Here is a 142,027-nt window from a genome sequence, read left to right as displayed (position 1 = left end):
CCTAACCCTAACCCTAACCCTAACCCTAACCCTAACCCTAACCCTAACCCTAACCCTAACCCTAACCCTAACCCTAACCCTAACCCTAACCCTAACCCTAACCCTAACCCTAACCCTAACCCTAACCCTAACCCTAACCCTAACCCTAACCCTAACCCTAACCCTAACCCTAACCCTAACCCTAACCCTAACCCTAACCCTAACCCTAACCCTAACCCTAACCCTAACCCTAACCCTAACCCTAACCCTAACCCTAACCCTAACCCTAACCCTAACCCTAACCCTAACCCTAACCCTAACCCTAACCCTAACCCTAACCCTAACCCTAACCCTAACCCTAACCCTAACCCTAACCCTAACCCTAACCCTAACCCTAACCCTAACCCTAACCCTAACCCTAACCCTAACCCTAACCCTAACCCTAACCCTAACCCTAACCCTAACCCTAACCCTAACCCTAACCCTAACCCTAACCCTAACCCTAACCCTAACCCTAACCCTAACCCTAACCCTAACCCTAACCCTAACCCTAACCCTAACCCTAACCCTAACCCTAACCCTAACCCTAACCCTAACCCTAACCCTAACCCTAACCCTAACCCTAACCCTAACCCTAACCCTAACCCTAACCCTAACCCTAACCCTAACCCTAACCCTAACCCTAACCCTAACCCTAACCCTAACCCTAACCCTAACCCTAACCCTAACCCTAACCCTAACCCTAACCCTAACCCTAACCCTAACCCTAACCCTAACCCTAACCCTAACCCTAACCCTAACCCTAACCCTAACCCTAACCCTAACCCTAACCCTAACCCTAACCCTAACCCTAACCCTAACCCTAACCCTAACCCTAACCCTAACCCTAACCCTAACCCTAACCCTAACCCTAACCCTAACCCTAACCCTAACCCTAACCCTAACCCTAACCCTAACCCTAACCCTAACCCTAACCCTAACCCTAACCCTAACCCTAACCCTAACCCTAACCCTAACCCTAACCCTAACCCTAACCCTAACCCTAACCCTAACCCTAACCCTAACCCTAACCCTAACCCTAACCCTAACCCTAACCCTAACCCTAACCCTAACCCTAACCCTAACCCTAACCCTAACCCTAACCCTAACCCTAACCCTAACCCTAACCCTAACCCTAACCCTAACCCTAACCCTAACCCTAACCCTAACCCTAACCCTAACCCTAACCCTAACCCTAACCCTAACCCTAACCCTAACCCTAACCCTAACCCTAACCCTAACCCTAACCCTAACCCTAACCCTAACCCTAACCCTAACCCTAACCCTAACCCTAACCCTAACCCTAACCCTAACCCTAACCCTAACCCTAACCCTAACCCTAACCCTAACCCTAACCCTAACCCTAACCCTAACCCTAACCCTAACCCTAACCCTAACCCTAACCCTAACCCTAACCCTAACCCTAACCCTAACCCTAACCCTAACCCTAACCCTAACCCTAACCCTAACCCTAACCCTAACCCTAACCCTAACCCTAACCCTAACCCTAACCCTAACCCTAACCCTAACCCTAACCCTAACCCTAACCCTAACCCTAACCCTAACCCTAACCCTAACCCTAACCCTAACCCTAACCCTAACCCTAACCCTAACCCTAACCCTAACCCTAACCCTAACCCTAACCCTAAAACCCTAACCCTAACCCTAACACCCTAACCCTAACACCCTAACCCTAAAACCCTAACCCTAACCCTAACCCCAACCCCAACCCCAACCCCAACCCCAACCCCAACCCCAACCCCAACCCCAACCCCAACCCCAACCCCAACCCCAACCCCAACCCCAACCCCAACCCCAACCCCAACCCCAACCCCAACCCCAACCCCAACCCCAACCCCAACCCCAACCCCAACCCCAACCCCAACCCCAACCCCAACCCCAACCCCAACCCCAACCCCAACCCCAACCCCAACCCCAACCCCAACCCCAACCCCAACCCCAACCCCAACCCCAACCCCAACCCCAACCCCAACCCCAACCCCAACCCCAACCCCAACCCCAACCCCAACCCCAACCCCAACCCCAACCCCAACCCCAACCCCAACCCCAACCCCAACCCCAACCCCAACCCCAACCCCAACCCCAACCCCAACCCCAACCCCAACCCCAACCCCAACCCCAACCCCAACCCCAACCCCAACCCCAACCCCAACCCCAACCCCAACCCCAACCCCAACCCCAACCCCAACCCCAACCCCAACCCCAACCCCAACCCCAACCCCAACCCCAACCCCAACCCCAACCCCAACCCCAACCCCAACCCCAACCCTAACCCTAACCCTAACCCCTTCTATTCTGCCTTGGTGGGATTCGATCCTGTGAAGTCTTGACTTCCATAGCAGAGCACTAGCGCTGTGAGCTATCCCTCCCCTCCCTGTCAGCCCACCTTTTTTTTGGGCCTTTATCTCGGTGTTTCTCTGACGTGTCTATAGTTTCCCAGCCCTAGGAATGAAAGGTTTGAAGGGACCAGCTGTTTTGTGGAGAAATGTGGATTCAGGGGTTGTGGCCTTTCCAAACTTCGCAAGCACTCCTTTCAAAGAGACAGAAAAAGTGGGGGGTCTGGGAGGGCCTTCCTTGGGGTGGTGTAGCGCGGGTGGTGTCTAGCGCAGGGGGGGCTGCTGCGAGGGGGGCTGGTGCGAGGGGGGCTGGCGCGGGGGTGTCTGGCGTGCGAGGTGTCTGCCGCGGGGGGTGTCTGGCGCGGGGGTGTCTGGCGCGGGGGTGTCTGGCGCGGGGGGACTGGCGCGGGGGTGTCTGGCGCGGGGGGTGTCTGGCGCGAGGGGTGTCTGGCTGGGGGGGCTGGCGCGGAGGGGATGGCGCGGGGGGTGTCTGGCGCGGAGGTGTCTGGCGCGGGGGTGTCTGGCGCGGGGGTGTCTGGCGCGGGGGGGCTGGCGCGGAGGGGCTGGCGCGAGGGGCTGGCGAGAGGAGGGCTGGCGAGGGGGCTGGCGCGGGGGGTGTCTGGCGCGGGGGGTGTCGGGCGGGGGGGGTGTCTGGCGCGGGGGGTGTCTGGCGCGGGGGTGTCTGGCGCGGGGGTGTCGGCGCGGGGGTGTCTGGCGCAGGGGGCTGGCGCGGGGGTGGCTGGCGTGGGGGGGTGTCTGGCGCGGGGGGGTGTCTGGCGCGGGGGTGTCTGGCGCGGGGGTGTCTGGCGCGGGGGGTGTCTGGCGCGGGGGGTGTCTGGCGCGGGGGGCTGGCGCAGGGGGGCTGGCGTGAGGAGGGCTGGCGAGGGGGCTGGCGTGGGGGGGGCTGGCACGGGGGGTGTCTGGCGCGGGGGTGTCTGGCGCGGGGGGCTGGCGCGGGGGGTGTCTGGCGCGGGGGTGTCTGGCGCGGGGTGTCTGGCGCGGGGGGGCTGGAGCGGGGGGGCTGGAGCGGGGGGGCTGGCACGGGGGGCTGGCGCGGGAGGGGCTGGCACGGGGCTGCTGGCGCGGGGGGCTGGCGCGCGGGGGCTTGGCGCGCGGGACCTGGCGCGGGGTGTCTGGCGCGGGGGTGTCTGGCGTAGGGGGCTGGCACGTGTTGGCTGGCGCGGGGGGGGGCTGGCGCGGCTTGACTTGCGCGGGGGGGCTGGCGCGGGGGGGCTGGCGCGGGGGGCTGGCGTGGGGGGCTGGCGGGGGGTGGCTTGGCGCGGGGGTCGCTCACGCAGGGGTGGGTGGCGCAGGGGATGTCTGGCGCGGCAGGACTGACGCAAGGGGCTGGTGGGGGGGGCTGGTGGGGGGGCTGGCGCGGGGGGTCTCTGGCGCGGGGGTGTCTGGCGCGCGGGGGTCTGGTGCAGGGGTGTCTGGCATGGGGGGTGGTCTGGCGCGGGGGGTGTCTGGCGCGTGGTGTCTGGCACGTGGTGTCTGGCACGGGGGGTCTGGCGTTGGGGAGCTCGCGGGGTGTCTGGCGCGGGGGTGTCTGGCGCGGGGTGTCTGGCGCGTGTTGGCTGACGCGGGGGGCTGGCGCGTGTTGGCTGGAGCGGGGGGGCTGGAGCGGGGGGGCTGGCGCGGGGGGGGCTGGCGCGGGAGGGGCTGGCACGGGGGGGCTGGCACGGGGGGGCTTCCGCGGAGGGGTCAAGCGTGGGGGTCTGGCGCGAGGGGCTGCTGGCGCGTGGTGTCTGGCACGTGGTGTCTGGCACGGGGGGTCTGGCGGTGGGGAGCTCGCGGGGGGTCTGGCGCGGGGGTGTCTGGCGCGGGGTGTCTGGCGCGTGTTGGCTGACGCGGGGGGCTGGCGCGTGTTGGCTGGAGCGGGGGGGCTGGAGCGGGGGGGCTGGCGCGGGGGGGGCTGGCGCGGGAGGGGCTGGCACGGGGGGGCTGGCACGGGGGGGCTTCCGCGGAGGGGTCAAGCGTGGGGGTCTGGCGCGAGGGGCTGCTGGCGCGGGGGGGCTGGCGCGGGGGGGCTTGGCACGCGGGACGTGGCACGGGGGGATGTCTGGCGCGGGGTGTCTGGCGCGGGGGGTTTCTGGCGCAGGATGGCTGGCGCGGGGGTGTCTGGCGCGGGGGTGTCTGGCGCGGGGGGCTGGCGCAGGGGGGCTGGCGCGGGGGGCTGGCAGGGGTGTCTGGCGCTGGGGTGTCTGGCGCGGGGGTGGCTGCCGCGGGGTGGCTGCCGCGGGGTGGCTTGGCGCGGGGTCTGGCGCAGGGGTGGCTGGCACGGGGTGGCTCGCGCAGGGGTGGCTCGCGCAGGGGTGGCTGGCGCAGGGGATGTCTGGCGCGGGGGGGCTGGCGCGGGGGGCCTGGAGCGGGGTGGTGGCGGGGGTGGCTGGCGGAAGGGTCTGGAGCGGGGGGTGTCTGGCGTGGTGGTTGTCAGGCGCGGGGGGACTGGCACGGGGGGGCTGGCGCGGGGGTCTGCCGCGGGGGCCTCGTGGAGGGGCTGGCACGGGGTGGTCTGGCACGGGTGGGGTCTGGCGGTGTGGGGGCTGGCGCGGGGTGTCTGGCGCAGGGGGCTGTCGGGGGGGGGGCTGTCGCGGGGGGGGGGGGCTGTTGCGGGGGTGTCCTGGCGCGGGGGGGCTGGCGTGGGGGCTGGCGCGGGGGGGCTGGCGCAAGGGGCTGGCGCAAGGAGTGCTGGCGAGGGAGCTGGCGGGGGGGGCTGGCGCAAGGGGATGTAGCGGGGGGTGTCTGGCGTGGGGGTTGTCTGGCCCGGGGGGCTGCCGCGGGGGGGCTGCCGCGGGGGGGCTGGAACGGGGGGGGGCTGGCAGGGGGGCTGGCGCAAGGGGCTGGTGCGAGGAGGGCTGGCGAGGGGGCTGGCGGGGGGGCTCGCAGGGGTCTGGCAGGGGGGCTGGCGGAAGGGTCTGGAGCGGGGTGTGTCTGGCGTGGGGGTTGTCTGGTGCGGGGGGCTGTCGCGGGGGGGCTGTCGCGGGGGAGGCTGGCGCAGGGGGGCTGGCACGGGGGGCGGGCGCAGGGGTGTCTGGCGCGGGGGTCTGGCACGGGGGTGTCTGGCGCGGGTTGGCCTGGCGCGGGGGTCTGGTGCGGGGGAGGCTGGCGCGTGGTGGCTGGCGCGGGGGATGTCTGGTGCGGGGGGTCTGGCGCAAAGGGCTGGCGCGAGGAGGGCTGGCGAGGGGGCTGGCGCTGGGGGGGGCTGCCGTGGGGGGGGCTGCCACGGGGTGGCTCGCGCAGGGGTGGCTGGCGCAGGGGATGTCTGGCGCGGGGGGGGTAGCGGGGGTGGCTGGCGCGGGGGGGGCTGGCGCGAGGAGGGCTGGCGAGGGGGCTGGCGGGGGGGCTCGCAGGGGGCTGCCGGGGGGCTGGCGCAAGGGTCTGCAGCGGGGGGTGTCTGGCGTGGTGGTTGTCAGGCGCGGGGGGCTGGCGCGGGGGGGTTGGCGCGGGGGTCTGCCGCGGGGTCTGCCACGGGGGCCTCGTGGGGGGGCTGGCGCGGGGTGGTCTGGCGCGGGTGGGGGCTGGCAGGGTGGGGGCTGGCGCGGGGTGTCTGGCGCGGGGGGCTGGCGCTGGCCGCTGGGGTGTCTGGCGCGGTGGGGTCTGGCGCGGGGGTGTCTGGCGCGGGGGGGGCCTGGCGCGAGGGAGTCTGGCAAGGGGGGGCTGGCGGGGTGGGGCTGGCGCAAGGGTCTGGCGCGAGGAGGGCTGGCGAGGGGGCTGGCGGGGGGGCTGGCGCAAGGGGCTGGAGTGGGGGGTTGTCTGGCGTGGCGCAGAACACTATTGCACTGAGCTATCCGTCTGCTCCGTACCAGCCCTGTCTTTTTTGGGGGCTTTATTTTTTGTTTCTATTACCTATATATGTTTTTTAACCCCAATCACCACCCCGAAAGCCCCTGACCTTTGACCCCTGACACCCAACGCCTTAAATTTGACACTCACCCCCCTGACCTTTGACCCCTCCTGAGCCCCAACCTCCTGGACCCAACCCCTGACCTTTTACCCTGACCCCAACCTTTGACCTCACTTGACCCGGTGACCCAGGGCCTACCAAGGCCTAACCCCCTAACCTTTCACCCCTGACCAATGACCTTGACCCCTGACCTTCAACCCTGGACTCCTGACACCCCAGCCCCCAACATTTGACCTCCTGACCTTTGACCCACTACCTCCTGACTCCAACCTCTGACCCCCCTCAAACCTTTAACCTCCTAACCCCAACCTTTCACCCCCTGACCATGCACCCTTAACCCCCTGACCATGCACCCCTCACCTAACCCTAAGCCCCTCCCCTATGACTGCTGGCCCAACTCCATTTCCTGCTCCCCTCAGCTAATAACCCTAACCCCTAGAACGCTAAAACCATAGCCCCCAAAATTAAAACATACTCACCATCCTAGGAATCACGCGTTTGCAGGGACTTCCCAATTGACCCCGTTTGATGGAGAAATGTGAATTAGGTGGTCTGACATTTCAAACTTCCGGAAGCCCTGCTTTTAAAGCAGGGCCACCGATAGGCCGGAATTACCGGTAGTAGCATCCACAGCCCAGCCATTGCCATTTGCAGCGTACCTGTGACTTGAATGGCTAAGAAAGTTAATTGGATTTGATGGCAAAAATTTTTGAGTCACACCTAATTTACTATACGTTAAGGTTATGGTGTTAACATTTTTCCCCAACTTATTCCCTTCTAAGTGTGAGGAAAAGATGCGTTGCTTTGCGGTTCACGTGTTTTTTGGAGCCGTTTCGCGATTTTACGTTTAAGAAAAACCATCCTGGGTTCCACAACCGAGCATTGTGGGAAGTGGGAAGATTTGAATATGCAAAGCAGAAGCTGCTTACGCCTACTAAGATCTTTTTAGAGCCAGGTACGATCCGGACCGAAAACTCTTCATTTCGAGGGCTTATGTTTGGTCGATTCGAATACTTTTTTCACTTGGAAAGTAGTCTCAACGTTTCTGCACGCAATGATATCAACGTTGAAATGAAAAAGGTAATTCTTATAGGTTTATTTTGGCGATATAATGCATGCCCCCCCCCGTTTTTGTGAAAGTTTTTTCAATTTATGGATGGGTTTGCTTGCAAAATGGATTCTATTTTACTAAAGTTGCTGTGGGATTGGTAGCTTGAACATTTCTGAATATAAGAAAAATATAAAGGAACTGAAAAAAATTATTCTTACTGCTTTTTTAAAATCAAAAATAAGCCCCCCCCCCTCGGCTGCTTGCAACCGTTTTCGCTTTTTATTTTTTTATGCTCCCAATCCGAAATATTCCTTAAAATCTTAGGCGTTCGTTTACTCGATTTAACGATGCTGATCCTAAAAATATATTTTTGGGGTGGTGGCTAATTGTTTTCTGGACAAAAAAAAAATCATCGCTTCCAGTCTGTTTCTCTTCGTATCTGACCGGACCGAAATTAATTTTTTTTAGGTACTTGAATTTGATCTTTTTCAAAACTTTTTCCACAGGAAAACTAGTTTCAACGTTTATGAACGTAATGATATGAAAATTGAACTGGAAAAATTGAGACTTATATTTTTATTTTGATCGAAAATCCCCTCCCCCCATCCTTTCTGAATTTCGTGTCCGTTTATATTTTTTAAGGCTACAAATCCCTAAGGAATTTCCCCCCAAAAGGTTTGATATACTAAATTGAACGATCCTGAACGTAAGAAAAATATAAATGAACTTTAAAAAATGTTTCTTATTGGTTTATTTTTGCCACAAAAGGGCCACCCCCGCTCGGCCTTGCTGTGTGCCTTTATTGTCACTTTATCTACATATTTGGCTAGAAATATTTGGAATATCCTTTTGAAAATCAACCGCGTTGTACCCAGAGAACTAATTTTATGAAACAAATCCGTTTTACTAAAAAAAAGTATGTAAGTTTGAAATTAACAGCATAATTTTGTCACTAAAGGTAATAAAGTTGATGTGGTGCTGCATCTTGGCACAAACGATTTGTCCGAGAAATGTTAATGTAGTAAAAAGAGATTTTCAATGTCTAAGTGTGGAGCTGGGTAAAATAACTGATTCGCTGACTTTCTCAGAGGTGTTACCGGTTTGTGGCCAGGAGGGTAAAACAAGTTGTATCGGAGAGTTTAATGTGTGGTTGAGGCGGTGGTGTAAAGCTGAAGGTTTTGGTTATGTAAGTCATGATGTCAGTAGGTGGTCTAATAGGGAGTTGTTTAAGAGGGATGGTTTGCGTCCATCGTACAGAGGTGCCCAGGTGCTCGGTGAGGAATTAAGAACTTTTTTGGACAGGCATTTAAACTACGTAAAGGGGACAGAGATGTACCAGATGTGGAGGATTTCTGTCCCCGACCAATGAGGATAAATCAGTTTCTGGAAGCTTATGAAAAGGGAGCTGTAAATAAAATAGATGTAGTTGTGGATGATAAGGGGCAAACTAATAATGAAAATAATGTTCTTCGGGTAATGTGCACGAATGCTCGAAGCTTGAGCGACAATCTCTGTGAGTTAATGGCCATAATATCTAGAGATAATTTGGATCTGGTTGCCGTAACTGAGACGTGGTTTAAGGATTGTAATGAATGAGAAATATCCATACCGGGATATACACTGTATAGGAAGGATAGAATAGAGAGAAGGGGAGGTGGAGTAGCCGTTTATGTTAAAGAAAGTCTAAAAACAATACTAATTCAAAATACGTGTAAAGATCTGGAGACCCTCTGGATTTGCATGCAAAATAAAGACGGTTCTGTCATTACAATTGGGGTGATTTATTATTTATTTATTTATTTATTCATTTATTCATTTATTTATTTATTTATTATTTGGATTTGTATGCCGCCCCTCTCCGAAGACTCGGGGCGGCTCACAACAAGTGAAAAAACAATCCAATACATAATCCAATTAATTAAAATATTAAAAGTTTTTTCAAAATCCTATACTAACATACACACACACAAACATACCATGTATAAATCTATAGGCCTCCAGGGCAATCTGAGGAACATGACAACAAGATGGTGGATGAGATTACACTAATGGCAGTAAAGGGAGATATTGTGGTTATGGGTGATTTCAACATGCCTGATGTTATGGTTTGATGTAAAAACTGATTGTGAGCAATCCTATACTGCAACCAAAGTGTATTGGATTTCAGAAAAACAAATTTTAATGCAATGGGGGAATATTTACATAATGAATTAAAGGGGAGGGATAAAATGGCAGGAGCGAGCACCCGGTGGACTGTATTAAAAAAGGCCATCTTAAAATCCACATGACTTTATGTAAAACAAGTAACTAAAGGTAAAAGGAAGAAGAAACCGCTATGGTTTAGCAATGATGTAAGGGCTATAGTCAATGAAAAAAAAGCTGCCTATAGGAGGTATAAAGAGTCTGGAAGTATAGCTGATAGTGAGGTGTATAAAATGAGACAGAAGGAGGAGAAACAGATAATATATGCTACTCAAAAATATAACCCTCAAAAGAGGAAGAAATTGCAAAATCTGTAAGGAAGGGGGATAAAACCTTCTTCAGATATATTAGTGATAGGAAGAATAAAAACTGCAGCATCTCGAAGCTTAGTACCGGGAATAATACATGCATTGATGGGAATAAGGAGATCGCTGACCATTTCAATAGCTACTTCTGTTCAGTTTTCTCAAAAGACACCATACAAAATAATACTATAGGGATGTAGCATTGCTTCCAGCTGTACCGATTCAGCTCCAGTGATCTTAGAAGCCGATGTCTTAGAAGAACTTCAAAGATTAAAGATAAATAAGGCAATGGGTCCAGATGGCATCCACCCCAGAGTTCTTAAAGAACTCAGATCTGTCATTGCTACCCCCCTGACTGAATTGTTTAACCAATCCCTGTTAACGGGAGATGTTCCTCAGGATTGGAGAATGGCCAGTGTTGTGCCTATCCGCAAGAATGGCAGTAGAGAACAAGCTGGTAACTACAGGCCAGTTAGCTTGACATCAGTTGTAGTTAAAATGATGGAGACTCTACTCAAAAAGAGGATAAATCTGCATCTAAAAAACAATAACTTATTGGACCCAAATCAGCATGGCTTTACTGAAGGCAAATCGTGTCAGACTAATCTCATTGAGTTCTTTGACGGTGTCACAAAGGTGTTGGATCAAGGTGGTGCCGTGGATATTGCCTATCTGGACTTCACCAAAGCCTTTGATACGGTTCCACATAAAGAGCTGATAGATAAATTAGTGAAGATTGGACTTAATCCCTGGATAGTTCAGTGGATTTCAAGCTGGCTGAAGCGTAGACATCAGAGAGTTATTGTTAATGGCGAGTATTCTGAGCAGAGACAGGTTACAAGCGGTGTGCCACAAGGGTCTGTTCTGGGTCCTATTCTTTTTAATATGTTTGTGAGTGACAAAGGGGAAGGTTTGGTAGGGAAGGTTTGCCTATTTGCCGATGACTCTAAAGTGTGCAATAGGGTTGATATTCCTGGAGGCGTCTGTAATATGGTAAATGATTTAGCGTTACTAGATAAATGGTCAAAGCAATGGAAACTGCAGTTTAATGTTTCCAAATATAAAATAATGCACTTGGGGAAAAGGAATCCTCAATCTGAGTATTGCATTGGCAGTTCTGTGTTAGCAAAAACTTCAGAAGAGAAGGATTTAGGGGTAGTGATTTCTGACAGTCTCAAAATGGGTGAACGGTGCGGTCGGGCGGTAGGAAAGGCAAGTAGGATGCTTGGCTGCATAGCTAGAGGTATAACTAGCACGAAGAGGAAGATTGTGATCCCCTTATATAGAGCGCTGGTGAGACCACATTTAGAGTACTGTGTTCAGTTCTGGAGACCTCACCTACAAAAAGATATTGACAAAATTGAACGGGTCCAAAGACGGGCTACAAGAGTGGTGGAAGGTCTTAAGTATAAAACGTATCAGGAAACACTTAATGAACTCAATCTGTATAGTCTGGAAGACAGAAGGAAAAGGGGGTACTTGATCAAAACATTTAAATATGTTAAAGGGTTAAATAGGGTTCAAAAGGGAAGTGTTTTTAACAGGAAAGTGAACACAAGAACAAGGGGACACAATCTGAAGTTAGTTGGGGGAAAGATCAAAGGCAACTTGAGAAAATATTATTTTACTGAAAGAGTAGTAGATCCTTGGAACAAACTTCCAGCAGACGTGGTTGGTAAATCCACAGAAACGGAATTTAAGCATGCCTGGGATAAACATATATCCATTGTAAGATAAAATACAGGAAATAGTATAAGGGCAGACTAGATGGACCATGAGGTCTTTTTCTGCCGTCAGTCTTCTATGTTTCTATGTTTCTATTTTTATATAAATTGAAATAACTTTATTTATTTATTTAATCATTTGTTTATTTAATCATTTACTTATTGGATTTATATGCCGCCCCTCTCCAAAGACTCGGGACGGCTAACAGCAGTCATAAAACAGTGTACAATTATAATCCAATACTAAGAACGAATTCAAAACCCCTTAATATAAACAACCAAACATACATACATACAAACATACCATGCATAAAATTGCAAAGGCCTAGGGGGAAAAGGAATCTTAATTGCCCCGTGCCTGGCGACAGAGGTGGGTTTTGAGTAGCTTACGAAAGGCAAGGAGGGTGGGGACAATTCTAATCTCTGGGGGGAGTTGGTTCCAGAGGGACGGGGCCGCCACAAAGAAGGTCCCGCCATCACATTAACCCCGCTATGCCTGATTCAGCATTGTTAATGATAGAAAGCTGCCCTCCAGTGATCACAACCGGTATTTTGCGGAGGCAAAAAGAAATCTATTGGATTGTAATTTTATTATCCGATATCTTTATTATTAACGCCTTATTAATATTAACAAGCGATGATGCGGGTTTGCTACATCAAAGGAATGGGGGAGCAATCCTGAAAGAGAAGGAGGGTGGGGGCAATTCTAATCTCTGGGGGGAGTTGGTTCCAGAGTGCCTGGGCCGCCACAGAGAAGGTCCCGCCGTCACATTAACCCCGCTATGCCTGATTCAGCATTGTTAATGATAGAAACCTGCCCTCCGGTGGTCACGTCCGGTATTTTGCGGAGGCAAAAAGAAACCTGTTGGATTTTAATTTTATTATCCGATATCTTTATTATTAACGCCTTATTAATATTAACAAGCGACGATGCGGGTTTCCTACATCAAAGGAATGGGGTAGCAATCCTGAAAGGCAAGGAGGGTGGGGGCAATTCTTATCTCTGGGGGGGAGTTGGTTCCAGAGGGCCGGGGCCACCACAGAGAAGGTCCCACCATCACATTAACCCCGCTATGCCTATTTCAGGATTGTTAACGATGGGGAAACTGCCCTCCGGAGGTCACGTCCGGTATTTTGCGGAGGCAAAAAGAAATCTATTGGATTTTAATTTTATTATCCGATATCTTTATTATTAACGCCTAATTAATATTAACAAGCGATGATGCGGGTTTGCTATATCAAAGGAATGGGGGAGCAATCCTGAAAGGCAAGGAGGGTGTGGGCAATTCTTATCTCTGGGGGGGAGTTGGTTCCAGAGGGCCAGGGCCGCCACAGAGAAGGTCCCGCCATCACATTAACCCCGCTATGCCTGATTCAGGATTGTTAACGATGGGGAAACTGCCTTCCGGTGGTCACGTCTGGTATTTTGCGGAGGCAAAAAGAAATCTATTGGATTGTAATTTTATTATCCGATATCTTTATTATTAACGCCTTATTAAGATTAACAAGCGATGATGCGGGTTTGCTACATCAAAGGAATGGGGGAGCAATCCTGAAAGGCAAGGAGGGTGGGCAATTCTAATCTCTGGGGAGAGTTGGTTCCAGACGGCCGGGGCCTGCACAGAGAAGGTCCCGCCATCACATTAACCCCGCTATGCCTGATTCAGCATTGTTAATGATGGGAAACCTGCCCTCCGGTGGTCACGTCCGGTATTTTGCGGAGGCAAAAAGAAACCTATTGGATTTTAATTTTATTATCCGATATCTTTATTATTATTAACGCCTTATTAATATTAACAAGCGATGATGCGGGTTTGCTACATCAAAGGAATGGGGGAGCAGTCCTGAAAGAGAAGGAGGGTGGGGGCAATTCTAATCTCTGGGGGGAGTTGGTTCCAGACGGCCGGGGCCTCCACAGAGAAGGTCCCGCCATCACATTAACCCCGCTATGCCTGATTCAGCATTGCTAATGATAGAAACCTGCCCTCCGGTGGTCACGTCCGGTATTTTGCGGAGGCAAAAAGAAATCTATTGAATTTTAATTTTATTATCCGATATCTTTATTATTAACGCCTTATTAATATTAACAAGCGATGATGCGGGTTTGCTACATCAAAGGAATGGGGGAGCAGTCCTGAAAGGCAAGGAGGGTGGGGGCAATTCTAATCTCTGGGGGGACAGAGGGCCGGGGCCGCCACAGAGAAGGTCCCGCCATCACATTAACCCCGCTATGCCTGATAAAGCATTGTTAATGATAGAAACCTGCCCTCCGGTGGTCACGTCTGGTATTTTGTGGAGGCAAAAAGGAATCTATTGGATTTTAATTTTATTATTCCATATCTTTATTCTTAACGCCTTATTAATATTAACAAGCGATGATGCGGGTTTGCTACATCAAAGGAATGGGGGAGCAGTCCTGAAAGGCGAGGAGGGTGGGGGCAATTCTAATCTCTGGGGTGAGTTGGTTCCAGAGGGCCGGGGCCGCCACAGAGAAGGTCCCGCCATCAGATTAACCCCGCTATGCCTGATTCAGCATTGTTAATGATAGAAACCTGCCCTCCGGTGGTCACGTCCGGTATTTTGCGGAGGCAAAAAGAAATCTATTGGATTTTAAATTTATTATCCGATATCTTTATTATTAACGCCTTATTAATATTAACAAGCGATGATGCGGGTTTGCTACATCAAAGGAATGGGAGAGCAGTCCTGAAAGGCAAGGAGGGTGGCGGCAAATCTAATCTCTGGGGGGAGTTGGTTCCAGCGGGCCGGGGCCGCCACAGAGAAGGTCCCGCCATCACATTAACCCCGCTATGCCTGATTCAGCATTGCTAATGATGGGAAACCTGCCCTCCGGTGGTCACGTCCGGTATTTTGCGGAGGCAAAAAGAAATCTATTGAATTTTAATTTTATTATCCGATATCTTTATTATTAACGCCTTATTAATATTAACAAGCGATGATGCGGGTTTGCTACATCAAAGGAATGGGGGAGCAGTCCTGAAAGGCAAGGAGGGTGGGGGCAATTCTAATCTCTGCGGGGAGTTGGTTCCAGAGGGCCGGGGCCGCCACAGAGAAGGTCCCGCCATCACCTTAACCCCGCTATGCCTGATTCAGCATTGTTAATGATAGAAACCTGCCCTCCGGTGGTCACGTCCGGTATTTTGCGGAGGCAAAAAGAAATCTATTGGATTTTAATTTTATTATCCGATATCTTTATTATTAACGCCTCATTAATATTAACAAGCGATGATGCGGGTTTGCTACGTCAAAGGAATGGGGGAGCAATCCTGAAAGGCAAGGAGGGTGGGGGCAATTCTAATCTCTGGGGGGACAGAGGGCCGGGGCCGCCACAGAGAAGGTCCCGCCATCACATTAACCCCGCTATGCCTGATAAAGCATTGTTAATGATAGAAACCTGCCCTCCGGTGGTCACGTCTGGTATTTTGTGGAGGCAAAAAGGAATCTATTGGATTTTAATTTTATTATTCCATATCTTTATTCTTAACGCCTTATTAATATTAACAAGCGATGATGCGGGTTTGCTACATCAAAGGAATGGGGGAGCAGTCCTGAAAGGCGAGGAGGGTGGGGGCAATTCTAATCTCTGGGGTGAGTTGGTTCCAGAGGGCCGGGGCCGCCACAGAGAAGGTCCCGCCATCAGATTAACCCCGCTATGCCTGATTCAGCATTGTTAATGATAGAAACCTGCCCTCCGGTGGTCACGTCCGGTATTTTGCGGAGGCAAAAAGAAATCTATTGGATTTTAAATTTATTATCCGATATCTTTATTATTAACGCCTTATTAATATTAACAAGCGATGATGCGGGTTTGCTACATCAAAGGAATGGGAGAGCAGTCCTGAAAGGCAAGGAGGGTGGCGGCAAATCTAATCTCTGGGGGGAGTTGGTTCCAGCGGGCCGGGGCCGCCACAGAGAAGGTCCCGCCATCACATTAACCCCGCTATGCCTGATTCAGCATTGCTAATGATAGAAACCTGCCCTCCAGTGGTCACGTCCGGTATTTTGCAGAGGCAAAAAGAAATCTATTGAATTTTATTTTTATTATCCGATATCTTTATTATTAACGCCTTATTAATATTAACAAGCGATGATGCGGGTTTGCTACATCAAAGGAATGGGGGAGCAGTCCTGAAAGGCAAGGAGGGTGGGGGCAATTCTAATCTCTGCGGGGAGTTGGTTCCAGAGGGCCGGGGCCGCCACAGAGAAGGTCCCGCCATCACCTTAACCCCGCTATGCCTGATTCAGCATTGTTAATGATAGAAACCTGCCCTCCGGTGGTCACGTCCGGTATTTTGCGGAGGCAAAAAGAAATCTATTGGATTTTAATTTTATTATCCGATATCTTTATTATTAACGCCTTATTAATATTAACAAGCGATGATGCGGGTTTGCTACGTCAAAGGAATGGGGGAGCAATCCTGAAAGGCAAGGAGGGTGGGGGCAATTCTAATCTCTGGGGGGACAGAGGGCCGGGGCCGCCATAGAGAAGGTCCCGCCATCACATTAACCCCGCTATGCCTGATAAAGCATTGTTAATGATAGAAACCTGCCCTCCGGTGGTCACGTCTGGTATTTTGTGGAGGCAAAAAGGAATCTATTGGATTTTAATTTTATTATTCCATATCTTTATTCTTAACGCCTTATTAATATTAACAAGCGATGATGCGGGTTTGCTACATCAAAGGAATGGGGGAGCAGTCCTGAAAGGCGAGGAGGGTGGGGGCAATTCTAATCTCTGGGGAGAGTTGGTTCCAGAGGGCCGGGGCCGCCACAGAGAAGGTCCCGCCATCAGATTAACCCCGCTATGCCTGATTCAGCATTGTTAATGATAGAAACCTGCCCTCCGGTGGTCACGTCCGGTATTTTGCGGAGGCAAAAAGAAATCTATTGGATTTTAAATTTATTATCCGATATCTTTATTATTAACGCCTTATTAATATTAACAAGCGATGATGCGGGTTTGCTACATCAAAGGAATGGGAGAGCAGTCCTGAAAGGCAAGGAGGGTGGCCGCAAATCTAATCTCTAGGGGGAGTTGGTTCCAGCGGGCCGGGGCCGCCACAGAGAAGGTCCCGCCATCACATTAACCCCGCTATGCCTGATTCAGCATTGCTAATGATAGAAACCTGCCCTCCGGTGGTCACGTCCGGTATTTTGCGGAGGCAAAAAGAAATCTATTGAATTTTAATTTTATTATCCGATATCTTTATTATTAACGCCTTATTAACATTAACAAGCGATGATGCGGGTTTGCTACATCAAAGGAATGGGGGAGCAGTCCTGAAAGGCAAGGAGGGTGGGGGCAATTCTAATCTCTGCGGGGAGTTGGTTCCAGAGGGCCGGGGCCGCCACAGAGAAGGTCCCGCCATCACCTTAACCCCGCTATGCCTGATTCAGCATTGTTAATGATAGAAACCTGCCCTCCGGTGGTCATGTCCGGTATTTTGCGGAGGCAAAAAGAAATCTATTGGATTTTAATTTTATTATCCGATATCTTTATTATTAACGCCTTATTAATATTAACAAGCGATGATGCGGGTTTGCTACGTCAAAGGAATGGGGGAGCAATCCTGAAAGGCAAGGAGGGTGGGGGCAATTCTAATCTCTGGGGGGACAGAGGGCCGGGGCCGCCACAGAGAAGGTCCCGCCATCACATTAACCCCGCTATGCCTGATAAAGCATTGTTAATGATAGAAACCTGCCCTCCGGTGGTCACGTCCGGTATTTTGTGGAGGCAAAAAGGAATCTATTGGATTTTAATTTTATTATCCCATATCTTTATTCTTAACGCCTTATTAATATTAACAAGCGATGATGCGGGTTTGCTACATCAAAGGAATGGGGGAGCAGTCCTGAAAGGCAAGGAGCGTGGGGGCAATTCTAATCTCTGGGGGGAGTTGGTTCCAGAGTGCCGGTGCCGCCACAGAGAAGGTCCCGCCATCACATTCACCCCGCTATGCCTGATTCAGCATTGCTAATGATAGAAACCTGCCCTCCGGTGGTCACGTCCGGTATTTTGCAGAGGCAAAAAGAAATCTATTGGATTTTAATTTTATTATCCGATATCTTTATTATTAACACCTTATTAATATTAACAAGCGATGATGCCGGATTGCTACATGAAAGGAATGGGGGAGCAGTCCTGAAAGGCAAGGAGCGTGGGGGCAATTCTAATCTCTGGGGGGGAGTTGGTTCCAGACGGCTGGGGCCGCCACAGAGAAGGTCCCGCCATTACATTCACCCCGCTATGCCTGATTCTGCATTGTTAATGATAGAAACCTGCCCTCCGGTGGTCACGTCCGGTATTTTGCGGAGGCAAAAAGAAATCTATTGGATTTTAAATTTATTATCCGATATCTTTATTATTAACGCCTTATTAATATTAACAAGGGATGATGCGTGTTTGCTACATCAAAGGAATGGGGGAGCAGTCCTGAAAGGCAAGGAGGGTGGGGGCAATTCTAATCTCTGCGGGGAGTTGGTTCCAGAGGGCCGGGGCCGCCACAGAGAAGGTCCCGCCATCACCTTAACCCCGCTATGCCTGATTCAGCATTGTTAATGATAGAAACCTGCCCTCCGGTGGTCACGTCCGGTATTTTGCGGAGGCAAAAAGAAATCTATTGGATTTTAATTTTATTATCCGATATCTTTATTATTAACGCCTTATTAATATTAACAAGCGATGATGCGGGTTTGCTACGTCAAAGGAATGGGGGAGCAGTCCTGAAAGGCAAGGAGGGTGGGGGAAATTCTAATCTCTGGGGGGACAGAGGGCCGGGGCCGCCACAGAGAAGGTCCCGCCATCACATTAACCCCGCTATGCCTCATAAAGCATTGTTAATGATAGAAACCTGCCCTCCGGTGGTCACGTCCGGTATTTTGTGGAGGCAAAAAGGAATCTATTGGATTTTAATTTTATTATCCCATATCTTTATTCTTAACGCCTTATTAATATTAACAAGCGATGATGCGGGTTTGCTACATCAAAGGAATGGGGGAGCAGTCCTGAAAGGCAAGGAGCGTGGGGGCAATTCTAATCTCTGGGGGGAGTTGGTTCCAGAGTGCCGGGGCCGCCACAGAGAAGGTCCCGCCATCACCTTAACCCCGCTATGCCTGATTCAGCATTGTTAATGATAGAAACCTGCCCTCCGGTGGTCACGTCCGGTATTTTGCGGAGGCAAAAAGAAATCTATTGGATTTTAATTTTATTATCCGATATCTTTATTATTAACGCCTTATTAATATTAACAAGGGATGATGCGTGTTTGCTACATCAAAGGAATGGGGGAGCAGTCCTGAAAGCAAGGAGGGTGGGGGCAATTCTAATCTCTGCGGGGAGTTGGTTCCAGAGGGCCGGGGCCGCCACAGAGAAGGTCCCGCCATCAGATTAACCCCGCTATGCCTGATTCAGCATTGCTAATGATAGAAACCTGCCCTCCGGTGGTCACGTCCGGTATTTTGCGGAGGCAAAAAGAAATCTATTGGATTTTAAATTTATTATCCGATATCTTTATTATTAACGCCTTATTAATATTAACAAGCGATGATGCGGGTTTGCTACATGAAAGGAATGGGGGAGCAGTCCTGAAAGGCAAGGAGGGTGGCGGCAAATCTAATCTCTGGGGGGAGTTGGTTCCAGCGGGCCGGGGCCGCCACAGAGAAGGTCCCGCCATCATATTAACCCCGCTATGCCTGATTCAGCATTGCTAATGATAGAAACCTGCCCTCCGGTGGTCACGTCCGGTATTTTGCGGAGGCAAAAAGAAATCTATTGAATTTTAATTTTATTATCCGATATCTTTATTATTAACGCCTTATTAATATTAACAAGCGATGATGCGGGTTTGCTACATCAAAGGAATGGGGGAGCAGTCCTGAAAGACAAGGAGGGTGGGGGCAATTCTAATCTCTGGGGGGACAGAGGGCCGGGGCCGCCACAGAGAAGGTCCCGCCATCACATTAACCCCGCTATGCCTTATAAAGCATTGTTAATGATAGAAACCTGCCCTCCGGTGGTCACGTCTGGTATTTTGTGGAGGCAAAAAGGAATCTATTGGATTTTAATTTTATTATTCCATATCTTTATTCTTAACGCCTTATTAATATTAACAAGCGATGATGCGGGTTTGCTACATCAAAGGAATGGGGGAGCAGTCCTGAAAGGCGAGGAGGGTGGGGGCAATTCTAATCTCTGGGGTGAGTTGGTTCCAGAGCGCCGGGGCCGCCACAGAGAAGGTCCCGCCATCAGATTAACCCCGCTATGCCTGATTCAGCATTGTTAATGATAGAAACCTGCCCTCCGGTGGTCACGTCCGGTATTTTGCGGAGGCAAAAAGAAATCTATTGGATTTTAAATTTATTATCTGATATCTTTATTATTAACGCCTTATTAATATTAACAAGCGATGATGCGGGTTTGCTACATCAAAGGAATGGGAGAGCAGTCCTGAAAGGCAAGGAGGGTGGCGGCAAATCTAATCTCTGGGGGGAGTTGGTTCCAGCGGGCCGGGGCCGCCACAGAGAAGGTCCCGCCATCACATTAACCCCGGTATGCCTGATTCAGCATTGCTAATGATAGAAACCTGCCCTCCGGTGGTCACGTCCGGTATTTTGCGGAGGCAAAAAGAAATCTATTGAATTTTAATTTTATTATCCGATATCTTTATTATTAACGCCTTATTAATATTAACAAGCGATGATGCGGGTTTGCTACATCAAAGGAATGGGGGAGCAGTCCTGAAAGGCAAGGAGCGTGGGGGCAATTCTAATCTCGGGGGGGAGTTGGTTCCAGACGGCTAGGGCCGCCACAGAGAAGGTCCCGCCATCACATTCACCCCGCTATGCCTGATTCAGCATTGTTAATGATAGAAACCTGCCCTCCGGTCGTCACGTACGGTATTTTGCGGAGGCAAAGAGAAATCTATTGGATTTTAATTTTATTATCCGATATCTTTATTATTAACGCCTTATTAATATTAACAAGCGATGGTGCGGGTTTGCTACATCAAAGGAATGGGGGAGCAGTCCTGAAAGGCAAGGAGCGTGGGGGCAATTCTAATCTCTGGGGGGAGTTGGTTCCAGAGTGCCGGGGCCGCCACAGAGAAGGTCCCGCCATCACATTCACCCCGCTATGCCTGATTCTGCATTGTTAATGATAGAAACCTGCCCTCCAGTGGTCACGTCCGGTATTTTGCGGAGGCAAAAAGAAATCTATTGGATTTTAAATTTATTATCCGATATCTTTATTATTAACGCCTTATTAATATTAACAAGGGATGATGCGTGTTTGCTACATCAAAGGAATGGGGGAGCAGTCCTGAAAGGCAAGGAGGGTGGGGGCAATTTTAATCTCTGCGGGGAGTTGGTTCCAGAGGGCCGGGGCCGCCACAGAGAAGGTCCTGCCATCACCTTAACCCCGCTATGCCTGATTCAGCATTGTTAATGATAGAAACCTGCCCTCCGGTGGTCACGTCCGGTATTTTGCGGAGGCAAAAAGAAATCTATTGGATTTTAATTTTATTATCCGATATCTTTATTATTAACGCCTTATTAATATTAACAAGCGATGATGCGGGTTTGCTACATCAAAGGAATGGGGGAGCAGTCCTGAAAGGCAAGGAGCGTGGGGGCAATTCTAATCTCTGGGGGGAGTTGGTTCCAGAGTGCCGGGGCCGCCACAGAGAAGGTCCCGCCATCACATTCACCCCGCTATGCCTGATTCAGCATTGCTAATGATAGAAACCTGCCCTCCGGTGGTCACGTCCGGTATTTTGAAGAGGCAAAAAGAAATCTATTGGATTTTAATTTTATTATCCGATATCTTTATTATTAACACCTTATTAATATTAACAAGCGATGATGCCGGATTGCTACATGAAAGGAATGGGGGAGCAGTCCTGAAAGGCAAGGAGGGTGAGGGCAATTCTAATCTCTGGGGGGAGTTGGTTGCAGCGGGCCGGGGCCGCCACAGAGAAGGTCCCGCCATCACATTAACCCCGCTATGCCTGATTCAGCATTGTTAATGATAGAAACCTGCCCTCCGGTGGTCACGTCCGGTATTTTGCGGAGGCAAAAAGAAATCTATTGGATTTTAATTTTATTATCCGATATCTTTATTATTAACGCCTTATTAATATTAACAAGCGATGATGCGGGTTTGCTACATGAAAGGAATGTGGGAGCAGTCCTGAAAGGCAAGGAGGGTGGGGACAATTGTAATCTCTGGGGGGAGTTGGTTCCAGAGGGCCGGGGCCGCCACAGAGAAGGTCCCGCCATCACATTAACCCCGCTATGCCTGATTCAGCATTGTTAATGATAGAAACCTGCCCTCTGGTTGTCACGTCCGGTATTTTGAGGAGGCAAAAAGAAATCTATTGGATTTTAATTTTATTATACGATATCTTTATTATTAACGCCTTATTAATATTAACAAGCGATGATGCGGGTTTGCTACATCAAAGGAATGGGGGAGCAGTCCTGAAAGGCAAGGAGGGTGGGGGCAAATCTAATCTCTGGGGGGAGTTGGTTCCAGAGGGCCGGGGCCGCCACAGAGAAGGTCCCGCCATCACATTAACCCCACTATGCCTGATTCAGCATTGCTAATGATAGAAACCTGCCCTCCGGTGGTCATGTCCGGTATTTTGCAGAGGCAAAAAGAAATCTATTGGATTTTAATTTTATTATCCGATATCTTTATTATTAACGCCTTATTAATGTTAACAAGCGATGATGCGGGTTTGCTACATGAAAGGAATGGGGGAGCAGTCCTGAAAGGCAAGGAGGGTGGGGGCAGTTCTAATCTCTGGGGGGAGTTGGTTCCAGCGGGCCGGGACCGCCACAGAGAAGGCCCCGCCATCACATTTACCCAGCTATGCCTGATTCAGCATTGCTAATGATAGAAACCTGCCCTCCGGTGGTCATGTCCGATAGGGAGCAATCCCGAAAGGCAAGGACGGTGGGGGCAATTCTAATCTCTGAGGGGAGTTGTTTCCAGAGGGCCGGGGCCGCCACAGAGAAGATCCCGCCATCACATTAACCCTGCTATGCCTGATTCAGCATTGTTAATGATAGAAAACTGCCATCTGGTGGTCACGTCCGGTAGGGAGCAATCCCGAAAGGCAAGGAGGGTGGGGGCAATTCTAATCTCTGGGGGGACAGAGGGCCGGGGCCGCCACAGAGAAGGTCCCGCCATCACATTAACTCCGCTATGCCTGATAAAGCATTGTTAATGATAGAAACCTGCCCTCCGGTGGTCACGTCTGGTATTTTGTGGAGGCAAAAAGGAATCTATTGGATTTTAATTTTATTATCCAATATCTTTATTCTTAACGCCTTATTAATATTAACAAGCGATGATGCGGGTTTGCTACATCAAAGGAATGGGGGAGCAGTCCTGAAAGGCAAGGAGGGTGGCGGCAAATCTAATCTCTGGGGGGAGTTGGTTCCAGCGGGCCGGGGCCGCCACAGAGAAGGTCCCTCCATCACATTAACCCCGCTATGCCTGATTCAGCATTGCTAATGATAGAAACCTGCCCTCCGGTGGTCATGTCCGGTATTTTGCAGAGGCAAAAAGAAATCTATTGGATTTTAATTTTATTATCCGATATCTTTATTATTAACGCCTTATTAATATTAACAAGCGATGATGCGGGTTTGCTACATGAAAGGAATGGGGGAGCAGTCCTGAAAGGCAAGGAGGGTGGGGGCAATTCTAATCTCTGGGGGGAGTTGGTTCCAGCGGGCAGTGGCCGCCACAGAGAAGGTCCCGCCATCACATTTACCCAGCTATGCCTGATTCAGCATTGCTAATGATAGAAACCTGCCCTCCGGTGGTCATGTCCGATAGGGAGCAATCCCGAAAGGCAAGGACGGTGGGGGCAATTCTAATCTCTGGGGGGAGTTGTTTCCAGAGGGCCGGGGCCGCCACAGAGAAGATCCCGCCATCACGTTAACCCTGCTATGCCTGATTCAGCATTGTTAATGATAGAAAACTGCCATCCGGTGGTCACGTCCGGTAGGGAGCAATCCCGAAAGGCAAGGAGGGTGGGGGCAATTCTAATCTCTGGGGGGACAGAGGGCCGGGGCCGCCACAGAGAAGGTCCCGCCATCACATTAATCCCGCTATGCCTGATAAAGCATTGTTAATGATAGAAACCTGCCCTCCGGTGGTCACGTCTGGTATTTTGTGGAGGCAAAAAGGAATCTATTGGATTTTAATTTTATTATCCAATATCTTTATTCTTAACGCCTTATTAATATTAACAAGCGATGATGCGGGTTTGCTACATCAAAGGAATGGGGGAGCGGTCCTGAAAGGCAAGGAGGGTGGGGGCTATTCTAATCTCTGCGGGGAGTTGGTTCCAGAGGGCCGGGGCCGCCACAGAGAAGGTCCCGCCATCACCTTAACCCCGCTATGCCTGATTCAGCATTGTTAATGATAGAAACCTGCCCTCCGGTGGTCACGTCCGGTATTTTGCGGAGGCAAAAAGAAATCTATTGGATTTTAATTTTATTATCCGATATATTTATTATTAACGCCTTATTAATATTAACAAGCGATGATGCGGGTTTGCTACATCAAAGGAATGGGGGAGCAGTCCTGAAAGGCGAGGAGGGTGGGGGCAATTCTAATCTCTGGGGTGAGTTGGTTCCAGAGGGCCGGGGCCGCCACAGAGAAGGTCCCGCCATCACATTAACCCCGCTATGCCTGATAAAGCATTGTTAATGATAGAAACCTGCCCTCCGGTGGTCACGTCTGGTATTTTGTGGAGGCAAAAAGGAATCTATTGAATTTTAATTTTATTATCCCATATCTTTATTCTTAACGCCTTATTAATATTAACAAGCGATGATGCGGGTTTGCTACATCAAAGGAATGGGGGAGCAGTCCTGAAAGGCGAGGAGGGTGGGGGCAATTCTAATCTCTGGGGTGAGTTGGTTCCAGAGGGCCGGGGCCGCCACAGAGAAGGTCCCGCCATCAGATTAACCCCGCTATGCCTGATTCAGCATTGCTAATGATAGAAACCTGCCCTCCGGTGGTCACGTCCGGTATTTTGCGGAGGCAAAAAGAAATCTATTGGATTTTAAATTTATTATCCGATATCTTTATTATTAACGCCTTATTAATATTAACAAGCGATGATGCGGGTTTGCTACATCAAAGGAATGGGGGAGCAGTCCTGAAAGGCAAGGAGGGTGGCGGCAAATCTAATCTCTGGGGGGAGTTGGTTCCAGCGGGCCGGGGCCGCCACAGAGAAGGTCCCGCCATCACATTAACCCCGCTATGCCTGATTCAGCATTGCTAATGATAGAAACCTGCCCTCCGGTGGTCACGTCCGGTATTTTGCGGAGGCAAAAAGAAATCTATTGAATTTTAATTTTATTATCCGATATCTTTATTATTAACGCCTTATTAATATTAACAAGCGATGATGCGGGTTTGCTACATCAATGGAATGGGGGAGCAGTCCTGAAAGGCAAGGAGCGTGGGGGCAATTCTAATCTCTGGGGGGAGTTGGTTTCAGAGTGCCAGGGCCGCCACAGAGAAGGTCCCGCCATCACATTCACCCCGCTATGCCTGATTCAGCATTGCTAATGATAGAAACCTGCCCTCCGGTGGTCACGTCCGGTATTTTGCGGAGGCAAAAAGAAATCTATTGGATTTTAATTTTATTATCCGATATCTTTATTATTAACGCCTTATTAATATTAACAAGCGATGATGCGGGTTTGCTACATCAAAGGAATGGGGGAGCAGTCCTGAAAGGCGAGGAGGCTGGGAGCAATTCTAATCTCTGGGGGGAGTTGGTTCCAGAGGGCCGGGGCCGCCACAGAGAAGGTCCCGCCATCACATTAACCCCGCTATGCCTGATTCAGCATTGTTAATGATAGAAACCTGCCCTCCGGTGGTCACGTCCGGTATTTTGCGGAGGCAAAAAGAAATCTATTGGATTTTAATTTTATTATCCGATATCTTTATTATTAACGCCTTATTAATATTAACAAGCGATGATGCGGGTTTGCTACATGAAAGGAATGGGGGAGCAGTCCTGAAAGGCAAGGAGGGTGGGGGCAATTCTAATCTCTGGGGGGAGTTGGTTCCAGCGGGCCGGGGCCGCCACAGAGAAGGTCCCGCCATCACATTTACCCAGCTATGCCTGATTCAGCATTGCTAATGATAGAAACCTGCCCTCCAGTGGTCATGTCCGATAGGGAGCAATCCCGAAAGACAAGGACGGTGGGGGCAATTCTAATCTCTGGGGGGAGTTGGTTATAGAGGGCCGGGGCCGCCACAGAGAAGATCCCGCCATCACATTAACCCTGCTATGCCTGATTCAGCATTGTTAATGATAGAAAACTGCCATCCGGTGGTCACGTCCGGTAGGGAGCAATCCCGAAAGGCAAGGAGGGTGGGGGCAATTCTAATCTCTGGGGGGACAGAGGGCCGGGGCCGCCACAGAGAAGGTCCCCGCCATCACATTAACCCCGCTATGCCTGATAAAGCATTGTTAATGATAGAAACCTGCCCTCCGGTGGTCACGTCTGGTATTTTGTGGAGGCAAAAAGGAATCTATTGGATTTTAATTTTATTATCCAATATCTTTATTCTTAACGCCTTATTAATATTAACAAGCGATGATGCGGGTTTGCTACATCAAAGGAATGGGGGAGCAGTCCTGAAAGGCAAGGAGGGTGGCGGCAAATCTAATCTCTGGGGGTAGTTGGTTCCAGCGGGCCGGGGCCGCCACAGAGAAGGTCCCGCCATCACATTAACCCCGCTATGCCTGATTCAGCATTGCTAATGATAGAAACCTACCCTCCGGTGGTCACGTCCGGTATTTTGCGGAGGCAAAAAGAAATCTATTGAATTTTAATTTTATTATCCGATATCTTTATTATTAACGCCTTATTTATATTAACAAGCGATGATGCGGGTTTGCTACATCAAAGGAATGGGGGAGCAGTCCTGAAAGGCAAGGAGCGTGGGGGCAATTCTAATCTCTGGGGTGAGTTGCTTCCAGAGTGCCGGGGCCGCCACAGAGAAGGTCCCGCCATCACATTCACCCCGCTATGCCTGATTCAGCATTGCTAATGATAGAAACCTGCCCTCCGGTGGTCACGTCCGGTATTTTGCGGAGGCAAAAAGAAATCTATTGGATTTTAATTTTATTATCCGATATCTTTATTATTAACGCCTTATTACTATTAACAAGCGATGATGCGGGTTTGCTACATGAAAGGAATGGGGGAGCAGTCCTGAAAGGCAAGGAGGGTGGGGACAATTCTAATCTCTGGGGGGAGTTGGTTCCAGAGGGCCGGGGCCGCCACAGAGAAGGTCCCGCCATCACATTCACCCCGCTATGCCTGATTCAGCATTGTTAATGATAGAAACCTGCCCTCCGGTGGTCACGTCCGGTATTTTGCGGAGGCAAAAAGAAATCTATTGGATTTTAAATTTATTATCCGATATCTTTATTATTAACGCCTTATTAATATTAACAAGGGATGATGCGTCTTTGCTACATCAAAGGAATGGGGGAGCAGTCCTGAAAGGCAAGGAGGGTGGGGGCAATTCTAATCTCTGCGGGGAGTTGGTTCCAGAGGGCCGGGGCCGCCACAGAGAAGGTCCCGCCATCACCTTAACCCCGCTATGCCTGATTCAGCATTGTTAATGATAGAAACATGCCCTCCGGTGGTCACGTCCGGTATTTTGTGGAGGCAAAAAGAAATCTATTGGATTTTAATTTTATTATCCGATATCTTTATTATTAACGCCTTATTAATATTAACAAGCGATGATGCGGGTTTGCTACGTCAAAGGAATGGGGGAGCAGTCCTGAAAGGCGAGGAGGGTGGGGGCAATTCTAATCTCTGGGGGGACAGAGGGCCGGGGCCGCCACAGAGAAGGTCCCGCCATCACATTAACCCCGCTATGCCTGATAAAGCATTGTTAATGATAGAAACCTGCCCTCCGGTGGTCACGTCTGGTATTTTGTGGAGACAAAAAGGAATCTACAGTATTGGATTTTAATTTTATTATCCCATATCTTTATTCTTAACGCCTTATTAATATTAACAAGCGATGATGCGGGTTTGCTACATCAAAGGAATGGGGGAGCAGTCCTGAAAGGCGAGGAGGGTGGGGGCAATTCTAATCTCTGGGGTGAGTTGGTTCCAGAGGGCCGGGGCCGCCACAGAGAAGGTCCCGCCATCAGATTAACCCCGCTATGCCTGATTCAGCATTGCTAATGATAGAAACCTGCCCTCCGGTGGTCACGTCTGGTATTTTGCGGAGGCAAAAAGAAATCTATTGGATTTTAAATTTATTATCCAATATCTTTATTATTAACGCCTTATTAATATTAACAAGCGATGATGCGGGTTTGCTACATCAAAGGAATGGGGGAGCAGTCCTGAAAGGCAAGGAGGGTGGCGGCAAATCTAATCTCTGGGGGGAGTTGGTTCCAGCGGGCCGGGGCCGCTACAGAGAAGGTCCCGCCATCACATTAACCCCGCTATGCCTTATTCAGCATTGCTAATGATAGAAACCTGCCCTCCGGTGGTCACGTCCGGTATTTTGCGGAGGCAAAAAGAAATCTATTGAATTTTAATTTTATTATCCGATATCTTTATTATTAACGCCTTATTAACATTAACAAGCGATGATGTCGGATTGCTACATGAAAGGAATGGGGGAGCAGTCCTGAAAGGCAAGGAGGGTGGGGGCAATTCTAATCTCTGGGGGGAGTTGGTTCCAGCGGGCCGGGGCCGCCACAGAGAAGGTCCCGCCATCAATTTACCCAGCTATGCCTGATTCAGCATTGCTAATGATAGAAACCTGCCCTCCGGTGGTCATGTCCGATAGGGAGCAATCCCGAAAGGCAAGGACGGTGGGGGCAATTCTAATCTCTGGGGGGAGTTGGTTCCAGAGGGCCGGGGCCGCCACAGAGAAGATCCCGCCATCACATTATCCCTGCTATGCCTGATTCAGCATTGTTAATGATGGAAAACTGCCATCCGGTGGTCACGTCCGGTAGGGAGCAATCCCGAAAGGCAAGGAGGGTGAGGGCAATTCTAATCTCTGGGGGGAGTTGGTTCCAGAGGGCCGGGGCCGCCACAGAGAAGATCCCGCCATCACATTATCCCTGCTATGCCTGATTCAGCATTGTTAATGATAGAAAACTGCCCTCTGGTGGTCACGTCCTGTATTGCGTACGCAAAAAGAAATCTATTGGATTTTAATTTTATTATCCGATATCTTTAATATTAACTCCTTATTAATATTAACAAGCGATGATGCGGGTTTGCTACATGAAAGGAATGGGGGAGCAGTCCTGAAAGGCAAGGAGGGTGGGGACAATTCTAATCTCTGGGGGTAGTTGGTTGCAGAGGGCCGGGGCCGCCACAGAGAAGGTCCCGCCATCACATTAACCCCGCTATGCCTGATTCAGCATTGTTAATGATAGAAACCTGCCCTCTGGTGGTCACGTCCGGTATTTTGCGGAGGCAAAAAGAAATCTATTGGATTTTAATTTTATTATACGATATCTTTATTATTAACGCCTTATTAATATTAACAAGCGATGATGGGGGTTTGCTACATCAAAGGAATGGGGGAGCAGTCCTGAAAGGCAAGGAGGGTGGGGGCAAATCTAATCTCTGGGGGGAGTTGGTTCCAGAGGGCCGGGGCCACCACAGAGAAGGTCCCGCCATCACATTAACCCCGCTATGCCTGATTCAGCATTGCTAACGATAGAAACCTGCCCTCCGGTGGTCATGTCCGATAGGGAGCAATCCTGAAAGGCAAGGACGGTGGGGGCAATTCTAATCTCTGGGGGAAGTTGGTTCCAGAGGGCCGGGGCCGCCACAGAGAAGATCCCGCCATCACATTAACCCTGCTATGCCTGATTCAGCATTGTTAATGATAGAAAACTGCCATCCGGTGGTCACGTCCGGTAGGGAGCAATCCCGAAAGGCAAGGAGGGTGAGGGCAATTCTAATCTCTGGGGGGAGTTGGTTCCAGAGGGCCGGGGCCGCCACAGAGAAGGTCCCGCCATCACATTAACCCCGCTATGCCTGATTCAGCATTGTTAATGATAGAAAACTGCCCTCCTGTGGTCACGTATTGCGGACACAAAAAGAAATTACTTTTTAAATTGGATTTTAATTTTATTATCCGATATCTTTATTATTAACGCCTTATTAATATTAACAAGCGATGATGCGGCTTGGCTACATCAAAGGAACGGGGGAACAATCCTGAAAGGCAAGGAGGGTGGGGGCAATTCTAATGTCTGGGGGGAGATGGTTCCAGAGGGCCGGGGCCGCCACAGAGAAGGTCCCGCCATCACATTAACCCCGCTATGCCTTATTCAGCATTGCTAATGATAGAAACCTGCCCTCCGGTGGTCACGTCCGGTATTTTGCGGAGGCAAAAAGAAATCTATTGGATTTTAATTTTCTATCCGATATCTTTATTATTAACGCCTTATTAATATTAACAAGCGATGATGCGGGTTTGCTACATCAAAGGAATGGGGGAGCAATCCCGAAAGGCAAGGAGGGCGGGGGCAATTCTAATCTCTGGGGGAGTTGGTTCCAGAGGGTCGGGGCCGCCACAGAGAAGGTCCCGCCATCACATTAACCCCGCTATGCCTTATTCAGCATTGCTAATGATAGAAACCTGCCCTCCGGTGGTCACGTCCGGTATTTTGCGGAGGCAAAAAGAAATCTATTGAATTTTAATTTTATTATCCGATATCTTTATTATTAACGCCTTATTAACATTAACAAGCGATGATGTCGGATTGCTACATGAAAGGAATGGGGGAGCAGTCCTGAAAGGCAAGGAGGGTGGGGGCAATTCTAATCTCTGGGGGGAGTTGGTTCCAGCGGGCCGGGGCCGCCACAGAGAAGGTCCCGCCATCAATTTACCCAGCTATGCCTGATTCAGCATTGCTAATGATAGAAACCTGCCCTCCGGTGGTCATGTCCGATAGGGAGCAATCCCGAAAGGCAAGGACGGTGGGGGCAATTCTAATCTCTGGGGGGAGTTGGTTCCAGAGGGCCGGGGCCGCCACAGAGAAGATCCCGCCATCACATTATCCCTGCTATGCCTGATTCAGCATTGTTAATGATGGAAAACTGCCATCCGGTGGTCACGTCCGGTAGGGAGCAATCCCGAAAGGCAAGGAGGGTGAGGGCAATTCTAATCTCTGGGGGGAGTTGGTTCCAGAGGGCCGGGGCCGCCACAGAGAAGATCCCGCCATCACATTATCCCTGCTATGCCTGATTCAGCATTGTTAATGATAGAAAACTGCCCTCTGGTGGTCACGTCCTGTATTGCGTACGCAAAAAGAAATCTATTGGATTTTAATTTTATTATCCGATATCTTTAATATTAACTCCTTATTAATATTAACAAGCGATGATGCGGGTTTGCTACATGAAAGGAATGGGGGAGCAGTCCTGAAAGGCAAGGAGGGTGGGGACAATTCTAATCTCTGGGGGTAGTTGGTTGCAGAGGGCCGGGGCCGCCACAGAGAAGGTCCCGCCATCACATTAACCCCGCTATGCCTGATTCAGCATTGTTAATGATAGAAACCTGCCCTCTGGTGGTCACGTCCGGTATTTTGCGGAGGCAAAAAGAAATCTATTGGATTTTAATTTTATTATACGATATCTTTATTATTAACGCCTTATTAATATTAACAAGCGATGATGGGGGTTTGCTACATCAAAGGAATGGGGGAGCAGTCCTGAAAGGCAAGGAGGGTGGGGGCAAATCTAATCTCTGGGGGGAGTTGGTTCCAGAGGGCCGGGGCCACCACAGAGAAGGTCCCGCCATCACATTAACCCCGCTATGCCTGATTCAGCATTGCTAACGATAGAAACCTGCCCTCCGGTGGTCATGTCCGATAGGGAGCAATCCTGAAAGGCAAGGACGGTGGGGGCAATTCTAATCTCTGGGGGAAGTTGGTTCCAGAGGGCCGGGGCCGCCACAGAGAAGATCCCGCCATCACATTAACCCTGCTATGCCTGATTCAGCATTGTTAATGATAGAAAACTGCCATCCGGTGGTCACGTCCGGTAGGGAGCAATCCCGAAAGGCAAGGAGGGTGAGGGCAATTCTAATCTCTGGGGGGAGTTGGTTCCAGAGGGCCGGGGCCGCCACAGAGAAGGTCCCGCCATCACATTAACCCCGCTATGCCTGATTCAGCATTGTTAATGATAGAAAACTGCCCTCCTGTGGTCACGTATTGCGGACACAAAAAGAAATTACTTTTTAAATTGGATTTTAATTTTATTATCCGATATCTTTATTATTAACGCCTTATTAATATTAACAAGCGATGATGCGGCTTGGCTACATCAAAGGAACGGGGGAACAATCCTGAAAGGCAAGGAGGGTGGGGGCAATTCTAATGTCTGGGGGGAGATGGTTCCAGAGGGCCGGGGCCGCCACAGAGAAGGTCCCGCCATCACATTAACCCCGCTATGCCTTATTCAGCATTGCTAATGATAGAAACCTGCCCTCCGGTGGTCACGTCCGGTATTTTGCGGAGGCAAAAAGAAATCTATTGGATTTTAATTTTCTATCCGATATCTTTATTATTAACGCCTTATTAATATTAACAAGCGATGATGCGGGTTTGCTACATCAAAGGAATGGGGGAGCAATCCCGAAAGGCAAGGAGGGCGGGGGCAATTCTAATCTCTGGGGGAGTTGGTTCCAGAGGGTCGGGGCCGCCACAGAGAAGGTCCTGCCATCACATTCACCCCGCTATGCCTGATTCAGCATTGTTAAGGATAGAAAGCTGCCGTCCGGTGGTCACGTCCGGTGTTTTGCGGAGGCAAAAAGAAATCTATTGGATTTTAATTTTATTATCTGATATCTTTATTATTAACGCCTTATTAATATTAACAAGCGATGATGCCGGTTTGCTACATCAAAGGAATGGGGGAGCAATCCTGAAAGGCAAAGAGGGTGGGGGCAATTCTAATCTCTGGGGGGAGTTGGTTCCAGAGGGCCGGGGCCGCCACAGAGAAGGTCCCGCCATCACATTCACCCCGCTATGCCTGATTCAGCATTGTTAATGATAGAAAACTACCCTCCTGTGGTCACGTATTGCGGACACAAAAAGAAATCTACTTTTTAAATTGGATTTTAATTTTATTATCCGATATCTTTATTATTAACGCCTTATTAATATTAACAAGCGATGATGCGGGTTGGCTACATCAAAGGAACGGGGGAACAATCCTGAAAGGCAAGGAGGGTGGGGGCAATTCTAATCTCTGGGGGGAGTTGGTTACAGAGGGCCGGGTCCACCACAGAGAAGGTCCCGCCATCACATTAACCCTGCTATGCCTGATTTAGCATTGTTAATGATAGAAAACTGCCCTCCGGTGGTCACGTCCTGTATTGCGTACGCAAAAAGAAATCTATTGGATTTTAATTTTATTATCCGATATCTTTATTATTAATGCCTTATTAATATCAACAAGCCATGATGCGGGTTGATACATCAAAGGAATGGGGGAGCAATCCTGAAAGGCAAGGAGGGTGGGGGCAATTCTAATCTCTGGGGGGAGTTGGTTCCAGAGGGCTGGGGCCGCTACAGAGAAGGTCCCGCCATCACATTTACCCAGCTATGCCTGATTCAGCATTGCTAACGATAGAAACCTGCCCTCCGGTGGTCATGTCCGATAGGGAGCAATTCCGAAAGGCAAGGACGGTGGGGGCAATTCTAATCTCTGGGGGAAGTTGGTTCCAGAGGGCCGGGGCCGCCACAGAGAAGATCCCGCCATCACATTAACCCTGCTATGCCTGATTCAGCATTGTTAATGATAGAAAACTGCCATCCGGTGGTCACGTCCGGTAGGGAGCAATCCCGAAAGGCAAGGAGGGTGAGGGCAATTCTAATCTCTGGGGGGAGTTGGTTCCAGAGGGCCGGGGCCGCCACAGAGAAGGTCCCGCCATCACATTAACCCCGCTATGCCTGATTCAGCATTGCTAATGATAGAAACCTGCCCTCCGGTGGTCACGTCCGGTATTTTGCGGAGGCAAAAAGAAATCTATTGGATTTTAATTTTATTATCTGATATCTTTAATATTAACTCCTTATTAATATTAACAAGCGATGATGCGGGTTTGCTACATGAAAGGAATGGGGGAGCAGTCCTGAAAGGCAAGGAGGGTGTGGACAATTCTAATCTCTGGGGGTAGTTGGTTGCAGAGGGCCGGGGCCGCCACAGAGAAGGTCCCGCCATGACATTAACCCCGCTATGCCTGATTCAGCATTGTTAATGATAGAAACCTGCCCTCTGGTGGTCACGTCCGGTATTTTGAGGAGGCAAAAAGAAATCTATTGGATTTTAATTTTATTATACGATATCTTTATTATTAACGCCTTATTAATATTAACAAGCGATGATGGGGGTTTGCTACATGAAAGGAATGGGGGAGCAGTCCTGAAAGGCAAGGAGGGTGGGGGCAAATCTAATCTCTGGGGGGAGTTGGTTTCAGAGGGCCGGGGCCGCCACAGAGAAGGTCCCGCCATCACATTAACCCCGCTATGCCTGATTCAGCATTGCTAATGATAGAAACCTGCCCTCCGGTGGTCATGTCCGGTATTTTGCGGAGGCAAAAAGAAATCTATTGGATTTTAATTTTATTATCCGATATCTTTATTATTAACGCCTTATTAATATTAACAAGCGATGATGCGGGTTTGCTACATGAAAGGAATGGGGGAGCAGTCCTGAAAGGCAAGGAGGGTGGGGGCAATTCTAATCTCTGGGGGGAGTTGGTTCCAGCGGGCCGGGGCCGCCACAGAGAAGGTCCCGCCATCACATTTACCCAGCTATGCCTGATTCAGCATTGTTAATGATAGAAAACTGCCATCCGGTGGTCACGTCCGGTAGGGAGCAATCCCGAAAGGCAAGGAGGGTGAGGGCAATTCTAATGTCTGGGGGGAGATGGTTCCAGAGGGCCGGGGCCGCCACAGAGAAGGTCCCGCCATCACATTAACCCCGCTATGCCTTATTCAGTATTGCTAATGATAGAAACCTGCCCTCCGGTGGTCACGTCCGGTATTTTGCGGAGGCAAAAAGAAATCTATTGGATTTTAATTTTCTATCCGATATCTTTATTATTAACGCCTTATTAATATTAACAAGCGATGATGCGGGTGTGCTACATCAAAGGAATGGGGGAGCAATCCTGAAAGGCAAGGAGGGTGGGGGCAATTCTAATCTCTGGGGGAGTTGGTTCCAGAGGGTCGGGGCCGCCACAGAGAAGGTCCCGCCATCTCATTCACCCCGCTATGCCTGATTCGGCATTGTTAATGATAGAAACCTGCCCTCCGGTGGTCACGTCCGGTGTTTTGCGGAGGCAAAAAGAAATCTATCGGATTTTAATTTTATTATCCGATATCGTTATTATTAACGCCTTATTAATATTAACAAGCGATGATACGGGTTGGCTACATCAGAGCAACCGGGGAGCAGTCCTGAAAGGCAAGGAGGGTGGGGGCAATTCTAATCTCTGGGGGGAGTTGGTTCCAGAGGGCCGGGGCCGCCACAGAGAAGGTCCCGCCATCACATTCACCCCGCTATGCCTGATTCGGCATTGTTAATGATAGAAACCTGCCCTCCGGTGGTCACGTCCGGTGTTTTGCGGAGGCAAAAAGAAATCTATCGGATTTTAATTTTATTATCCGATATCATTATTATTAACGCCTTCTTAATATTAACAAGCGATGATGCGGGTTGGCTACATCAGAGCAACGGGGGAGCAGTCCTGAAAAGCAAGGAGGGTGGGGGCAATTCTAATCTCTGGGGGGAGTTGGTTCCAGAGGGCCGGGGCCGCCATAGAGAAGGTCCCGCCATCTCATTCACCCCGCTATGCCTGATTCGGCATTGTTAATGATAGAAACCTGCCCTCCGGTGGTCACGTCCGGTGTTTTGCGGAGGCAAAAAGAAATCTATCGGATTTTAATTTTATTATCCGATATCTTTATTATTAACGCCTTATTAATATTAACAAGCGATGATGCGGGTTGGATACATCAAAGCAACGGGGGAGCAGTCCTGAAAGGCAAGGAGGGTGGGGGCAATTCTAATCTCTGGGGGGAGTTGGTTCCAGAGGGCCGGGGCCGCCACAGAGAAGGTCCCGCCATCTCATTCACCCCGCTATGCCTGATTCGGCATTGTTAATGATAGAAACCTGCCCTCCGGTGGTCACGTCCGGTATTTTGCGGAGGCAAAAAGAAATCTATTGGATTTTAATTTTCTATCCGATATCTTTATTATTAACGCCTTATTAATATTAACAAGCGATGATGCGGGTTTGCTACATGAAAGGAATGGGGGAGCAGTCCTGAAAGGCAAGGAGGGTGGGGGCAAATCTAATCTCTGGGGGGAGTTGGTTTCAGAGGGCCGGGGCCGCCACAGAGAAGGTCCCGCCATCACATTAACCCCGCTATGCCTGATTCAGCATTGCTAATGATAGAAACCTGCCCTCCGGTGGTCATGTCCGGTATTTTGCGGAGGCAAAAAGAAATCTATTGGATTTTAATTTTATTATCCGATATCTTTATTATTAACGCCTTATTAATATTAACAAGCGATGATGCGGGTTTGCTACATGAAAGGAATGGGGGAGCAGTCCTGAAAGGCAAGGAGGGTGGGGGCAATTCTAATCTCTGGGGGGAGTTGGTTCCAGCGGGCCGGGGCCGCCACAGAGAAGGTCCCGCCATCACATTTACCCAGCTATGCCTGATTCAGCATTGTTAATGATAGAAAACTGCCATCCGGTGGTCACGTCCGGTAGGGAGCAATCCCGAAAGGCAAGGAGGGTGAGGGCAATTCTAATGTCTGGGGGGAGATGGTTCCAGAGGGCCGGGGCCGCCACAGAGAAGGTCCCGCCATCACATTAACCCCGCTATGCCTTATTCAGTATTGCTAATGATAGAAACCTGCCCTCCGGTGGTCACGTCCGGTATTTTGCGGAGGCAAAAAGAAATCTATTGGATTTTAATTTTCTATCCGATATCTTTATTATTAACGCCTTATTAATATTAACAAGCGATGATGCGGGTGTGCTACATCAAAGGAATGGGGGAGCAATCCTGAAAGGCAAGGAGGGTGGGGGCAATTCTAATCTCTGGGGGAGTTGGTTCCAGAGGGTCGGGGCCGCCACAGAGAAGGTCCCGCCATCTCATTCACCCCGCTATGCCTGATTCGGCATTGTTAATGATAGAAACCTGCCCTCCGGTGGTCACGTCCGGTGTTTTGCGGAGGCAAAAAGAAATCTATCGGATTTTAATTTTATTATCCGATATCGTTATTATTAACGCCTTATTAATATTAACAAGCGATGATACGGGTTGGCTACATCAGAGCAACGGGGGAGCAGTCCTGAAAAGCAAGGAGGGTGGGGGCAATTCTAATCTCTGGGGGAGTTGGTTCCAGAGGGTCGGGGCCGCCACAGAGAAGGTCCCGCCATCTCATTCACCCCGCTATGCCTGATTCGGCATTGTTAATGATAGAAACCTGCCCTCCGGTGGTCACGTCCGGTGTTTTGCGGAGGCAAAAAGAAATCTATCGGATTTTAATTTTATTATCCGATATCGTTATTATTAACGCCTTATTAATATTAACAAGCGATGATACGGGTTGGCTACATCAGAGCAACGGGGGAGCAGTCCTGAAAAGCAAGGAGGGTGGGGGCAATTCTAATCTCTGGGGGGAGTTGGTTCCAGAGGGCCGGGGCCGCCATAGAGAAGGTCCCGCCATCACATTCACCCCGCTATGCCTGATTCGGCATTGTTAATGATAGAAACCTGCCCTCCGGTGGTCACGTCCGGTGTTTTGCGGAGGCAAAAAGAAATCTATCGGATTTTAATTTTATTATCCGATATCATTATTATTAACGCCTTATTAATATTAACAAGCGATGATGCGGGTTGGCTACATCAGAGCAACGGGGGAGCAGTCCTGAAAAGCAAGGAGGGTGGGGGCAATTCTAATCTCTGGGGGGAGTTGGTTCCAGAGGGCCGGGGCCGCCATAGAGAAGGTCCCGCCATCTCATTCACCCCGCTATGCCTGATTCGGCATTGTTAATGATAGAAACCTGCCCTCCGGTGGTCACGTCCGGTGTTTTGCGGAGGCAAAAAGAAATCTATCGGATTTTAATTTTATTATCCGATATCTTTATTATTAACGCCTTATTAATATTAACAAGCGATGATGCGGGTTGGATACATCAAAGCAACGGGGGAGCAGTCCTGAAAGGCAAGGAGGGTGGGGGCAATTCTAATCTCTGGGGGGAGTTGGTTCCAGAGGGCCGGGGCCGCCACAGAGAAGGTCCCGCCATCTCATTCACCCCGCTATGCCTGATTCGGCATTGTTAATGATAGAAACCTGCCCTCCGGTGGTCACGTCCGGTGTTTTGCGGAGGCAAAAAGAAATCTATCGGATTTTAATTTTATTATCCGATATCGTTATTATTAACGCCTTATTAATATTAACAAGCGATGATACGGGTTGGCTACATCAAAGGAATGGGGGAGCACTCCTGAAAGGCAAGGAGGGTGGGGGCAATTCTAATCTCTGGGGGGCGTTGGTTCCAGAGGGCCGGGACCGCCACAGAGAAGGTCCCGCCATCACATTCACCCCGCTATGCCTGATTCGGCATTGTTAATGATAGAAACCTGCCCTCCGGTGGTCACGTCCGGTGTTTTGCGGAGGCAAAAAGAAATCTATCGGATTTTAATTTTATTATCCGATATCTTTATTATTAACGCCTTATTAATATTAACAAGCGATGATGCCGGTTGGCTACATCAAAGCAACGGGGGAGCAGTCCTGAAAGGCAAGGAGGGTGGGGGCAATTCTAATCTCTGGGGGTTCTTGGTTCCAGAGGGCCGGGGCCGCCACAGAGAAGGTCCTGCCATCACATTCACCCCGCTATGCCTGATTCGGCATTGTTCATGATAGAAACCTGCCCTCCGGTGGTCACGTCCGGTGTTTTGCGGAGGCAAAAAGAAATCTATCGGATTTTAATTTTATTATCCGATATCGTTATTATTAACGCCTTATTAATATTAACAAGCGATGATCCGGGTTGGCTACATCAGAGCAACGGGGGAGCAGTCCTGAAAGGCAAGGAGGGTGGGGGCAATTCTAATCTCTGGGGGGAGTTGGTTCCAGAGGGCCGGGGCCGCCACAGAGAAGGTCCCGCCATCTCATTCACCCCGCTATGCCTGATTCGGCATTGTTAATGATAGAAACCTGCCCTCCGGTGGTCACGTCCGGTGTTTTGCGGAGGCAAAAAGAAATCTATCGGATTTTAATTTTATTATCCGATATCGTTATTATTAACGCCTTATTAATATTAACAAGCGATGATACGGGTTGGCTACATCAGAGCAACCGGGGAGCAGTCCTGAAAGGCAAGGAGGGTGGGGGCAATTCTAATCTCTGGAGGGAGTTGGTTCCAGAGGGCCGGGGCCGCCACAGAGAAGGTCCCGCCATCTCATTCACCCCGCTATGCCTGATTCGGCATTGTTAATGATAGAAACCTGCCCTCCGGTGGTCACGTCCGGTGTTTTGCGGAGGCAAAAAGAAATCTATCGGATTTTAATTTTATTATCCGATATCTTTATTATTAACGCCTTATTAATATTAACAAGCGATGATGCGGGTTGGATACATCAAAGCAACGGGGGAGCAGTCCTGAAAGGCAAGGAGGGTGGGGGCAATTCTAATCTCTGGGGGGAGTTGGTTCCAGAGGGCCGGGGCCGCCACAGAGAAGGTCCCGCCATCTCATTCACCCCGCTATGCCTGATTCGGCATTGTTAATGATAGAAACCTGCCCTCCGGTGGTCACGTCCGGTGTTTTGCGGAGGCAAAAAGAAATCTATCGGATTTTAATTTTATTATCCGATATCGTTATTATTAACGCCTTATTAATATTAACAAGCGATGATACGGGTTGGCTACATCAGAGCAACCGGGGAGCAGTCCTGAAAGGCAAGGAGGGTGGGGGCAATTCTATTCTCTGGGGGGAGTTGGTTCCAGAGGGCCGGGGCCGCCACAGAGAAGGTCCCGCCATCACATTCATCCCGCTATGCCTGATTTGGCATTGTTCATGATAGAAACCTGCCCTCCGGTGGTCACGTCCGGAGTTTTGCGGAGGCAAAAAGAAATCTATCGGATTTTAATTTTATTATCCGATATCTTTATTATTAACGCCTTATTAAAATTAACAAGCGATGATGCGGGTTGGCTACATCAAAGGAATGGGGGAGCAGTCCTGAAAGGCAAGGAGGGTGGGGGCAATTCTAATCTCTGGGGGGCGTTGGTTCCAGAGGGCCGGGACCGCCACAGAGAAGGTCCCGCCATCACATTCACCCCGCTATGCCTGATTCGGCGTTGTTAATGATAGAAACCTGCCCTCCGGTGGTCACGTCCGGTGTTTTGTGGAGGCAAAAAGAAATCTATCGGATTTTAATTTTATTATCCGATATCTTTATTATTAACGCCTTATTAATATTAACAAGCGATGATGCGGGTTGGCTACATCAAAGGAACGGGGGAGCAGTCCTGAAAGGCAAGGAGGGTGGGGGCAATTCTAATCTCTCGGGGGAGTTGGTTCCAGAGGGCCGGGGCCGCCACAGAGAAGGTCCCGCCATCACATTCACCCCGCTATGCCTGATTCGGCATTGTTCATGATAGAAACCTGCCCTCCGGTGGTCACGTCCGGTGTTTTGCGGAGGCAAAAAGAAATCTAACGGATTTTAATTTTATTATCCGATATCTTTATTATTAACGCCTTATTAATATTAACAAGAGATGATGCGGGTTGGCTACATCAGAGCAACGGGGGAGCAGTCCTGAAACTCAAGGAGGGTGGGGGCAATTCTAATCTCTCGGGGGAGTTGGTTCCAGAGGGCCGGGGCCGCCACAGAGAAGGTCCCGCCATCACATTCACACCGCTATGCCTGATTCGGCATTGTTCATGATAGAAACCTGCCCTCCGGTGGTCACGTCCGGTGTTTTGCGGAGGCAAAAAGAAATCTAACGGATTTTAATTTTATTATCCGATATCTTTATTATTAACGCCTTATTAATATTAACAAGCGATGATGCGGGTTGGCTACATCAGAGCAACGGGGGAGCAGTCCTGAAAGGCAAGGAGGGTGGGGGCAATTCTAATCTCTGGGGGGAGTTGGTTCCAGAGGGCCGGGGCTGCCACGGAGAAGGTCCCGCCATCTCATTCACCCCGCTATGCCTGATTCGGCATTGTTAATGATAGAAACCTGCCCTCCGTTGGTCACGTCCGGTGTTTTGCGGAGGCAAAAAGAAATCTATCGGATTTTAACTTTATTATCCGATATCTTTATTATTAACGCCTTATTAATATTAACAAGCGATGATGCGGGTTGGCTACATCAAAGGAACGGGAGAGCAGTCCTGAAAGGCAAGGAGAATGGGGGCAATTCTAATCTCTGGGGGGAGTTGTTTCCAGAGGGCCGGGGCCGCCACAGAGAAGGTCCCGCCATCACATTCACCCCGCTGTGCCTGATTCGGCATTGTTAATGATAGAAACCTGCCCTTCGGTGGTCACGTCCGGTGTTTTGCGGAGGTAAGAAAAATCTATTGGATTTTAATTTTATTATCCGATATCTTTATTATTAACGCCTTATTAATATTAACAAGCGATGATGCGGGTTGGCTACATCAAAGGAACGGGAGAGCAGTCCTGAAAGGCAAGTAGAATGGGGGAATTCTAATCTCTGGGGGGAGTTGGTTCCAGAGGGCCGGGGCCGCCACAGAGAAGGTCCCGCCATCAAATTCACCCCGCTATGCCTGATTTAGCTTTGTTCATGATAGAAACCTGCCCTCCGGTGGTCACATCCGGTATTTTGCGGAGGCAAAAAGAAATCTATCGGATTTTAATTTTATTATCCGATATCTTTATTATTAACGCCTTATTAATATTAACAAGCGATGATGCGGGTTGGCTACATCAAAGGAATGGGGGAGCAGTCCTGAAAGGCAAGGAGGGTGGGGGCAATTCTAATCTCTGGGGGGAGTTGGTTCCAGAGGGCCGGGACCGCCACAGAGCAGGTCCCGCCATCACATTCACCCCGCTATGCCTGATTCGGCATTGTTAATGATAGAAACCTGCCCTCCGGTGGTCACGTCCGGTGTTTTGTGGAGGCAAAAAGAAATCTATCGGATTTTAATTTTATTATCCGATATCTTTATTATTAACGCCTTATTAATATTAACAAGCGATGATGCAGGTTGGCTACATCAAAGGAATGGGGGAGCAGTCCTGAAAGGCAAGGAGGGTGGCGGCAATTCTAATCTCTGGGGGGAGTTGGTTCCAGAGGGCCGGGACCGCCACAGAGAAGGTCCCGCCATCACATTCACCCCGCTATGCCTGATTCGGCATTGTTAATGATAGAAACCTGCCCTCCGGTGGTCACGTCCGGTGTTTTGTGGAGGCAAAAAGAAATCTATCGGATTTTAATTTTATTATCCGATATCGTTATTATTAACGCCTTATTAATATTAACAAGCGATGATACGGGTTGGCTACATCAGAGCAACCGGGGAGCAGTCCTGAAAGGCAAGGAGGGTGGGGGCAATTCTAATCTCTGGGGGGAGTTGGTTCCAGAGGGCCGGGGCCGCCACAGAGAAGGTCCCGCCATCTCATTCACCCCGCTATGCCTGATTCGGCATTGTTAATGATAGAAACCTGCCCTCCGGTGGTCACGTCCGGTGTTTTGCGGAGGCAAAAAGAAATCTATCGGATTTTAATTTTATTATCCGATATCTTTATTATTAACGCCTTATTAATATTAACAAGCGATGATGCGGGTTGGATACATCAAAGCAACGGGGGAGCAGTCCTGAAAGGCAAGGAGGGTGGGGGCAATTCTAATCTCTGGGGGGAGTTGGTTCCAGAGGGCCGGGGCTGCCACAGAGAAGGTCCCGCCATCTCATTCACCCCGCTATGCCTGATTCGGCATTGTTAATGATAGAAACCTGCCCTCCGGTGGTCACGTCCGGTGTTTTGCGGAGGCAAAAAGAAATCTATCGGATTTTAATTTTATTATCCGATATCGTTATTATTAACGCCTTATTAATATTAACAAGCGATGATACGGGTTGGCTACATCAGAGCAACCGGGGAGCAGTCCTGAAAGGCAAGGAGGGTGGGGGCAATTCTATTCTCTGGGGGGAGTTGGTTCCAGAGGGCCGGGGCCGCCACAGAGAAGGTCCCGCCATCACATTCATCCCGCTATGCCTGATTTGGCATTGTTCATGATAGAAACCTGCCCTCCGGTGGTCACGTCCGGAGTTTTGCGGAGGCAAAAAGAAATCTATCGGATTTTAATTTTATTATCCGATATCTTTATTATTAATGCCTTATTAAAATTAACAAGCGATGATGCGGGTTGGCTACATCAAAGGAATGGGGGAGCAGTCCTGAAAGGCAAGGAGGGTGGGGGCAATTCTAATCTCTGGGGGGCGTTGGTTCCAGAGGGCCGGGACCGCCACAGAGAAGGTCCCGCCATCACATTCACACCGCTATGCCTGATTCGGCATTGTTCATGATAGAAACCTGCCCTCCGGTGGTCACGTCCGGTGTTTTGCGGAGGCAAAAAGAAATCTAACGGATTTTAATTTTATTATCCGATATCTTTATTATTAACGCCTTATTAATATTAACAAGCGATGATGCGGGTTGGCTACATCAGAGCAACGGGGGAGCAGTCCTGAAAGGCAAGGAGGGTGGGGGCAATTCTAATCTCTGGGGGGAGTTGGTTCCAGAGGGCCGGGGCTGCCACGGAGAAGGTCCCGCCATCTCATTCACCCCGCTATGCCTGATTCGGCATTGTTAATGATAGAAACCTGCCCTCCGTTGGTCACGTCCGGTGTTTTGCGGAGGCAAAAAGAAATCTATCGGATTTTAACTTTATTATCCGATATCTTTATTATTAACGCCTTATTAATATTAACAAGCGATGATGCGGGTTGGCTACATCAAAGGAACGGGAGAGCAGTCCTGAAAGGCAAGGAGAATGGGGGCAATTCTAATCTCTGGGGGGAGTTGTTTCCAGAGGGCCGGGGCCGCCACAGAGAAGGTCCCGCCATCACATTCACCCCGCTGTGCCTGATTCGGCATTGTTAATGATAGAAACCTGCCCTTCGGTGGTCACGTCCGGTGTTTTGCGGAGGTAAGAAAAATCTATTGGATTTTAATTTTATTATCCGATATCTTTATTATTAACGCCTTATTAATATTAACAAGCGATGATGCGGGTTGGCTACATCAAAGGAACGGGAGAGCAGTCCTGAAAGGCAAGTAGAATGGGGGCAATTCTAATCTCTGGGGGGAGTTGGTTCCAGAGGGCCGGGGCCGCCACAGAGAAGGTCCCGCCATCAAATTCACCCCGCTATGCCTGATTTAGCATTGTTCATGATAGAAACCTGCCCTCCGGTGGTCACATCCGGTATTTTGCGGAGGCAAAAAGAAATCTATCGGATTTTAATTTTATTATCCGATATCTTTATTATTAACGCCTTATTAATATTAACAAGCGATGATGCGGGTTGGCTACATCAAAGGAATGGGGGAGCAGTCCTGAAAGGCAAGGAGGGTGGGGGCAATTCTAATCTCTGGGGGGAGTTGGTTCCAGAGGGCCGGGACCGCCACAGAGCAGGTCCCGCCATCACATTCACCCCGCTATGCCTGATTCGGCATTGTTAATGATAGAAACCTGCACTCCGGTGGTCACGTCCGGTGTTTTGTGGAGGCAAAAAGAAATCTATCGGATTTTAATTTTATTATCCGATATCTTTATTATTAACGCCTTATTAATATTAACAAGCGATGATGCAGGTTGGCTACATCAAAGGAATGGGGGAGCAGTCCTGAAAGGCAAGGAGGGTGGCGGCAATTCTAATCTCTGGGGGGAGTTGGTTCCAGAGGGCCGGGACCGCCACAGAGAAGGTCCCGCCATCACATTCACCCCGCTATGCCTGATTCGGCATTGTTAATGATAGAAACCTGCCCTCCGGTGGTCACGTCCGGTGTTTTGTGGAGGCAAAAAGAAATCTATCGGATTTTAATTTTATTATCCGATATCGTTATTATTAACGCCTTATTAATATTAACAAGCGATGATACGGGTTGGCTACATCAGAGCAACCGGGGAGCAGTCCTGAAAGGCAAGGAGGGTGGGGGCAATTCTAATCTCTGGGGGGAGTTGGTTCCAGAGGGCCGGGGCCGCCACAGAGAAGGTCCCGCCATCTCATTCACCCCGCTATGCCTGATTCGGCATTGTTAATGATAGAAACCTGCCCTCCGGTGGTCACGTCCGGTGTTTTGCGGAGGCAAAAAGAAATCTATCGGATTTTAATTTTATTATCCGATATCTTTATTATTAACGCCTTATTAATATTAACAAGCGATGATGCGGGTTGGATACATCAAAGCAACGGGGGAGCAGTCCTGAAAGGCAAGGAGGGTGGGGGCAATTCTAATCTCTGGGGGGAGTTGGTTCCAGAGGGCCGGGGCTGCCACAGAGAAGGTCCCGCCATCTCATTCACCCCGCTATGCCTGATTCGGCATTGTTAATGATAGAAACCTGCCCTCCGGTGGTCACGTCCGGTGTTTTGCGGAGGCAAAAAGAAATCTATCGGATTTTAATTTTATTATCCGATATCGTTATTATTAACGCCTTATTAATATTAACAAGCGATGATACGGGTTGGCTACATCAGAGCAACCGGGGAGCAGTCCTGAAAGGCAAGGAGGGTGGGGGCAATTCTATTCTCTGGGGGGAGTTGGTTCCAGAGGGCCGGGGCCGCCACAGAGAAGGTCCCGCCATCACATTCATCCCGCTATGCCTGATTTGGCATTGTTCATGATAGAAACCTGCCCTCCGGTGGTCACGTCCGGAGTTTTGCGGAGGCAAAAAGAAATCTATCGGATTTTAATTTTATTATCCGATATCTTTATTATTAACGCCTTATTAAAATTAACAAGCGATGATGCGGGTTGGCTACATCAAAGGAATGGGGGAGCAGTCCTGAAAGGCAAGGAGGGTGGGGGCAATTCTAATCTCTGGGGGGCGTTGGTTCCAGAGGGCCGGGACCGCCACAGAGAAGGTCCCGCCATCACATTCACCCCGCTATGCCTGATTCGGCATTGTTAATGATAGAAACCTGCCCTCCGGTGGTCACGTCCGGTGTTTTGTGGAGGCAAAAAGAAATCTATCGGATTTTAATTTTATTATCCGATATCTTTATTATTAACGCCTTATTAATATTAACAAGCGATGATGCGGGTTGGCTACATCAAAGGAACAGGGGAGCAGTCCTGAAAGGCAAGGAGGGTGGGGGCAATTCTAATCTCTCGGGGGAGTTGGTTCCAGAGGGCCGGGGCCGCCACAGAGAAGGTCCCGCCATCACATTCACCCCGCTATGCCTGATTCGGCATTGTTCATGATAGAAACCTGCCCTCCGGTGGTCACGTCCGGTGTTTTGCGGAGGCAAAAAGAAATCTAACGGATTTTAATTTTATTATCCGATATCTTTATTATTAACGCCTTATTAATATTAACAAGCGATGATGCGGGTTGGCTACATCAGAGCAACGGGGGAGCAGTCCTGAAACTCAAGGAGGGTGGGGGCAATTCTAATCTCTCGGGGGAGTTGGTTCCAGAGGGCCGGGGCCGCCACAGAGAAGGTCCCGCCATCACATTCACCCCGCTATGCCTGATTCGGCATTGTTCATGATAGAAACCTGCCCTCCGGTGGTCACGTCCGGTGTTTTGCGGAGGCAAAAAGAAATCTAACGGATTTTAATTTTATTATCCGATATCTTTATTATTAACGCCTTATTAATATTAACAAGCGATGATGCGGGTTGGCTACATCAGAGCAACGGGGGAGCAGTCCTGAAAGGCAAGGAGGGTGGGGGCAATTCTAATCTCTGGGGGGAGTTGGTTCCAGAGGGCCGGGGCTGCCACGGAGAAGGTCCCGCCATCTCATTCACCCCGCTGTGCCTGATTCGGCATTGTTAATGATAGAAACCTGCCCTTCGGTGGTCACGTCCGGTGTTTTGCGGAGGTAAAAAAAATCTATTGGATTTTAATTTTATTATCCGATATCTTTATTATTAACGCCTTATTAATATTAACAAGCGATGATGCGGGTTGGCTACATCAAAGGAACGGGAGAGCAGTCCTGAAAGGCAAGTAGAATGGGGGAATTCTAATCTCTGGGGGAGTTGGTTCCAGAGGGCCGGGGCCGCCACAGAGAAGGTCCCGCCATCAAATTCACCCCGCTATGCCTGATTTAGCATTGTTCATGATAGAAACCTGCCCTCCGGTGGTCACATCCGGTATTTTGCGGAGGCAAAAAGAAATCTATCGGATTTTAATTTTATTATCCGATATCTTTATTATTAACGCCTTATTAATATTAACAAGCGATGATGCGGGTTGGCTACATCAAAGGAATGGGGGAGCAGTCCTGAAAGGCAAGGAGGGTGGGGGCAATTCTAATCTCTGGGGGGAGTTGGTTCCAGAGGGCCGGGACCGCCACAGAGCAGGTCCCGCCATCACATTCACCCCGCTATGCCTGATTCGGCATTGTTAATGATAGAAACCTGCCCTCCGGTGGTCACGTCCGGTGTTTTGTGGAGGCAAAAAGAAATCTATCGGATTTTAATTTTATTATCCGATATCTTTATTATTAACGCCTTATTAATATTAACAAGCGATGATGCAGGTTGGCTACATCAAAGGAAAGGGGGAGCAGTCCTGAAAGGCAAGGAGGGTGGCGGCAATTCTAATCTCTGGGGGGAGTTGGTTCCAGAGGGCCGGGACCGCCACAGAGAAGGTCCCGCCATCACATTCACCCCGCTATGCCTGATTCGGCATTGTTAATGATAGAAACCTGCCCTCCGGTGGTCACGTCCGGTGTTTTGTGGAGGCAAAAAGAAATCTATCGGATTTTAATTTTATTATCTGATATCTTTATTATTAACGCCTTATTAATATTAACAAGCGATGATGCGGGTTGGCTACATCAAAGGAACGGGGGAGCAGTCCTGAAAGGCAAGGAGGGTGGGGGCAATTCTAATCACTCGGGGGAGTTGGTTCCAGAGGGCCGGGGCCGCCACAAAGAAGGTCCCGCCATCTCATTCACCCCGCTATGCCTGATTCGGCATTGTTAATGATAGAAACCTGCCCTCCATTGGTCACGTCCGGTGTTTTGCGGAGGCAAAAAGAAATCTATCGGATTTTAACTTTATTATCCGATATCTTTATTATTAACGCCTTATTAATATTAACAAGCGATGATGCGGGTTGGCTACATCAAAGGAACGGGAGAGCAGTCCTGAAAGGCAAGTAGAATGGGGGAATTCTAATCTCTGGGGGGAGTTGGTTCCAGAGGGCCGGGGCCGCCACAGAGAAGGTCCCGCCATCAAATTCACCCCGCTATGCCTGATTTAGCATTGTTCATGATAGAAACCTGCCCTCCGGTGGTCACATCCGGTATTTTGCGGAGGCAAAAAGAAATCTATCGGATTTTAATTTTATTATCTGATATCTTTATTATTAACGCCTTATTAATATTAACAAGCGATGATGCGGGTTGGCTACATCAAAGGAACGGGGGAGCAGTCCTGAAAGGCAAGGAGGGTGGGGGCAATTCTAATCACTCGGGGGAGTTGGTTCCAGAGGGCCGGGGCCGCCACAAAGAAGGTCCCGCCATCTCATTCACCCCGCTATGCCTGATTCGGCATTGTTAATGATAGAAACCTGCCCTTCGGTGGTCACGTCCGGTGTTTTGCGGAGGTAAAAAAAATCTATTGGATTTTAATTTTATTATCCGATATCTTTATTATTAACGCCTTATTAATATTAACAAGCGATGATGCGGGTTGGCTACATCAAAGGAACGGGAGAGCAGTCCTGAAAGGCAAGTAGAATGGGGGAATTCTAATCTCTGGGGGAGTTGGTTCCAGAGCGCCGGGGCCGCCACAGAGAAGGTCCCGCCATCAAATTCACCCCGCTATGCCTGATTTAGCATTGTTCATGATAGAAACCTGCCCTCCGGTGGTCACATCCGGTATTTTGCGGAGGGAAAAAGAAATCTATCGGATTTTAATTTTATTATCCGATATCTTTATTATTAACGCCTTATTAATATTAACAAGCGATGATGCGGGTTGGCTACATCAAAGGAATGGGGGAGCAGTCCTGAAAGGCAAGGAGGGTGGGGGCAATTCTAATCTCTGGGGGGAGTTGGTTCCAGAGGGCCGGGACCGCCACAGAGCAGGTCCCGCCATCACATTCACCCCGCTATGCCTGATTCGGCATTGTTAATGATAGAAACCTGCCCTCCGGTGGTCACGTCCGGTGTTTTGTGGAGGCAAAAAGAAATCTATCGGATTTTAATTTTATTATCCGATATCTTTATTATTAACGCCTTATTAATATTAACAAGCGATGATGCAGGTTGGCTACATCAAAGGAATGGGGGAGCAGTCCTGAAAGGCAAGGAGGGTGGCGGCAATTCTAATCTCTGGGGGGAGTTGGTTCCAGAGGGCCGGGACCGCCACAGAGAAGGTCCCGCCATCACATTCACCCCGCTATGCCTGATTCGGCATTGTTAATGATAGAAACCTGCCCTCCATTGGTCACGTCCGGTGTTTTGCGGAGGTAAAAAAAATCTATCGGATTTTAATTTTATTATCCGATATCTTTATTATTAACGCCTTATTAATATTAACAAGCGATGATGCCGGTTGGCTACATCAAAGCAACGGGGGAGCAGTCCTGAAAGGCAAGGAGGGTGGGGGCAATTCTAATCTCTGGGGGTTCTTGGTTCCAGAGGGCCGGGGCCGCCACAGAGAAGGTCCCGCCATCACATTCACCCCGCTATGCCTGATTCGGCATTGTTCATGATAGAAACCTGCCCTCCGGTGGTCACGTCCGGTGTTTTGCGGAGGCAAAAAGAAATCTATCGGATTTTAATTTTATTATCCGATATCGTTATTATTAACGCCTTATTAATATTAACAAGCGATGATGCGGGTTGGCTACATCAGAGCAACGGGGGAGCAGTCCTGAAAGGCAAGGAGGGTGGGGGCAATTCTAATCTCTGGGGGGAGTTGGTTCCAGAGGGCCGGGGCCGCCACAGAGAAGGTCCCGCCATCTCATTCACCCCGCTATGCCTGATTCGGCATTGTTAATGATAGAAACCTGCCCTCCGGTGGTCACGTCCGGTGTTTTGCGGAGGCAAAAAGAAATCTATCGGATTTTAATTTTATTATCCGATATCGTTATTATTAACGCCTTATTAATATTAACAAGCGATGATACGGGTTGGCTACATCAGAGCAACCGGGGAGCAGTCCTGAAAGGCAAGGAGGGTGGGGGCAATTCTAATCTCTGGGGGGAGTTGGTTCCAGAGGGCCGGGGCCGCCACAGAGAAGGTCCCGCCATCTCATTCACCCCGCTATGCCTGATTCGGCATTGTTAATGATAGAAACCTGCCCTCCGGTGGTCACGTCCGGTGTTTTGCGGAGGCAAAAAGAAATCTATCGGATTTTAATTTTATTATCCGATATCTTTATTATTAACGCCTTATTAATATTAACAAGTGATGATGCGGGTTGGATACATCAAAGGAACGGGGGAGCAGTCCTGAAAGGCAAGGAGGGTGGGGGCAATTCTATTCTCTGGGGGGAGTTGGTTCCAGAGGGCCGGGGCCGCCACAGAGAAGGTCCCGCCATCACATTCATCCCGCTATGCCTGATTTGGCATTGTTCATGATAGAAACCTGCCCTCCGGTGGTCACGTCCGGAGTTTTGCGGAGGCAAAAAGAAATTATCGGATTTTAATTTTATTATCCGATATCTTTATTATTAACGCCTTATTAATATTAACAAGCGATGATGCGGGTTGGCTACATCAAAGGAACGGGGGAGTAGTCCTGAAAGGCAAGGAGGGTGGGGGCAATTCTAATCTCTCGGGGGAGTTGGTTCCAGAGGGCCGGGGCCGCCACAGAGAAGGTCCCGCCATCACATTCACCCCGCTATGCCTGATTCGGCATTGTTCATGATAGAAACCTGCCCTCCGGTGGTCACGTCCGGTGTTTTGCGGAGGCAAAAAGAAATCTAACGGATTTTAATTTTATTATCCGATATCTTTATTATTAACGCCTTATTAATATTAACAAGCGATGATGCGGGTTGGCTACATCAGAGCAACGGGGGAGCAGTCCTGAAACTCAAGGAGGGTGGGGGCAATTCTAATCTCTCGGGGGAGTTGGTTCCAGAGGGCCGGGGCCGCCACAGAGAAGGTCCCGCCATCACATTCACCCCGCTATGCCTGATTTAGCTTTGTTCATGATAGAAACCTGCCCTCCGGTGGTCACATCCGGTATTTTGCGGAGGCAAAAAGAAATCTATCGGATTTTAATTTTATTATCCGATATCTTTATTATTAACGCCTTATTAATATTAACAAGCGATGATGCGGGTTGGCTACATCAAAGGAATGGGGGAGCAGTCCTGAAAGGCAAGGAGGGTGGGGGCAATTCTAATCTCTGGGGGGAGTTGGTTCCAGAGGGCCAGGACCGCCACAGAGCAGGTCCCGCCATCACATTCACCCCGCTATGCCTGATTCGGCATTGTTAATGATAGAAACCTGCCCTCCGGTGGTCACGTCCGGTGTTTTGTGGAGGCAAAAAGAAATCTATCGGATTTTAATTTTATTATCCGATATCTTTATTATTAACGCCTTATTAATATTAACAAGCGATGATGCAGGTTGGCTACATCAAAGGAATGGGGGAGCAGTCCTGAAAGGCAAGGAGGGTGGCGGCAATTCTAATCTCTGGGGGGAGTTGGTTCCAGAGGGCCGGGACCGCCACAGAGAAGGTCCCGCCATCACATTCACCCCGCTATGCCTGATTCGGCATTGTTAATGATAGAAACCTGCCCTCCGGTGGTCACGTCCGGTGTTTTGTGGAGGCAAAAAGAAATCTATCGGATTTTAATTTTATTATCCGATATCGTTATTATTAACGCCTTATTAATATTAACAAGCGATGATACGGGTTGGCTACATCAGAGCAACCGGGAAGCAGTCCTGAAAGGCAAGGAGGGTGGGGGCAATTCTAATCTCTGGGGGGAGTTGGTTCCAGAGGGCCGGGGCCGCCACAGAGAAGGTCCTGCCATCTCATTCACCCCGCTATGCCTGATTCGGCATTGTTAATGATAGAAACCTGCCCTCCGGTGGTCACGTCCGGTGTTTTGCGGAGGCAAAAAGAAATCTATCGGATTTTAATTTTATTATCCGATATCTTTATTATTAACGCCTTATTAATATTAACAAGCGATGATGCGGGTTGGATACATCAAAGCAACGGGGGAGCAGTCCTGAAAGGCAAGGAGGGTGGGGGCAATTCTAATCTCTGGGGGGAGTTGGTTCCAGAGGGCCGGGGCTGCCACAGAGAAGGTCCCGCCATCTCATTCACCCCGCTATGCCTGATTCGGCATTGTTAATGATAGAAACCTGCCCTCCGGTGGTCACGTCCGGTGTTTTGCGGAGGCAAAAAGAAATCTATCGGATTTTAATTTTATTATCCGATATCGTTATTATTAACGCCTTATTAATATTAACAAGCGATGATACGGGTTGGCTACATCAGAGCAACCGGGGAGCAGTCCTGAAAGGCAAGGAGGGTGGGGGCAATTCTATTCTCTGGGGGGAGTTGGTTCCAGAGGGCCGGGGCCGCCACAGAGAAGGTCCCGCCATCACATTCATCCCGCTATGCCTGATTTGGCATTGTTCATGATAGAAACCTGCCCTCCGGTGGTCACGTCCGGAGTTTTGCGGAGGCAAAAAGAAATCTATCGGATTTTAATTTTATTATCCGATATCTTTATTATTAATGCCTTATTAAAATTAACAAGCGATGATGCGGGTTGGCTACATCAAAGGAATGGGGGAGCAGTCCTGAAAGGCAAGGAGGGTGGGGGCAATTCTAATCTCTGGGGGGCGTTGGTTCCAGAGGGCCGGGACCGCCACAGAGAAGGTCCCGCCATCACATTCACACCGCTATGCCTGATTCGGCATTGTTCATGATAGAAACCTGCCCTCCGGTGGTCACGTCCGGTGTTTTGCGGAGGCAAAAAGAAATCTAACGGATTTTAATTTTATTATCCGATATCTTTATTATTAACGCCTTATTAATATTAACAAGCGATGATGCGGGTTGGCTACATCAGAGCAACGGGGGAGCAGTCCTGAAAGGCAAGGAGGGTGGGGGCAATTCTAATCTCTGGGGGGAGTTGGTTCCAGAGGGCCGGGGCTGCCACGGAGAAGGTCCCGCCATCTCATTCACCCCGCTATGCCTGATTCGGCATTGTTAATGATAGAAACCTGCCCTCCGTTGGTCACGTCCGGTGTTTTGCGGAGGCAAAAAGAAATCTATCGGATTTTAACTTTATTATCCGATATCTTTATTATTAACGCCTTATTAATATTAACAAGCGATGATGCGGGTTGGCTACATCAAAGGAACGGGAGAGCAGTCCTGAAAGGCAAGGAGAATGGGGGCAATTCTAATCTCTGGGGGGAGTTGTTTCCAGAGGGCCGGGGCCGCCACAGAGAAGGTCCCGCCATCACATTCACCCCGCTGTGCCTGATTCGGCATTGTTAATGATAGAAACCTGCCCTTCGGTGGTCACGTCCGGTGTTTTGCGGAGGTAAGAAAAATCTATTGGATTTTAATTTTATTATCCGATATCTTTATTATTAACGCCTTATTAATATTAACAAGCGATGATGCGGGTTGGCTACATCAAAGGAACGGGAGAGCAGTCCTGAAAGGCAAGTAGAATGGGGGCAATTCTAATCTCTGGGGGGAGTTGGTTCCAGAGGGCCGGGGCCGCCACAGAGAAGGTCCCGCCATCAAATTCACCCCGCTATGCCTGATTTAGCATTGTTCATGATAGAAACCTGCCCTCCGGTGGTCACATCCGGTATTTTGCGGAGGCAAAAAGAAATCTATCGGATTTTAATTTTATTATCCGATATCTTTATTATTAACGCCTTATTAATATTAACAAGCGATGATGCGGGTTGGCTACATCAAAGGAATGGGGGAGCAGTCCTGAAAGGCAAGGAGGGTGGGGGCAATTCTAATCTCTGGGGGGAGTTGGTTCCAGAGGGCCGGGACCGCCACAGAGCAGGTCCCGCCATCACATTCACCCCGCTATGCCTGATTCGGCATTGTTAATGATAGAAACCTGCCCTCCGGTGGTCACGTCCGGTGTTTTGTGGAGGCAAAAAGAAATCTATCGGATTTTAATTTTATTATCCGATATCTTTATTATTAACGCCTTATTAATATTAACAAGCGATGATGCAGGTTGGCTACATCAAAGGAATGGGGGAGCAGTCCTGAAAGGCAAGGAGGGTGGCGGCAATTCTAATCTCTGGGGGGAGTTGGTTCCAGAGGGCCGGGACCGCCACAGAGAAGGTCCCGCCATCACATTCACCCCGCTATGCCTGATTCGGCATTGTTAATGATAGAAACCTGCCCTCCGGTGGTCACGTCCGGTGTTTTGTGGAGGCAAAAAGAAATCTATCGGATTTTAATTTTATTATCCGATATCGTTATTATTAACGCCTTATTAATATTAACAAGCGATGATACGGGTTGGCTACATCAGAGCAACCGGGGAGCAGTCCTGAAAGGCAAGGAGGGTGGGGGCAATTCTAATCTCTGGGGGGAGTTGGTTCCAGAGGGCCGGGGCCGCCACAGAGAAGGTCCCGCCATCTCATTCACCCCGCTATGCCTGATTCGGCATTGTTAATGATAGAAACCTGCCCTCCGGTGGTCACGTCCGGTGTTTTGCGGAGGCAAAAAGAAATCTATCGGATTTTAATTTTATTATCCGATATCTTTATTATTAACGCCTTATTAATATTAACAAGCGATGATGCGGGTTGGATACATCAAAGCAACGGGGGAGCAGTCCTGAAAGGCAAGGAGGGTGGGGGCAATTCTAATCTCTGGGGGGAGTTGGTTCCAGAGGGCCGGGGCTGCCACAGAGAAGGTCCCGCCATCTCATTCACCCCGCTATGCCTGATTCGGCATTGTTAATGATAGAAACCTGCCTTCCGGTGGTCACGTCCGGTGTTTTGCGGAGGCAAAAAGAAATCTATCGGATTTTAATTTTATTATCCGATATCGTTATTATTAATGCCTTATTAATATTAACAAGCGATGATACGGGTTGGCTACATCAGAGCAACCGGGGAGCAGTCCTGAAAGGCAAGGAGGGTGGGGGCAATTCTATTCTCTGGGGGGAGTTGGTTCCAGAGGGCCGGGGCCGCCACAGAGAAGGTCCCGCCATCACATTCATCCCGCTATGCCTGATTTGGCATTGTTCATGATAGAAACCTGCCCTCCGGTGGTCACGTCCGGAGTTTTGCGGAGGCAAAAAGAAATCTATCGGATTTTAATTTTATTATCCGATATCTTTATTATTAACGCCTTATTAAAATTAACAAGCGATGATGCGGGTTGGCTACATCAAAGGAATGGGGGAGCAGTCCTGAAAGGCAAGGAGGGTGGGGGCAATTCTAATCTCTGGGGGGCGTTGGTTCCAGAGGGCCGGGACCGCCACAGAGAAGGTCCCGCCATCACATTCACCCCGCTATGCCTGATTCGGCATTGTTAATGATAGAAACCTGCCCTCCGGTGGTCACGTCCGGTGTTTTGTGGAGGCAAAAAGAAATCTATCGGATTTTAATTTTATTATCCGATATCTTTATTATTAACGCCTTATTAATATTAACAAGCGATGATGCGGGTTGGCTACATCAAAGGAACAGGGGAGCAGTCCTGAAAGGCAAGGAGGGTGGGGGCAATTCTAATCTCTCGGGGGAGTTGGTTCCAGAGGGCCGGGGCCGCCACAGAGAAGGTCCCGCCATCACATTCACCCCGCTATGCCTGATTCGGCATTGTTCATGATAGAAACCTGCCCTCCGGTGGTCACGTCCGGTGTTTTGCGGAGGCAAAAAGAAATCTAACGGATTTTAATTTTATTATCCGATATCTTTATTATTAACGCCTTATTAATATTAACAAGCGATGATGCGGGTTGGCTACATCAGAGCAACGGGGGAGCAGTCCTGAAACTCAAGGAGGGTGGGGGCAATTCTAATCTCTCGGGGGAGTTGGTTCCAGAGGGCCGGGGCCGCCACAGAGAAGGTCCCGCCATCACATTCACCCCGCTATGCCTGATTCGGCATTGTTCATGATAGAAACCTGCCCTCCGGTGGTCACGTCCGGTGTTTTGCGGAGGCAAAAAGAAATCTAACGGATTTTAATTTTATTATCCGATATCTTTATTATTAACGCCTTATTAATATTAACAAGCGATGATGCGGGTTGGCTACATCAGAGCAACGGGGGAGCAGTCCTGAAAGGCAAGGAGGGTGGGGGCAATTCTAATCTCTGGGGGGAGTTGGTTCCAGAGGGCCGGGGCTGCCACGGAGAAGGTCCCGCCATCTCATTCACCCCGCTGTGCCTGATTCGGCATTGTTAATGATAGAAACCTGCCCTTCGGTGGTCACGTCCGGTGTTTTGCGGAGGTAAAAAAAATCTATTGGATTTTAATTTTATTATCCGATATCTTTATTATTAACGCCTTATTAATATTAACAAGCGATGATGCGGGTTGGCTACATCAAAGGAACGGGAGAGCAGTCCTGAAAGGCAAGTAGAATGGGGGAATTCTAATCTCTGGGGGAGTTGGTTCCAGAGGGCCGGGGCCGCCACAGAGAAGGTCCCGCCATCAAATTCACCCCGCTATGCCTGATTTAGCATTGTTCATGATAGAAACCTGCCCTCCGGTGGTCACATCCGGTATTTTGCGGAGGCAAAAAGAAATCTATCGGATTTTAATTTTATTATCCGATATCTTTATTATTAACGCCTTATTAATATTAACAAGCGATGATGCGGGTTGGCTACATCAAAGGAATGGGGGAGCAGTCCTGAAAGGCAAGGAGGGTGGGGGCAATTCTAATCTCTGGGGGGAGTTGGTTCCAGAGGGCCGGGACCGCCACAGAGCAGGTCCCGCCATCACATTCACCCCGCTATGCCTGATTCGGCATTGTTAATGATAGAAACCTGCCCTCCGGTGGTCACGTCCGGTGTTTTGTGGAGGCAAAAAGAAATCTATCGGATTTTAATTTTATTATCCGATATCTTTATTATTAACGCCTTATTAATATTAACAAGCGATGATGCAGGTTGGCTACATCAAAGGAAAGGGGGAGCAGTCCTGAAAGGCAAGGAGGGTGGCGGCAATTCTAATCTCTGGGGGGAGTTGGTTCCAGAGGGCCGGGACCGCCACAGAGAAGGTCCCGCCATCACATTCACCCCGCTATGCCTGATTCGGCATTGTTAATGATAGAAACCTGCCCTCCGGTGGTCACGTCCGGTGTTTTGTGGAGGCAAAAAGAAATCTATCGGATTTTAATTTTATTATCTGATATCTTTATTATTAACGCCTTATTAATATTAACAAGCGATGATGCGGGTTGGCTACATCAAAGGAACGGGGGAGCAGTCCTGAAAGGCAAGGAGGGTGGGGGCAATTCTAATCACTCGGGGGAGTTGGTTCCAGAGGGCCGGGGCCGCCACAAAGAAGGTCCCGCCATCTCATTCACCCCGCTATGCCTGATTCGGCATTGTTAATGATAGAAACCTGCCCTCCATTGGTCACGTCCGGTGTTTTGCGGAGGCAAAAAGAAATCTATCGGATTTTAACTTTATTATCCGATATCTTTATTATTAACGCCTTATTAATATTAACAAGCGATGATGCGGGTTGGCTACATCAAAGGAACGGGAGAGCAGTCCTGAAAGGCAAGTAGAATGGGGGAATTCTAATCTCTGGGGGGAGTTGGTTCCAGAGGGCCGGGGCCGCCACAGAGAAGGTCCCGCCATCAAATTCACCCCGCTATGCCTGATTTAGCATTGTTCATGATAGAAACCTGCCCTCCGGTGGTCACATCCGGTATTTTGCGGAGGCAAAAAGAAATCTATCGGATTTTAATTTTATTATCTGATATCTTTATTATTAACGCCTTATTATTATTAACAAGCGATGATGCGGGTTGGCTACATCAAAGGAACGGGGGAGCAGTCCTGAAAGGCAAGGAGGGTGGGGGCAATTCTAATCACTCGGGGGAGTTGGTTCCAGAGGGCCGGGGCCGCCACAAAGAAGGTCCCGCCATCTCATTCACCCCGCTATGCCTGATTCGGCATTGTTAATGATAGAAACCTGCCCTTCGGTGGTCACGTCCGGTGTTTTGCGGAGGTAAAAAAAATCTATTGGATTTTAATTTTATTATCCGATATCTTTATTATTAACGCCTTATTAATATTAACAAGCGATGATGCGGGTTGGCTACATCAAAGGAACGGGAGAGCAGTCCTGAAAGGCAAGTAGAATGGGGGAATTCTAATCTCTGGGGGAGTTGGTTCCAGAGCGCCGGGGCCGCCACAGAGAAGGTCCCGCCATCAAATTCACCCCGCTATGCCTGATTTAGCATTGTTCATGATAGAAACCTGCCCTCCGGTGGTCACATCCGGTATTTTGCGGAGGGAAAAAGAAATCTATCGGATTTTAATTTTATTATCCGATATCTTTATTATTAACGCCTTATTAATATTAACAAGCGATGATGCGGGTTGGCTACATCAAAGGAATGGGGGAGCAGTCCTGAAAGGCAAGGAGGGTGGGGGCAATTCTAATCTCTGGGGGGAGTTGGTTCCAGAGGGCCGGGACCGCCACAGAGCAGGTCCCGCCATCACATTCACCCCGCTATGCCTGATTCGGCATTGTTAATGATAGAAACCTGCCCTCCGGTGGTCACGTCCGGTGTTTTGTGGAGGCAAAAAGAAATCTATCGGATTTTAATTTTATTATCCGATATCTTTATTATTAACGCCTTATTAATATTAACAAGCGATGATGCAGGTTGGCTACATCAAAGGAATGGGGGAGCAGTCCTGAAAGGCAAGGAGGGTGGCGGCAATTCTAATCTCTGGGGGGAGTTGGTTCCAGAGGGCCGGGACCGCCACAGAGAAGGTCCCGCCATCACATTCACCCCGCTATGCCTGATTCGGCATTGTTAATGATAGAAACCTGCCCTCCGGTGGTCACGTCCGGTATTTTGCGGAGGCAAAAAGAAATCTATCGGATTTTAATTTTATTATCTGATATCTTTATTATTAACGCCTTATTAATATTAACAAGCGATGATGCGGGTTGGCTACATCAAAGGAACGGGGGAGCAGTCCTGAAAGGCAAGGAGGGTGGGGGCAATTCTAATCACTCGGGGGAGTTGGTTCCAGAGGGCCGGGGCCGCCACAAAGAAGGTCCCGCCATCTCATTCACCCCGCTATGCCTGATTCGGCATTGTTAATGATAGAAACCTGCCCTCCATTGGTCACGTCCGGTGTTTTGCGGAGGTAAAAAAAATCTATCGGATTTTAATTTTATTATCCGATATCTTTATTATTAACGCCTTATTAATATTAACAAGCGATGATGCCGGTTGGCTACATCAAAGCAACGGGGGAGCAGTCCTGAAAGGCAAGGAGGGTGGGGGCAATTCTAATCTCTGGGGGTTCTTGGTTCCAGAGGGCCGGGGCCGCCACAGAGAAGGTCCCGCCATCACATTCACCCCGCTATGCCTGATTCGGCATTGTTCATGATAGAAACCTGCCCTCCGGTGGTCACGTCCGGTGTTTTGCGGAGGCAAAAAGAAATCTATCGGATTTTAATTTTATTATCCGATATCGTTATTATTAACGCCTTATTAATATTAACAAGCGATGATGCGGGTTGGCTACATCAGAGCAACGGGGGAGCAGTCCTGAAAGGCAAGGAGGGTGGGGGCAATTCTAATCTCTGGGGGGAGTTGGTTCCAGAGGGCCGGGGCCGCCACAGAGAAGGTCCCGCCATCTCATTCACCCCGCTATGCCTGATTCGGCATTGTTAATGATAGAAACCTGCCCTCCGGTGGTCACGTCCGGTGTTTTGCGGAGGCAAAAAGAAATCTATCGGATTTTAATTTTATTATCCGATATCGTTATTATTAACGCCTTATTAATATTAACAAGCGATGATACGGGTTGGCTACATCAGAGCAACCGGGGAGCAGTCCTGAAAGGCAAGGAGGGTGGGGGCAATTCTAATCTCTGGGGGGAGTTGGTTCCAGAGGGCCGGGGCCGCCACAGAGAAGGTCCCGCCATCTCATTCACCCCGCTATGCCTGATTCGGCATTGTTAATGATAGAAACCTGCCCTCCGGTGGTCACGTCCGGTGTTTTGCGGAGGCAAAAAGAAATCTATCGGATTTTAATTTTATTATCCGATATCTTTATTATTAACGCCTTATTAATATTAACAAGTGATGATGCGGGTTGGATACATCAAAGGAACGGGGGAGCAGTCCTGAAAGGCAAGGAGGGTGGGGGCAATTCTATTCTCTGGGGGGAGTTGGTTCCAGAGGGCCGGGGCCGCCACAGAGAAGGTCCCGCCATCACATTCATCCCGCTATGCCTGATTTGGCATTGTTCATGATAGAAACCTGCCCTCCGGTGGTCACGTCCGGAGTTTTGCGGAGGCAAAAAGAAATTATCGGATTTTAATTTTATTATCCGATATCTTTATTATTAACGCCTTATTAATATTAACAAGCGATGATGCGGGTTGGCTACATCAAAGGAACGGGGGAGTAGTCCTGAAAGGCAAGGAGGGTGGGGGCAATTCTAATCTCTCGGGGGAGTTGGTTCCAGAGGGCCGGGGCCGCCACAGAGAAGGTCCCGCCATCACATTCACCCCGCTATGCCTGATTCGGCATTGTTCATGATAGAAACCTGCCCTCCGGTGGTCACGTCCGGTGTTTTGCGGAGGCAAAAAGAAATCTAACGGATTTTAATTTTATTATCCGATATCTTTATTATTAACGCCTTATTAATATTAACAAGCGATGATGCGGGTTGGCTACATCAGAGCAACGGGGGAGCAGTCCTGAAACTCAAGGAGGGTGGGGGCAATTCTAATCTCTCGGGGGAGTTGGTTCCAGAGGGCCTGGGCCGCCACAGAGAAGGTCCCGCCATCACATTCACCCCGCTATGCCTGATTCGGCATTGTTCATGATAGAAACCTGCCCTCCGGTGGTCACGTCCGGTGTTTTGCGGAGGCAAAAAGAAATCTAACGGATTTTAATTTTATTATCCGATATCTTTATTATTAACGCCTTATTAATATTAACAAGCGATGATGCGGGTTGGCTACATCAGAGCAACGGGGGAGCAGTCCTGAAAGGCAAGGAGGGTGGGGGCAATTCTAATCTCTGGGGGGAGTTGGTTCCAGAGGGCCGGGGCTGCCACGGAGAAGGTCCCGCCATCTCATTCACCCCGCTATGCCTGATTCGGCATTGTTAATGATAGAAACCTGCCCTCCGGTGGTCACGTCCGGTGTTTTGTGGAGGCAAAAAGAAATCTATCGGATTTTAATTTTATTATCTGATATCTTTATTATTAACGCCTTATTAATATTAACAAGCGATGATGCGGGTTGGCTACATCAAAGGAACGGGGGAGCAGTCCTGAAAGGCAAGGAGGGTGGGGGCAATTCTAATCACTCGGGGGAGTTGGTTCCAGAGGGCCTGGGCCGCCACAAAGAAGGTCCCGCCATCTCATTCACCCCGCTATGCCTGATTCGGCATTGTTAATGATAGAAACCTGCCCTCCATTGGTCACGTCCGGTGTTTTGCGGAGGCAAAAAGAAATCTATCGGATTTTAACTTTATTATCCGATATCTTTATTATTAACGCCTTATTAATATTAACAAGCGATGATGCGGGTTGGCTACATCAAAGGAACGGGAGAGCAGTCCTGAAAGGCAAGTAGAATGGGGGAATTCTAATCTCTGGGGGGAGTTGGTTCCAGAGGGCCGGGGCCGCCACAGAGAAGGTCCCGCCATCAAATTCACCCCGCTATGCCTGATTTAGCATTGTTCATGATAGAAACCTGCCCTCCGGTGGTCACGTCCGGTGTTTTGCGGAGGTAAAAAAAATCTATCGGATTTTAATTTTATTATCCGATATCTTTATTATTAACGCCTTATTAATATTAACAAGCGATGATGCCGGTTGGCTACATCAAAGCAACGGGGGAGCAGTCCTGAAAGGCAAGGAGGGTGGGGGCAATTCTAATCTCTGGGGGGAGTTGGTTCCAGAGGGCCGGGGCCGCCACAGAGAAGGTCCCGCCATCACATTCACCCCGCTATGCCTGATTCGACATTGTTAATTATAGAAACCTGCCCTCCGGTGGTCACGTCCGTTGTTTTGCGGAGGCAAAAAGAAATCTATCGGATTTTAATTTTATTATCCGATATCTTTATTATTAACGCCTTATTAATATTAACAAGCGATGATGCGGGTTGGCTACATCAAAGGAACGGGGGAGCAGTCCTGAAAGGCAAGGAGGTGGGGGCAATTCTAATCTCTCGGGGGAGTTGGTCCCAGAGGGCCGGGGCCGCCACAGAGAAGGTCCCGCCATCACATTCACCCCGCTATGCCTGATTCGGCATTGTTCATGATAGAAACCTGCCCTCCGGTGGTCACGTCCGTTGTTTTGCGGAGGCAAAAAGAAATCTATCGGATTTTAATTTTATTATCCGATATCTTTATTATTAACGCCTTATTAATATTAACAAGCGATGATGCGTTTTGGCTACATCAAAGGAACGGGGGAGCAGTCCTGAAAGGCAAGGAGGGTGGGGGCAATTCTAATCTCTGGGGGGAGTTGGTTCCAGAGGGCCGGGGCCGCCACAGAGAAGGTCCCGCCATCACATTCATCCCGCTATGCCTGATTCGGCATTGTTCATGATAGAAACCTGCCCTCTGGTGGTCACGTCCTGTGTTTTGCGGCGGCAAAAAGAAATCTATCGGATTTTAATTTTATTATCCGATATCTTTATTATTAACGCCTTATTAATATTAACAAGCGATGATGCGGGTTTGCTGCATCAAAGGAACGGGGGAGCAGTCCTGAAAGGCAAGGAGGGTGGGGGCAATTCTAATCTCTGGGGGGAGTTGGTTCCAGAGGGCCGGGGCCGCCACAGAGAAGGTCCCGCCATCACATTCACCCCGCTATGCCTGATTCGGCATTGTTAATGATAGAAACCTGCCCTCCGGTGGTCACGTCCGGTATTTTGCGGAGGGAAAAAGAAATCTATTGGATTTTAATTTTATTATCCGATATCTTTATTATTAACGCCTTATTAATATTAACAAGCGATGATGCGGGTTTGCTACATGAAAGGAATGGGGGAGCAGTCCTGAAAGGTGAGGAGGGTGGGGGCAATTCTAATCTCTGGGGGGAGTTGGTTCCAGAGGGCCGGGGCCGCCACAGAGAAGGTCCCGCCATCACATTCACCCCGCTATGCCTGATTCGACATTGTTAATGATAGAAACCTGCCCTCCGGTGGTCACGTCCGGTATTTTGCGGAGGCAAAAAGAAATCTATTGGATTTTAATTTTATTATCCGATATCTTTATTATTAACGCCTTATTAATATTAACAAGCGATGATGCGGGTTTGCTACATCAAAGGAATGGGGGAGCAGTCCTGAAAGGCAAGGAGGGTGGGGGCAATTCTAATCTCTGACGGGAGTTGGTTCCAGAGGGCCGGGGCCACCACAGAGAAGGTCCCGCCATCACATTCACCCCTCTATTCCTGATTCAGCATTGTTAATGATAGAAACCTGCCCTCCGGTGGTCACGTCCGGTATTTTGCGGAGGCAAAAAGAAATCTATTGGATTTTAATTTTATTATCCGATATCTTTATTATTAATACCTTATTAATCTTAACAAGCGATGATGCGGGTTTGCTACATCAAAGGAATAGGGGAGCAATCCTGCAAAAGCCTTAAGTCCAGTTAAGAAGGGCTGTGGTGATCATCATCGTCACCATCATCATGTTTATTTACTTATTTATTTAATCATTTCTTTGTTTATTTAATCGTTTACTTATTGGATTTATATGCCGACCCTCTCCGAAGACTCGGGGCGGCTAACAGCAGTCATAAAACAGTGTACAATTATAACCCAATACTAAGAACGAATTAAAATCCCCTTAATATAAACAACCAAACATACATACATACAAACATACCATGTACTGTATAAAATTGCAAAGGCCTAGGGGGAAAAGGAATCTTAATTCCCTCACGCCTGGCGGCAGAGATGGGTTTTGAGTAGCTTACGAAAGGCAAGGAGGGTGGGGGCAATTCTAATCTCTGGGGGGAGTTGGTTCCAGAGGGCCAGGGCCGCTACGGAGAAGGCCCTTCCCCTGGGTCCCGCCATCACCTTAACCCTAACCCTCCCCATCCCTAGGGTGCGTGGGCCAACTCCAGATGCCGGGCCCCTCGCCTTCCCTAATAACCCTAACTCTCCCCTTCCCTATGGACCCTAAGCCTCCCCTTCCCTAACCCTCTCCTTCCCTAGGGTGGGTGGGCCAAGTCCAGATGCCGGGCCTTTTTTTTATTTTTGGCTGCTATGCCTGATTCAGCATTGTTAATGATAGAAAACTGCCCTCCTGTGGTCACATCCGGTATTGCGGCCACAAAAAAGAAATCCACTTTTTAAATTGGATTTTAATTTTATTATCCTATATCTTTATTATTAATGTCTTATTAATATTAATAGGCGATGATGCGGTTTGCTACATCAAAGGAATAGGGGAGTAATCCTGCAAAAGCCTTAAATCCAGTTAAGAAGGGCTGTGATGGCCTGTTAATATCAATCATAAGATTTTAATAAAGAAGTAAATAAAGAAGCCGGCAACCATGCAGAAAATTATTATTATTATTAATTATATTTGTATGCAGCCCTTTTCCAAAGACTCGGGATTGGATTACATTAAATTTTTGCTAATTATGAGTTGACCTAGGATGGGAGAAACTCAGGAAAGGGTAAAGAGGGTGGAAGAGGAAGAAGAAGGGGAGGAAGAGGAGGAGAGAGAGGTAGTAGAGTAGGAGTGAAGGAATTAATAGGTAGGAGGAGGAGGTGGAGAAAGAGGGAGGGAGTGCAAGAAAGAACAAGAAGAGGGGCAGACTGGTCAGGTGAATTCTGGAATAATGGACTAAATTTCCACCACCAGCGTTGAGCAGGAAAAAGCATAGTGACCAGCAGGGGACTGTACCGCAAGGCCTTCTGCAAGGGGAGGAGAGACAAGGAAGGTGGCCATGCGGGGGAAGGGCTTTCCGAGAGGAAGTTGGGACTCTTTTCCCTAGAACAGGGGTGAAATCCTACCTGTTCTGGCCGGTTTGAATGAACTGGTTAAAAAGGCTACCTATTCGCCCAGACATGCTTTAAAAAGTTTTTTTTTAAAGTGGACACAGCTGATTGCCAGAACTTTATTTTAGCATTTTTAAATGCTAAGAAAATGTCTTAAAAGTTGCCCACGCCCATCCAGGCACATGACAACCAAGCCATGGCCACAGAACTGTCCCGGAGAAAGACTTATTACTTTCAGTGGCACTTACATATTTATTGATTCAAAGTATTTTCTTACGCCCTTGAAAATTTTGAAAGCCAACATTCATTAAGGTTGCAGAACAAATCAAACACAAAACTTAACTCTCAATTAATAACAGAAATATTTCAATGGAGGTTTTCTCTTACAAAATGTTTTTAACTTTATTTTTCATGTTATAAAAAAGAAAATGAATTTACAATCAAATACAGCTATATTTTGTTTGTTTCCATTTAACAAAGAGTTAAAAGGAGTTCTATTTATTAATAAAACCGACAATATACAAAATCAGAACAATTATTTCACAAGTTTAACCTTTTCTTTTAAAACTCTAAAGTTAGGATTGCTGCTGATTTTCTTCTTAAACAGGGCTAGAGTTTCTTCTTCAGATTTCTGATGGTCACCCGCAACTGTGTAATACTGAGCTATAACCTAAAAAAGGAAAGGAAAAGATAATTGAAAGATTTGATTCTGTTTCAGCTCAGCCAATTTTCTAGATCGTCTCACAAACTTAGAAATTGTGAGAAGCTCATCATGGGTGCAGATTGGTAGTTTTGCACAAGGCCTGGGACATTTCCCTCTTGATGGGCTCTGAACTCGGCTGCTTCAGTAATTCTAGACAGCTCACGTACCAGACTTAGAAACAACCTAATGGAACTTGGAAAAGAAGACAAAACCCAAAACCCAACTAATACCCACAACCAATTCTGAGCAGCAAGAAAAGACAATATCTGTGCCTGCCCCATATCTAGATTTGTTAAAGCCTAACTTCTATAGATGCCTTCTTTTCAAACTTCTGATAGCATTTAATTCTATCACTTTTATTAAAACTTGTTAATGAAATATATGATGTCCAAATTTCAGAAAGTAGTTTGATGGTTTCCATGAATAAACAGAAATGCTATCATGTGTACCAGAATTGTGATTTCAGATCTAATTAAATGTTCAAAAATGAAGTCCAAGCCATTTTTATGTAATAAAGTTCAGTCCACATCACAAATACTGCAAAATCACTCTGTTAAAATGTGGTTTGGACTTTTGATTTTCAATTCCATGAAATAAACGATTGCAAACAGGGTTTTTGTTTTGTTTTTTTAAAAAAGGGTGTCAACCAATAAAACTGCTAAAATGCATTGTTTCATAAAGTGATGCAACACACCTTTTTCCTTAGTTTCTTAATGGATAATTCATTGTCGGGTGCTTGTTTCAAAACAGCTCTTATTGTTCCTTTCCAGTTGAATTTACCTGTAAAATTGATTTGAAAAGATATTTTAAGTGAGCGGCTTATATTTTGACTTAAATATAGTACAAAAAAGCACCAAACATAGCACTAAGTATTTTTTTACAAATAAGTTTCTGCAATAACAAGGTTGGGTTAAAATATTGCCACTGAAAACAGTACTTCATTGATGCGTTTATCTGTATGTGCATGGCTTCACGTCAGTGTTGACTGCTGACACTGTCTAGGCAGTTCCAGCTTTCTTTGCAAACTCCTTTTCCAGAAGAGGTAGAATTCTGTTGCCTAGCTGGCACTGTGCCCAAGGCAGAGCTAGAACTCAGTCTCCTGGTTCCTAGCCTGGTGCCTAAAACGTTAAGAAGGACATTGATTGAGGCTCCGATTCGGAGGTGACATCCAGGTCAGCGCGGCGCTGCAGAGCAGGAGAACGGGGCTGTTTTCACTGTCCGGTTTTTCTACGCCTGGAGGCCAGCAGAGGCCAAGCGAAGCCCTGGAGGGGCGGATACCTCACAGAGGGGATGCCTCTTGATAACTGAAAATCAAACCTCATTGAACATATCACTGAAAGCTAGACTCCAGGTTGAAAGAACCCCAAATTTTGGATGTAGTGCAAGGTCACATACGATATTATAATCCAAAAATGGTTTCCACATGGACTCCAGATTGACTTATGAAACCTGAAAGTTATTTTCCCCAATTCAGTTAGCCACTCATACAATACTTTCAATAGGAGGTGTACAAATCTTTGCAACTCTTACCCTATGTAAGTTTTAATTTAAAAAAATAACATACTTGAAAAATAAATCTAGTTTCCATGATTTGTCTCATCTTATTAAAAACCACCCTGCTGCTCTGTAAGGCCAAACCACCCGGGTCTCTTCCGAACAAAGCAGTACCAACACAGGGAGGCTCGGGGTGTGTGTGTGTGTGTGTGTGCAGCCGAAGGACATCCTCGCTCGCCTCCCCTGCCCTCCGTCCCTTCCCCTGTGTAGAAGCAGGTGAGGCAGTTTCTCCCCAGCAGCCTGGCCTGAATCTGGCCTGGAACAGAGTCAACACCTCTCTTCCAGTAAATACCTCCGGCAACCCAAAAGGGAACCTTAAACCCAGTGTCTTCCTACCGCCACCTTTTGCCCATTTTGAACACTAAATTCTATACCAAAATCCCAGCCGCTGATAAGCCCTTTATGGCAGGACACCTGTAAATCTTTTTTGTTTTTTTTAATGATGCCAGTTACCTTGATGTTTATCTTTGTTGTCTTCCACTTCAAAGCAGGTTGTTCTTTTGGTGGGAATGGGGGACTCCTCTGCATTATAAGGGAGTAGGGAGAGAAATATCAAGAAATTTAGGAAAAAAAACCCGTGGAAGGCTCTTTTGTATTAAAATCTTCCCAGTGGCTGAATCTGCTTTTCTCTTTGCAGAAACACTTGATTACTCAATATGGCAACGTTTGCAAGGAAACCCCCCCCCCCCCTCCCAGGGAACACTTCCGGCAGGTCCCACCTCATTGTTCTCCATTGCTGGGTCTAATTAGCCTGTTCCTTAGTGTCAGGCTGTTAATTTCACCCTCACATGAAAATTCTTCCAGTTCTGCTACCATTCTCTTTCCCCGATAATTGTTTAATGGAGGAAGATAAATGGATTTTGCTGCAGGATTCTAAAAGAGCCTGGGAAACAGAGGAGGACCACCTTTTGTGCCGCTCTTCTTGCGTTTCTTCACCGGCACCTCTGCCTCACCGCCTTCTGCCTCCCGGCCGTTTCCCTTGCTTGAAGCTTGGACCCATCGGGCAGGCGCTTGCTTTGCCTTCTCCAGATAATTACTCGGGGGCATTGTTATGCTGCCTTCCCCAAGAATGTCTGGCCTAGATTTTTCACTTCTTAAACATTCCAAATTTTCTTGCTCAGCTTTTAACTCTCTGATACTTTTCTTCTCTTTTAATTCCTTTTTACTTTTTTTCTGTTTTGGTTTCTCAGTTTCTGTGATATTGTCTTCCGCTGTGACAGGCATAATTTCATTTTTTACAGGTTGGGTTTCAAGGGTCTCCTGTTGGAAAAATTAATGGATTATATATCACCATGACAAATCTAATATTGCATTCGTACATTTGAAGTCTATTTATTTTCATTACTCCCACTACAGTTCTATTTTTCAATAGCTGAAGATATCTAAATGAATTACGACTAAAACCATTCCAAAACAGAAAAATAGCAAAAAGAATAAAATGTAAACACAGGAACAATGTAAATTTATATAACAATTTAAAACATACTATGCCAACGTGAAATGGGCACTTAAAATCAACTGATAACAAAGCAGCAAAAATGTTCGAGGGAAACAAGTTTCACTGAAATTAAAATGAGTATTTCAAACAATGCATTTGAAAGGCAGAGTATTGATTGCTTGATTCACACAGCAGTATTTGGTACTGAAAATGAACCCTCCTCACATTACTCTTTTTAAAGATTTTCTTCACGGGCTTCTGACATAACTTTCAACTGCAGACCGCTCACCAGTTCCCAGCTACCCTCCCTGTGTGGGAGTTTTCTGAGATTTGTTAAAACTAATTTCTGCCTTTGCTTCTGAAAAGCTTATCTGGCTGCAGAAAGGAAGCTAGGGTGGCGGGATCCACGTTCTTCATTTACCAAAGAGAAAACAAAAAGTTTGCCAACCATTTATATTCTGTCTCTCTTATCAGATTATCAATACATTTTCAAAGGGCAAATAGAACAATTTTTACCCAGCTTGAATCCTTCTCAAATTTCAGGTTCATTTCCTTTCATCTTTTCCAGGATTACAGAAACCCAAGTACACATACAAGTCCTCAGCTGATGACAGTAATTTCACAGTTAAGCAATCTGGTCGCAAAGCACCTCGTGTGACCCCATCCTGAGCCAAGCTTTCTCCCAACCAAAGATTCCGCCACACTCCCCCAAGGTGTGTATCACAATATATTCCAAACGCAGCAGTAACTGCTTTGCTTACCTTACTTGTAGCTTTTGAAAAAATATCCCATACTTGATCCTGTAGAGTAGCATTGTGGATTTTCAAACTGTTGGCCATCCAGTTCTATTTAGGCAGAAAGGGAGGGGTGTGTGTGTGTTTTTAAACTGCTATGTAACCAGAACACAAATGTATTTTCTGACAAAAGTAGTACATCAGCAGAAGGCCACCACTGCATGGTCTTAAAACTACTTCTTCCAATGTCTGTAAACAACCAAATGTACAGAATTTGCCAAGCAGGCTGCTATACCTTTTGCCATGGTCTTTAGCGCTTCAAGGGTACAGGACTCGTGACCAGCGGCCAAAGTGGAACCGCATGTCCTTCAGACCATATTGAGGTTGCCTGCAGTGGCCTCTCTGAGATGTTCACTGGTGGGTCCGGGAGGGCCTAAGCAATGGGATCACTGGGAGGCACAAGTGGGTAATTCACTGGAGCTTAAATAAGTTTTTTAAAAAATAGGGTCACGCGATTTTTAAATTATTTGGAAAACATGTGTTTTCCACAGTATAATCTAAGAAACAGTGAACTATGTGGATACTTTAAGAGAAGTTACTTTTGCTTTAAGGAACCATAATAATCTGCCCTTATACCATGGCAGAATAGAATAAAATTCTTTATTGGCCAAGTGTGAATGGACGCACAAGGAATTTATCTTTGGTGCAGATGCTCTCAGTGTACATAAAAGAAAATATACATTTGTCAAGAATCATGTGGTACAGCACTTAATGATGGTCATAGGGGTCAAATAAGCAATGAAGAAACAATCTATATTAATAAAAATCTTAGGATACAAGCAACAAGTTACAGTCATACAGTCCTAAGTGGGAGGAAAAATTTTCTACTATTATACCAGGTCAGGCTTGAGGCATAAATACTTAACTCATGAACATACCTGAAATTTGCGTTTCTTTCGTGGAATATTGTCGTACACATACATCTGTTGTAAAATATCACGAACTCTGACATTAATGTTAGTTTCCTGTATTATTTCATGAACCTTCTGCAAATGAAAAAAAAGGCTAATGAGGCTGGGTAATACACCAGTACAGCATTGTATATTTCCTATTGTCGCATGGAATTTTATATTGTGAATTGTTAAAGGATTATACTTAAAATGCTGAAGCTTGTGCAATACATTGATATAACTCTGCACATAGCATTATATTACAATACTTAGTTTTATTATTGTTAGGTCTACTTCACCTGAATCCACTCCTGCTGCTTGAGGTCCCCTTTGAGGACTTTGGCTTCATAATTTTTTCCTCCATACTTCTGATCTTCAGTCAGGCACTTCACGTGGTATTTATAATCATCATCCCTGCATTTTAAATGCAGTTTTAAATAACCATTAATGGAAGGCGTTTTCCAGAGCTCTTGCCAAACATTTTGCTAAAATATATTAAAGCAGCGTAACTAACTTAAAAGACATTGGTAGGTCGAAGGTAGCTTTTTTCCCACCTGCTCCACAAGAAGGTACGATTTGGGGGGGGGGGGGACCATATTTTTCAGAGTATAAGACAAACCTTAGTTTTGGGGGAGGAAAACAAGGTAAAAAGGCCCCTGCCTACCAGTAATTTAGCACAGGGGTCATTCTTTGTCAGGTGTCCACTTGACTGATTTTTGTAGCCTTATTTGAAAAGAAACCATCACAAAAACAACAAATATGATAGAAAAAACGTGCTCTTTCTAATGAAATAAAAATAAAGATGATTGAAAGTGAGAAAACAGAGAGCTGTTATATCACCTTCAACCATCTTCATTACAAAGAGCACATTTTTTCTATCGCTCTCTGTTTTCTCACCTTCAATCATCTTCATTTCATTATGTCAAGGTTTTCTCCAGGGTGAAAAAGTTGGAAAATGCAGGCCTTTGCAAAGAACTTGCTTGTCAGAGAACCATTTGGGTGAGATCATCCAAGGGCATGGGGTGAGCTATTATCAGTATGCTGATGATACCCAGCTGTACATCTCCAGCCCCTGTCCAGTCAGTGAAGCAGTGGAAGGGATGTGCTGGAGGCTGTTGGGGTCTGGATGGGTGTCAACAGGCTCAAACTCAACCCTGATAAGACGGAGTGGCTGTGGGTTTTGCCTCCCAAGGACAATTCCATCTGTCCATCCATTACTCTGGGGGGGGGGGGATTATTGACCCCCCCCCCGGAGAGGATCCACAACTTGGGCGTCCTCCTTGATCCACAGCTCACATTAGAGAACCATCTTTCAGCTGTGGCGAGGGGGGTGTTTGCCCAGGTTTGCCTGGTGCACCAGTTGCGGCCCTATCTGGACCAGGAGTCATTGCTCACAGTCACTCATGCCCTCATCACCTCGATGTTCGACTACTGCAACACTCTCTAGATGGGGCTACCTTTGAAAAGTGTTCGGAAACTTCAGATCGTGCAGAATGCGGCCGCGAGAGCAATCGTGGCCATTTATTTATTTATTTGATTTGTATGCCACCCCTCTCCATAGACGTGGGGCGGCTAACAATAGTAATAAAAAACAGCATGTAAATCTAATACTAAAACAGTTAAAAAACCCTTATTGTAAAACCAAACATACATACAAACAAACATACCATGCATAAATTGTAAATGCCTAGGGGGAAAGAATATCTCAGTTCCCCCATGCCTGACGGCAGAGGTGGGTTTTAAGGAGTTTACGAAAGGCGAGGAGGGTGGGGGCAATTCTAATCTCCAGGGGTAGTTGGTTCCAGAGGGTCGGGGCCGCCACAGAGAAGGCTCTTCACCTGGGCCCCGCCAAACGACATTGTTTTGTTGACATGACCCGGAGAAGGCCCACTCTGTGGGACCTAACCAGTTGCTGGGATTCATTCGGCAGAAGGCGGTCTCGTAGATACCCTGGTCCAGTGCCATGAAGTGCTTTATAGGTGATGACCAACACTTTGAATTGTGACCGGAAACTGATCGGCAACCAATGCAGACTGCGGAGTGTTGGTGTTACATGGGCATACCTGGGAAAGCCCATGATTGCTCTCGCAGCTGCATTCTGCACGATCTGGAGTTTCCAAACACTTTTCAAAGGTAGCCCCATGTAGAGAGCATTACAGCAGTCGAGTCCATGTTTCGTCATCACTCTGCAGCTTGCACTGGCTGCCGATCAGTTTCCAGTCACAACTCAAAGTGTTGGTTATGACCTATAAAGCTGTTGTGGTTAGCTCTGGCCCAGCTCCTGCCCCAAGGAATGTGGAGGTGTATGTGGGGGAAACATCCACATGCCGCAGGTCTGTTTTGCTCCCAGTAGAATCTGCCGACGAAGTTTCCTCTGACCAAGGAAGCGTGAGTGACAGGGAAGAGGGGAGTTTGGCAGACAGCCCAGGAAGAGATCAGTCATCTGTATGATCCCTGCATTCTGAACAAGAATTAATGACACATCCACACATGCGTAGAGTGATGCATAGGAGACAACAACTGAAGGATTACAAGAGAAAATGAGGTCACCTGTGGTTGGGTGGGGCTGCTGTAATTAGTGCTACAGATAAAAGTGCAGCCTGGTGGTTTTAGCCTCATGGCAGTTTATCTGATTCATTGTTTCGTCAAGATCGTGGTTTTTGCTGTTCAGGATTGTGGGTGTGGACTCTCTGGACTTTAGAATTGGACTCAATTTCCCAGTTATTGGGTGAGCAATTGGACTGCATTTAACCTGTGCCTTGTGTGTACCAGAAAATCCCTTTGACATTTAAAAAGGGAGCTGTTTCTGTTTTTCTGTTTATAAAAACTTTTGGGTTTTCCCTTTATCGTTTGGTGTGTGTCTTCCTGGACTAATTACCCTGTAATTACGGATGGTTGAGACACACAAGGAGAACAAAAGCCCTACATAGCATCGGACCAGAATACCTCTGGGACCGCCTGCTGCCGCACAAATCCCAGCAACCGATTAGGTCCCACAGAGTTGGCCTTCTCTGGGTCCCGTCAACAAAACAATGCCGTCTGGCGGGACCCAGGGGAAAAGCCTTCTCTGTGGCGGCTCCGGCCCTCTGGAATCAGCTCCCCCCCCCCCCCCCCCCGGAGATTACGACTGCCTCTTGTAAAACTCATCTATGTCGCCAGGCATGGAGGAACTGATTTATTCTTAGCTGCCTTTGACTTTATGGATGGTGTGTTTGAGTTGTATGACTGTTTTTAATAAGGGGTTTTTTAAAGACTGTTTTAACATTGGATTTGTATATGATGTTTTATTGTTGTAAGGCGCTCCGAGTCCTCAGAGGGGCGACATACAAATCTAATAAATTATTATTATTATTATTAGTATCATCATCATCATCATCATCATCACCATTATTATTATTTGGGCAGGACCCACTCCTCCTTACAGAACACTTATCCAGGGTGGGCTGCCTGCCAATATCTTTTAGTGCAGGAGCTGGCAAGCAATGTTTCTCTGCAGCAACCCCTCCCCGCTTTACAGAGTTTGTTTGTTTATGTTTATTTAGATTTGTATGCCGCCTCTCTCCGCAGACTCGGGGCGGCTCACAACAGAATAACAAAAAACAATTTGCAACAAATCTAAATTTCTACTAAAAACATTTAAAAACCCCATTTTCTAAACACACATACATACACGCATACCATTCATAAATTGTATATGCCCGGGGGAGATGTCTCAGTTCCCCGTGCCTGACGACACAGGTGGGTCTTAAGGAGCTTACGAAAGGCAAGGAGAGTAGGGGCGGTTCTAATCTCCGGGGGTAGTTGGTTCCAGAGGGTCGGGGCTGCCACAGAGAAGGCTCTTCCCCTGGGGCCCGTCAACCGACATTGTTTAGTTGACGGGACCCGGAGAAGGCCCACTCTGTGGGACCTAACCGGTCGCTGGGATTCGTGCGGCAGCAGGCGGTCTCGGAGATATTCTGGTCCCGTGCCATGAAGGGCTTTAAAGGTCATAACCAACACTTTGAATTGTGACCGGAAGTTGATCGGCAACCAATGCAGACTGCGGAGTGTTGGTGAAACATGGGCATACCTAGGTAGGCCCATGACTGCTCTCGCAGCTGCGTTCTGCACGATCTGAAGTTTCCGAACACTTTTCAAAGGTAGCCCCATGTAGAGAGCATTACAGTAGTCGAACCTCGAGGTGATGAGGGCATGAGTGACTGTGAGCAGTGAGTCCTGGTCCAGATAGGGCCGCAACTGGTGCACCAGGCGAACCTGGGCAAACGCCCCCCTCACCACAGCTGAAAGATGGTTCTCTAATGTGAGCTGTGGATCGGGGAGGACGCCCAAGTTGCGGACCCTCTCCGAGGGGGTCAAAAGTTCCCCCCCCCCCAGGGTAATGGAAGGACAGATGGAATTGTCCTTGGGAGGCAAAACCCACAGCCACTCCTTCTTATCCGGGTTGAGTTTGAGTCTGTTGACACCCATCCAGGCCCCAACAGCCTCCAGACACCGGCACATCACTTCCACTGCTTCGTTGACTGGACCTTTCCAGAGTGCTCTCCTCTTAGAGATTAATTCAATATAATCCTTTATGGTCAGGAGTTCAGCATGTGTATAATGAGACTGGCTGAGCCTCCTTTGTGCCCCCCCCAACCCAATGCCACTCACAGTGAAAAAAAATCCCTAACCCAGTGAACCCTACTAACAAACCCACAATCCTATTGCACCATGTGAACTTATTGCACCTGAACTTAACTTATTCCATGTCAATTTATTGCCAATCACACAAGTCAATCATACTATGTTGTTGCAGAGCTATTTTCCATTCAGAAGTCTGAACAGATAAGTACCTTCATTATTGCTGAAAACAGAGTACTTCCAGAGGGCCGTTGAGACAGAATCATCACATTACACTTGCTTTGTAATTGCTGATAAATCTGCTGTTTTTACAGTGGCTAAAAACCCCGCCACATTTTTGCTGAAATCCAGCATTACACAAATACAATACTCGAAGAATTAAACTCTGAACATATGCTGAAACTCAAGATTGTGTTCAAGTTAGACATAAGCAAGTATCTAGGCTGACCTTAAGGTTTTAAATTTTTCCTCCTCCCCTTTCCAGATTTTTCTCAAAATAAATTGTATTAACCCCCTTATCTCCTATATCTGTCAATTTTCCATAGCTTGCCCACATTGGGATCTATTCACGTTTTTGTTACTTTCCCAGATGTTCCCATAGATTTCTTCTCCTGTAATCTGAGAGACATCGGATGTTTATTTTACTTTAGCTGTTTCTGCTTTGACTATAAAGGCAAGCCTGCTGCTTCCACTGTGTCCTTCGGGTCAGGCTGGATGTTGGAGAACTCGTGGTAACAACACAGGTTTGACCCTAACCCTTTCCCTTTCTTTTCTTCTTTCGGCATCCCAGTCTGGCTCACAGTTTTGGGGCTCCCAGTGGCCAGGCCTTGTTAACCTTCGTGCTCAGACAAGGCTGCCCCGATGCTGCCACTGCCCCCCACAACCCGGAAGACTCCCGCCGGGGCCGGACAGCGAAGAAGACGCGGGCCGGCTTCAACCTACCAGAAATCCTTCCCGCAGTCCATGCACGACAGGCACCGGCAGTCCCGGCAGGCGACCACGTGCTTCTCCGCCTGACCCTTCTTCAGGGCTTCCCCGCAGGCGCTGCAGGTGAAGAACACCATGCTGGGGGGACACGGATCGGAAGCGCCACCAGCCACCCGACGTTCTGCCTTGAATGCGGGGATCAGAAATTCTGCTCCAGAGGACAAAAGACACCCGGGGCGCGACAAGAAGACCGGGGGAGGGGGGGAGGGGCAACATCGCCTCAGCGGCTGCCGGGCTCTCTGCGCTTCAGCCACCAACGCTGGGGGGAAGGGGGAGTGACACACACACACACAGTCCTGCCCTCCCCGGAGGCCTCGCGGGGGGGCTTTTGCGGGCTCCCCTCCTCCACCGCCCCCACATCCAACCCAATCCCCGCAGCCCAGGCACAGGACCTACCTCCCGGCGAGAGGGCAGAGCGGCGCTTCACACGGATGCCCAGGCCGCCCGAGCTCCGGACCGGAAAGGGAGCGCGCGGAGCGCAGGCAAAGACGCTACTTCCGGCCCGGCGCATCGGAGGTGTCGCTCTATGGTCAGGCCGACCAACTTCCGGCCAGGAGTGGCGACGTCTTGCGGAGGCGGGGGATGGGCGGGGCCCGTTTGGAAGTGTCTCCATGGCGATGCGCACGCACAGGCGCTTCGCCTCCTCCGCCCGGCTGAGGGAGTGGCTTCCTGGGTGCTCGGCCTTCTTCCGCCTTGACTCCCCTCGCCTGCGTCTTCTAGGTGGGCGTATCCCCCGTACCCTCCCCCGGCCTCCCCCCCCCCGCTGGAAGTGACCGCCGCTCGTTTCTCCTCCTCTCGCCCCTTCCTCCTCGCGGGACGTGCAGTTTCGGCCGCCGCCGCTTCCTTCCGCCCTTCCTTTCCAGTATAAGGAAGCGCTGACGTCATCTCGGCGGTTGTGCAGGCGGCCCCCCACTTGCGACCGTTTTCTGTTCCTGAGCAAGGCTGCTTCCTCCCATTTTACGGTCTTTTTGGCCGCAGTTGTTGAGTCAATCAGTGCAAGTGTTAAGGTTGTTAAGTGAATTTGGATTCACAATTGACTGCTTGTCCGAAGGTCTAAAAGGGGATCACGTGACCCCGGGACGAGGCAGCCGTCATAACTGTGAGCCGGTCGCCAAAGGTCTGTCGTGAGATCACGTGACACACACAAACACCCCGTGATGGCTGCTGCTGCAATGGTCGTGAGGGTGGAAAATTGTCACTTTTTTCAACTCTGTTGCAACTGAGTGGTCGCTAACTGACGTGTTGCAAGCTAAGGGCCGCCCGAAGTCCACTCCAGATCCCGTCGGCCGGTGTGTCTCTCCAGGGCAGCGGCCCCGTCGTCACCCCCTCTGGCCTCCCCCCCCCCCCCAGGAGCCGAGATCTCCCCTCCTTCCTCCTCCCGGTTCTTTCCAGGTGTTTCCTGGACGGGGAGCCTTTTCTTCCCTGTGTGTGTGTGAATGTATGTGTCTGCCAGTTGGCGGAAGGGCTGTGGCCTCACCCGTGGCTGCTTGGCCGCATGAACCCCCTCAGGTGACTTTGGCAGCTGGTTCCAGTCCGGCCGTGGGGAAGCGATGCGGCCATCAAGGGCAACAACATCACTGGCTGCACCGATTGGAACTGGGAATCTCGGCAGGGATCATGGACAGGAGTCACCGCCGACTTCCTGACTGGCTCCTCCGCTGACGTTGCTTACGAAGAGCTGGCGGCAGACAAGGGAAACCGCGACCCTCCGACTACCCTTGGCCCCACTAGCCCTAATTGTAAGCTGGACGCTGTCAAAATGTTGGTCCCTGAACCATGATGCCCCGGGGGGAGACTGCCGTCAGATAGTACTTCTAATGATGAGAGGCTTTTGAGAGGCTTTGGGACGATCAGGGTGCATTGTGTCTACCGCAGGCCTTTGGTTTGCTAGGAAAGCTACCTGGTGAAAAAGTGAAATGGGGAGGGGAGGGGGCTTCTGGCAAAATAGTCACTGTGCTGTAATTTGCTTTGCACTTTAAAACAACATTAACATTAAACCCTTTTGCGCAGAACAGCTCTGACACATATGACTACGTGCTTACCAGGATACCTGCACCCCTAAAAGTATTTCTCTTTTCTTTTTTTAGGTAACACAGGCACGTTCCAGCATGGATGCTTTTGCTAATCACAGCTGTCATCTCCTTCAGCAGCTCCAGGATCAGCGCATTCGGGGTCTTCTCTGCGACTGTATGTTGGTGGTCAAAGGAGTTTCCTTCAAAGCACATAAAAATGTCTTGGCTGCTTTTAGCCAATATTTTAGGTATGTTAGTGCAAACTACTGCAATGAATATTAAGTAAGGCAGGAAAGGCAGAAGTGTCATTAAGTTAACAAGAGTTATATATTTACAATTGTCAGCATTTTCCCAGGGGAAGAGCCTTCTCTGTGGTGGCCACGGTCCTCTGGAACCAACTCCCCCCAGAGATTAGAACTGCCCCCACCCTCCTTGCCTTTCGTAAGCAACTTAAAACCCACCTCTGCCGCCAAGCATTGGGGAATTGAGATCCTCTTTCCCCCTAGGCCTTTATAATTCTATGCATGGTATGTATGTATGTATGTTTGGTTTTCATATTAATGGATTTTTAATCATTTCTAATATCAGATTACTATTGTACACTGTTTTATTGTTGTTGTTAGCCGCCCCGAGTCTGTGGAGAGGGGCGGCATACAAATCCAATAAATAAATAAAATAAATAAATAAATTTACTAGGATTGCTACAACATAGCTGGCCATTGGTGCCACAGGCAATACTACTAAGTCCTTGGAGAGGGACGGCATACAAATCTAATATTATATTATTATTATTATTATTATTATTATTATTATTATTATTACTACTACTACTACTACTACTACTACTACTACTACTACTACTATTACTACTACTATTACTAAGCCCAGCTATGGATAACCTGCCATCTTTTGTAGAAGGCGGGCTCTCTGAAAATGGAAATTATATAGGAGGATTAAAAGGTGACCTTTCAATGTTTTCTTACTGATTAATAACAGAATGAAATTATGTTGTAGGCTGAAATTGCAAATTCTATTATATTCAGTACATTTGCTATTTAAAAATGGCTGCTTTCAACAGTATTGTACAATTATTATTTTACTAAATGCGATCAAGATTTTGAAAGCATAGGTGCATACCCGCACTTTTATGTTTGCTTACTTTTCACATTTTTCAACCGCCAGTCTCCTCAGAAAGCAACTCTGTGCAGTATACAATAAAATTTTTGAAATATGAAAAATATATAAAAGTTTTTAAAAATAGAAAAAAGGAAGGAGGTAAGGTAGATTAAATATTATGAAGGTGAGGTGAAGGGCAAAGGGGTTTTTTCAGGCGCTAACCAGTCCCTGGGGTGCAGGTTCCTCTGCCCCCCCCCTTGGTTCCTTTTCGGAAGGCCAGGGCGGTGGGGTCCTCCCTCAGAGGGTGGGGGGCAGCGGCAGAGGGGGCTCTCTTCCTGGACTCTGCCACTTGACGCTCTCTGACATGCCTTCCCTGCCCGACCGGCTGGGTGGGATGGGCCAGTGGAATGGGATGCAATGTAATGTTAGAAAGAGGGTTGGAGGATAAACAAATGTGCCCCCGTTTGTAATTCTGCTTTCCGTTCATAGGACCCTGTTTCAAAATTCTCCAAGCCAGAAGAATGATGTTTTTCACTTGGACATTAAGAATGTGGGTGGCATTGGCCAGATTTTGGATTATATGTACACTTCGCATCTTGACCTCAACCAGGACAACATGCAGAGCCTGCTGGACATCGCACAGGGCTTGCAGGTGCAGAGTGTTTTGGATCTGTGTCGCTCCTCTTTGGAAACCTCCCCTCCGGCCGAGCAACCAGCCAGTCTGGCCAGAAGCGACACGTTTCCGTGGCAAAATACTGGGGCTGCTGGTCCCCACTGTGGGCCCTACGGCCTCCTCCATGTTCGCCCCACTGCTGCGTGTAAAGCCTTGCAGGGGGAGCAGCCGGGCCCACTGCCTGGTGCATCTCACAGCTCCTCGGCCGAGGGAGCCAAACCGAAACAGGACTTGGCCAGCCCCGGTGCAGCGGGTCTGCCCTCTAAACTGCCGAATGGCCATTATAAGCTCCGAAACCTTTACAGCAAACAGTTCTGCAAACAGAATATTTGTCCCAGCGACAAGGGGCTACTGCAAAGGCCCCCTGGTTTTGTAACACCTCCAGCACAAGACGCAGCTCAGGAGGCTCCTCCGGGCAACATCAGCCAATGTACTTTGGAGTCGCACAATCGTGCCCCACTGCCCTTAAACAACGGTGCTGAGGGTCAAGGCACGGAGGTACCGTCCACATGGCCAGCCAAACAGCTGAGGCCCAAGAAGGCCATCCACCTTCAGAGGCTGAATTGGCTGCAGTCCCAGCAGCCCCCCGAGCAGCCTCCTTCACCTCCTCCTGACGCAGCCGCTGCAAGAGGAAGCGAATCAGGGAGTTGTAGCAGCCCAAAAAGGACGGCCGTGGTTGGGGGCCCTGAAGGGAGAGATCCCAGCGGGATAGGAGGGGGTCCCGGATTGGAGCCGCCCGGGCCAGGGAGCCCCTCCACAGTTCTCCTTCCAGAGAGGCAGTATCCTTGCATGTCATGCGGGAAGGTTTTCAAGCATCCGAGCAACCTGGAGCTCCACGTCAGGTCCCATACAGGTACGTCAGTCAAGGCTGCCAGGCCACCTCTCCAGGGGCCACAGGGAGGAGCAGCCGGAGGGCAGCCTTCGTGGCCCAGAGAGGGCAGCCTTCGCGGCCCAGAGGGGGTAGCCTTTGCGGCCCAGAGAGGGCAGCCGTGGCGGCTCTGGTCACAATGATCACTGTACAGCAGCCCTCCGATTTCAGGGCCCTCGTCGAATAACCGTCCTCCGTGTGAATATGCTTCAGCATTTGGTGGTCTTTGTTTCCCAGTAAAGGTATGCACGTCATTTTCCTGCTAAGAGCCAGTCGTAACACTTAGGAAAAACAATTTATTTATTTATTTTATTTATTTATTATTTGGATTTGTATGCCGCCCCTCTCCGAAGACTCGGGGCGGCTCACAGCAAGTAGTACAAATCATAAATAATCCAATCAGTTAAAATATTTAAAGCTTTAAAAAAACACATATACTAACAGACACACACACAAGCATACCATGTATAAGTTAAACATGCCTAGGGGGAGATGATTCAATTCCCCCATGCCTGACGACAAAGGTGGGTTTTGAGGAGCTTACGGAAGGCAGGAAGAGTAGGGGCAGTTCTAATCTCCGGGGGGAGTTAGTTCCAGAGAGCCGGTGCCACCACAGAGAAGGCTCTTCCCCTGGGGCCCGCCAACCGACATTGTTTAGTTGACGGGACCCGGAGAAGGCCCACTCTGTGGGACCTAATCGGTCGCTGGGATTCGTGCGGCAGGAGGCGGTCTCGGAGATATTCTGGCCCAATGCCATGAAGGGCTTTAAAGGTCATAACCAACACTTTGAATTGTGACCGGAAATTGATCGGCAGCCAATGCAGACTGCGGAGTGATGGTGAAACATGGGCATACCTAGGTAGGCCCATGACTGCTCTCGCAGCTGCATTCTGCACGATCTGAAGTTTCCGAACACTTTTCAAAGGTAGCCCCATGTAGAGAGCATTACAGTAGTCGAACCTCGAGGTGATGAGGGCATGAGTGACTGTGAGCAATGAGTCCCGGTCCAGATAGGGCCGCAACTGGTGCACCAGGCGAACCTGGGCAAATGCCCCCCTCGCCACAGCTGAAAGATGTTGTTCTAATGTGAGCTGTGGATCGAGGAGGACGCCCAAGTTGCGAACCGTCTCTGAGGGGGTCAATAATTCCCCCCCCAGGGTAATGGACGGACAGATGGGATTGTCCTTGGGAGGCAAAACCCACAGCCACTCCGTCTTATCCGGATTGAGTTTGAGTCTGTTGACACCCATCCAGGCCCCAACAGCCTCCAGGCACCGGCACATCACTTCCACCTCTTTGTTGACTGGGCATGGGGTGGAGATGTAAAGCTGGGTATCATCAACATATTGATGATACCTCACCCCATGTCCTTGGATGATCTCACCCAGCGGTTTCATGTAGATGTTAAATAGCAGGGGGGAGAGGACCGACCCCTGAGGCACCCCACAAGGGAGAGACCTAGGAGCCGACCTCTGACCCCCCACTAACACCGACTGCGACCGGCCAGAGAGGTAGGAGGAGAACCACTGGAGAACAGTGCCTCCCACTCCCAACCCCCCCAGCCGGTCCAGAAGGATACCATGGTCGATGGTATCGAAAGCCGCTGAGAGGTCAAGGAGCACCAGGACAGAGGATAAACCCCTGTCCCGGGCCCGCCAGAGATCATCCATCAACGCGACCAAAGCGGTTTCCGTGCTGTAACCGGGCCTGAAACCCGACTGCTGGGGACCTAGATAATCGGCTTCTTCCAAGGACCGCTGGAGCTGGAGTGCCACCACCTTCTCAACAACCTTCCCCATAAAGGGAAGGTTGGAGACTGGACGATAGTTGTTAAGTACGGCTGGGTCCAGGGAAGGCTTCTTGAGGAGGGGGCGCATGAGCGCTTCTTTATAGAGTGTTGGAAAAACTCCCCTCCCCAAGGAAGCGTTGGTAATCTCCTGGGCCCAGCTCCGTGTCACCTCCCTGCTGGCCAGGAGGGACACGGATCCAGTAAACAGGTGGCGGAACTCACAGCTCCAATGGCCTTGTCCACTTCATCAGGTGTCACCAGATCAAACTCTTCCCAGACAGGTGGACAAGTACGTGCCCCAGCACGTACTTGTAATTATTGCCTGGCTTCCTTGATAGAACATTTTGCATTAAAAATGTGCCATATTTCATGCACTGCCAGTCACAGCCATTTGGAAGGGGAAGGAAAATGGTTTGTAAATATATATGTATTACTGTAAATATATATCCTTACTGTATCATAGAGATGTTTACTCCAGTGACCAGAATTTTATCTGAGATCTATGCCACTCAGTTGCAAATCCCACCTTTGTGGTGTAGGACTTCAAAATAGCAATTCCGTATTCACTTATGATCAAGCTCTGTTAAACTTTGTGTGACCTGCTCCTTGGTGAACATTGTAGAATAATGTACCGTTAGGCTAATTTTTCATTAGATCTTATAAAATAGTGTTCAGATTAACATTTAGGGGAATTATAAATATAAAATGTGTTGAATATAAATGTCCTCTTGGCTATTTTTATGTACATTCAATGTTACTTAGTTGTCAGAAATGCAAATATAATTGCTTCTTCTTTTAGGTGAAAAACCCTTTGAATGTAACATTTGTGGAAAATGTTTCTCACAGGTAGGAATTTTACTGGTTTGTATAATATTATTTTGTAATTACGTTTACTTTTGTTTATATGCTACCCTCCATTGATAAGGCAATAGATTGTATGCAATAGGATTTTATGGCAATTCTACAAGAATCATAATTTTAAGAAACGTTTTCCACCAGAAAATTAAAATAAACATGGTTTCGGTTGCCCGTGATTGGTGCTGCTAAGGAATCTTATCTTCCCTAAAGTGAACTTTAGAAATTCGTAGGAACATTTACCATTTTCAGATATGAAAAAAGTTCTGGATTCTCTACGTACATTTTGAGTTACAATGAATTCCTAATCCCCAAGTACTTGTCCTGTCATTGATTTTGATTCCAAATTTCTAATTGGGAACTTCACATTGTGCTTACTTTTGCAATGAATGAGGGCATTGGACCGTATTTTTCACGGAAAGTCTTCTGGAAATTCAGCTGGAAAGGAAAGGTTCCGTCACGCAGACCTTTGGCCTTGGGGGATGTAGAGTTGAGCATAAAGACCTTAAAGTCTGTTCTGCATTGAGCAAACATATAGGCTTGGATGCCGAGCACCAGTGCCCCCTTGCTCTTTTAGTTGTCCACTCCTGCTCCACTCGTTGGCCAAAGAAGTCACCTAACAGCGCAGCATACTCGGGAAGAAACAGAACCTTAGCATTGTCACTTGGACTTATAGACCGCCTCCCAGTGCTCCTACATCCCTCTCTAAGCGGCTGATAGAGAAGCCAGCACAACCTGGGTCCTCCTCACTTGACCCCCCTGGGAAGGAGGGAAGGCTGAGCCAACCTGCAGCCTGGTGGTCAGCAGAAGGAGCCTGCAGTGCTGCACTCTAACCGCTCGGCCCTTCCGCTCCCATTTTAGGCTGGTCCCAGTAGAGGAGACCCCTCCCTTGCCTCCCTTTGGGAGGGGCAGCCCAGCCCCCCATCCGCTGGTGGGGAGTGAAGTCCTGGTCTGAGAAGAGGTTGAATCCTCTGCTTAAAGGATCCCGAGGGATCCCCCTCCCTGTTTTCCGATGTGACAATGGCACACCGGGGCAGAGGAGGTGGTGGTGGTGGGTTGTTTGCTATTGACATAAGGAAGTTCTTCATCTCCAGCTGTGAAATTCTCTGGTCATTTCCTTACCTTTGTAGGCAGGCAATCTTCAGACTCACCTGCGCCGCCATTCTGGTGAAAAGCCATTCATTTGTGAAATCTGCGGGAAGAGGTTTGTATGTCTTATGAAATTCACACACATCCTATGCATTTCTCTCTTATCAGTCATCTAGGTAGAGATTTACTGTTCACCGTCCTCCAGGACAAGAGCGCTTGGCTAATATACCTAAGGGGAAAAGGTTCTGGGTAACTTAAATTTCTTCCAGCTGGATTGAGAATGCAATGATGCAAAATAGGATCCCTTTTTTAAAAAAAAAAGAATTGTTTTAGAAGGATTGCAGAAGTATCTGCCGGTGGTTATAACAAATCATGGTTTAAAGAGACCAGGGACCGAGGCAAAGGAGGGGTGCCAGCCAGCAGTGTGTTAGAGAACGGGAGATGTGGATCGGTGTTGTCTCTCATACTGGGGGGAGGGAAATACTTCCTTCCCTGGACGGTGGTCAGCAGCACAGGAGAAACACAACAGCAAGTGAAGAACAGCTGCATAAAGTCAGCCCTGACTGGCTTCTCCTAAGATGGGGCTCAACCCCGGGCCAGAGAGCTTGGGCTTCTAGAGCTACTGGTGACTACATCGTTTGTGGATCTGTTTTTAATCAATTACAAATTTAAATTATTTTTCAAATTGTAAACCTTCAGCAAATCTGATACAATCCAGCAAGGTCCATTATTTATCCTTTTTTAAAATGTATTTCCTCACGGAAAGCTGCTGCCCAGCTTGCTTAACAGTCATGCTGAATAGAAAATATGTGTGTATATATATGTGTGTATATATGTGTGTGTGTGTGTGTGTGTGTGTATATATGTATATATGTTTTTTTGCTGAAGTTGAAAATTAAGGGAGACTAGGATAGATCTATTTCGGCCTTATTTTGGCCTCATCAGCTAGCCATACCCACTGAGACTTGAACCTGCAACCGTTGCCTTATAAGGCAGAGAATTGTCCTCTAGGCTACAGTATCCAATCCCTTCAGCTCTGCACCAGGGAAGGATTACATATTTTTGTGTTCGAATCACCCTGGTGTATTGAAGGAACATCACAGCTCCTTATCTGCCTCTCAGCCCAACCCAGGGCCATTTCCAAGGCAGTTAATTTTGTTGATAGCCAACAATTCTATCTGTATGTGTCTCATATATATATACTTCCATATTTACAGCAGCACAAAGCTTAAAACGTCAGCCTGATGATTGTGAATATATATATATATATTTATTCCTGAGTTTCTGCAAAAAGGACACTCTTTCGACATAAAGCCTTTTGGCTTTTAAAATGTTTTCTTGTAATTTCCTAGTAGCGCAGAGCAAGCAGGGCCAATTCGTCCATATAACTCTGCAGAAGTCGGGGTGGGGCGGGGGACGGGGTGGGGCACAGGCCGGCAGCCTTTTTGTGGCTGGAGTTCCAGGGAGTGTTGGTGACCAGGCAGACGTTGTGAGGGAGAGATTGGGGGGGGGGGGGACATGACGCGTTCAAGGCAGGAGGGTCCGGGAAGCGCTGACTGGAGCACTGACGGGGGCTTTGATGATGGTGTTACAGATTTGCTGCCTCTGGAGATGTCCAGCGCCACATTATTATTCACTCGGGAGAAAAGCCGCATCTGTGTGATGTTTGTGGCCGAGGTAGGTCTGGTCAAACGCCCCTGGACAGGCAATCCAAGCCGTCATCCCAGCCCGGGGCCCTCCCCCCACCACGCCTGGTTTGGGCGCCCAAAGAGCATCAGAAACGGAGCCCGAGCCCAAGGCGAAGTATATTCCCCAAAGTTCCAATTTATGAGCAGAGCCCTGTGGGCGTATCTGGCAGAGACCCATATCTCCACCCAGTTGACAGTCCAAGCCCTTGTCCCTCCCCACAACACCCCCCCCCCAGTCCATCACATTCATGGGCCAACTTGGCAGCAACTCCCATCTCCTTCCGTGCAGGTGCAGGAGTGCAAAGACAAAGGACGACCTTGACAATCCAGAAGGAATTTGTTTTGGCTGCATGCAGTGACAACCCCCCCTCACAAATTCCCACAGCAAGGAATACACTTTAAAAGAGCCTAAAGCGTGGCAAGCCACAGACCACGGCTCAAATGGCTCTGGCCTGAGGGGGGCAGGTGCCCATAGCCAGAAAGAGCGGAGCAGCTCGGGGGCTCCAGTTACGCACTCTCCCTTTTCCAAGTCCGATGGTTAAATGGCAGGCGGCTCCGTCCGCACATCCTCCAGCTCCTCTCTTTGCCCCCACCCCCACCACCCCCCAGCTCTGGTGGAAAGGCACGACCCCTTTGCCGTCCATTTCACCCTCCGACTGACCGTTCTGAGTTGCATTCTCTCCCGTTTAGGATTTAGCAACTTCAGTAATTTAAAAGAACACAAGAAGAACCACGTAGCAGAAAAAGTATTCACGTGTGACGAGTGTGGGAAATCATTTAACTTGCCACGGAAATTAGTGAAACACCGGACGAGGCACGCAGGAGAAAAGCCACATAATTGTCCAGTTTGCGGTAAGTCAGAAGGCCGTTTTGCTGATCTGCTTTGGGAAGTTCTATTAAAAACGATAGCCGTTCCATTTTTCCACTGTTCCTTTAGAGCAGTGTTTCCCAACCGGTGTGCCGCGGCACACTAGTGTGCCGCGAGACATCGTCAGGTGTGCCGCGGCGAGAGGCGGCGGAGGAGAGTGGGCGGATCGGGCGGGCAATGGGGCAGGGCGGAGAAGCCAGGGGCGCGTTTGGCCGGAGGCACCTACTGCCGCACCTCCCTGCCCCTGCCTCCCCACGGTGCCTCCGGCCAAACGCGCCCCTGGCTTCTCCGCCCTGCCCCATTGCCCGCCCGATCCGCCCACTCTCCTCCGCCGCCGCCTCCTGCCTTGGGGCGAGCAATCCGGGAGTCCGGGACTGTGTGGCTTTGCGCCATGAAGAGAAAACGGCAGCAGGGAAAAGTCGGCCGTTTTCTCTTCATGGCGCAAAGCCACACAGTCCCGGACTCCCGGATCGCTCGCTTCTCCGGTCAGCAAAACCATCTGCCCAGGAAAGCGCCGCGCTGGCCGGAGAAGCAAGCAATCCGGGAGTCCGGGACTGTGTGGCTTTCGGCCGGGCTAACGGGAGGCGGCGTGAGGCCGGGCGCTGGGGACGTCTGGGAGGGCGAGGAGGCTGATGGCTGCTGCGCACTCCACTCTCTCTCCGTCTCTCTCTCGCTCTTTCTTTTTCTCTCTGTTGCTGGCGTGGTGAACGAGAGAGAAAGAGAGAGAGAGAAAAAGGAGGGGAGAGAGAATGAGAGAAAGAAAGCAAGAGAAAGAGAGGGAAAGAAAGCAAGAGAGAGAGAGAAAAAAGGGGGGAAGGAGGGAGAGGGAAAGACATAGAGGGTGGGAAGGAGGGAGAGAGAAAGAGAGGAAGAAAGAGAGGAAGAAAGAAAGAAAGAGGGGTGGAGAGAAAGAAGGGAAGGAAGGAAGAGAGAGAAAGAGGGAGGGAGAAATAGAGTGAAATGGAGGAAGAGATTTTTTTTTGTCCAAACTTTTCTTTAGCCCCCCCGCCCCCCCCCCCTTCAGTGTTCCCCAGAATTTTGAAAACATGAATAATGTGCCGCGGTTCAAAAAAGGTTGGGAAACACTGCTTTAGAGCACAGCTGAAAATAGTGAAAATTCAGCAGATATATTGTATTGATCACTCAAACCAATTAATAATGGCAAATGATTTCCCCTCCTTATCAAATTTAATTAATCCAATGCCATTGGGACTCAGGGCTACTTACAACAATAAAAATGCAGTACAGTCTTACAAAATGTTACAAAAGTCAGATATTAATTAATAAAATAATAACAATAAAACCCCATTATAAAATAGTGAAACCCCATTGTAAAACCATAACCAACAATCCAATCCAACACCCACACGTACCAATCAGTCAAAACTCGGTTGTGCGTAGATGTTACGTTCACGGCCCCCAGGCCTGCCAGCAGAGGATGCCAACTCTGTAGGATCTAATTGGTCTCTGGGAGGTTTAGGGCAGGAGAGGGTCCTACACCCCGTTAACGAAGAATTAACAGGCAATATGTTATTGTCATAATATAGACATCAAGAATTACATGTCCTGTGTCTACTGGAAACCATAGGCATTCGTTAAGATTTAGATTTTTAATATTAATTTTAATATTAGATGTGTTATTTTATATTGTTTTATTGCTGCTGTGAGCCACCCTGAGTCTGCGGAGAGGGACGGCATACAAATCTAATAAATAATAATAATAATAATAATAATAATAATAATAATAATAATAATAATTTCAAAATAGTTTTATTAAACATTTTAATAATAGTAAAATGGAAAGTAAAAGAAAAAAAATTGAAAAATTGAAATCAAAGAGAAAGAAAAGTAACTTCTGATCTGTACAAGCTGTGTATTTTTCAGACCTCTTTCCTGAATCCCTTCTTCCTATATCAGTCCTTGCCCATCTGAGTTGAAGAAGCTCCTTGGATGAAAAACAAAACATCTTCAAAGAAAAACCAGAGTCCAGTTGCCTTTTTTGAAAAGCCCCTTTGGGACCTTTCCCCCTCCACAAGTCTAAAATTCATTAACGTTTCTGTCTAGTATCAGCAAAAAGTCTATAAAGGGTTGCCAGAACTTTGTAAAAGTATTTCTGGTTTTAACCCTGAACCAATAGATCAACTTCATATTCCTTTCTTTCGCTCTTAACATTCGTAATCTTTGCCCTGACAAGATGCTTTTGTAGGATTTCATTTCCACACCGGTTTTCTTTCTCCCGTTTCCTTGTGAATTTCTAGCCCTCTTTTGTGAATCCAAGTGACTCATTCTGACTGTCTGGATTTCCAGTTTAGTTTTCACACCTGCCTATTTTATTTTCCAGTATTTCTGCATAGACTGGGGTTTGTCTTACCTCTTCATCCTTTCAGCCTATACATTTGTCTCCTTTGCATCTTTCAGTTCTTTAAAGCCTCTGTTGTGTAGCACTTTTTCAGTATCGGATGTTGGTGCTGTCATTGTATCTTCAAGCTTTCGCATTTCTTCAAAAATCCTTTGAAATATCTCCAATGGAGCACCTTTATTTGGCAATTTTGCCGGTTTCACTAAAATGTCCTTGTGTCTTTGTCTCTTTGTTGGACTAGTGCAGGGCTCAGCCACAATTGTGGCTCTTTCATCCCTCTGCTGCAGCTCCGTCGCTCAAAATATGCCTCACAAGTGTCAACCCACCAGCCTGCAATTTATTAAGCTTTTCAACAACAAACCCTCCACCCCACCCCACCCACCCCGGTTAGGCCAAACAGGGATAAATCCAAGAAGAAAGCATAACCTTTAATTCAACTTCGACGAGGGCTCACTCGTCATCTTCAGGCTGGTGTTTCTGTCCTTGTTCTCAGGCGAACACTGCGAGACCTAAGCTGCCTTCCTTCTATAAATACTGGTGGCTGGGTGTGGTTTGATGGCTCAGCAATTGCCTGCTGTGTAGAAACTTCCTGGTGAGTCAGTGGGGTAACAATTGGGGTCGTTGATGTAGCTGAGGTATGCTGATTAGTTAATGGTTGTAGATTAGGCGTGATATCCTGAGTAGTTGGGACTTGCAGGCTACTTGATTGTTTTACAATGTGTGTTCTGAGTCTGGTTTCTATGGCTGGGATATGTTTGAGGGCTGGTTTCCAGATGTCTGGTAAGCGGGAGGTATCATCCCGCTTGTTCATATTTTGGGGATGTTTTTCTATCTCGATGGCTTCCATGACTACAGCAAAAGAATAATCATGGAAGACATCGAGATAGAAAAACATCCCCAAAATATAAACAAGCGGGATGATACCCCCCATTCCACACACACATCGGCCACTTCCGCTGGCTGACAGCTGGCCCGGCACGGCCACCCGTCCCGACACGTGGAGCCTCCCTGGCGCTTTTGAACCTCTGTGTCTGATCTGCCCACTAGGCTAATGGAGGACAGGCCTGCCTTCGGTGCATAGGCACGCATGAAAACAAACCACATTCATTAAAACCTGGTCACTTTAGAACGGAAACTGTGGTTCTTTGCCGGAAGAACAATACGTATCTTATTTTGCAGGAAAATGTTTTGCGGGATCTGGAGACTTGCGAAGACACGTGAGAACGCACACTGGGGAGAAGCCCTACCGCTGCGAGGCCTGCGCTAAATGTTTCAGCCGCTCGGCCGTCTTGCGTCGACACAAGAGGGCCCACTGCAAGGCCAGCAGCGACGGAAGCGCAGGCCCTGAAATGCTCAAGAAGTCAGAGGTCTCCACCCAGGCAGCCTCAGCATCCTTCCTGTCAGAGAAGGGCCTGCCCCACCCGGGGGGCCTCTCGCCCAGTGAGTTCGGACCCTGGGAGCCCCACTGGACAGGGCGAGGCCTGCAGTAGGGAAAGGCGCCCAGGAACCGATTCTGGATCCTGCCCAGCCCTCTCCGGCTCCAGGAGGGCCGGCGGGGTCCTGCCCTTTGAAAGAAAGGCACCCCTCCTCCGAGGAAGGGCCGCTGCCGTCCGACCCTCCGGCCCCCCTCCGCTCCTCTGCCAGGGCCCCGGGCAGCGGCTGGAACGACGGGGGGCTCCCCAGCAGCCACGGGGCTCCTGCGGCCGGGTCCCAGGAGAACGGAGGGCCCGACACTCGGGGGCCTGACTCTGAGGACTTGGCAGGAGGGCAGTGAGGGTCGCCCCCCCCCCCCCGAAGGGCAGCCTGCCTCTCTCTTTGTAGGCACAAAAAGCCATGTCGGAAGTTGTGCGTGGCTTGTATTTCTTTCTAAAATTCATCACGGACCCTCAGTCGTCTCTGGATTCACCTGCACAGCCCCCGGAGGGCTTAAAACAGGACAAGGCTGCGAGGCTGAAGCAATGGGGCGGGTGGCGCTTTGACTTACTAAAAGTGAGAGTCCTGTGGGGGTTTGGGCCTCTTTGGTTCCCCACCCAGTGAGTCTCCCAGGGAAACTTGCAAGGGCTGAGCTGTCCGTCAAGGGAATTTGACATCCCAGGGAAAGGGGGGGGGGTGCGAGTGGCTTCCGCCCAACGGCCAGGGGAGCTGGGCGAAGGCGGCGCTGACGGCCAGGTGCTCTCCGCCCAGCGCCCTCCCCGCGTCCTGCCGCAGCCCCGGCCGAGGGTGGCGCTCCGGGCTGGGCGGGGGAGGCGGCGGCCACGCGCGGCTGCGTCACTCCGGAGCTGCTGCTGGTGGTGGTGCCGCCCGCGGGGAAGGGGAGGCGCCGTCTGGGCTCCACAGGCAGAGCGGCAGGGACCGGGCAGGTGGGTCTTTGGGCTGCGAGGGGGGGTGTGTGTCGGGGGCGGACGCAGCTCGGCTGAGCGCGCGAACCTTTGCAGGCTCCCCTGGTTGGCGAGGGAAGGATGGTGAAGCTGGGCGGCCCTTTGGGCGAGAAGCGCGGCAAGACGGCCCCGGCGGAGGACGGCTTCGACACCATCCCGCTCATCACCCCGCTGGACGTCGGGCAGCTCCAGTTCCCCCCGCCGGACAAGGTAGCCGAAGGGGCCGAACCCCAGGGAGGGAGGGAGCACCCCCGCCGCGAAGGGATTCGTTGCCCCGCAGCGCTGCCGCCTTCCTCGGAGCCAAGGCGGGGCATCTCCGGCGGGAGGCGACTGCACGCTCCTTCCCGGGGAACCCAGGGGGGGGAGGGGGGGGCTCCATCGCGCGCCCCCCCTCAGGGAATCCCGGACCCATAGCGGCAAAACCAGATTCTTCCCCGCCGGGACTTTTCTGGAGCGGTCAGTGCGAAGCGGGCTTCGTTTAAAAAAAAAAATCAGCTTTTTATTACCTGGTTGGATATTTTTAGCTGTCTGCCTTCAGTTATGACACTGTTCTTATTCCCATGCCGAGCGGGCGCGTTGAAAGGAAAATTGTAGATGCGTTTAAAGTCAATTCTGTCGGAGAGGAAATTCAGAATTGACGACGGGCTGTTTTAATCAGCGCACAAAGGAAACCTGCAAATTTGGGGGCCGAAACGTTGCGTGGCAGGAATGGCGGAGAAGCGCTGCCGCAAAGGGAGGACGGCGGCTCTTTGTCCGCGCCTGGCGGAGCGGCTTTGTTCCTCGCTGGGTGTGGCCGCCGCCTGTCGCTGCCTCGCTCCTCCGCTGCTGCTGCCGTATCGCCCTCGGCCGCCTCCGTTGCAGGAGGGGCGGCGAGGAGAGGCAGGCCCGCCGTCTCCCTCCATTGCTGCGGGGGATGAACGGTAGGAGAGGGATGTAGTTTGACGATTTCTCCCCCGTGGGAGCTGAAATAAGCGCCGAAGCTTCGGCAGGAGGGCCTTTCTCCCGTTCAGATATCAGAAAGTACCCAGGAGTCAAACCAACCGCCCTGCACCCGTAGGATAAGCTCATTTTAGCCTTAGGATCACGGTGCTGTGGTGCTCAAAGAGGCATCTGGAACCCAGCGCCCAACTCTTTCCTAAGAGCACGAAGTGAAAATGCTGGAACGGAAAAAGTCCTTTTGATTTGGGAAGGTTCTGGTTCTGCTCAGAAGTTCGCTTGCAGATTCGGGGAGCCTCTCCCTTCAAGTCATTCAGCCCAACCTGGAATGAAGAATGGAGACCTGCTCCGAGGGCAATTTGCAAGCCACTCAGCCACCTGCCTCAGGCCACAGTGTCCTGGAGCACTTTGGCAAATAATCTGCTGAAATTAACCTGCGATCTCATTATACACACATACGCACAATTTACTAGCTTACCTAGCATTTAATTGTTTCCCCAATGTTTCTTAAAAATATGATACAAATGTTTGGCAAGATTTTAAGCTAGTTCCTTTAGTATTCTAAGATAGTTTATCAGACTCTGGAGTTTTAAAGCTGATCCCTTGTAAATATCAATTCCAACTAATTTCTGTCAATCTTAAAATTCATTCTGCATTTTGTATTTGTCTTATAAAACTAGCAGCCTGTGTTAGAGAAGACTGAACTAAAAGCATTGAGCAACTTCACTGAGCAGCTTCATTAACGGATTCTTTTCTCCCATGCTGTTCAATATGTCTCAAGAAGCCTGTTATTGTTGTCACAGCAAAAAAAACAACATCACACCACCCACAAAGCCCGCCACCTGCCTGAACTTTCCAGGCACACTCCTTACAATCACAATGTATCCCTTACTCACTTGCCCTTTTCCACTTTTCATAGGTAGATGTTGTTTTCAGATTATAATGTTCATATAATAATTAAATAATTGCTTTCCCCCCCCTGCTATTTCTGCTAGATTAGTGTCATCAAATTTGCAGATCACACTAAGCGAGCAGGAAGAGCCAACAACCCCACAAGAAATACTCAGGATCCAGAAAGATCTTAACAGACTTGAACAACAGACCCTGTCCAACAACATGAGATTTAATGTAAAGAAAGTCAAGGTTTGATGCCTAGGCAAGAGGGACCAAAGGACAGGTGCAGATTAGGTGGAATCCGGCTCCAAAGCAGCAGCTGCTGGGGAGACCTTGGCGTGCTGGTGGATGATCACTTAAACACGAACCATTAGTAGGTAAGAGCAGCCAGAAAAGCTTACACGGTTGCATAAACAAAGGCATAGAATCGAAGCCACGTGATGTTTCAGTGCCACTTTGTAAAGCCTTAGTAAGACCACACTTGGAATACCACATCCAGTTTCAGTCACCACATTACAAAAAGGATATTGAGCCTTTGGGGAAAATGCAGAGAAGCCACCTGGGACCGAGGAGAAACTCCCTGACCGACCGACCAGGAGGACAATCGACCAGGGGAAGTTGTAGGTGATCCCGTCACTGGAGGGTTTTAGGAAGAGGTGGGACAGCCGCTGCCCTTGAAACGCGGAGTGCATTGAGGCAGGCCGGGTTCTGACTGAGTCGAAACGCGGAGTGCATTGAGGCAGGCCGGGTTCTGACTGAGTCGGCCCCATGCCGCTCTTCCTTGTGCCCAGAAGGCTGCAAGCAGGAGCCCCCGGGGAAGAAGCTGCCACACCTCCACCTGCCATGATCTAGAGCCATTTTGTCAGTTAATGCTGCTGCTGCTGCTGTTCTCTGCCCCATTTCTTTCGTTCAGCCTTTCCCAACAAAAGGGCATGCCTTCCACTATGTCTCCAAAGGGTGGATATGTTTTTCTGTTCTCAAGGCCGCTTACAATCGATCAAGAGTTTTGGAAGCCAGGCTAGAAAACTGGAATCTCACCCGAGGGCTGTGGATCAGAACCGGCCAAGGACCGGTTTATGTGGTGCCAATTGGCCCAGTGAGATACAGGAAATTGTTACCTCCTTTTTAATTAGCCTTCAGATGGTCCTCACTTTGCAAGCATTTGTTTAAAGGCCACATATTAATTTATAAAATAATTATAAACCCAAAGCTGATTAGAAAATAAGGTGCTTGAGCCCAATGTCCTTAAAATGCCCTTTCTAGTCGTCTTTCCTGGAAAAGCGTTTCCTGACAGACTCTGCGAGAAGATCACAGGGAATTATTTAAACCCCGCCGTTTGCGTTTCGTGTGCTCGAAAGGACAAAATAAACCAATCAGGGATCCTTCTTGCGCTTCTTGTGTTGGCCATGGCCTAGAAGAGGACGGTCACTTCCCACTTCTTTATTCTGTGGCTCAGGGCCAAAAGCGGCAACCAAGCCGATGCGTTTGTGTTGAGGCAGTGATGTGCTGGTAATGGCTCCTCTGTTGGTCTTCCTTGGAAAGGTGGTGGTGAAGACAAAAACCGAATATGAACCGGATCGAAAGAAAGGGAAATTTCGTTCTCCCCGAATTGCAGAATTCACAGTCAGTATCACTCAAGGCATCTCGGAACGTTTTAAGGTAAGCCACATCAGCTCATATTCAAGCATTTAAAAGAAAAAGTTACGTTTCTCTCACTTCAAAATACTAGCAGATATTGAATGAAATAATTGCCACAGGAAAACTGAAGAATTCATTAAGGTAAAGGCATGCGGCACTTAAAGGGACCCTCTAAGCCTTAAGGGAAGGAAGTTTAAGGTATTACACCCCCCCACCCCCCAGTTACGCTCAGTGGACGTGACGGGAACCGCTAGGCCTGTATTTGTATGGAAGCCGTTTCACCTGCACCAAACATTTCCTAGAGGTGAACTTTCCAAATCTCTGATCCATAGTTCCCATATTAAGTATTGGTTTCCCTTGTGACCAAAACTGACCAATACAAGGAAGGTGTATGGGGGCCCTATGGGACACAGGCTGATAATGGAAAGTTGTGACACGCCCTGCATAATAGGGAGTCCTGTTGAAATGCAGATGTGTTCTATTTATGTAATGGCCGAAGACCTTGGAGGGAGGGGCGGAGTGAAGAAACGGGGGAAGGGTCAGGAAAGGGAGGGGGGCCTGACCCTCGCAGCTGCCTCCTAGGTGGAGAAAGAGACCCAGGAGCTTTTCCAGCCTTGCAACAACAAAGTAGGATGAGCTCACCCGGCTGGGTCTCCTTGGGAAAGGCCAACGGAAGAGGCCGCCTGTGGCTCAGGGTTGAACTGTGGGGCTGAGCCTGCTGGTTTCCCTGGCAGATGTTTCCGTGACCCAGAAGGGGCTAGAAGTTAATGCCGTTGCTTCTGAGGATCTTCCCCAGCCGGGCCACGAAACACCTTCTGCAAGAGAAGCCACCAGGCACATAGGGGGCCCCCAGCAATGCCCCCCCCGCCTGGGGTCAGTCCGTGGGAAGGAAGGCTGCGCGACAAGGGCCTTTCAGGAGGCGGCTCCCCTGCTTTACCATAAGGGGAAGGGGCCCAGAGGCGAAGGCAGGGTGCGCCCCACCCCTGAACTCTGACCCAGAGGGAGCTCAGGGGCACAGACGGATGGAGGAAGAGCCCAGCGGTGGAGGCAGCTTTATTATCAAGGGGAAATGATTTGCCTGTTTAGCAGCTCATTGAGGAATATACAATTATCAGGAGAGAAAAAATTCTATTATGTTTGTTAGTTTAGAGAAAATGAAAAGTATATAAACATGGAATTAAAGTTTGGTTCCTTAGTGCCATAAAAGTTTTACATGGTAGAAGCAAAATATTACTTGAGGAAAACCATAGGGAAGAAGCAATTTTCCTTGGTGTGGTGTAAGTTGCTATTTCGATAAATGTGCAAGGGACATCGATTTAAACTTCGATGGTGTTAAGAGTTTATTGGCCCAGATCATAAATGTCAGCACCACTTTTATTACAAATGATGCCAGTGGTTGACTGAGAAGCTGAAGGATTTGCAGTGACTTTTGTGTAGCTTGCATGATACAGCAAGATGTCTGGATCTGAGAATTAATCCTGAGAGGTCTTGTGTTTAGCAAGGAATGCAAAGTATGCATCGAATGATAAACAATTGGCGCCTTTGTAATTTACCAAGTATAAATAGTTTTCATAGGCAAAACAGAGTGTGACAATTGCTTATAGGTGAAAGATTTCTCCGTCCTCCTATGAGAACCGGCCTATTTCCTGCCTATCTCCACTCGCCCTGCAACGCACAGCGAAGAGACCGATCAAGCCTTGCCCTGCTGTGTAGACCAGGAGTCGGGAGACAAACAAACCTCCGTCCCCTGTGCTGGAATCCCTCGGGGATTATTTCCAGGCCCAGATTGTTGTCACGGAGCTCTGCTGCTATGCAACCGCCCCCCCCCCCCCCGGAGAGGCCTCTGGGTGGTGTCGGTTCACAGTGCCCGCGAGGGGAGGGGGGAGCCGACGGAAGGCTTTCGCTATGGCACTCCCTCCTGGTTACACGCCCGTCAAGAGGGCAGGGGGGCCCTTTAGGGAAGCCTTCCGGTCCACGGTAGGTGAGGGGAACTGCCACGTCCTGGCAACTGTACAGCTTTCTGGAGTTTCCCCAAGGCCAAGAGGGAGGGCAGGCTACTGCTAAACCGGCACGGGGCCCTCCAGGTGAGCTGCCCAGCTGCTCTTTTTCCCGGCTGGAGAGCCGCCACCTCCATCTAGAGAACCTGGGTCTCCCCAGAATGTGTAAGAGAAGCGGGATGCTTTGAGCCACCTCCGCAGAGAGCCAAGGGCCTGGGACCCTGGCCGGGGCCGATGGGTCTGAGTTGTTGGAGCATTGGAAGGGGAGAAGGGACCGTTGGATTGCGCCGTGCATGAAGGCGATTTGTCTGACCGCCCATTGGTTTGTTATCCTGGCGGTCCGTGTTCTTCTTGGGAATTTTTCTCCAACAGGGTAGACAGGCCAACGTCTTCCAGTTCTCTCACTCCTGTGCTATGCTCCAGATTTATGGCATCATTGGGACAGATTTGCCACTGCTTTTTTTATTGACTGACTTGTTCTGGTTTCGTATGTTAAATTTTATGTTGTTTGCCGTATTCTCATAGATATTTCAGTAGGTTTTCCAGCCTTCTGACTTGATAATCAAGGATGTTAATCTACCTCCAAGTTCTAGTGCCAGGGGTTTTTACAGTTAGTAAATATTTTCTAAGATATCTTGCAAGCAGACTACTGTAGGCAATTTCAGCCTACTCCTCTCTCTCCTCATCTTGACATCCAAACGGAGGTTGAAACCTTCTGAGTGGAGAACTTTCCTTGCTTTTTACAGAGGTCACTGTAATTCTCCTACTACTACTACTACTTCTCTGAAACTCATAGGTGCTGTGGAAGATCCTCCTCTCTTGCTCAGGAACATCTTGAGTACCACCCAACCCAGCGGCCCCGTCCTCTAAGCACTATGCTGTCGGTTGCTTTATATTGTCCAGCCAAGGGGCCTTCTTGGTCATATGTAGGAAGAGTGGACTGCTCTGTTCTGAGCCATCACACGGCAATAAGCTTACTTATTAAATTTACACACTGCCCATCCCGCTGTCCGGAGCAACTGTGGGCAGCTTGCAGCAAGTGGATTAAACAACGCAAGCTGCACGCGAGGTGTGGAGGACGCGGCCCTTCGCTCGGCTCAGCGTGTGCTTGAAGGAGTAACGGCCGATCTCTTTGCAGGCGACCGCCCTGATCCTGTTTGCCCTGGCCTTCCTTACCTGCGTTGGGTTCCTGGTGGTCTACAAGGTCTACAAGTACGACCAGGCCTGCCCAGAAGGCTTCGTCTTCAAGGTAAGGGAGGGGGCTGGAGGCCAAAGGGGCACTTAGTTCACCGGAGTCAGTCAGGCACAACGGGCTTAAGAACCAGGGCGCAGTGTCTGGTGCGTTGGGGGGGGGGTGAGTCCTCATTCCTCTGATCCACATAATTTCTGTGCCCCCCTCCCCTCCCCCCCCCCCGTTGTTCGTTGTGGCAGAGGCTCTTCCCTTCTGCTCAGAACAGCCTGCCAGGTGTGGCTCCTTGCGGGGGGGGGGGGGGTTTGTTAACAAAGTTTGGGAAAGGGTCCTTTGATTCTCCCCCTCCAGCTGAGAGATCCTGTGGACCGAGGCCCTTCCTCGGAAGGGAGGAAGTTCTCTCTTGCCCTCAGAGGAACGGAAGGGTGGTGGGCAGCATCCAAGACACAGGACAGGCTCTAGCACCCACCAAGGGCAGGAAGAAGCAGCGCCAATATCTTCTGGGCAAGGGCGCTCTGGAAGCAGAGAGAGAGAAAAGAGAGGAGCGAGAGAAAGGGAGGGAGGGAGAAAAGAGGAGAGAAAAGAGAGACGACAGGAGAGAAAGAGAAAAGAGGAGAGAGGAGCGAGAGTGTGAGAAGGAGAGAGAGGGAGGAGAGAGAGAAAAGAGGAGACAGGCGAGGAGAGTGAGAGAAAGGGAGAGTGAGAGAGAAAAGAGCGGAGAGATAGAAAGAAGAGGGAGGGAGAGAGGAGAGAAAGAGGAGAGGAGCGAGGGAGAGAGGAGAAGGAGAGAGAAAAGAGGAGAGGGAGGGAGGAGAGAAAAGAGGAGCGAGAGTGAGAGGGAGGGAGAGAGAGGAGAGAGAGGAGAGGAGAGGGGCAGAGAAAAGAGAGTGTGAGAAGAGAGGAGTGAGAAAAGAGAAAAAGAGGAGCGAGAGGGGGAGGGAGAGTGATAGAGAGGAGAAAAAGAGAGGAGGAGCGAGAGAGAAAGAGTGAGAGGGGAGAGAGAAAAGAAGAGGGAAAGAGAAAAGGGGAGAGTGTGAGGGAGGGAGAGAGATGGAGAGAGAAAAGAGGGGAGAGAGAGAAGAGGAAGAGAGGAGAGAAGAGAGGAGCGAGTGAGATGGAGAGTGATAGAAAGAGAGGAGAGAAAATAGGAGAAAGAAGAGGAGCGAGTGTGAGGGAGGGAGAGAGAGAATCAGAGGAGTGTGTGAGGGAGCGAGAGAAAAGAGAGGAGTGGGAGAAAGGCTCATGAACGGAGGTAAATGGGGCGACTGTGTGGGGCCAAAGAAGCTGCCCAGGGCTTTCTCTTTTGCAGATACTTTGGGGGAAGACGCATAGGCGCAGTGTCGCCTTGCTTTCTCACCGGTTTTCGTCTGTGTGTGTGTGTGTGTGTGTGTTGGTGGTGCGTCTGTGTTTTTCAGAACAATCAATGCATTCCGGCTGGATTAGAGAGCTACTATTCCGAGCAAGACTCTAGCAGCGCCCGAGGAAAGTTCTACACGGTGATCAACCACTACAACCTGGCCAAGCAGACCATCACCCGGTCAGTTTCTCCATGGATGACGGTGCTTTCGGAAGAGAAACTTTCTGAGCAGGAGACCGAGGCAGCCGAGAAGCCTGTCTAGGAGGAGGAGGAGGAGGAGGCCGAGGAGGGAGAAAGGCCTGGAGGTGGTTTTCATGGAACGTCTCATTGTTAGGATTATTATTATTTATTAGATTTGTATGCCGCCCATCTCCGAAGACTCGGAGCGGCTCACTTAGAGGTTGCTCATAATTTATGGTGTAATGGCTTTGCAAAACGGAGCAGTGAAAAAGGAGGCAGGCCGCGGAGGGTCCAGGGGGAGAGGCCGGCGTGGCTTCAGAGCTCTAGCCCCCCACCCCGTGTCCCTTTCAGTGGCATCAGGCTTGTCATTCAGGCATCGGGCAGAGTCCTTCGGGGGGGGGGGGGGCAGAGTCCTCGTGTTTTGCTTCCCTCTGAAGTCCAGGCGTCCGTGAGGGGGGGGCGAGGGGGGGGCTTGCAGTTCCAAAATGAAGACCAAGAAATAAAACCGGCCTGATTTTTCTTTCTTCAGGCTCTGTTGCTTCTGTCATAGCATAAACATCACCGTTTCCACTTCACGAGAGAATCTTGTGCACAGAAAACGGAAATTAGGCATTCGAGAGCTCTATAGTTTTAATGACGGGTCGGGAATTTTAATTAAAGCCCACATATTCCGAGGGGTCACTTAAGGAGAAGCCGGAAACGCTTTAGCCCCCTGTACAATCTGTCTAACTGGAAAGTGCGTCATTTCACTTCAGAGCACCGCAAAACTTTCGGTGTGTGTGTGTGTGTGTATGTATGTCATTGGGAAGACGCCTCAGGTCCCTAGAGCTCAGCGGGATGTTGCGGTCAGCCAGCTGAGGATCGAAGGGGCGACTCCGAGGTTGGAGGGCGGCACATGGGGAGGGCAAGGGGCTGTGCCTTCCGGGCATCAGCACTCACCAGGCCAGGCACACGGTCACTTGGGCTTGACAGGCTCCCCCACGATGTTCGAATGCCCCCCCCCCCCCGATGTCCCCATTGGTCCCTCCCCAAGGAGGAGATTGGCAAGGCCGCTTGAGCCTGACTGGACCTCCTCCGGCTGAGCTGAGCTCCAGGACGCAGCGGGTGGGGGAGAGCTGGAAAAACTCTGCACTGCGCTAGGAAGACCCTCTTGGGAAGACCCTCGCATCACACTCTGGCGTTGACTTGTCTGTTGTTCTCAGTTGCAGGCTGTAGCTCACAACCGTTGTCGTTTTTTGTTCTTCTGGATGTGTTATTTCCCAGTGGAATGTCAAAAGTTTCATATTTTACTGAAACACACTTTAAAATCAACCTGTCTGTCTCTCCCCCCCCTCCCCCCCCCCCGTTATGCAAAGACAAACATGGTCCCAGGTTACTTTCCCTTCCAGAACTTCTTCCTTTTTTTGACATCAGTCTACTTGAAAAATGCCATTTACGGTTTTGTTGGGACATTTTAATATTAAATATAGTTACCTATTGTACAATTTTGGGTATGTAATCGCTGCTGTGTGGAATACATAAAAAGCAATAACTTGTGTGCCAAATCTTTCATTTGCATCAAGGAGTTCTCCCGTGTACACACACCGCCACGTTTGTATTGCCTAGTGGTCACACGTAACTTTTGACATTTTCACTCTGTGTAAAATAAAATAGTATGCTGACGTCTCAAACTCCGTATGTCTAAATAGAAGAGGAAGCGGGAGGGAGGATTCCCATCGATCGCCCTGCTTGCAATAAAGGCCTTTCCGGAGGGATCCCTGCTTCCCCTAAACTGAAATGTCCTGGCTCCCCACCCCCATTCCTTTGCGTTCTTTGGGGGGGGGGGGGGGACTTCCACGGACCAGAGTCTCCTTCTCCCCAAAGCTGAAGAGGCGAATTGGGGCTTTGAGAGGGGAGGCAAAGTGAGGGGGGGGGGAGAGCCAGGCAGCCCCTGTTCCCAGCTGAAGCCCCTCTCCATAAGGGGGCTTTTTTCTCTCTCGGGAGGGGCCTCCCCCCCCCCCTTCAGCCTACAGGGAAGACCAGTGGCCTCCCTCGTGCAGGAAAGCACTGCCCCCTCCACCCCGCGTCTCTGAAGCTGCTTGGCATTCCATCACACACAAGTGCTTGGCACCTTCTCACTGCCATCACCTGGCGAGGTCTGCTCCGCAGGCGTGATGGGCCGGGGTCAGCTTCCATACCAGTCCAGAAACAGGAGAGAGAAGGAGCACATGACCAGGAAGAAGAGGATCCACACCCGGAACCCGGCATTGTTCTTGATGGCCTGCGGAGGAAAAACCCCTCTCAAAAGACAAGTGGGCTGCGCCTCTCCCCTTCCCTTCCACCTGGCAGCTTGTTTCAGGGTGGGTGGGGGGCATGTTTTATAATGTAGGCCCTCAACCCCCCACCCCCCATTTTCTTATTCTGTTTTATTTTATGCCGCTTTGTTTAGCTGAAGCGACAACAAAGAAGCAGCAATTAATCAGTTGTCCTGGCTGGTGCTTTGGCCAAAGAATGGAGCTGGGGGTGGGGTGGGTGGGGGGCGTCTCTGGTGCAGAGGGTCTCTCTCAGCCTGCGTTCTGTGGTGAGGGAGAGGGCGGCAGTGAAGCGCTACCTCTCCCCCCCCCCGTTCAAGAGACACCGTCCTGGGCCCTCACGCCTCCTTGGGGACCCTCTGTCCAGTCCGCGGTGGCCTTTCATTCCCCCACAGATGTGGGCCATGGCTGACTGGACAGGGCGGCCCTTCTGCAGACTGAGCTGTATAAGAGGCGTGCAGGGGAGGCGGCTGCACAACCCTTTCGGACAAATGAGTGTGTGCGTGCCCACCTCCACACCACCCGGCACCCGTGTGGCCCCAAAGGAGGCTCTGTTCCTTCAAAACGCAGCGGAGCGAGGCGGCTGAAGTAGAACCTGCCATGGGCCAGTCAAGAATAACAAAAATCAAGGAAGCCTCGGCCGAGATTACCTCTCGTATGTCCTCGTTGCCTTCCTTGATGTTCTCCGTTGCTCCCACAACTATCTGGTGGATATTGTCAATTTCAGTTTCCTAGAAATTAACACACATTGGGTGGCTGCAGATGGCAGCAGCTAGATGACCTTTGGCCGAACCCTTCCGGAAAAAGGTCAACACGGGTTTTGCAGTGGACAGGAGTTGAAGGAGAGACAAGAGGGCAAAATCCCAAAGATAGAGGCTGCACTGGGCCTTGGAAGAATTGTCGGGGAACTCAGCAATGTCTTCGTCCTCCCTCCGTAATGGATCCCGTCCTGGAACATATTCCTGCAGCAGATTTGCTTTGGGTAACTGGCCCCAACCCTATTGTAACTCATTCGTATTTTGCTCCATCATCAAAGACACTTGGTCTCTATCCTGCAGGGTGTCATTAATTTTTTTAGAGCTGAAAATGCTTTAATGAAAAAGTCAAATGCGAGATTCTTCTTACCTGTTGTAACACTTTTTCTGTAAATATTTCTTGAAGTCTAGATATTTCAACTACTTTCCCTTCAATCTGCCTAAAAATGATCAAAATATAACAAAGGAAAGCAAAAAGACTTTGTTATATACAAAGTTAAGAATAAACATTTCCCGTTTTTACAGAATGAAGTACAGTGGTCCCTCTACTTAAGAACTTAATTCGTTCCGTGACCAGGTTCTTAAGTAGAAAAGTTTATAAGTAGAAGCAATTTTTCCCATAGGAATCAACGTAAAAGCAAATAATGTGTGCAAACCCCATTAGGAAAGAAATAAAAGCTCGGAATTTGGGTGGGAGGAGGAGGAAGAAGAGGAGGAGGAGGAGGCCAGTTGCTGCCAAAAGAAGAAGGTGAGGGGAGGAGAATCAAAAAAATCCAAAACTTTAAGGCTTTTTTTTTAAAAAAAGAGGGACTCTGGGGCGAGGCTTAGAGAAAGGAAAACGCTCCGTTTGCTCTGGGCTGCCGAAGCCTCCTTAAGCGCCACCGAAAGGCTCCGCTGGCAGAACAGATGGCTGGGATCAAAGGGGGAAGGGCAGGAAACTGGCCGGGCCTTTATGCTGCTCTCAAATTTCCTGGGAAATTTTTCCGGGCTCGGGTTCTTAAGTAGAAAGTGGTTCTTGAGAAGAGGCAAAAAAATCCTGAGCACCCGGTTCTCATCCAGAAAAGTGCTTGGGCAGAGGTGCTCTCAGGTAGAGGGGCCACTGTCCATAGAACATCTTACATTCCTAAGATGGTGAAGCCTTGTTGGACCAAACCGATTTTCAACAGGAGGCTTAATAGAAAGCACGTCAGCTGCTTGTAGCAAGATTGGGAAAATACAGTTGATATAATTAGGGGGAGGATCTAGGCAGAAGACCTGGACACCTATGACCTGTGCAAGAGGTGGCTCCTGTCGGGAGGTCTAAATAGGCTGGACAAATGGCCGGCTGAGCCACAGCACAGAACTCCTGGAAAGCACCAGCCCCGCTAAGAGGCCGATCCACGGACAGCCACGCCACTGGACTGAGCGCAGCCCCCCCTGCTGCCCACGTGCCCCCCCTCAAGCAGGCGCTGTGGGCCGAGAACCTTGGTCAAAACAGGTGTGGGGGAGGGGGGGAGGACACATAAAGGGAACGGAAGGGCCAAAAGCTACGTACCGCACTTCATCAAACAGGCTGCTCATTTCCCCCACCAGGCGCTGGTTTTCCTGCTCAAACTGGGGGGGTCGGGGGGGGGAAGGGAGAAAGGCAAAGGTGAGAAAGGCAATTTAAGGCTCGGTTCCAACGGACCCTCCCTGTGAAAAAGTCTTAAAAGACCCCCTTTGCCAGGACTCGGGCGTTGAGAGCTTCCCCAGTCCCTGTGCCGTGTTGCAGGTGTGGGAGGCCCTGGGGGGGGGGGAGGAGGGGGGGCATGCGAGGGGTCTCAGAATGGGGGAGGTCTGAATTCAGGGCTCTCCGTCTATATCCGCCTTCTTCCAAGATTAAAAATATCTGCCCGGCAATTTCTGAGCGAGAGTCCTGGGACCGAGTTATTTGGGGGTGGGGGGGAGGAAGAATTATTTCTATATTCAAGGTGAAACCACTACGAACGCAGCAGAAATACACCTGAGAAGATTTGCAAAGCATTTGTGTGGCCCAAGGTCAGATACGGGGCCAGGGGGGCAGAGGAGAAAATCCTAGCGGCCTCCAGGCAAATAATTGCACCTGAGCCCGGTCTCCACATTCCTACTGAGAAAGACGGACTACAATTCCCCAGGCCTCCTGAGGCTGGACCTTCGCGGGAGGGGGGGGAGAGAGGAGGGGGGCTGCCCAGCGTGCAAGCAGCGGTCAGGCGGCCTGGGGGGGCGGGAGCTGAAGATCCACCCTGCAAAAATCGAAGGGGGGGGTCCAGCTCCTGCAGGACCAACATTTGCGCAGGGCCAGGCCTCTCCCCGCCCCCCCTGCCGAGAGAGGGGGGGAAGGAGAGGGGGAGAGAGCATGCAGATGGCCTCTGTGTGGTCTCCCAGACTGCCTGGCCAAGGAGAGGGCCCCTGGCGAGGTCTCCCTGTTTGAGAGAGCCTTTGCTTCCTAGCAGCTCAAGAGGAAAAGGCGGGATTACCATCTGGATTTCTTCCGGGGAAAGCTCCTCCTCTCCTCTGCTGTCCGGACCGAGACCAAGTCCAGCCTGCCCGTCCACCAGGCTCCTCTCTGCAAAAGGAAACAAAGATGAGGAGGGGGAGGGGGAGGGGGGAGGAAGAGGAGCGGGAGGGGGAGGCCCCAGCTGGCAAGGCCCATTGGACGTGGAGGGAAGCTGCACAATTCTGCTTCTCTGCAGCTGCCGGGGCAGAGACCCCCCTCCAGCAGGGGAAGTGGGGGACGGGGCCCCACAGAGGGAGGGTCGGCAGTGAGGCTGGAGCCCACGAGAGACCCCCCCTCGCTCTCAGGCAACGGGCTGTAAAGGCAGCACAAGGACCAGTGGACGGTTTTTATCCTCCAGTCCTTCAAGGGCAAATGCCCCCCACCCCCCATCAGAACCTAGAGGAAGGACCCCCCCCGCCCCCCCCTCCACCTTCTAGGGCACTGGGAGCCTTTGGGGGTGTTGTGAGCGCCCAGCACCTCGGCTGCTGCCTTCCTGAGTGGGTCTTCCTTCCAACTCTTCAGCAGGGGGAGAGGGAGGGGCGGGAGGGGGGGGCGGGAAGGAGGGGGGGAGGCAGCTCTTCCGTCCCTGTCCCGGACTCTCTCCCGGCCAGGGGGGCCGACGGAGGGCTGTGCTCGGGCTCTAGCCTGGACCTGAAGGAAGAAGACGGCAGAGGTCAACAACCGAGGAGGCCGCTCTCCCCCTCCCCACCGCCCCCCTTCTCTCTCTCACACACACACACACAAGTCGTGTGCCCTACTCTGCTCACCACTCTCCCAGCAGCAGTGGGTGCAATCGGTCAGCCCCCCCCCTCCAAGAACAGCGACACAGACAGCCCGCCTCCTGGGAGACGGACAGGACGACGCCATGGCCGGCATTTGGGCCACCTCCAGCCGCTCTCCTCCAGGGGCCTCCCTCGCCAGGTGCCCTCAGTGGGGAGAGGGCTTCTCCCTTGAAAGCACCACTCCGGAGGGGGGGGGAGAGGCCCTCCCAGGAAAGCCAATTTCACCTCCATGGGGGGGACAGGAGACCCCCCCCCCGTCTGCCAGACAGTCTTTTGGTCAGTTGGCCCTTGTAACGGCCGGCATGACCTCCCCGAACTCTCCTCCCACGCCAAGTCTTTCCAGGCTAGTTAGGGTCTTGCTTGTACTGACAGGAGTCGTGCCTGAATTGCCCCCCCCCCCTTTAGTGGTGGTCGGATGAGAACTGTCAATCATACGGCCACTGTCATGAACACAGATGTGTCGGGTGAACTGGACGGAGCCAAAGGTTCCTCAGGAATCTTCTTTGAGGGCCTGAAAGGGGATTCACTCGTTTTGCCTTCTGGGCAATTATTTTTCCCCCACTTCATGGGTGTTTTTGCCAAAATGAGAGCAAGGAAGAAGGAACAATTCATAGATATTGGATGCTGGTTGGCTGGTCGGTTATTGCCACCCAGAAATTTAAGTATCTTCAATATTATTTTAGAAATTGAAAACCTGTAGCCCTTTCCAGCAATGTGCGATTATATCTCTCCCACCCTCTCTCTCACACACACACACACACACATGCACACGCACTTCTCCAGGAAAAGCAACTTTGGGGGCCCAGGTTCTGAGCAGGATGTGGAAACTCCCCATTTCTAGAGAGGGTGAAAGAGTTTGTTCTCTCTCCCTGCAAGGTCACCTCAGCTGGGGGGGGGGGGCTCGCTACCCTCCTGGTTAGTGGTGCTGCTGCAGGGGGCAATTGTAGTGGCCACTTCCGCACAGGATATCCCCCCCCCCTCCAGTGCTGAGGGTGCAGCCCACCCAGTAATCCCAAAACACAACAATACAAATTAAGCTGCCACTCTGTGCAAAAGGGAACTCAAGGGAAAGCGGAGTGAGCCCCGGGTGTGTGTGTGTGTGTGTGTGTGTGTGTGTGTGTGTGTGTGTGTCGGGATCTATGTGGACTTCTGAGTAAGTTTAAAGAAGAAACACTTGCGATGCTTAAGTTCACCTGACATTACGGAAAGCTCCAGAACCAACACTGGAAGCAAATCGGGTGTTTCCCCCCCCCCAAAAGCCCAAGAAGACCTTTGCAGGGAAACTGACCAGACCTTCTTCCCACGCAGGAGGAGGAGGAGTAAGAGCAGCCTCACTTACAATCTCTTTTTGTCCACCACGCGCTTGACCCGGATGGCTCTTTGCTCCGAGTAAAGCCGGCACACTCCTGCAAAAGAGAGAAGAACATTGTCCTAAAATGCGAATTCCAGGTATACAGACATATACATGTACATATTTACATATACGCTCCTCCCATGTGCCAGGATGACTTGACAAAATAAATAAATAAATCACACATAGCCCTTCCCTGGTACAAGCTGATAAGGAGGCGAGCCTATAGAGGCTAAGGTCACTGCCTCACAAGGCAGAGGCCCAGGTTCAAATCCCAGTAAGGGTATGGCTGCCTGACCAGAGCAAATAAGCTCAAAATAGATCTATCGTAGTCTCTCTTTTCATTATCAGCAAAAATATGTTACACACATACACACCACGTATATAAATCTAGGGAATTCTGGGAGTTGAAGCTGACACATCTCAAAGTGGCCTAGTGTCCAAACTGAACTGTGATTACCAGCTCTCTATCCTAGGGGAACTGTCTTGTGTTGTCAAATTTACTGCCAACTTTATGACATGCCCGCCTCTCTCTCTCTCTCTTTGAAAAATGGCTTACACCAAAGAGCAGCTTCCTCCACAGTATTCCTGATTTATAAATCATGGTTACATTTCTCTTTTGTAGCAATCTTTAACAATGAAGTAAACCAAGTTCTTATATATAAAAAAACTGACCTCAATTTGTTCATTTAAATTATTCTTTTCTATGTCTCATTTTAAGCATAACCACAGTAAATCCTCCCAGACCTGATCATTTATGTATCTTTTATTACAAAACATTTAAACATTTACTATCATTTCCAAATCTATTTGCGATAATGGCTAAGTGGCTAAATCTTTGGGCTAAAAATAACTTGCCTAGGTATTGCTGACCAGCAATGTTTTGGATATTGGGACAATGCTGAAGTAAGTTACCTTGTTCAGTAAGAGTTACTGCAATAATATGCAATAGGAAATACACTGAGAATTTTAAAAGCCTCATTGCCTTTCCCTAGTTCTAAAATTAATGAAATAGTTTGAGATTGCTGAAAAAAAGGTTTGGTGCATAAATGGGTGTAAAATTTGTTTATCTTTTCTTTTTGACAGCAGCAAGAAAATGGCTAGTTCAATATTATGGATGTGACTCTGTTACGTCAATTTTTTACCTTATTTGTCGGAAAGAAGATGAATTATTTCAGGAATTGAATGATCATGTGCCACCCAAGCCATTTTCAACTCCTAGTGACTACACCGGTAGAGTTCTAGATTTAGGAGGCATTATTAAAAATTTAAAATGCTTCTGAAATGAAAGGTTTCAAATATTGTCCTGGGTTTTTCCCCCTGGCTCACTATTATCCGTGAGCGTTTGTGTGCTACTCCGCTGCCACTGAGCGCCCAGCTCAAGGTCCGTAGAAACCACCACCCGCCAGGCTGAGTCGGTCCTTCCAGGAAATTGGCCGGCGCCTCCTTTCCCGCTGGTGGAGGACTTGCTTCCCCACTGGCCCTGAAAATGAAGTGGTCACAAGAGCAGAGACGCATTTTGCAAAACATATAAACACAAGTACTGTTATTTCAAGAAAGAAAACTCCAGATACTTTTTAAATAGTCTGCAATGAAATCCAACACAGTTTCTCGGTGCTGCTTCACCTGTGGGGAACGGATGTCCTTGTGGGCTGAAACGAAGAGACATGCCGGGTCATCTTTCTCCCCAGAAGAAGAGCCCCCCTCCCTCCCTCCGCCCGCCCGCCCGGCCAAAGCCGCAGAGGGCCGCTCAAGTTACCTTCCGCTCTGAGCTGCTGAATGGCCTCGGCACAGGTTCTCATGAAGGTCTGGGCGTCTTGGTCAATCTGGTCTCGATCGGTGTCGGACATTCGCACATACTCAGACATCAGGTGGCTGGGAAAACAGTGCATAGTTCGACGACTGTTCAAGGGGGGGCAAAGGCTCGGGACAACGCGGTGCTTCTCACCATCTTTGGAAAAGGACCAACGTGAATGTCTGCTATAAACGGTTGATTTCCTGCCCCAGAGCGACTCTTAGCACAAGGCCCAACTCAGCCGTAATAAGGAGGGTCTTCGTTGGAGTGAAGGGAAGAAGAGAGGGACCGAGGCGTAAACCTCCTTGTTCTAAAGGATTTCTCACACTTCTGCTCCGATTTTGTGACATTTGTTTACCTGACACAATAAAGGCCTATTGAAGTGATCAGAGTTAGCAGAATTCACATGAGCTAGTGGCGTGTTTATTTATGCACTTTTGGGACCCTGCAAGTAGAACAGTCAAGGGGAAACCAGGGGCTCCTGTATGTTACAGTCCCAGCCCCCCCCCCCCTGAATACTACGCGTCCTGATGCTTTTATTGCCATTGCAGGAGCCTCACACAGAAAGGGGGGCAGCCACATCTTAAAATGCCCCCAAGCATCAGCTGGGATTCAGCCCTTAGTGTAAACCCCACCCCCCCACCCCCACCCCCCCGTTTACAGCCTATAAACCTTCCTTGTCCTGCTCTAAGGGTAATTAGGCTTCGCACTAAAGCCACTCAACTCCGAGTCAGACTGGGAAACTGGCGGGGGGGGGGGCATTGATTTATACATATATTTTCTCACCATTGACATTTTTTCAAACATGACACTTGCCTATAAGCATTAATGTAATCCTTCCGGTGCTGCAGAAGGAAGTCTTTGAGTTTCCCAATGTTATTAACCTAAAATGAGCAAATAGTAAAAAAAAAAAAAAAAAAGATTAACAGAGTTGGGAGGAGCCTTGGAGGCCATCTAGTCCAAACCCCCACCCCACCCCACCCCCAGCCAAGCAGGAGACCCTCTGGCCCCATTCCTGACAACCTCCGGAGGCAACTTCTGTCCCATGGGATTGGCATTGCTCTCACCAGGGTCAGAAAGTTCCTCCTCATTTCTAGATCGAATCTCTCCTTGGTCAGCTTCCATCCATTGTTCCCTGTCTGCCCTTCCGGTGCTTTGCAGAATAGCTTGACCCCTCGAATGTTGGAAGGCCACCCTCTTGTCTCCCCTGGCCCTTCTCTTCGCCAGACCAGCCACGCCCGCCGGTCTTCATAAGGTTTTAGCCTCCATCCTGCCTGCTCTTCTCCACACTCTTTCTAGAGTCTCAACGTCCTTTTTAAAGCCCACTGACCAAAACTGGACAGAGTGCTCTATGCGTGGCCTTACTAAGGCTTCACAGGGCGGCATTAGTGCCTGACGTGATCTTGAATGTATCCCTCTGTCAACGCCACTTAGGATGGCAAGGGCCTTTTTGCCTGCGGCCACACGTGGTTGGCCCCTATTTAACTGGTTGTCCACTCACATCCCTCTGAGATCCCTCTGGGAGTTACTGCTAGTAAGAAGGCTGGTTCCACCCAATCTGTGGGTGTACTTTTCATTCATTCATTCATTCATTCATTCATTCATTCATTCATTCATTCATTCATTCATTCATTCTGTCCAATACACAATACACGTTGAAGAGAATAGACATGTAGTGATATATATAAAGAAAAGGGGAGAAGAAAAGATATAAAAATAGGGGAGGAGATATATGAAAGGAAGAAAAGACATAGGAGATAAAGGCGAGACAACTGGACAGGGGACGGATGGCACGCTGGTGCACTTATGGACGCCCCTTACTGACCTCTTAGGACTCTGGAGAGGTCTTTTCTCGCCTGGGTGTAGGACTTTCCTTGAATTCCATATTTCCACTTAATCGTGTAAATAACAGATTTCTCTGTGTGCGCAATTCCTTGCAGTGCAGACCGCACGGCCCCTGTCGCCTGCCCTCGGCCCTCCAGGCCCCTTCTTCCGACTTTGCCCCAAACCAGTTCGGGGGTTAGGGCAAGACCCCACCCAGCAGGTGGGGGGAAGAGGACACGGAGGGAGAGAGAGTCGGCAGCACAGGGGCAGGGCCGAGGGTTCAAGGGGAGGGAAGCCTCTCCCAGGGTCTCTCGCTTTGGTTGGCCCAGGACGAGCCCCCCACCCCCTGGACTTCCACTGAAAAGGCCCCCAAGAGGAACAGTGTCCACAGCACCCAAGGCCTATAGACACACCACTGCTGCCCCACTGCTTCACAACCCCCCCCTCCCTCCCTCTCTCTAGGCGCTCTGCAGAGAGTCTCAGCCTCGGGGCCCCTGCAATCCGGGCCCTCCCCTGCCCCACCCCGGAAGGGTTAATGTCTCACGTCCCAGATCAAGTCGCCTTTTTTTACATGCTCCTGGATTGTTCTGCCTCGTTGGGAAATATCTGGAAACACGTATTGCAATTCAAATAATATAGTATAACTTCCAAATAAAGATTTTCACTGCCAATTAAAAAGTGCCCCCCCATGTCAGCCATACGTCAAGATAGCAAGTTAATTAGACCCCAATTTATTCACCCGACTAGAAATACTTTCCCCTCCAGATTCTCCAAACCCACGTTGCCCCGAAGGCCACGATGGCGGAGGCCACAGAAATGGCGCCCAGGCTCAGCTTGAGGAAGAGGAGGGGACCAGGCCACCCTCCGCTCACCTGCCGCCCGCCCGTCTAGAAGAGTCAGGGCAGAGGGGGAGGGGCCACGCACGCACTCATGCACACACGCAGGCGTGGCCTTCCTCCTCCCCCTTCTGTGTCCTCGCCTCTGCGGGGGGGGGGGTGAGGAGGAGGAGGAGGAGACCAAGGTGGCCCGGAGGGAGGGAGGGAGGAAGCCTGACTTTGGCCCTCTGGGGCCCCTCCCCCTTGGGAAGGAGTCAGGAGCCCCCCTCCCCCACCCAAAGTGCTGCTCCCCCTCCTCCTGCTCTGCGGCCCTTTTTAACCCTGCCCAGGTCACTCTTGAAGGCGGCATCCGGCCAGTCGGCTGGGGTCAACCCCTTGCTTCTGAGTAAGCTACCTGAGCTCAGGAACGCCAGTCCCAAGTTTACTGCACTACTTGATTAGGGTCTCCACCCACCAAGGGCTGCGAGGAGCTTTCCTTCCTCCCTACAGAGTTGAGGCCATCAGTGACCGCTGCTGCGCCATACAAGCCGGACCCAGGGACGGGCAGGGGCACATCCTCCCTCTCAATAATATAAGACACATCTGATTTTGATAATATTCCCCTTTTTTGTTTTATTGCCCAACTCTAATCAGAACTTCAGTTAATATTTATATTTTCACACAACGATCCAAAACCTCACAAAATGCAACACAAAAGCAGCTGTGAGAAATGCTAAGAAGATGATTATTTTTTTTAAGAAATAGGCAAAATACATGTTTATTGAAATTGACTTTGTACTGATTAAATACACTTGATTTACAACAATTCTCAATTACTAAATTAAATTTTATTTCTGCTCTTCCATAAATATATCCTAGTTTCTTTTTACTCCCAATAAATTACATTTCCATTTATTTCTTTCCCTTTCCATTTGTTCTTAATACATTTAGAACCCCATCAAGTACCGTAAACAAAATGATGGTGATTTGTGAAGCTGACCTCTCCCCCCCCCCCCCAAACTTCCCTCTGACCACATGAAACGCCCATTAGGGGAAAGACTTGATTGGAAGAGATTTTTCTTTAAATAAAACAACCGCTTGGCTCTATGAATGCTCTCCTCAAGGTAGGTCCATCCGCATGAGGCGTGAGATTACTTTTGGGTGCCTGGGTCTTTCGTGGGGGAAGGGCAACTCTTGTCCGGTGGGCACCTGGGCTTCACTCCTGGGAGTCTAAGCGTTTTGGGTGCTGGAGGGGCTCCCGTTCCCCAAGCTCTCCATTCTTGAGCTCTTTGGCGCTTGGGGGGGGGGGGCGCGTGGGTGGAAACAAAGGCAGAACTGATGAAAGTTGGCCTGTTTTGATTGGCATGCAATGGTAATTGACGTTGGCTGCCATCGCAATCCTGCTAAATTCTCAGCAATCTGAAGGCCAGTGGCTAAAGGGGGCATTTTTCTTGGCCATTCCTATCAAGACATTGGGGTGGGGGTGGAGGTCACCCGGGACCAGAGGTTCAGGACCCCAACATGCCCGGGAAGCTTCTCCACACACACACACACACACCGGTCAGAACGTGGGACCCTGCCTGGCGAGAGAGAGGGTCTCTGCCCTCAGGCCCAGGGGGCTGACCACTCTCCGTGGCCATTTGTAAAACGTCTACAGAAGCATCAGCCAGAGACGGAGGCAGCAGCGGCCGGTGGGAAAGCAGCCCCTCCCCCAAGGCTTCTCTTCCTCCTCCTCCTCTTCCTCCTCCTCCTCCTCCTCTTCCTCCTCCTCCTCCTCTTCCTCCTCCTCCTCCTCCTCTTCCTCCTCCTCCTCCTCTTCCTCCTCCTCCTCCTCTTCCTCCTCCTCCTCTTCCTCCTCCTCCTCCTCCAGCCCAACGAGGGCTCAGCAGCTGGGGGTCTTGGGAAAAGCCTCCTCAGCCCCCACAGGGGCAAAAGGGGATTCGGACGACACCCACAAACTCTCGGGTCCTGCTCACCCTCCCTGGGGCACAAGGAAGAAACAGGGCTGGGGGGCTAATTATGCTTCATGGACCTGTGAGTCCACTGTGCCAAACAGTTAGGGCTGCTCCATCCCCCCCCCGCCCCGTAGGACTGCTTCCTCTGGGGGCTCCTGGCCTGTTTCCCTCCTGGTCCCACCAGAGGCCCCTCCCTCCATATGGGGGTGGGGGGTGGGGGGGGAGAAGGGTGCCAAAGGACTCACTGGGAGGAACAGCTACCGTTTCCCAACAGCCTCCAAGGGACGCCCCGTGAGGAAGGCAGGGAAATGCCCAGCTCGCTCTCCCACAGCCCCCCATCCCATCCCAGCCCTTTAAGGCTAGAGAGGCCATGCAGGCTGACCCATCATGGCCCACCTACCCCCCCGACCTTCTCATTGCCCACCACCCTTGCGCCCCCCACCCTTGCGCCCCCCACCCTTGCGCCCCCCTCCTCTGCACACCTCAAGGGGGCCGGAAAGGAGAAACACCGCAGCAGGGGGGGGGCATCACCAGAGCCCTCCGGTTGCGCCTGAATGAGCCCATTCCTCTTATATTGTGCACCAGCAGAGGCTGCAGTTTCAGCAAATGGGGACAGGAAAACCATATCGGGTTGAAAATGGGGGGGGGGGGATTAAAGGGAAAAAAGAAGCCAACACCCCAAAGTCCCCCTCTGATAGCTGCTTCCATCTCTTTCCCGAGGGATTGCGCAAGAGTTTCCAAGATCCAAAAACCTGGTAGCAAAATGAACCCACAAATAAACAACCCACCAACCCAGGCACTCTAAATACAGCGGGACGACTACGCAAATTCCTCTTCCAGGCGCTGGGTGGTGGGGGGTCTAGAGACGGAGCCCCCCCCCCTGCCCATTCCCTGCTGCTTTGGCTGCTTTGGTCTCCGGCCTGCTCCAGAGTTTGAGAAGGTAATTGGACTCAGCCTGCAATTAGGGGATTAGACCCAGGTGGCCCCTCCTGGGGAAGGAAGGGGGGCAGCAATGCCCGGCTTGCATCCACCCCTCCCTCCCTCCCTCCCTCCCTCGGGTGATTGATTGCTGTAAGGTCAGACTTTCCAAAATATACTTTCATCTGCTAAACGGTTTCTTGGAATCCCCAGGGCAGGGAGACCCTCCACAACTGGGGCTTTGAGCCCCTGCAGCCTATCAGATCTCCCTCTGAATGGAAGCAAGCAGCCCCTTCTCTGCTATCGCATACAGGCGGGAGGGTCAATGGCTCCATTCCACCTGGTTTCACAATTGCCCCCTTTTAAAAAAAAAAAATAGCTGAAGCAGGGCCAGGGCTGCCGTGTGCCCCCCCCCCCCGGACACTGCCGCCTGCCTGCAGAAATGCCCACGGAAGCCAGCGGCCGAGGGGTGTGTGTGTGCCACAGCCAGAGAGAGGGAGGGATCCAAAGCCAACAGGGGGTCAATGTTGGAAGGGCAGGGCTTCCTCCTGGTGCTCCACTCGGGTGGGGAAGAGCTCCGTGGCTCAAGAGGGCCCACGTATCTTCCTCTGGCCACGCTGCAAAGAGGGGAATGTGCTGAAGGACCCGCATCACTGCCCCTCCGGTGGGGGGGGGGTAGAGGGAGGGAAGAGAGGAATGACTCTCATACACCCCCCCCCCCCCACACACAAACCCCTAAGTTTTAAGACATCGTTTGTCTTTAGGTGACACAGAAAAGAATCCATTCAAGCAAACCAACTTCAGTCCTGAAGAGGCTCACGTTGTCTCCCTGTCACCACTATTTTATGCTGAAACTGAAAATAGTCTCCACAATTCAGAGGGACCAAATTATTATTTGTATATTCCTCATATTTTTCCTCCAAATCAAAAATATTGAATTTCCATTCTAGAACTAATATATTAAATCTACAGTGCTCAAAAGAAAATAAAGGAAACGCTTAAACAACACCATATACCGTAACTCCAAGTCAACGAAACCTCTGTGAACTCAAACTGTCCACCTAGGAAGCAACATTGATGGACAGTCCATTCCACAGTGAGGAGGCTTCATTCCTTCAGATCTAGGGTGGGTTCTTTGGAGGGCTCCCTTTGGGGGTTTTGAGCAGTGTAGTTTTCGAGGGGACTCACCAACCTCTTCTACACTGCCCACCGTTTCTAGCATAAAGGAAATATCCCAACATTATCAACCAGCTTTCTATCAAAATACAGCAAGGCAGATTCAACCCATCCACACGGAATGGACAAGAACATTCAAACAGATCAATTCTACTGATCCTATGCATTAATACATCTGAACTGGACAGCCGATGCGCATGGGCAAGGAAGTAAGGCTGAAATTAATGTCAATCACATGCTGTTTGGTAAACGAACGGTCTTCCTGGCAGACTTTAATTCCTCTGGGGTTCTTCACCCGGAGAGCTCACTGCCCCCCCACAGCCCCCACCCCATAGCGACCCAGAGCTATGTAAGGCAACTGATTCTACTGAGTCCAGGGGGTGAAGGTGCTGGATTAGAAACTGGGGACCGGGGGGGGGGGGGGGGGAATTCTAGTCCAGTCATGAAAACTGGCCGGTTGACCCTTGGACCAGTTCCTCTCCTTCAGCCCAGCCCACCTCAGAGGGGAAAACAGAAGGAAGAAGCAAAATTAGATACCTTGAGTTAAAGAGAAAGGCAGGACATGCAGAAATTGCTTTCTCACTCAGGTGAATTGGCTTGGGGAAAAGCATGCATGATACACCTGGACACGGTGGGAGGTTGCTACCTGCGGAATGCCAGAATGGTATACAAAATGGCAGCAAGGTGACCCTCTCCTTAAGTGGGGAGAAACCCATGAGAGCAGCATGAATCCACTCCACGGGCCCCACACTTAGCCAGAGGCTTTGGGGAGGGGAGGACGGTGACAATCCTGTTAGCCAAGGGTCACTCCTTCATAGCAGGAGATATTGTTATGAAAGAATAATGGTGGACCCTCCATTGAATGGAAACATAAAATGACAATTAAAAGATTGCTTAGGAATCATGAATCATTACTGGTAGGTGATTGTTTATGTTTATCATTTCATCACCAAAATCCCAAGAATCTTTAAAGCAGTTCTGCAGACCCGTGAGTAGCGTTCCAGCTGTGTGTTTTAATGTGGCCGTTTTTTAAAAAGGCTGCGTGGACAGGGGCTTATTTTCGAGGCCTTTATAGGGGCCAGCCAGACGTTCTGCTTGTGGGACTCCCCCAGCCTTAGACACTTAGTAAGGAGGAATAAATAGTCTGTGACGCCGCAGAGCCAAATCTACTAATTTTATTCACCAGTGGAGAAATAGGATGGTATTATCTAGAAGCAGAGAAGGAGAATACATAGGATTTAATGGATAATTTGTAGATTTGAGTTCTTAACAAAAACTGAATAGATGAAACAATTACAAAAGAAAAATAACTTCATTACTAGTCATTTCAGTTTAGAAACACTGCGTAATTTAGGAAAGTTTCAGGATCTTCTCATAAACTAATTCAAAACCCCCAACAACATTCAGATAACAAATAAGAGATAATCCAACCGGAAAAGACAGATGGTCATCCCGGGAAAACTTGTACAACTGACCACTAATATTCTTCTCGTTGAAAAAAAGAGAGAAACAACCCAATTCACTGCAGAAAACTGAATTGTTTTGTTATAAGCAGCATCCAATATTTTTCCTTACCCCTCTCAGCCCCACAAAAAGAACGTTACCTGAATAGCAAATGTCAGCTTTGTTTATTGTAAAACAAATGATAGTCTTCGGAGAGGGGCGGCATACAAATCCAAATAATCAATCAATCAATAAATAGCACTTTTGTCCTACATGCTAAAATTTGTTCTTAAACACAACTTTTTAAACAGCTCCCTGTCAAGGCCAAAAGACGAAGGAGAGGGTAGAAGTCAAAGGAACTTTCAAAGTATTAATAAGAAATCATGTAGCTTTCTTTTTTTCAGATCTTGGCAATAAAGTTTATTTTGGTATTATTTCAAGAAAATGCACATCTGTTTAATATTACAAGCCAACTGTCAACATCCTAACTGAGGTTCTAATTTAATATTTCTTTCTTTCTTGATGTTTTACCTTTAATCAATGCCTTGTGAGAGTATCAGCTTTCTATATGAAACTGTTAAATATAATGAAATGTTATTGCAGCATGTTTACAAAATCATAGTACGAGAACGTTGTATTTTTCCTCAGCCTGACCACAACTTAATTATCTGCAGGACATTCCAGCTTGCAAATGTAAACCCGGCTTCTTCAGCCATGCTAGCTACGGCCTTCTAGCGCCAGGACGACCCTGGACTCTGCACACACCACAACAGCAGGGTTTTCTTTCCAAAAAAAGAGCATGACCGCTTTAATTTTAATTAAATATTCATTTTGGTGCTAATTGGGTTGTCTTCACGCTTCCCTTTCTCGTTATCGTCCTCTGCTCACATCTGCTTGAGCTGCAAAACCAAGGACGCAGTGCGGGAATAAGTGCAGAGGTTGGTTTGAAAGTGAAGAATAAAAGCGGCAACAAGTGCCGGTCAGCACTTCACTGCCACAATTTAGCCCTTCACTGCCACAATTTCTTTTCAAACAACTTTGAAAAGACAACACTGTTAAGGGAGAACAATACAGAAATTTCAAACTCATTTAGCATGTACAAACTGCACAGCAAGATGACATTTTTCAAGTACACTTTGTGACTCAGCTCTGAAAACAACATTAACACAAAGGGACCTGGAACTGGGAAAGGTGCTTGCTATCTTCTATCCAACACTGGACAGCAGCCACACTGCCAATCTGGGGATAAATTATCTGGCCCCGACCACAGGGCTGAAATAAAAGAAAGCACTCCCCATCCAATAACAAAACCTGAATACATTTATCAAGTTTAAAAAGAGTCAGTTTCAATGCTAACTTTCATTTTATTTCTACAAAATCTCCCCTATTTTATTGTCCGTACAAAAAACAATTTGACATTTACACTAAAATAACGTTCAGAAACTCATAAAAAAAACAGAAAGCTGCATTTATTATATTTAGTTGAATGCCATGCCGCATTGCGATGCGTTGAGAAAATATTTTCCTCCCATGGAATTTTCTATAATTTAATTCAGGATAAACAAATATTGTTATATCTTTAAGGTCTATCTCCAAATATTGTAACTTTGACAGTTCTCGTCTCATTGTTTTTGAACAGTCAAATTTAAGTGAAACTTAAATAACAAAACAGTATTAACCACTGTAAAGTGGCTATCGTATTTGGAATTAGATTTGAAGATTTTGCTCAGCAAAGTATCTCAGATATTTCCTTTTATTTTTATTTTCCTTCCTTCCTTCCAGTTTACAGCTTTTCCTCCTTCACAAAACACAGAAATGTGACACGATAACAACGTAAGTGTGGAAGGTGTTCAAGAGGGACAAAAGATAAAGTTTGCCTAGAATAGAGCTTTAAAACCTAAACAAAGGCAAAGCTTGGAAGACGGTTAACAAGATGTCAACGTTGTCAGAAATTCTGGTCGTGGTAAATGGTAAGAAATGAGATCCAGCAAAAACTTTATTCTACCAAAAAAAAAACCCCAAACACATTTTCTGTTTATGAATAACCACACACACACCCCAAAATAGGAATGAATTGCTTTGTGAGCCTTTCTGTGGAACATACAAGCACAAGGAGGGCCGATGCAAACGGTCTCATTTACGGCGTTCCTCTCAACCGGCTCTCAGCCCCTCGTGGCAACGGCTTCTTCACCGTGAGAGGGGGGGGGGGGAGAGAGAGCGTGGCCCCCTTGCAAATTCAAAGGCCCTGAATGTCGGCAGGTAGAGGAGAGAAGGGCTCCAAAGGCCAAGCGGGGGGTCTCTCCCTCCCTGCTCCAAAGAAGAGACGGCAGCACCACCACCACCACCGTCTTCCAACGCACCAGCCAGGTTCGCCCACAGGACCACACGCCAAGGGACGTCCCAGTCTTGCCCGGGAGCTTCCACAAAGGAGGCCTTGTTTTATTTTGACAGTGCTTACGGGAAGCAGTGCGGGGGAGGGGGGAGGGGGGAACTACTGGTCCGCAAAGTTCTGTGGGGGGGGGGGGAAACTATTCAGCCCTCTTCTTTTTCTTTTTTTTGTGCGCCTCTTTTGCGCTGAATGTTGCCAGAAACTCTTGAGGTCCTGCTGATACATGAGTAGAGTCTGGGTCAGCAAGAGCCCCAAAGTCCGGTGCTTGTTTCATTTATTCCCAGGCAAAGTCACCCAGGCTGCTGTGTGCCCATATCGAGTAATCAACCCCCCCATCCATCCCCTCCCCTTAAAGGGAAGAAGCGCCAGGGCTCCATTCAGCTGAGGTGGGCCTGCCCCCCCCCGCTGACTCCTCCTGCCAGAGTGAAGGGGGGGGTTGCCACAGGGGTCCATCTTTGAAGACCTCCCTTAAAAGGTCCCTGAGGTCGGATCAGTCTGGATGCTCCCCGTGGATCAGCCACCCCCCCCCCCAAGGCTGAGATGCCAGGGACTGGGGACCGTGAAGAAGAAGGACCACGGGGCTGCCCCTCCTGTCAAAATCACCCCAAAACTCTAGAATTGCCAAGCCCCTCCGGACTCTCCCATTTCCTGAGAGGCTAGTGGAGCCAGAAGCCCCCCCCCCGCCCCTCCGGTGCCTCTTCCCAGGGTTCCCAGAAGCCCCCCGGACCCCAGGAGAAACGCATCGGACGCAGGCAGGATGGCAGGGAAACCAGGGAAGCCGCCAACATCAGAGATGGAAACAAAACCCGTGAAAGACGGCAGGCAGCATTGCGGTTGCAGGAGGCTTTGCCGGACGTTTGCCCCCCCTGAGGGAGGAAGCCTGGAGGTCCACCGGGAGCATCTCGGCCCACCTCCCCTTCCGCTGAAGCCAACTCTGCAGCCAGACAACCACCTCTGGCAGAACGATGAAGAATCAAACCAGGGTTATTCTGAAAAAGCCAAAGCACCACCCAGACTTTAACCACACATAGACAGGGCAGCCCCACGTGTGATCTGCAATAGAAAGAAGTCTGCAATGACGCAATGGGCCAAAATGTATACTAATCAACACTAACGCTAATGACACGGCTGCCATTATTACCCAGGTGCTGCCTGTTTTTTTACACTGCAACACAGTCTGTGGGAAAACGTTTGTTCGTGATTGACCTTAAACAAGCACCAATAATTGGAGCTACTTATTTACTCAACTCCCTTTCAATATTAAGAGGGTCCATGATATCCTTTGATACTACTCAGTGGCAAAGATTTACAAAAGTTCAATATATTGCAAAGGGATTTTTTTTCCACAGAAATATAAAATACAGATTTTCAGACACACATTACAAAAATTGTCTCCCACAATATATAAATCATAATCACATTACATGAAAGATGGAGTGAGTTGATTGTGAAATCAGAGGCTATGTAAATGTGGTTTATAAATAATAAATGAACAATAGACACTCTTTACTTTTTTCTCAATAAAATTACTGATTATGTTCTTGTTATCCACCATTTAATTGTCGCTGTTCTTGTTTGCGGCCTAATTTAATCTACTTTCAACTATGATTTGTACTGACATATTTTATTACGATCATATCTTTGGGTTATTTGTATTATTTTTTCAAATTACGTATGGCATCCTAAAAGGATAAATTATAAAAATAACTAATCCATGGTAATTCTGGATTAAACTATTTTTTCACAATACCAAAGCAAAACCTTTTTTGCCTCAAATGACGGCCAGAGAGGTCCACTGCAATTAATCCATACTGGTAAATGTTCTCTTCATAACAAGGGCTCAGACATGCTGATTTTAGCCTCCTAAAAATATAAAATAGTAAACAACCAGATAAAAACCTCCTGTTAAAAAGCGGAAAATTGACCGAAGCAGGCAGCCCTATTTTTCCCCCTGCATGGCAACTATTATTCTGGGTGGCTCTGGGTCTGGGTCTGGGCCAGGCATACAGGGGTTGGGGGCATCCGTTGAATCACGCCAACCTGCTGGGACCTTCGGTGGTGGCCTTGTGGTTGGGGGGAGGGGTGCCCATAGGAGAAGACCCATAGATCAATGGGGCGTTTCCACAGCCCTCTGAGGGAAAAACTGACTTGCTAAATGGGCCTGGTCAACGAAAGTGAGCCAGCTGAACAGAAGTCAATGTACTCAAAACAGAAACAAGTTACACAAACCAATTTCTGTCTATGCTGTATGGATTGCACAATTACTGTTCCCATACAAAGGTAACAAACCAGTCACAACAAAAATTACAGCCAAACTATTTCAAGCACCAGAAATGAATAAACAGTGCTTTTGCATTGCCACCAACTTAACGTACTGCTTAAATCTGATTGCAGAATCCAGTAACTTTATTGTTATTCTAATTTTATTTTTTTATGGCCATTTTTCTATAAGAATAATTTTAGCACATTTCCTTGCTTACGCTAGATTTTCAAAATACTGTATTCCCCATGAATAACGTATATAACAATTACGGTATTATAAGAAGTAACAATACATGTGAAAAATATGCATGATAAAGCAATTCTATTGTATTGTTTAACTTACATTGTTGTGTCAGAATAAATAGCATTTCAGTAATGAACAAATGGATGAAAGCCTGAACGAAAACTTTTTCCAGAAATCCGGCAGAGCCGCACAGCAATATGAACGTCGTCAAAGACCAAAGGAGGGTAAAATTAAAACAGAGAGGATGCAGGGCGCACCTGTTCATAAGCCACTTAAAATGGATTTTGCAAACTTAAAAGAAAGCATACAGGGAGTCCTTGACTTACGGCCACAGTTGAGGCCAAAATTTCTGTTAAAATGAGGCAATTTTGCCCCATTTTACAACCTTTCTTGTCACAGTTGTTAAGTGGAGCACTGCAGTCAACACGGTTGTTAAATGAATCTGGCTTCCCAATTAACTTTGCTGGTTAGAAAGTCACCAAAACCCCCCCACAGAAAGTGGCCGCATGATCTCGGAACACTGCAATAGCCAGACTCTGAATTTTGATCAGACGTGGCCACGGGGAGGCTCCAATTGTCATAAGTGTTAAAAAAGGCCAAGTCACATTTTCCAGTGCTGTTTTAACTTTGAATACTTTAAATGAACTGATGTAAGTCAAGGGCTATTGTAATTTTGAAAATAGCAACTAGGTAAAATTCAATTCTGCCTCCATCTGGAAACAAAATTGGCCCCTGGAAAGGCAGAAACCCAGGAAATAAAGTTTATTTATTTTATTTATTCAATTTCTTATGCCGCCCTTCTCCTTAGACTCAGGGCGGCTTACAACATGTTAGCAAGAGCACTTTTTAACAGAGCCAGCCTATGCCACCCCCCCCCCAATCCGGGTTCTCATTTGACCCATCTCGGAAGGATGGAAGGCTGAGTCAACCTTGAACCGGTGATGAGATTTGAACCACTGACCGTGTGAGGGAGGCCTAGGCAGGCCCGCGTGGGGGCAAAGGAGGGTCCTGGGGAAAGCAGGTGGAGGCTCTTCCCTCTCAGGTTGGGCAGGGGAGGGGAGGATGGGCGGTTCAGTCAAGGCCCCCCACGCCCTCCGCAGTGGCTCCCTTCATGGGCCGAGAGGGCGAGGGAGGCCTCGGCTGGGCTCCGTGGACGGGACACGGCCGGCACCACCGTGGTGCTGAAGGGCCAGCCGAGCAGGCCAGCGTCCTAGGGATGCCAAGGGTTGTGCTGGGACATGTACACGTACAGAGATGCGTGTGTGAGTGTGTTTGTGTAAAATACATAGAGATGATATATAGATAGGAATGGAATGGAGAGAGAGAGCCCCCACCCCACCCCCAATGTCTCCCGGCCTCCCCCGAAGGATCCTTCCGCTTCCCGGGGAGGGAGGGCCGCAGAGCAGGAACGGACAGGAGGCCTCTCCAAGGCCCGGGCCTCCCTCCCTTCCCTCCCTCCCTCCTTCGGGTCCGCGTCCCAAGGCCGCCCGAGAGCGCCCGCCGCCCCGCAGCCTCCACCGGGCCGAGCGGGGACGGGATTGCCTCCCCCCTCCCCTTTCCCCGCGTGGGGGGCCATGAGCGGGAGCCCCCCTCCCTCCCTCCCTCCCTCTCACTCACCACCTCGCGGGCGCGGCAGGAGAAGCCCCCCCTGGCCCGGGGGCCGCGCCTGGGCCAGAGCGGGGAGGGGGCGGGGGCGCCGTCGGCGGGGGGGGCTCCTCCGGGGGGGACGCCCAGCGCCTTGTTGCGCGTCTTCACCGTCTTCACCGAGGCCTTGAACAGCGCCGTGATGTCCGCCGCCGCCGCCGCCATGACGGACGGGAGGGAGGGGCGGGGAAGGGGCGGGGCGAGGAGCAGGGCCAGGATCCGCCCCCTCCCGCCCCTCCTCCCGCGGTCTCTGCGAGGGGCCCGATCCTTTTTTCCCAAGGCTGCATTTCATTTATTCCAGGCTTTTCTGCCACGGGGAGAAGAGCGGCTTGCAGCAGGGGGCACAGACAGTCGCTGACCCTGCAGCCCGCAGAGGGAGGCCGCTCGGCCGAAGAGGGTTTTCCTCCTTTCCCACTGGTAGGAAGGTCAGAGGCTTCCAAAACAAGCCCAGTTAACTGTATAGAAGTGAATACAAACAAACTCCCTGAAACTCGTGCCGGGCATGCAGGGAACGAGGCCCCTGTTGTGGCTCGGTCGGAAGCCTCCGAAGCCTCATCATCCAGAGCGGCCTTGGCTACTGACGTCCATTCTGGCCCCAGCCAAGCTTCCCACAAGATCCTCTGCCTTTGTCTGTGCCTGGGGAGGAGGAGGAGGAGAGGGGGGGGGGGAGAGAAACTGCCCCTTGAGTTGGGAAGTTCAGGGACACAGAACTGGAAGGGGAGCCGCTCCTTTCGAAGAGGAAGATTGGTATCGAAAAGATTGCAGGGATAGGAAGTAAGCACACCGCTCCGCTTAGGAATGAAAGGCACAGGCGTCCGCTACACAATTCTTAGGCACGTGGGTGTTTGGACCAGGTCCTTTGTAGGCATATTTTCCACCCCCAAGTTGTATAAACCTGGACGCTTACTGATAATAAGCCTATCAGCTGATGTGTGTCTGTGTGGGGAGGGAGGGAGGGTGGGGCTCCGGCAAAATGGGCCAGAAAAGTCCAGCTTTGCAAAAGGTCTTTCTCTAGGGATGCATCACTCCTGACATCACTAAGATGTTATCTTGATCCACAGAACCATGGACAGGGCGCCAGAAATGTGTTGAGAGAGAAAAAAGAAAAAATTGCCAAAAGATTTGAGAAGAATCAGAGGTAAAGCTCCCACAGACCCATCATCCTCCAGGGCTGCAACCTGCCTGGGGCACCCGGAAGAAGAAGGTGACCACTGCCCAGAGAGGTGGCCAAAGTGAGGGAGGCTGAAACCCGGCCACCACTGAGCAAAACGGCAAGACTGGGCCAGGAAATGTCCGAAGAAGACACATTTTTTAAAGGTTTCATGGACTGACAAGATGGGAGGTGACTCTTGACCGACTCTTGACGGACGGCCCAGTGGCTGGGTCAGAAACGGGCCCAGTGGAGCTCCACTCGGACTGACGGGGCCAGCAGAGATGGAGGGCGGTGCCTGGCATGGGCTGGTATTGTGAAAGATGAACAACGGGCTGGACCTTTTCCGATGGGAGGTGGACTCAAAGCCCCCTCCCCTCCACCTCCTGCCGGTTCAGGGCAAAGTCTTCCCCTCTCAGGGGGGGCCTGGTTCCTGTGCTGCCCATTCGCAGGCCCCCTCGTCCTTAAGTGCAGGTTCGGCCAGCAAAGGCCTCCTGGAAGGGGAAAGGATCGGGACGCAGCCCCCTCCCTCACCTCCCCCGACCCCCCCTGAGAACCTGTGGAGAGATGAAGGCGAACGGTTTCCCCTTCTCTGAGATCACCAGACTTCGGCCACCTGTCTGTCTGTCCATCGGTGGGACCCTCTGTGTCTTTCTCTCTCTCTCCATCCACACCATCCCCTGACCCATTTCCATCTCCGGTCGTTGGCACGGGACAGGACGGAATTCTTTACTGACCAAGCCTGACTGGACACGTCGTGGAAATCTCACACACGCCACACCTGTTCCCCCTCCCTCCTCCGTGACTGGCCTCCGAGGAGGGTCCCTCCCTCACCTGCAAAGTGGGAGCCCCCAGCCAGGGGTCTCTCCTTCTAGGCCGGGGTTGGGGGCTCTCTTGAGCACTGACCCTCCACACAAGGTGAAAGTCCCAAGAGATCCCTCCTGTGCCAGTTTAAATGGGAGGCTTGGTGTTGTCGTCCCCCAAAGCTTTTCCCTGAATTAGAAGGGGGGCCTGGGGGGGATCTGGGTGTCTGTGAGGCCACTAGAGGGCGCTGAAAGGAAAAATACCTAAAGAGCTCCATCCCGTCCCCCCAACCCCCAGTGTTTGTCCTCTGGGATGGCCATGGGAAGGCGGCCAAGGGCACCGACTGCTCCCGGGGGCTGCCAGGGAGGGGGCGCAGCTGCAGGCCCCGGTGCCCATGGTGGGTGCTGTGCCACCGGTCTCCTGCCTTCCCTCCCAGCAAGGCTGTGTGATGGGAATCCCCCCCCCGTTCGCTGCAGGGCCCTGGGCTCCTCCTCCCTCTCTGGGGCAAAGCAGCCCCCCCCGGCACAGGGCTCTTCTCCTGGGCACCCCTCCTCTGTCCATGGCAGCCCTTTGCTGCTCAGGGGCCCCCCCAAAGAGAAGGGCCTAGGAGTCCGGCGTTGCTTGGCCTTGTGCGGAAGAGGCGAGGGAGGGAGGCAGCCTGGCGCTCTGGCAGGGTTTCACTTGGGGGGGCAGGCAGGCGGTTGAAGAGCCCTCGGCTTCTGCCAGACCCAGAGCCCTGCGGAGGGAGGGAGAGAGGGGGGGGCTCAGGCTCACCATTCCTGAGGAGGAGGAGGAAGGGGTTGAAGGGGGAACGCACAACAGAGACAGCAAGAAATGTCTCCCCCCCCCCCTGTTTTGATGTTTATTTGAATTCTTTTGTTATTGGTCACTTGGCTCATCCTCTGAAGTATGATACCATCACAAACGCTGGAAGAAGAGGAGACGGGGTTTGGCAAATTGTGGCGCAAGCGAGAGCCCCTAGGAAAACAACAATCACCCCCGTGAAGAGGAGGTGTCTCATTACACATAATTGAGGAGACAGTCTGGGTTGTAGGCACGCCGGTTGTTCCCTTTTCACACTAAATTAATCGTAATAAGCATCTGCTTTGAATTGAGAGAGTTTGGTGATAATTCAACCGTGACCTCTCTGGAAGCCCAAACAGTTTGGCCTCACTTTCTCAGTCTGGACGACTCTTTTGAAACCTTCCTCCTTTGCTGTAGGATAATGATAATCCCTGTGTTAACATGGGCTGATTAATCCCATCAGCCTAACACTGATACTATGGCTGAAGTGGACGTTTCCCAGCAAGTTTCTGGCCATGAGACCGTCCGTTTCCTCGCCCGCATCTGAAGGCAGTGGGGCTCACAGCGTCATTAGCTTCGCGTTGGCCCAGGAACCCTGAGCAACGGTGCCTGCCCCCCCCCTCTCCTGAAGGGGAGTGGTCAAGCCCTGCTCTGGGGGACAAGAGGGAGGGGATCCAACGGCCAAGCAGGGCCTGGTTCATGATGGATCCGCTACCAACGGACCAGGTGCGAGTTCCCAAGCCTGTTTCCCAAGTCCAGACTATCGCTCGAGGGTCCCTGAAGTGGGGGGGTGGCTGCTGCACTGCCCCCATGATCTCCGGGCTCCCTCCAATGGCCCTCCAGGTGGGCTCTGCAGGAGCAGGCTGGGTTCTGTTCCCCGGACTGGGTCCACTAGCCCTCGGTGGCACCTGGTGACTGCCCTTCGCTCTTACGGTGCTGTCCAGGGCTCCTTTCCCGCCAGCTGCCCCTTGGCTGCAGCTTCCCCGGCTGGCTCTGTGGTGAGGACGGCACAGGAAGCGCTGCCAGCTTCCACCTTATGTCACAGCCAAAGTGTTACAAAAACAGGTGCTGTAGAGAAAGCAGGGAGCTCTAACCACTAGGGAAGCCATGAGATTGGTACTTCAAAGAGAACTCTGAGACGGAGACAAAGCCATTCGTGTTGGGTGTCGCATTGAGCCAAATCTTTCAGGGACAAAGCCAGCGTCCCTCTGCTTATCATTTGTTAAGTTATAGGTTTCTATGGCTGCCCAACTCACCCACCGTGAAGACCACCTGGTTTTCCTCCAGAGAAAAAAGGGCGCTCTGCTTAAGGCTCCCCTGACGGCGGTGTGAGACGGTGGTCTCTCTTGACTGCAGACCTTTGCCAGGCCCCTATGCAGCCCCTCCCCCTGCTTGCTGGCTCAGGCCTCCTAGGCCAACTTTGGGCGGGAGGAGGAGGAGGAGTGGGGGGTTGCATGGAGGGGGGACCAACCTGGCCGCAGGTATTAAAGGTCACGGGTGAACTCTGAGGCTGCCCTCCAGCCAGCAGGGCCAAGAGGCTCCCTTGACCTTGCCTGGAGGGGACACACCTGAACCAGGTGCGAAAGGAAATTCATGTTGATGTTGGTCTTACTTACGGGAGCTCTACTTAACCCCCCTCCCTCCCCCCTCCCATCAAAGGAAGGCCCATTGCAGCACCTGTAAGGTGACCTCGAGCAGCTGGAATAAATGGCTCCCCCCAATCAGTGCGGAGCTGAGAAAGCCGCCCTGGGCTTTCCTGATTTCAGCCGGGGGGGGGGGGCGGTGCAGCAAGGAGAGGCCCAGAAGGCACCCCCACCACAGGGGGCAACCTGGACAGGTGACCTTTCCACTCCATCTTTACAGGGCCTGGCCAAGCTGACCACCGATGGCAGCTCACTTTCACTCCTCCTGTTTATGGATTAGTGGTGGGCTAATCACAGTTGTAAGGTAACTAAAGAACAAAAGTTTGAAAGGAAAAAAGGTCCACCCACCAAAATTATTCCAGATGTGCCAGTTCTCTGCTGATTACGGAGAAGATGAAGCCCAGACGAGGCTTTTATCTCTGCCAGGGAGGTAAACAAACATGCTTGGTTGGTAGCCATTATTTATAAGAAGAAATTAAATCCCCTTCCACACTTACAGGCGGATGTAGAGCCCCGATTGTCCGGCCATTGTTGGGGGACCTCAGCAACTCTTGGGGAGCTCTGCGGGTGTGTGATGCTCGCCTACCTTCCCTAGTGGTGCGCCCACCCACACATGCGTCCTCTTTGCCCGCACATGCGGCCTACACACATGTGCGACATTGCAGGTCCAGTTCGGCCATTTGGGTGGGCGCCGCCACCTTTTCTTTTCTTTGGGATGCCCACCGGGCGCCCCCTCCCCCAATGCGGTACGGGAGGGGGGAAGCGAAGGGGCAGTGAGGGAAGTGAGGACCCACCCCTCAGGCGCACGTAGGACGGCACAGAACCAGGGCGCTGTCGGTCCTCCCGAACCAGTCCAGAATTCCCCCCCCCGGGAAGCGCCAGCTGCCTCCCCCCACTAGGCTTACCTCTTGCGGCTACCTCTCCCTCCCTGCACCCATCGTGTCTCTGCCTCGCGCAGGAGGCTCCTGTCTCTGCCTGCCCCTCGTTCCAGAAGGAGAAGCCCTGCGCAGGAGCCGCCCCCCTCCCGGGAGCAGCCCAGGAGCCAAACTCGCGGGCACAGCCACCGCAGGGCTTCCTTGAGCAGAGTTGTAAGGGACCCTGCAGGCCGCCCCGCCCAAGCCCCGCCACCTGCCCCCACCCAGGATGGCCTTTTGCCACGGCCCCTTCCTCGACTCTTCTGCTGAGGGTCCGCTCTGGTCCCAGGTCCGTCCGGCATTCCCTGGTGGCCCAGAACCAGCCAGCCTTCGTCCTGGCCGACTCCCAGGCAGGATTGCCAGAGGTTGCTGCTGCTGCTGCTGCTGCTACAGTTTTGCAATTGCGAATATTTGGGTGCGCAGCCATTTGGGAAACTGAGGGTTGCCAACTTGTCTTGTGAGATTCATCCCAGGAGAAGCACCAGGGCAGGGGTGCCACACCTGGGGAGGCCTCGTTGACCATTACGGATATGAGGGGGGCTATTCTTGAAATGCTATCACCGCCCCTTCCCTTCCCTAGGGCTGTCACTCAACCACTGGGGGATGCTTTGCAGATGGCCAATAAAGGCAGCCCCCCCCTGATTCTTTATAATGATTGTTTACTTCTCCAGAAGTGAATAAATATGGTGTGATAAGTTAAAGGGCGGCCTTAGCGTAGCTTTTCCAGCAGTCACATTTTATTGTGCCAAAGATCCATAGCAAAGAGCTGTTAGAAACAATATTGTTACTTGAGTTGAAAATTGGAATATTAAATTTAAATATAAAATTAAAATAAAATATAGAATATTTATAAAACAAAATTTAAAAACTCCTTATAAAGCAGCTGCTTCTCAATTATTTTCTGTTAACACCCCTCCTCCCCCCCGGAAGAAGTAAACATTTCACGTACTCCCCCCAACAAAGAGCATTTTAAATCCCCAAGAACTCTGCCCAGGGGAGTATTTGTCTGATCCAAGGTGAGAGGATGCTACACACAAGGAAACACAACTGTGCAAACGACGTAACGTGGCTCCTGTGACCGCCTTGCCCACTGTGGACCCAGAAGCAGAGCCGTCCTACACTGCAACCAGGTGGAAGAGTTGGAGTTGCACGCACTGCCCCAGACACCAGGCAGCTTGTGACCACAACTGACCACGCGCTCTGAAGGATACTTTGAGCAAGGGTTGGGGTCACTTGGCAAAGAAATGGGGGGGGGGGCTGGGCTTAGGAGGGAAGGTAAAGAGTGGTCCCTACAGGACTCAACCCTGATAAGAAGGAGTGGCTGTGGGTTCTGCCTCCCAGGGACAATTCTATCTGTCCGTCCATAACCCTGGGGGGGGATTATTGACCCCCTCAGAGAGGGTCCACAGCTCACATTAGAGAACCATCTTCAGCTGTGACGAGGGGGGCGTTTGCCCAGGTTCACCTGGTGCACCAGTTGCGGCCTTACCTGTACCGGGAGTCACTGCTCACAGTCACTCATGCCCTCATCACCTCGAGGTTCGACTACTGTAATGCTCTCTACATGGGGCTACCTTTGAAAAGTGTTTGGAAACTTCAGATCGTGCAGAATGCAGCTGCGAGAGCAATCATGGGTTTCCCTATGTATGCCCATGTTACACCAACACTCTGCAGTCTGCATTGGTTGCCGATCAGTTTCCGGTCACAATTCAAAGTGTTGGTTATGACCTATAAAGCCCTTCATGGCATTGGACCAGAATATCTCCGGGATTGCCTTCTGCCGCATGAATCCCAGCGACCAGTTAGGTCCCACAGAGTTGGCCTTCTCCAGGTCCCGTCGACTAAACAATGTCGTTTGGCAGGACCCAGGGGAAGAGCCTTCTCTGTGGCGGCCCTGACCCTCTGGAACCAGCACCCCCCGGAGATTAGGATTGCCCCACCCTCCTTGCCTTTCGTAAACTCCTTAAAACCCATCTCTGCCGTCAGGCATGGGGGAATTGAGACATCTCCCCCAGACCTATACAATTTGTGTATGGTATGTTTGTGTGTGTGTGTATGTTTGCTTTTAATAATGGGGTTTTTAGTGTTTTAAAATTATTAGATTTGTTGTACATTGTTTTATTGTTGCTGTGAGCCGCCCCGAGTCTGCGGAGAGGAGCAGCATACAAATCTAATTAATAATAATAATAATAATAATAATAATAATAATAATAGTAATAATTAGAACATTAGAACAAATGCTGTCAAAGCCAGAATTGAAAAATCAACAGACGATCCAAAGTGCAGATGAAGCAATCGATCACATACTCAGCTGCTGCAAAAAGATCGCACAGACTGACTACAAGCATAGACATGATGCTGTGGCACAGATGATCCACTGGAACCTGTGCCGGAACTACCATTTACCAGTGGCAAAGAACTGGTGGGATCATAAGCCTGAAAAAGTGGTTGAAAATGAACAAGCAAAACTACTGTGGGACTTCCGACTTCCGACTGACCGAATTCTGAAGCATAACACACCAGACATTGTGATTGTGGAGAAAAAGAAAGTATGGATCATTGACATCGCAATCCCAGGAGACAGCAGAATTGAGGAGAAGCAGCTAGAGAAATTAGTGAAATACGAAGATCTAAAAATTGAGCTGCAACGACTCTGGCATAAGCCAGTGAAAGTGGTCCCAGTGGTACTTGGCACGTTGGGCGCAGTGCCAAAGGATCTCAGTGGACATTTGTAAACCATCGGAATTGACAAAATCTCCATCTGTCAATTGCAAAAGGCCGCTTTACTGGGATCGGCAAAAATAATCTGCCGCTACATCACGCAGTCCTAGGTGTTTGGAAAGCGCCCGACTGGGGATGAAATACGAAATCCAGCATAGTGATCTCGTTTGCTGTGTTGCATTGACATAATAATAATAATAATCCTAAACCTGAGCAGAAGGGAGAGGGCCGCATAGGTCCAGTGGCTGGAGAAATCAGCTCCAGGCACACGGAAGATTCTCTCTCAAGCTTTCCAAAGGGAAAGACCAGGAATTCTCAGACTCTCTCTCAAGCTTTCCAAAGGGAAAGACCAGGAATTCTCAGCAGCAGCATCGTCTCACAAGTTGGTCTCATGACCTAGAGGCATTTTCCTCTTTGTCTAAAGAACTTGCAATTTTTTCCCCTTCTATTCCATTTGTTGGAAGGTTTCATTTTTCCTTATTGTATTGCACAATGGTGAACTTTCAGCCCACATTTACTTGATTTATAAAATTAAATTAGCTTTCATGCATTAGCCACAATGATATTCAAAGCCCTAGGTTTACTTAAGGTTTACCCTGTGGCTCCTGATTAAATAAACCCAAAGTATGCGAGTTGTAAAGTCAGTGCCAAGGGGGATGTTTTTTCAATCAAATATCTGTATATTCAAGCCACCAGGAATAAACAAAATAGATACCGTATTTTCTTTGCTGTCCAATCTCAAGCGAAGCGGTCTTGATTCTGCCAATGCAAACTGTTCCAGATCGTTTTCAGCAGCACCGTAAAGACGCCACATTCTTCTCCTCTTTCCAGCGAAATCAGCCAGGCTTTCTCTGTACGTCTCCCGTCAAACACACGTGTCCTGCGGCCCATTTAAATGCAGCTTTAAAATCAGTTCTCCTGATTGGAACTGCACCACTTAGAGCAGCGGTCTCTGGCCGGTGGTCTGTGGGCCACTAGTGGGCCACGAGAAAATTTGGGTGGTCCCCAGAAAGACTGTTTGTTTGCCTTTGTCTTGCACTAGGGCTCCTCAAACTGCGGCCACGGAGGCAGGCCACGGATGCAGGGTGCCCCTCCCTTTTTGTGGGGGCGGGAGGGGGCAGAAATTCCGGCTTCAGCCTCCCGCTGTGGGGCTTTGGGTGGAGGCTGGAGGGAAGCGTCACTGGTGGCGGCCTCGTTCCACTGGGGCTGCACCACGGCCTGGAACTGGCTGACCATCTCGGCCGGCTGAGCCCCCAGGTGCTGGTTCCTGTCCTTGCACTCCTGCAGGCCTTCCCTCCACTGGGAAAGCCTATGCTCCTAGTCCTCAGTGAGGTGATTCTGCTGAGCCTCCTTCCCAGGTCAGATCCAATTTGAGCTGAGCTGTTTTGCCAGCTCTTTCTGGTGGTGGCCCCTTACCTCCAGCCCCCCTTCCTGTTGGGGCCCTTGGGAGCCTGGGCGGGGAAGGGAGGGGCGAGTAGAGGGACAGCATGAGTGACAGTGAGCTGACCACGCCCACCCAGTCACATGACTACGTAGCCACGCCCCCCGCCAGTCATTAGGCAGGTCTTACATTAGTGGTCCATGGGATTTAAAATCTTGAATTTGGTGATTCCTGAGGTCCGAAAGGATGGTGACCCCTGATTTAGGGTATAGAGCGAGAGAGGATCTTCACAGAGAAGACTGCCCAGGAACCACGTTTTATACCCTTCGATCAAGTCACCCCTTAAACGCCGTCTTTCAAGGCTGAAGAGACCGAGGCCTTGCAACCTGGTTTCACAAGGGAAGGGCTCCATTCCCTTGATCCTTCTTGTTGCCCTTTTTTGCACCTTTTCCAGTGACCAGAACTGGATACAGGACTCTAAGTGTGGTCTCAACATCGATTTGTACAGAGACAATACAACACTTGCCGACCTATTTTCGATTCCCTTCCTAATCATGCCAAGCATGGAATTTGCTTTTTTTTTACTGCACTGGGTTGACCTCTTCATTGAGCTGTCCACCAAAACCCCAAGATCCCTTTCTTGGGTCATCTCAGAAAGCTTGCTCCCCATCAGTTGGTAGTTATAATTGGGATTCTTTGCCCCGATGTGCATAACTTTGCACTTCTTTAGGTTAAAATGCATTTGTTTGTTTGTTTGTTTAATTTGTCGACCATGTGTAGGATCGTAGTAGTTTGTATAAACATAACAGAAGTAAGGAAAATAAGGATAAAAGAGGCTGGTAGAGTCTCGCTGGTGCGCTTATGCAACAGACACCTGGGAGGGGGTGGGGGTGGGGGGGATCTTCCAAAGCAAAGACCCAGGAGGGGAGACGATGCACCCGGGAATGAGAGTCTGGGCTGCCGGTTCTCCCCCTGGGAACGGCCTGCCTGAGGTCCCAGCCAGAGTTCTCCCCCCCTCCAGTTCAGGGGGAGGGGCTCCGGGCCTTCTAGCCTCTCTTCCCCTTCTCTACGTGGCTCCTCCACTCTCAGATGCCCCTCGCGTCCCCCCGGGGCCCTTCTTCCTCTGACCTTCATTGGCTCTGGTGCTTTTGGGGTCGTCTGGTTTGGGAACTGGACATACTTTCTCCAATTCTTTTTGCTGTCCTACAATCTGCTTTTTGAAATCCAGGTATGACAGGAGCACCTCCAGTCCTTGGCACCTCTCCTTTGCTGCCTGCAAGTTCACTCCCCAGGGTGTAAGGTGGGTCATGAGGGGCCAGACAGACACGGGGAAGTTGCAAGGAGTCGATGTGAGGGATGGACGTCTTCTTCCTTCATTTAGGAACATCGTGTTGTGGGGCCCCAGCCGTCGGTGGAGCTGGTAGCTGATTCCCAGAGTGAAGAGGCTGATGGGTGATCCTGAAACATCCTGTGCAGCTGGCACCCGAGTTGGACAGTGAGGAGGCCGGAGAGGACTCGGTGCCAGATGCGGAGATTTCAGCCAGGGCCTTCAGAACCTCCAGAAGCTCCCATCAGTGAACAGGAGGAAGAGGAAGAGGGGCCTATTCTCAATGCCCGGGCACGCAGAGCTGCCAAAAGGCAGGAATGGTTCCTCAGGAGGAGGTCTCCTCGGGAGTAAGGCTTCCAGCTCATTGGCCACACCCCCTAGCCTATTTAAGGGATGATGACAAAGGAGCCAATTTGCAGGAAACAACTTTGTTCATATTCCTTCATGGCTTGACTCTCGAAACCTCTGATCGGCTCTCGTTCTCTCTCTCAGTATTTTTCCTGCAAATTGCTTCTGAGCACTTTGCCAACCACCATAAGATGTTATCTATAAGACTGTTTACTCAGAATTATTATTTCGTGGACTTTTGCTGGCTGTGTTAATGAAGTTGAATTAACAGCCGGTGTTCAGAAAAGATGGCTCTAAACTGTATTTGTGTTTGACGACCACTAAGAAAGCTCATTAATAGTCCTTACTTAGTGAACTAAGGTTTGTGCAGACATTGTGTGTGTGTGTGCTGCCTGAGGCAGAACACATTGAGAGAAATATGGGAAGTGTCTTCACACACTGTTGTTGCAGTCCGAAGCCCTGGGTGGGGCCTGTTTTTTCAGGCGTCGGTTGTTGTGCCCAGAAGGTCTCCAGGAGCCGCAGGTCTGGCCTCGTCATCAGACCTTCGGGAGGCAAACCAGACACAGGCACGGGTGCTGGTGTAGACACACAAACACACAGACACATCATTTACATAAGTGTGTGTGTGTGCGCGCGCATGCATGCGTACAAATGGGTGCAAAGCAACAGTGGCTTTCTTTGAAGTGTGCCAATTCATACGCTTTTAAGCCCCCTTGATTCTTATTCCCTGTTAGCCGTTGCAAACAATATTTAAAACTTATCGTCTTCTTGGGAAAACACGGATCAACGTCTTTTGCATCCCATGAATATTCATGGGGAATTTCAGGGCAAAGGGCCTTTTCACAGCTAAAGATCAAAAGGAACTGTGTCTTTTTCTGGGCTGACTGCTATTTTTTCTTTTAATGTAATAAATCGCCAGCAGACTCTTGTTCAGGTCCCAGATAGGCTGATCCGATGGTTCACTCTGCAAATCACCGTATCCTGTCCCTGGGCAGCTGCCGGCTGACTTTTGGCATAATGAGGAGCCCCCCCCCCCGCCAAGCCTCATCCCTCTGTCACTCGGCCACAGGAGCCCCTCCTGCCCCCCACCCTCCGCCTTCTCTGACTCTCCTCTCACTTTCCATCTCGCCTGAATGACAGGGGTGATCTATAAAAACATCACGGGTGAATAAAATATATAAATATAAATTTATTTTATTTAAAAGATGAAACAGTATCTAAATAGAAATAAAAATACATTAAATGATGAAGTAGCATTATAAAAACTGCATACCCACTTTGGTACATTAAATTCTATTTTAAAAAATGTTACATCTGTCTGGCATTCAATTTAATTCATAATAATTAACAGTCAATTTAACAGTCAAGCCCCAAGACGAAATTATGACTGCTGTTTAATTTTAATTTTAAAATTGAAAGTTTTTTTCTTACCTGCCATGGTGGTGTCTATGCCACAATATGCGATGGTTTCTTCTGCCTGAATCAATGACACAATTGCTTTTTATAATGTATCATTAGGGAATTCAGGGAACGTTACAGAAACTGCAAATGTACAGAACAAATTTATAATAGTTATATGGAACCCTTGTATAATGATTCTGGATTTTTAGTATTTTTCGTGGGAAGCGTCTCAATAATCCGATTTTACAGCAGGCATTTGGAGAATCATCCTATGAGAGGGGACACACCCTTGACATGGTATTCCTCTTGGGGCAGTTGAGTAATGATCTGATATTATGGGGCTTAGAGACGTTGCCTTTGTCATGGTCAGATCATTTTCTACTGCGGCTTGATTTTAAGGCTCCAATCTTCCCCCGTATGGAGGCAGAACCGATTAGGAAGTTCTGCCCCAGACGCCTGATGGATCCACAAGGCTTTCAAAGGGCATTGGGGCTTTGCCAGATTCTCTTGTACACAGTTCGGCAGAGTCCTTTGTTGCAGCCTGGAATATGGCTGCGACGGAGGCTCTAGACCGAATTGCGCCTTTGCGACCTCTCTGTGACAACAGACCCTGGAGTTCTCCTTGGTTCACCCAGGAGCTCCAGGGAATGAAACGCCAGAAGAGAAGTCTGGAGAAGCGCTGGAGGAAAACTAGATCCGAATCTGACCAAATACTTGTAAAAGCTCATATTAAGATTTACAAAGTGGCGATCAGGTTGACAAGACGTGCCTACAATGTCAGCCTGATTGAGTCTGCGGAATCCTGCCCAGCTGCCCTATTTAATCAGGGGGGAGTTGGGAAACCCTTGCAGAGTAGTGCTGAGACATTTAACACATTTTTCACAGGTAAAATCGCTCAGATCCGGACTGGTCTTGACTCCAATTGGAATGCAGAGTCGGCTGACAATGAGTCAGTCGAGGTGACAGGGGCTCATCTTCATCCACCTGTTTGGAATGAGTTAGACCTGGTGACACCTGATGAAGTGGACAAGGCCATTGGAGCTGTGAGTTCCGCCACCCGCTTGTTGGACCCGTGTCCCTCCTGGCTGGTCTCGGCCAGCAGGGAGCTACATGGAACTGGGTCCAGGAGATTACCAACACTTCTTTGGGGGAGGGGTCCTTCCCAGCTCCCTACAAGGAGGCAATTGTGCGCCCCCTCCTCAAGAAGTCTTCCCTGGACCCAGCTGCATTTAACAACTATTGCCCTGTCTCCAACCTTCCCTTTAGGGGGAAGGTTGTTGAGAAGGTGGTGTTACTCCAGCTCCAGCGGTCCTTGGAAGAAGCCGATTATCTAGGCCACGTTCGCCTGGCGCATCAGTTGCAGCCCTATTTGGACAGGGAGTCTTTGCTCACGGTCACTCATGCCCTTGTCACCTCGAGGTTCAACTACTGCAATGCTGTCTACATGGAGCTACCTTTGAAGAGTGTTTGGAAACTTCAAATCATCAAAAATGCAAATGCAAAAATGATTTGCAAAAATGCAAATCATCAAAAACGCGAGCGGTATTGGGCCTCCCGAGGCATGCCCATATCTCAACATCACTCCGCAGACTGCAATGGCTGCTGATTGGTTTCCGGTCACAATTCAAAGTGTTGGTTATGACCTATAAAGCCCTACATGGCATAGGACCAGATTATCTCCAAGACCGTCTTCTGCCGCACAAATCCCACAGAGTTGTCTTCTCAAGGTCCTGTCAACCAGACAATGTTGGCTGGCAGGGCCTAGGGGAAGAGCCTTCTCTGTGGGGGCCCCAGCCCTCTGGAACCAGCTCCCTCCAGAGATTCACACTGCCCCCACCCTCCTTGCTTTCCGAAAAAGTTTGAAAACTCTTGTTTACCACCAGACCTGGGGCCATTAGATATCTCGCCCCCTGACCAACCAATGTATTTAGAGTGATCTTTTGATTGAGTGAATAATAATTGAATGTTTTTAAGTTTTTAGGATGTTTTAAAGTCTTTTAACTGTTATTTATTGGATCAAATTGTTTTATTATGCATTCTATGTTTGTTGTGAGCCGCCCCGAGTCCACGGAGAGGGGCAGCATACAAATCCAATTAATAATAATAATAATAATAATAATAATAATAATAATAATAATAATGTGTCGTAAGGGAGCAGTTTGGCAGAGAGGCCAGGAGCCCCCGGGGGCATCAGGGCCAGCCATGGGGGGGGCAGATGCTCCATCGGCCCACTTGGAGGGAGGGAGGGAGGGAGGGAGGGAGGGAGGGAGGGGGAGAGCCCTGTGCAGAAAAATCCCCACCTCGATCTCGATGGTCCAGAGCCGTTTCTGACCCTTCATGCTGCCTTGAATAAAAATAAAGGCAGAATTATAACGTCCTGTGTAACCTAAGTTCTTTTAAGGGTTCGGGTCCGTTATCTCCGTTTTCTTAAGCAGACTTTTTTCTTTCCTTCCCCAAAGCAGGAAGGCAGTTTTTGGCCTGCCGTAGCGCCCGCGGTGCTCTCCATCTGGAGCGAACTGGACGGGAGAGGCTCCAGGGGAACGTGGGGGGGGGATGAAAGGGCCAGGAGAGCCTTCAATCCGGTGGCGGCTGTTTTCCATTCGCCACGCTCGATGCGCACGGGAGGCACATGGAAGCAATCAAGGGTGGCGCCCAGGGAATCCGCCCAACGGCTTCAGGTGGGGAAATGCTTCCGTCACATCGCCAGGTGGCTCCCTGTTCCACAAGCAAACAGGGCCTGCGTGGGTCCCCTTTGGATTCAGCCCCCACGGACCCCCAGCGTCCGTCTAACCACCCAGGAGGGCATGGGTGTGTCAACATGAGGTCAACGGTGCATCTATTTTATAGCGATAAGGGTGTGTGTGCACGTTTTGCAGTCCAGCCTCGGGGGGGGGGGGCTGCAGTTCCTGGGGAAAGAAGGGAAGCAAGTCAGGACAGAAGCTGCTGTCGCCTTTCATAAATGTGGGCCAAGCCTGGATCCCCCACCCCCCACCCCCTCAGATCGGTGGATCCGGGTTTTTAATGTTATTCTTTAAAGAAATGGATGAGGCCAAACAACCCTCCCCCTGCCTGCACATCAACACATCTGACGGTCATGAGGGGCTGCCAGGAAAGAGAAGAAGAAGAGGAGGAGGAGGAGGAAGAAGGAAAAAGGAAGAAGAGGAGGAAGAGGAAGAAGAAGAGGAGGAGGAGGAGGAGGAAGAAGGAAAAAGGAAGAAGAGGAGGAAGAGGAAGAAGGAAAAGGGAAGAAAAGAAGGAGGGAGGAAGAAGAGGAGGAAGTGGAAGAGGAGGAAGGGAGAAGAGGAGGAGGAGGAAGAGGAAGAAGGGAAAAGGAAGAAGAGGAGGAGGGAGGAGGAAGAGGAGGAAGAAGAGGAAGAGGAAGAGGAGGAAGGAAGAAGAGGAGGAGGAGGAAGAAGGAAGAAGGAAGAGGAGGAGGAGGAAGAGGAGGAAGAAGAGGAAGAGGAAGAGGAGGAAGGAAGAAGAGGAGGAGGAGGAAGAAGGAAGAAGGAAAAAGGAAGAAGAGGAGGAAGAGGAGGAAGAAGAGGAGGAGGAGGAGGAAGAGGAAGAGGAGGAGGAAGAAGGAGGAAGAAGAGGAGGAAGAGGAAGAAGGAAAAGGGAAGAAAAGAAGGAGGGAGGAAGAAGAGGAGGAAGTGGAAGAGGAGGAAGGGAGAAGAGGAGGAGGAGGAAGAGGAAGAAGGGAAAAGGAAGAAGAGGAGGAGGGAGGAGGAAGAGGAGGAAGAAGAGGAAGAGGAAGAGGAGGAAGGAAGAAGAGGAGGAGGAGGAAGAAGGAAGAAGGAAGAGGAGGAGGAGGAAGAGGAGGAAGAAGAGGAAGAGGAAGAAAGGAGGAGGAGAGAAGGGGGTCCACCTATCCCCCAAAGCCCTGGAGGGCAGGACAAGAAGCAATGGGTGGGAACTCAACAAGGAGAGAACAATCTGGAACTGAGGAGACATTTCGTGACAATGAGAAGAACTAATCGGTGGAACAGCTTGCCACCAGAAGTTGTGGGCATTCTGACACTGGAGGCTTTTGAGAAGAGATTGGACAGCCACTCATACGGGACGGTCCAGGGGGGGTCTCCTGCTTGACAGGGGGTTGGACTAGAAGACCTCCAAGGTCCCTCCCAACTCTGTTATCATGTTCTGTCTCTCAAGGACGCCTTGAACGAATGAACGCACCCCAAAGCGAGAGAAGACTCCTCACAGCGAGGGTGGAGCGGGTGGGGATGGGTGTGTGTGTGATCTTGGCTGGTTTTGTCAGGCTGAACCCCGAGAGGCCGTTGAGGGCCCCTCTGAATGTGTGGGGGGGGGGCACTGCGTCCTTTGCAGACTTCCCAGGGAGTGGAAGGAGGGGGCTTTGAGGGGACCCCACTGCTGACAAGGACTCCTTCTCAGCCCCTCCTCCGGTGGTCTCTCTTGCAGCCGAAGCGGAAGGAATTGCAGGGCCCTGCAGCCCCCCACCTCCCTCCCTGAGGACCTCCTCCTTCTCTAGGGCATTTGTTACGTGGGGGGGGGGAATGTGGCCCTGGGCCAGTTGGGCAGCACACAAAATTGATAAACCAGAAACCTTGTTTCTTCCAGGCCTTTGCCATTTTATCTGAGAGGTTAAAGCAAGCAGCAATAAATATTTCACAACCCCAGGCTTACAGTTTTAGGGGCTTGAAATTTCTTCATAAAATTATGAAATTGGAAATAGATCAGGCCATACCTAGAATAGATTCAACGGGATCAATGGGGGTTAAATTTGTGATTTTTATCTTAAGTCTCAATCCCTAAAATGGCTTGGAAACGCCCTCAGTGCAATTAAGCCACGCTGGTTTCTCCATCCTGGGACAAGGCTGGCCAGGCATTCCTTTGGGGTCCCCAGCGTCCCTTCCAAGCCCATCGTTTTGTGCACTTACTGGTTATGAATCCTTCATACGTGTCACTTTATGCCATTGGGAATCAACTCCCCCTCGGAGATTGGAATTGCCCCCACCCTCCTCACCTTCTGCAACATGTTGAAGACCCATTTATGTCACCAGGCATGGGGGTGGGCTAATCCCCCCTTCTGACTTGTAGCATTTGAGTGTGGTTGTGATTGTGTAGCATTGATTGTTTTTAGTAGTAATGGGTTTTAACTTGTTCTTTTTAATATTAGATTTGTATTGTATTGTTATTGTTGTTGTTGTTGTTGTTGTGAGCTGCCCCAAGTCTTTGGAGAGGGGCGGCATATAAATCTAATAAATTATTATCATTATCATTATCATTTAATCTACTGGCTGTATGGTTGATTCCTTCTTTGTTTTTAATCAACGCATTATATTTTTAAGCATTTGTTATCAAAATAAATATAAATAAAAGCTACAATATGAATGAATGAATCAGAGACTCGGGTGCTTTTGAACATGAAGCCCAAAGAGAAGATTCCCCCAGCTTTTGTCCTGAAATGGATCTGCCTAAAAGTATTTGTTTTTTCACCGCTTATTGGTAAGCAATTCAACTG

At 49.7% G+C, this 142,027-nt stretch overlaps 4 protein-coding genes across 5 annotated transcripts; 2 read left to right on the top strand and 2 right to left on the bottom strand.

Annotated features, from left to right (window-relative positions):
- Window positions 1-65,418: 65,418 nt before the first annotated feature.
- LYAR (Ly1 antibody reactive) lies at window positions 65,419-76,532 on the bottom strand. Its single transcript, XM_070758125.1, has 9 exons — window positions 76,425-76,532; window positions 75,984-76,153; window positions 70,721-70,835; window positions 70,410-70,517; window positions 69,499-69,582; window positions 68,205-68,559; window positions 67,753-67,821; window positions 66,440-66,525; window positions 65,419-65,712 (listed from the first exon to the last, which is right to left on the bottom strand). Exons 2-9 carry the CDS (start codon window positions 76,103-76,105, stop codon window positions 65,578-65,580), a joined length of 1,074 nt encoding a protein of 357 aa, XP_070614226.1. The 5' UTR covers window positions 76,106-76,153; window positions 76,425-76,532; the 3' UTR covers window positions 65,419-65,577.
- A 1,159-nt stretch (window positions 76,533-77,691) lies between these two features.
- On the top strand, window positions 77,692-86,609 carry ZBTB49 (zinc finger and BTB domain containing 49). The gene is made up of 7 exons (XM_070758124.1): window positions 77,692-77,767; window positions 78,116-78,288; window positions 79,646-80,682; window positions 83,286-83,332; window positions 84,472-84,545; window positions 86,025-86,107; window positions 86,408-86,609. The coding sequence occupies exons 2-7, from the start codon at window positions 78,137-78,139 to the stop codon at window positions 86,518-86,520; spliced, it is 1,506 nt and encodes a 501-aa protein (XP_070614225.1). The 5' UTR covers window positions 77,692-77,767; window positions 78,116-78,136; the 3' UTR covers window positions 86,521-86,609.
- A 3,229-nt stretch (window positions 86,610-89,838) lies between these two features.
- On the top strand, window positions 89,839-101,584 carry NSG1 (neuronal vesicle trafficking associated 1). Of its 2 annotated transcripts, XM_070758126.1 has the most exons (6): window positions 89,839-89,937; window positions 90,525-91,334; window positions 91,781-91,933; window positions 95,096-95,212; window positions 98,327-98,437; window positions 99,793-101,584. In XM_070758126.1, exons 2-6 carry the CDS (start codon window positions 91,179-91,181, stop codon window positions 99,994-99,996), a joined length of 741 nt encoding a protein of 246 aa, XP_070614227.1. In that variant the 5' UTR covers window positions 89,839-89,937; window positions 90,525-91,178; the 3' UTR covers window positions 99,997-101,584. The 2 variants fall into 2 exon arrangements, with proteins under 2 accessions (XP_070614227.1, XP_070614228.1); XM_070758127.1 differs by lacking the exons at window positions 89,839-89,937; window positions 90,525-91,334 and adding an exon at window positions 91,481-91,705.
- STX18 (syntaxin 18) lies at window positions 101,353-124,247 on the bottom strand. The gene is made up of 13 exons (XM_070758128.1): window positions 124,026-124,247; window positions 110,199-110,266; window positions 109,347-109,462; window positions 109,162-109,239; window positions 107,576-107,642; window positions 106,032-106,105; window positions 105,932-105,988; window positions 105,435-105,523; window positions 104,495-104,553; window positions 103,331-103,400; window positions 102,856-102,936; window positions 102,042-102,174; window positions 101,353-101,549 (listed from the first exon to the last, which is right to left on the bottom strand). Exons 1-12 carry the CDS (start codon window positions 124,215-124,217, stop codon window positions 102,079-102,081), a joined length of 1,047 nt encoding a protein of 348 aa, XP_070614229.1. The 5' UTR covers window positions 124,218-124,247; the 3' UTR covers window positions 101,353-101,549; window positions 102,042-102,078.
- Between the last annotated feature and the right edge of the window lie 17,780 nt (window positions 124,248-142,027).

The sequence above is a fragment of the Erythrolamprus reginae genome, chromosome 7 (assembly GCF_031021105.1).
Source record: "Erythrolamprus reginae isolate rEryReg1 chromosome 7, rEryReg1.hap1, whole genome shotgun sequence".
NCBI classification, from domain to species: domain Eukaryota; kingdom Metazoa; phylum Chordata; class Lepidosauria; order Squamata; family Dipsadidae; genus Erythrolamprus; species Erythrolamprus reginae.
Note: the sequence above shows the minus strand (reverse complement) of the source record. Positions and strands in the feature narration are given on the sequence as shown.

What these genes read in the sequence shown, in the direction of transcription:
- ZBTB49 (XM_070758124.1), top strand. Translation starts at nt 78,137, where the DNA reads ATGGATGCTTTTGCTAATCACAGCTGTCATCTCCTTCAGCAGCTCCAG. An exon ending in CCACGTCAGGTCCCATACAG is followed by an intron (nt 80,683 to 83,285) that starts GTACGTCAGTCA and finishes TTCTTCTTTTAG; the next exon opens with GTGAAAAACCCTTTGAATGT. An exon ending in GTGGAAAATGTTTCTCACAG is followed by an intron (nt 83,333 to 84,471) that starts GTAGGAATTTTA and finishes TTACCTTTGTAG; the next exon opens with GCAGGCAATCTTCAGACTCA.
- LYAR (XM_070758125.1), bottom strand. Translation starts at nt 76,105, where the DNA reads ATGGTGTTCTTCACCTGCAGCGCCTGCGGGGAAGCCCTGAAGAAGGGT. An exon ending in CAAGAAGAGCGGCACAAAAG is followed by an intron (nt 67,822 to 68,204) that starts GTGGTCCTCCTC and finishes CTTATAATGCAG; the next exon opens with AGGAGTCCCCCATTCCCACC. An exon ending in TTAAGAAACTAAGGAAAAAG is followed by an intron (nt 65,713 to 66,439) that starts GTGTGTTGCATC and finishes TTCCTTTTTTAG; the next exon opens with GTTATAGCTCAGTATTACAC.
- STX18 (XM_070758128.1), bottom strand. Translation starts at nt 124,217, where the DNA reads ATGGCGGCGGCGGCGGCGGACATCACGGCGCTGTTCAAGGCCTCGGTG. An exon ending in GTCCGGGACAGGGACGGAAG is followed by an intron (nt 105,989 to 106,031) that starts AGCTGCCTCCCC and finishes CTCCCGCCCCTC; the next exon opens with CCTCTCCCCCTGCTGAAGAG. An exon ending in TCAGGAAGGCAGCAGCCGAG is followed by an intron (nt 105,524 to 105,931) that starts GTGCTGGGCGCT and finishes TTCCTTTTGCAG; the next exon opens with AGAGGAGCCTGGTGGACGGG.
- NSG1 (XM_070758126.1), top strand. Translation starts at nt 91,179, where the DNA reads ATGTCGGAAGTTGTGCGTGGCTTGTATTTCTTTCTAAAATTCATCACG. An exon ending in GCATCTCGGAACGTTTTAAG is followed by an intron (nt 95,213 to 98,326) that starts GTAAGCCACATC and finishes ATCTCTTTGCAG; the next exon opens with GCGACCGCCCTGATCCTGTT. An exon ending in CAGAAGGCTTCGTCTTCAAG is followed by an intron (nt 98,438 to 99,792) that starts GTAAGGGAGGGG and finishes TGTGTTTTTCAG; the next exon opens with AACAATCAATGCATTCCGGC.